The 144,179-nt window shown below is 42.7% G+C and overlaps 1 protein-coding gene and 1 non-coding gene across 2 annotated transcripts; one reads left to right on the top strand and one right to left on the bottom strand.

Annotated features, from left to right (window-relative positions):
• Nucleotides 1–37,042: 37,042 nt before the first annotated feature.
• On the bottom strand, nucleotides 37,043–37,149 carry LOC127686624 (U6 spliceosomal RNA). The gene has a single exon (XR_007978208.1). It is a non-coding gene; the product is annotated as a U6 spliceosomal RNA (small nuclear RNA).
• A 1,613-nt stretch (nucleotides 37,150–38,762) lies between these two features.
• Nucleotides 38,763–106,469, top strand: Acvr1 (activin A receptor type 1). Its single transcript, XM_052182506.1, is given in 11 exon segments — nucleotides 38,763–39,004; nucleotides 54,384–54,457; nucleotides 74,044–74,307; nucleotides 75,628–75,839; nucleotides 79,194–79,293; nucleotides 84,725–84,871; nucleotides 90,362–90,637; nucleotides 94,539–94,592; nucleotides 94,595–94,735; nucleotides 104,397–104,527; nucleotides 105,227–106,469. Coding segments are annotated over 10 exon segments (1,527 nt in total). The 5' UTR covers nucleotides 38,763–39,004; nucleotides 54,384–54,390; the 3' UTR covers nucleotides 105,362–106,469.
• Nucleotides 106,470–144,179: the final 37,710 nt, after the last annotated feature.

The following is a 144,179-nucleotide window of genomic DNA, read 5'->3' as shown; positions in this document are numbered from 1 at the left end:
GTTTCTTGTACACGTTTCTGTGCTGCACCTTTTTTTAAACTTAACAAGTCTTGGAAAATTTCCCTTGTTAGTGTGGACAAAGTAGCCTCTTATTTATTTACGTAGTTCTTGGCTTTCAGCCCTGAGGGTTGAACCCAGCCCTTCACTCACTGAGTGTCTAGGTGAGCACATCTCTCTACTCCATCCCCCACCGGCCTCCTGCTGCAGAAGGCCTTCCTTTCATTCTGCACTGTAGTGTATGTGATCATTATTTCAGATTTTGCTTTAGACGACACCGTGCGTTGTAGTATCGCAGCGACCGAGTGCGTGTCTGCAGAGCTGCAGTGACTGTTTTTATGGGCACTGTGGCACTGGCTGTGTTTATATATGCCATAGTCCTCCATTTTCCATGGTTCTGTTTCATGCCAGTGCTCAACTGTGGTCTGAAAATATTTCATGGGAAGTTCCAGAAATAGTTTGGAAATGTAAAACAACTTTATTATACTACATTATCGTCAGTATTCTGTTTTATTATTGCCGTTGATTTTTTCTTTTGTCTAGTTTGTTTATTACACTTTACCATAGGCATGCATATGCATATACATAGTAGGGACAACAGAGTTTATGTAGGTTTCGATACTCCCCATTGAAAGCATCCATGGGACGTCTTGGAAGGCACTCCCTTGAGGGTGGTGCTCCACTGTACACTGAACATCTGTGTCTGGCTAGCTTGACTTACTAATTCCCATCCTGTCCATCTGGGGAATAAATACCAAAGATTGCTATTTGCTTTGTAAATTTCATATAGGCTGCGACCGGGATCGGCCTTTTCATTTGTGTCTGGGAAGCACAATGCATGGCGAGAATGAAGGGTCCAGAGACCCAGCCCTGTCTGCTTTTGCTGAAAGCCAGTTATGTGGTCACAGAAAGTAATTTTCTTTTCAGTGTTTTCCTGTCTGTCAAGAAGGGCAGAGGCTTGGTTCTTCCTAATGTTAAATAATTCTCTAGTCTCTCTCTCTCTCTCTCTCTCTCTCTCTCTCTCTCTCTCTCTCTCTCTCTCTCTGGTCTTTCCAGTAAGTGGAGTCTGGTGATTTTCCCCCCTTGTATGTTTGAGTCTGTGAATAACTGTGGGCTTTGGAAGCCTAGCAAGCCACAGCCTACTTTGATTGTTTTAAAGTGCCGTGTCTGCCTGTGCTTTATGTTAAAAGCAGAGCTTATATGGCTGGTGGCTGATTTTATTTTATTTTATTTATTTATTTATTTATTTTTTTTACATATTTTGAGTGGTAAGCAAGCATTTAGTGACCAAGAAACTCAGACAGGCAGCTCTTTGCTATTGATCACAAATCGAGACAATGGATTTTTTTTTATACGTAGGGAAAAAGTTTCATTTTTAATAGCTTTACAAAAAAGCAATAGGCTGGTGATGGACAGTCTATAAGAAACAGTGAAATCTTATTTCCGATGATGGAACAGACGAGAGGGGACTGCTTTTGCTCACTCTGTAAGACGAAGAAGATAAAATTAGGTTATTCTTGAAGTATTTAGTCAGATTTCCTTTCCTTGGTGGTGCTGGCTGGGGAGAGAGCCCAGGGCCTGTGTGAGCCAGGAGGAGCCCTGTGGCTGAGGGGCTTCGTCACCGGTTTTAGTAACACCACTGTCCTTCTTTGTACTCCCCATGCTAGACATAGCTAAAAATTCAAACGCAGCAGAGTATAAGATTCGTGTTTGTTCTCTGGGCTGCGTTTCTCCTTTAGAATTCATTCTTCCCTAGTCAAAGACTTCGTTTGGTGTCTTCACTTGATCCACTTGGAATTTCTGAATGGCTAATATAATTTTTTTCTTCTAGAGCATTTTTCTAGCCCTTGATTGATTTTTATTTTGTATTTACTAAACCTCTTCCCATAGACAGATCAACCCACGTAACTATAGAGTAGGAAAAACAAAGCAAAACCAAAACAAAAATAAAGAACAACTCAGTCTCTTGGAGAGACTGAGCTTTATTCATATTCACAAAATGGAATTATATGTAGTCACTAATGCCATGACTTCATGGATATAACATACATTCTTTTGGGAGGCAGGCTCTCCATGTATATAGCCTTAGGCTCTTCTGGAACTTGCAATGATCCTCCTGCCTCTGTATCCTGTGCTGGGGTTATAGGTGTTCGCCATCATGGCCAGCTCTAAATCATAGTTTAAATTTTCCTTAGTTGATTTTTTTTTTTCCCAACACAATGGTTCTCTGTGTAGCCCTGGCTGTCCTGGGACTCACTCTGTAGACCAGGCTGGCCTCGAACTCAGAAATCCGCCTGCCTCTGTCTCGCAGAATGCTAGGATTAAAGGTGTGTGCCACCACTGCCCGGCTCCTTAGTACTTTTTAGTCTTTAAACAAAAGCGAGTAGAGTAAATGCCAAAAACACTGGGTTAACCCCATAATGTAGCATTAAAGGTAGCCACCTTCCTGATAATGGTAAGCCACCACAATACTGTGGCTTTTGCTCGTGCCGTCTCTGTAGCGTGACAGCTTTTATACCTCTTTGGGGTTAAATTTTGGATCCGGGAGTCACACTTTTGAAAGACTGGTTTTAATTTCACAGGTTGCAAGTTTAGTAGATCTGGTGCAAGTGTCTAATTATAATTATTGACACTTTTCAAATGCTGTTTCAAGTGGGAGATGCCACCCGTGATTTTGACAGCCGTGACTGCGTCGGGCCTGCTCCGGAACTCTTCACAGAGGTTTTGTTTAAACTTCACATTGTGGGAGGGAGATTCTCAGTGAAGAGGATGCAGGAGATGCAGAGGGAATGTGCTTCGTGTCCCACTGCGACTGTTGATTTTCAGTCTGTTAAATGTTAATCTGATGATTATCGAGGTTGACTTTTCAAGAGCCTCAGAGTTTCATCTTATGTTTTGTGCAGTGGGAGAAAAATAAGCAGAGGAGTGAGGCTGTTCTGTTTGGATTCAACTCTTTGAAGGTGACAGAGACTCTCCTGCTGAGGGATATCATCATGTTTCTCTACATCAGCAAACTTGACGTGCATGGTCCCCTCCCCCCTTTTGGGTTTTGTTGTTGTTGTTTGATTGTTGCTGCTGTTTGAGACAGTATCTCCCATAGCCTCTTTGAAGTCTAGGACCTTGACCTCCCAATCCTCCTTGGGATTTTTTTCCGCTGGGCCCAGGTTGGCTTTGAACTCATCATCCTCTCGCGTTAGTCTCCAATGCTGAGAGTATACACATGAGCCACTGTAGCAGCCTGCCCTATATTGTTCTGTCTTCCTCTTTCTTTTCTTTACCCCCTACTGTCTTTCCTCCTCTGTCTTTCTGTCCTCTGCTTCTCTCCTTTGTGCCAGAGGTAGAACCCAGGGTCTTATTCATTGTAAGAAGATGTCGCCACTGAGCAACCCCCCTCCCTTCCCCCAGTTCCAGGCCTGTTTTCTTGGGTTCCTGGGGGGGATGCTTTTTCAGGTAGTGTCTCCTTCCGGGAGTAGCTACCCAGCTAGCTACCGAGCAAGGCTACACAAAGGGTATTGGAAAGCTCAGCCGGGTAGAGTCAGACAACAGAGAAGTGTCTACCTGCAGCTGGCTGTAAATGAGAAGTCGGGCTGGGGCGTGCACCCCTGCTTAAGACAGAGTCAAGGGTCATCTTCCTGGGTAGGGATGTTGTTTTGAGGGCTGCTCGTGAAGGTTCACCAGCAAGTTCTCAGGTAGCCAAGGGCCATCCAGGCAGAGGCTTTGGGGGGTGGGTGGGTAGCCCCCCATCAGCCGTAAAAGTAAACCTAAACAGAACCCCCCTTCCCAGTGAGTCCTGGTGGGATCAGAGAGCCATTAGAAACACAGAGGCCCCGGTCTGTCTGCTGGGAATCCTGCTGAACTGGACTCAGCTCCTCAGTGCTATCAGCAGGTGACCTGAATGCTTTTAGGAGTCAGATCAGATGAGCAGCCAGCCAGTGGCAAACCATGAGAGAGCTGGGAGGGGACAATAGGGGACAATCTACCTGCTAAGGGGTATTGATTTTGATTTTGATTTTTTAAGTTCAGGCTTGATGATGTGGAAATAATACCATACTCACATTTTTAAAATAATGGTGTGTGTGTGTGTGTGTGTGTTTGCGCGCGCGCGCACGTGATTTGCATATGTGTGTGCAAGCCAAAGGTCAGTGTAGAGAAGCTTTTTTCCATTGCTCTCCACATTTTTTTTTTTTTTTTTTTGAGATAGAGTCTCTCAGAGAACCTCAAGTGCCTTAATTTGGCTGACCTGGCTCACTGGGGAGCTTCAGGGATCTTTTCTGTTCCTGGAGCCCCAAGGCTGGGTTTAAAGGTGTATGTAACCACACCTGACTTTTATGTGGGTGGGTTCTTGGGGTCTGGACACAGGCCCCGTGCTCGCAGAGCAGATAGTTTACTGAATGTGCCCTCCCCCCAGCTCCCTCAAATGTTTCTTGAAACCTAAAACAGGCAGCAGGCTGGTTCAGTGGGTAAAAGAAGTCTCAGGGACCTGAATTCTGTCCCTGGACCATGTGTAGGAAGAGGGAACTGACAACACAGTTGTCCCCTGATCTCCACATATGTGCTCTGATATTCTCTCTGTCTCTCTGTCTGTCTGTCTCTCTCTCTCTCACACACACACTTGTACACACATACTAATCATACATTAAAAAAATTAAAATCAGGAACTTCAATAATACCCAGGGAGTTCCACTAAAAGGTCCTCAAATAAGTGCAAGAAACGCATTGTCTCAGCCCGCGTAGAAGGTACGCTGGAGTTCCCAAGTATCTGTGATGAGGAAAATCATTAACTTAATCACTTCTACTGGGACATCCCTGGGGTCTTCCACATTTATTCCGCAGAGGAACCCAGTGCAGCTGTTAACACTGCAGGCTTAGCGGACTGCCTTCTGCTGAGTACTTTCTGGGAAAGCCAGCCTCGCCTTGCAGGCGCTCAACACTGCCTTATCTGTGTTGGGAGGCCAGCTGTCTGGGCTTGCCTGGGAATATAGGATGTCCTGGGATATAGGACTTCCAGAATTAAGTTCCTGAGCCAAGGCTGGTGCTCTGTTTGTTTACCATACATAGGAATTTTCCTTTTCCCTTAAATACCAGCCGGAGCCACATTCTGATGGAGTGGTTCCCAGCCTTGTCTGCATCCCTGTGTCCCCATCCCAGTTGCTGAGCTCGTGACTAAATTGGTCTGGGATACTCTGGAATGTTTCCAGGGTCCCCAAGTCATCCTCCTATCATGTATGAAAGTTGTTCAAAGCAATTAAATGTGTGGAAATGGCAGTCTTGATGTGCCACTTATGGATTTATTTTAATATGCAATAGAAAAAGAACATTATCCGTTAAAAAGAAAAAAAAAAGAGCCAAAATGCCACTCAGCAGTGTGCCGGGGGATCATCAGTCCTCTGCGCTCTGCTCTGTGGGAACACTCAAGGAGGCATGGCAGGCTGGAAAGGCAGGCGAAGAGGAGCACGGGGAGTCGGCTTAGCAGTGGGAGTGGCATAGGGGTGTTTTAAAGGCTCTTTGGAATGCTGAAATGTTGAGATACCGTCTCGGACAGGTTAGGTAAGGATCTGGGAGTGGGCGGGATCTGGAGTAATTAGCTGTTAGTGAAGACTGGAAGGTGACTTGGATTGATGGCCCTCGGGGCGCTTGGTAGCACTGTCCAGAATGAACTCAGAGGACCAACACCTGGACAGGCACAGATAAGCACATACCCTAGTGCAAGCAGCAGGGACATTGGAGTGGGGATTGCATTCTGCAGGGAGAAAGGTCAGGGAGTAGATCTGCCCTGGAGTCTGGCATGAGTGTTGTGGGGACACAGCTGGGAGGTGGCTGCTATGCTAGGGAGACCACCAAGGAGGACCTGATAAACTCAGGCCCAGGAGCTCTTAGGATGTGTTGGTCATTTAGGAGGTCTTCGTGATATTTCTATAGACTTGGCATGAAGCAAAGTTGTACTAGACTAAGGAGGAGGAGGTGGAAGAGAAGGAGGAGAAGGAGGAGGAGAAGGAGAAGGAGGTAGTGACTAGCTAGAAGAACTTTTCTAGAAGATTTTTACTAAAGGGCCCAAGGTGATCCTTGACTTCAGGAGATAAGCACTGGGGAAGACACCAGGTTATTCATTGAGAGTCTATTCCTTAAGTAAACACACCAGGGGTGCTCAGATACTCACCAGAGATGTCTGAGCCCCTCAGGTTGGTTTTTTTTTTTGCCCTATCTAGCCAGCTCACAATTCTAACCCCCTTTTCCCCTGAAGCTTCTTTTGTCATTCCCGGGACACAACAATAGCAAGATCAGAATTTACATGTTTAGAAATGTCTTTAAGGATTCTTTTTATGGTGGTGATAAGATAGGGTGTGATGAGAGTCCAACCTTTGTTCATGGCCCTGACTTCTGAGAGTGCTTTGGAGCTTACACAGAATGCGACACTGGTAACCCTCTCAGGCACCTCAGACAGGACACAGTAGGATTATACCACTTTTCAGGGAAGGGATGGCTTGGAGTTTAAATATAGTAAGGACTTGATGATGAGTAATGACATATATATAAAATGGATATATACATACATATATATTTATTTATATGCATACATATCTATCTATATATATATATGTATATATCCATTATATTAATGGGGAGTATGTTTGAAGTCTTTTGTCTTTTGTCTTCTGTTTCCAGTTAGTTTATAAATCCCCAAGGTGGAGACCAGTGTTTGTAGTTGAGTTTTTTATTAGCTTACCCATTCACTGCTGCTCTAAGATGTTGGGCGGTGGTGGAGTGGTGCGTGGAGGGACTGCCTACTCAAAAGATGTTTCCCCTTACTTTTGAGAGATACAGTTCAGGAATACGACAACAGGATGGACAGAGGCATCATGGATTATGCGGCTTGAACCCTGTCGTTAACTAGACCATGCAATTATTCTGGAGGTCAGTCCAGTGCTATTGTCCGTCTTGAGTGTTTTGTAAACATTTAAAATATACCTGGCCTTTATGGCTCTGTTTGGGGACACCCTATTCAGATGCCTTTGAAGGAAGCTGTGTCCAATGAACCCAGTAGAAGTCGAAAATATGCAAAATCAAAATGCATTTTAAGTTGGTAACATCTCAGTTTAGCCACATGATATGCTATAGAGCATCAGCCTTAAGCTTGAGGCTGAGAAGGGCAGAAGTAACTTTCCATACATTATTATTCTGGGGAAGGATCAAAATTTACATTAATACAAGACAAAAGCAATAAAAACAAAAGAAAACTAAAAGCAAAAAAAAAATGTTTTGGTGTGTGTGTGTGTGTGTGTGTGCACTTGCCGGCAAAGGCACATCTGTAGAGATCAGAGGACAACTTTCAGGAGTTAGGTTTCTCTTTCAAGCACAGGTTTCAGGGATTGAACTGATTGTGCCTTTACCCACTGAGCCACCTCATTAATCTTCCATTTTTGCATCTTTTCTTTTCTCTTTTCTCTTTTCTCTTTTCTCTTTTCTCTTTTCTCTTTTCTCTTTTCTCTTTTCTCTTTTCTCTTTTCTCTTTTCTCTTTTCTCTTTTCTTTTCTCTTTTCTCTTTTCTCTTTTCTTCTCTTCTCTTCTCTTCTCTTCTCTTCCCTTCCCTTCCCTTCCCTTCCCTTCCCTTCCCTTCCCTTCCCTTCCCTTCCCTTCCCTTCCCTTTCCTTTCCTTTCCTTTCCTTTCCTTTCCTTTCCTTTCCTTTCCTTTCCTTTTTTCATTCCTCCTCCTCTTCTCCCCTCATTCCTTCCTTTTTTCCTTTCTAGGCAGGGTCTCTTTCTCTCTGTGTAGTCTTGGCTGTCTTGGAGCTTGTAGCCCAGGATAGCCTTCAATTGGCAGGATCGCCTGCCTCTGTCCCCTGCCTGCCTGTGCCATCCTGTCTGGCTTTTTTCTTTGTATGTTACTTTTGTTGAGATGGGGCCTCATTATGTAGCTCTTTGTCCACCAGGCTGGCTTGGAACCCACAGAACTCAGCCTGCCTCTGCCTTTCAAGTGCTGGGTTAAAGTTGTACACCACCAGACCTGGCCTCTTGTTAAGAAACATACTATTTTGTGTGTGTTAGACGTGAGTGGGTGTGTGCATGCCACGGCAGGCATGTTGAGGTCAGAAGGTAAGACTGCGGAGTCAGTTGTCTCTGTCCCCCTGTAATGTGGATTTCAGGGATGAAACCCAGATTACCAGCCTTATGTGGCAAGTACTTTTACCCACTGACTCCCACTCTTCCGTTTCTATGTGTGGGTTATGTAGGATTTATTGAATGCATACATGTTTCAACCTACTGTAAGGTAAAACAACAATCTTTAAGTCAAGCCATCATAAACCAGAGTTTGTGTGTTCCTGTGGGTAGAGGCTGCCTCTATATGAAAGCCTCTCACAACTGTGGAGCAGGGACAGGCACAGAGGTGACTGAACGCCATCCCCCCAACCCTCCACCCTGGGACCCAACTGACCAGCAAAGCCTACCATGAGTTGTGTTCAGTCAGCACTTCCTGATCAGGTGAAGCACACCCAGGGAATGGGTGTTGAGGATGGAGGGGTTTTGAGCTGTAAACAGTTGAAAGTAGGAAAACATCCCTCCGGGGAAGCTGGAAATATGCAGAAGAACGTTCAGGAGAGCACAGCAGTGGGCCTGAGGATGAGCTAACAGGGATTCAATCCATCCTCTTAGAGGGGCATCCTGAAGGCTGTTTTCCAATCTTAATTACAGCCGCAGGATGACAAGAGCTATAATATCTTTTCTGCTTCAACTAAGGGCTGGTAGAATGTAGTCTCTCTTGTGTAATTCAGTTTGCGTTGCAGTTTTTTTTTTTTTTTAATTTTTATTTCTTAGGATATCCTGGGTTGAGGAGAAGTCGTAAAAATTAGACTCATTTTCTTGTGTTTATATTAAAGTCTTAGACAGTTTCATGATGAAGGAAGGAACGTTTTAGTCACCAAGGGGATTGAGGGGGATGAGTTAATGTTTGGTCATCAAAAGATGTAACCATTAAGAGCTTATTTCTTTTGGGAGGAGCAAAGGGCAAAATATGAGTCAGACAGACTATAAAGTTATTTCCCTCCGCGTAGTGCGGCCACCCTCCTGCGGACAGATCACAGGCCCAGCAAGGGGAACTCAGAAGGAGACGCTTGCTGCCATTTGGCAGATTCCCCCCAAAACTACCCACAGTCCTCCACCACGGCTCTGATGCTGCAGGAATTGGCATTATATCTTACTGTTTTCACACGGAGCTCAAACTGGCCTAGAACTCACGAAGTCCCCGCATCAGGCCGGCCTCAGCCTTCCCAGTGTTGGTGTTCCAGGTACGAGCCACCAGGTCTGGCTCTTGGGTTGGCACATCTGATGATTTGGGGGTACATGTGAGTTTGCTTACGGAACAGGCTATATAGTTGGTTTAAAACCTCAAAGTCCTGTTTTTGGTTCTGACTGGGATAGCGTTCTCCCTTGTGTTGAGCGATTAAAAGGGGCTGGTTTCATCTGTAACGCTGGGAAAACATGAAGTTTGTTTTGTGGATGAAGACACGGTCACTGCACTTGATGTGCACTAGTCCTGTGAGAGAGTCACTGCTCTCCTTGGGCCTGCTGTTGGTCCCTTGAAGAATCCTGCTATTTTTAGTTTTAACTTTATTTGTATTTTTGTTTGTTTGTTTGTTTGTTTGTTTATTTGGTAGCTCATCCTGACTTGGAATGTGCTATGTACATCAGGCTAACTTTGGGATGACAGAGATCCTCCTGCCTCTGTCTTCCTGGTATTGGGATTCAAGTTCTGTGTTACCACACCTGGCAATAATGTTTCCTTTTGATGTAGATTCAAACAATTACCAAATATTTGTATAAAATCAGGAGGAGATAACTAGAAATATATATATATATATATATATATATATATATATATATATATATATATATATATATGTGTGTGTGTGTGTGTATGTCTGTGTGTATGTGTGTGTGTGTGTGTGTGTGTGTGTATGTGAAAATAGAATAATTTTTCTTTTTTTTTTTTTGGAGACAGGTTTCTGTGTATAACAGCCTATCCTGGAACTGGCTTTGTAGACCAGGCTGGCCTTGAACTCACAGACAGCCATCAGCCTCTGCCTCCTGCCTGCTGGGATTAAAGGTGTGAGCCACTGCCTGACTAGAATGAAATGTTAATAAAAAATGCTTCACTCTTTCTTTATTTTTGGGTCTGTTTGATTCAGTTTTTTTTTTTTTTAACCTTTTAAACTTTTCCTTTGTCTTTGAATACTAAGTTTTAGGTTCTGTGCTAATGACACAAGGCCCAGGAGTGCTATTCCTGGCTTTAGAATTCTTGGCTTGGTAAGGGAGCCACCTGAAACTGGGTACAGTTTGACCAGGGTAGAAGGTGTGCTGCATACAGAAGAGAGGCAAGGGGGAGATACCTCCCCACTTTTGGGGGGCGTATGTAGGCAGGGTCCTGACAGGGCGGGTGTTAAGGTATTAAGACTTTTGGTGGCAAGTTTGCTTGGTGTTGTAAGGAAGGATACTTCAGCATGAAGAACATTCCACACAGCAGTGGAGGGCATAGGGAGAAAGCATGGTACACTCTGGGAACTTCAAATAGTTTAGTTAAACAATAGGTTACTGTGTGTGCCCTGATGGCTCTGAGCTGGAGAGATGAGAGGATTCCCTTACCAAGACGACTTACTGTTTGCCAAACAATCCAAACACCATTCTCAAGCTTTGTACCTACCTGCTGGGGAACTGTAGGCAGGGAAGAGATTCGATTAGATTTGAGTCTTGGAATGATCACTAGCATCAGTTTTGAGGATGGCCTCTTATTTAATTTTGTCTATAGCAGGCACAGTGGGACACAGCTGTAGTGTGTTGAGGTTGGGGCAGGAGGATTGATACCTGTAGATGGGTCTGGTCTCCATAGAGAGACTTCAAGGAAGCAAGTACTTCATGGCTTCTCTCAGGCACCCAAATCGGCAGTCCCTATTCCAGAGGTTTGGGGCCACTGTTAAATAACACGGACGGGCTACCTGAACAGAAACCCCTGTGGTAACTGCTCCATTGATGTTCAGATAACAGAGCTGGCAGGATGGCCTAGGATGGCATCAAGCTGCTCTGAGCTGCATGCAGTTGAAAGCCGAGCAACTATTTCTGTACTGTCTTTTTTTTTTTTTTTTTTTTTTTTTTAACTTCTGCATTTGTTTTGTGTAGCCCAGACTGCTGTATTCGGGAGGGCCACATTGTCCTACTCTCTGAGTCTGGCTACTAACACAAATTGGACTATATCTTTTGTGGGTACTGTTGCTAGGTTCATGATTCCTTGCTTTGCTTGCCACTTGTCATTTAGTACCTTAGTTTTGCTTATTTTTTGGTTTGGCTGGTCCCATCCATATCAATAGACTGTGTATATGTGTGTGTGTGTGCGCGCGCGTGCGCGTGTGATATATATATATAATTTCGGGAAGATTTGAGTTCTAAACATTACCTTTGATGTAGAAACTTAACAGGCATGCTTCTTCAACTTTTGAAGTCCATGTTAAATCACAAATATTTTATAGGAGAGTTTGATTCCTGCTTGCTAAGCAGATGCGTGCAGTTCCTTACCTGCTAGTGTGGGGATCTTAGTGGAGAAGGAAGCTCCCCATGTCAGTCTCGTATGGCTTTATTGTTACTTTAAAGCTCTTAGGGAGCCCCTTTCTAAGGGTTTTAAGGTCTGCTCCTAAATCTTGCTTGGAACTTTGGTTTGACACATCTAGAGACACTGGGGGGATTCTCAGTTTAGTTTTTCTGAAGCATCTAGTGTTTGATCATTTTTGGATCTTTCTTTGTTGACATATATTTCAGATTTTGCAATTTTCCAAAATTGCCTTTCTCTTTTTGAATTTCCATTTTCAAAGATTCTCCGAATGTTCACTGTTCGATAAGGTAGCTGCTAACCCCAGTCTACAGAGAGATGCTGCTGTCTCTAATGAACCTGCTGACTCCAAGTTGAAAGCCACTGTAGGAATCGCTGACCCTGGGAGCAGAAGGTTAAGGCTGACTATTCTGGGAATTGAGAGCAGACCATGAAGGAGCGAAATGGCCATAATTCCAGCAGCTAGGCGTGCTCGTTATTCTTGCTGGCTTATTTATATGTGGATATTTGTGACCCGTGTCTTCTGCTAACAATGAGTTGAGTTTCGAAAATCAAGTAAATGTGAATAAATTTATATGTAGAATACTTTGTGTAATTGGGCGTGGTACGCCAAGAGTTAATGAGTTTTGGAAGAAGAAGAGACAGACACTTGAAGTTGGCAGCGCTGACACAAGACTCTACTTCTGCTAACCTTGGTAGGTTATCTGCGTACTGTGCAATGTTTATAGGTTCATCCTGGTGCTCCAGTGTTCCGTATGAACTCTACTTGTATGGATGCTACTAAGTTCAAAAAGATAGCCCAAGCACTGAGTGAAGGTTATTATAAACATTTTAAAGTACTTTATGATTTCCATGAGTGTGTGTGTATATATATATATATATATATATATATATATATATATATATATATATATATATCCAGCAGTTGAGTGTATGGAATTTGGAAACAGTGTTCTCTGCACGTCTTCCTTGAAAGAACTATTTGTTTCTCACCTATAAAACAATAGGGACAGAAAGTGAGATCTAAGTGCTTCAGAGAATGTTACACTAATTTGACATCTGAATGTAACGGGATGTGTGGTTAGTGGATTATGTCAAAGGACCAGACATTTTGAGAAAGCGTCAGCCAGTCATGGGTGGGAAGCTTAGCTGTGCAAGCTCTGGTCAGGAAAGCGTCAGCCAGTCATGGGTGGGAAGCTTAGCTGTGCAAGCTCTGGTCAGGGCGAGAGTGAACGACTTTCAAGCTTGGCTTGAGCTATGAGAAGAGTTGCTGTGTGGAATCTGCACATCCTTGGTGGGTAGAGCAGTGGGAACTGTTGCAGGAATGGTTTCAGATTATTCGAGATGATCTTTTCCCCTCCTGGAATTCATTGGTAAATTGGTTATGGTTTAGGAAAATCATAGCCAGCATTGTTTATCTTTGTCTGATCTTTCAGTTTCTGAAATGCTTCTTTTATACAGCTCTTGATATTTCCAGTCCACTCATACAAATCCTCGACCAGCCTGTGAGGTAGCCACTTTTGTATAAGGAAGAAACTTTTAAAGTGCTTACATTGACTTTTAAGATAGGGGAGGTTTCCTTTCAAGCTTTTGTAGCACATCTTCTTATATTGTAGGAAGTCTCAACTAGACTGCTACAACCCCAGTCAGCTCCTCTTTGTATAACGCAACCGCGAGCCTAACTGACATTCATTTGATGATGCTTACTGTTAGTGAGTCAGGGCTTGTGTGTGTACACAGAAAGGGCATCTTTTCTCTGTCTCATGCCCCAGGGCTGGGAGTATTTGGTGACCTGGTTCCTCTGACAGTTCATTCTTTCCATTCCCTTGCGTCTGGCTGATGCTGTTGTCCATTGAGAGCTCTTGAGCCTGGCGACTGAAATACCTACCTACAGGGCTTCCACCCAGGCTGTTTGAGCTTTCCCAGAATGTGGCAGTCAAGGTCCAAGAGCAGCTCTCTCAAGAGAAGATGGGAGATGCAAATTTCTTAAGATCTGATCCTCGAAACTGTTATTTCTACTCCCAGAACATTGTATGTGTTGAGCTGAAATGGAAAATGGATTCCAGGGGAGTGGGTATTATCTCACCATGACGGGAGGCAAGCAGGGAATTTTGGCACATGCTCTAACTGGTTACAGCGGAGCTTCCTGTACCTCTCTGTACCTACCTCAGCTCTCTCACCGCACTCCCGGTCTCCTCCCTCCCTAGTCCCAACGCCATCTCTTTCTCCGTGAAGCACCTATATAAAATCTGTTTATGTATCCTATATCATTACTGTCTAGTTCTTTTGTAGTTATTTTTAGTAGATGTCAGAGGCTTTGAATGTTAGAACCGGGTCTCCTTTACCTTTGCATACCTCATAGTGGCTAAGTTCCTTGAATGGAGCATTCAATGTCAAAAGCAGGTCTCAAATTTGAGAGCCAGATGGGATGGGAGTTAGTGGTGGTTGAGTGGGGAATTGTAATGAGCAAATCAAAGCTTCCCTTGGAACAGAGATTATTTCTGATGTTGAATTTTAAAGCTTTTTTTTTTTTTAAATCTCTTTGTTATAAGGCAAAAGTTATCAGTCTCCCCTTCCCCCCACTGCCATAAAATGAAAAGATAGTAAGTTTTGGCTTTTTTTCCTTTTTTTTCCTTTTTCCTTTTTCTTTCTTTCTTTTTTCTTTTTTCTTTTTGCTATTTACCATCTTTTTAACCAGGTCGATCTTTGACCTTGACATCTAGGTCGTAGGTTATGGTATTTATTTTTAAAAAACTATTGGTTTTAGCCCATTTACTGGGTCAATTTAGTGAGTACCATCCAAGCTTATAAATAAAAGGAAACAGAAGCTTTGGATGAAAATTCATGTCTTGCAAGGATAAGAATTATTTCATGAAATTTTCAGTTTTAGTTTTATGTATGCATTGCCCGTAATGAGTTGAAATGTAAAATACATTTTTCTATTTTAATTAGAGATAAAAAATTTATCAGAGGCCTTCTGTGTAAATTCCTTATATACTCTAAGCTTACGGTTTACTTCTTTTTCTTTAATTCTTTTAAAGTCCTTCCCTGGACGCTTACCTATTGACCCCTTATGACGAGCCCATATGCATTTTTTTCTCAGTGTTTTGATTTTCTTTCTGTGTTAGCAATTCTGTTCTCCTCCCCACATCCTCCACCCTATTTCTTGATAGGCGTGGCTTTATTTCCAGCCATGACTATAATTCCAATAATTGTAGAGACAGAAGGATCAGGAGTTCGAGCCTAGTTTGGATTACAGGAGAGCAAAAATGCCCTAATTTTTTCGTTTGGCACATGCTGCTGATTTTCGTCTATTTGGAAGGCTGATTTTGAGTCGGCCTCACACTCTGAATCAAAAAAGCAGTCCGCTTGTTCTCTTTTCGTGTTCATTCTTTCGAGAGTGTGTGTGTGTGTGTGTGTGTGTGTGTGTGAGGTATATACTTGCTTTGTCAGAGTTTAGCAGACAACCCCAGGGGTAGTTTCTCAGGTTAGGGCACCCCCCCCCCACACACACACACACTTTTTGAGACAGCTTCTCACTTGCCTTGCTAGGCTGGTTAGCCAGTGAACCCCATGAAATTGTCTCTACTTCCTCAGAGCTTGGATTACAAACCCCTGGTCTTGAAAAAAGCAAGCAAGCATTGTGGGTTCTGGGATCCCACTCCCCACCTCAGACTTGCAGGGCAAGGACTTCCCTGACTACAGCCTCTCTCCAGCCCCATAGCCCTCCCAGAGTATAGCGCACAAGCACACAACAACATCACATCAACACAGTGAGCTTTCCTACCTGCATTTGTCTGAGTGAGCATCGTGCCGGAAACAGATTATTCTGAAATCCTTTCCAGAGCGAGATGGCTATGTGACTAAATAGGAAGATTTTCTCTGATTGTTTTCTTTGAAATGTCCCCCAGCTCTCACTTCTGTAGTTTTTTCTTTCTGTAATTTCAGTTATTGTGTGTTATCTTAAGGCCCCAAACAATACAATGAAAAGTCCTGGAAATAAACAATTTCCGAGTTTAAAATTACTTGTTGTTCCAAACAGTGTGAGAGCATACCAAGTTATACTGGCCCGTCCCTTTGGGAACAAGCATTGCTCCTTCGTGCGGAGTTTTAGTGCTACTTGCTGGCGGGAGTCATTTAGAAACCACCACAGTTAATCAGATTGGCTATCTCAGAAACCTTTACTATTTAATAATATCTCTTGTAAGAGTGATCATACGTACATGTTCACTACAGTATCATCATATTGTTAGTTGTCACTGTTAATCCATTACTGAGTCTAATTTATCAGTTAATCTTTCCATAGGTATGTCAAGGGGGAGAGGAAAACAGGTAGGTATGGGTGCTGTTCACAGTTTCAGCTGAGGATCTGGAATGTGTCGAGGGAGGACCATTGCAATAATGTTTAGGTGTGTGTGTGTGTGTGTGTGTCTGTCTGTCTGTCTGTCTGTCTGTCTTTATGTTCCACGGAGCTCGTGGCAGTCCGAGGACAACACTAGGTGCTGAGTCTTACCTTCCACCTTGGTGGAAACAGTGTCTGTGGTTGGTTGCTGTGTACGCCAGGCTAGCTGGCTTGAGAGAGTCCTTCTTCCTCTGCCTCCCCTCAGGCAGCAGGAGTGCTGGGGTTATGGGCCACGATGTCTACTTTACTTGGCTCCTGGGATCCAAACTCAGGTTCTGAAACTTGACTTACACACTGAGCCATTCTCACGAGCTAAGCTACACACTGCTTAGTTTTATGAGGTCGCTGACTGAGCTGGGAAGTGTTAATCGGGGATACAAGGTGGTGACCCTGAACTGGTGAAGAATTAAGTGGGACCAGCTTAGCAGAGCTAAGGGGCGGGAGAAAGGGGGGTGTCATTTCAGGAAGATTTCAGAGAAGAACAAACTTAACTTGAATCTCAGAACAGAATAGAAACATAAAAATTAATTTGCTATTGCTGCTCTGCCAAGTTATGACATTTTAAATCTCAAAACACAAGGGTTTGTTCCCTTACAGTTTTGTGGATTCTCAGGGAGAATATGCTTCCTTGGGCTGGTGACCCCTTCTGTCTGTAAAGGACGTTTTTTTCCTTTTAATTTCTGTTCCTGTAGTCTCTCCACTTTCTCCCTGTCCCCCTCTTAAAGGAAAGCTTGTGGTTATATTTAGGGCCCACCAGGATAATCTAGGATAATCAGCTCACCTCTAAATCCTTATTTAATTGCATCTGCAGAGTCCCTTGTCAAGTAAGCAGCACTCACAGGTTCTGGAGTTAAGGATGTGGACACCCAGGTTTTGTTTTTCAAGGATTTTACTTGACAAAGGGAAGGACTATCAGATATTCAGAGTTAGCTCACTCTCCTTTTTAGTATTATATTGATATTCCTACCACAGCACATTGTGGATTTATTTTCTTGAAGGAGCATGTCCTAGTGCCCTTTCTTCCTTTAGCTTCTAAGCTAGAGGCCCCATCCTCTTCTTCCAAAGGCCTTTTCCTTGCTATCTTGTGCAAACTTGATGACTTCTGGTGATAGGAATCAACTCTATCGCCTTTATAGGAGTCAGACACTGCCAGCAGGGCTGTGTTCCTGGTGCAGGACTGGAGACTCCTTTCTTGTTCTTTCCAGCTTGATCCAGTTTTGTGTGGCTGGTGACTGGATAACTCCAGTCTGCGCCTCCCTCTTCGCAGCAGCGTCTTTCCTTTTCTCCCTGCATCTTCTGTAAGGACCCTGTCATCGGACTGAAGGCCCACACAGATAATCCAGGATCATCTCAGCCCGGATCCTTAACCTAATTAGCGTAATTAATCTGTAAAGACTCTATTCCGTATAAGCTCTGTGTAAGTCAGGCCTGTGGTGGCTGTGACGGATATCTGAGAGAAAGAAGTTAAAGGGGGCAAGGTTGACTGTGGCTCGTGTGTTCAGAAGCTGACGGCCAGTGACTTTTGGCCTTTCTACCTTGTAGTCTCATGGCATCAAATTGTGAATCCTTCGGTGGATTAATCCATTGAGGAAATCAGCACTTGTGGTCATATCTCAAGACTTTGAACCCTCATTTGGGGTCCAAGCCTTGAGCACCCAAACCTTTAGGGAGCTTCTTCCACGAATGAAGACGTCCCACAAGCTCTAGGAGATAGGATATGGACGTGACTTCTAGGTGACACTAATGACCCTGCCCACACCACTTTAGCCTGAAGTCATAGACTGTTTCTTTGACTGGGGTATCTGCTTCCACTGTTTGTTTATTTTGTTAATATCTTGTCTTCTTTCTCTTTGGTAGGAGCGAAGGAGCTGCCCCTTGTGTGTCTCCCAGCCCTTCAGTGAAAGTCTGGAAAGGAAGCAAGTGGATATTGCCGTGGATGAGCAGAGAAAAGCCGGGTAAGCTGGCTGGGACAGCGGCTCTGGAGGTCTGCTGGGTGAAGTTGGAGGCCTATTGGCAGACTTGTCACTGTTACTTGAGAATTTGTCACAGCATCTGCCTCTTGGAAGTCTTTAGTTTCACTGGAACCAAATAATCCTTTCCTGTGGAGTTTAGCTTCATCCTCCTCATTGTGGGGATTATGGGAATATACCGTCCTGTCCACCATCCCCAGAAGATGCTTGCAGACCCCTGAAGGTGATCTCCCCGCTGTGCAGTGGAGGCTGGAGTCAGGGAGGGCAGCCAGGCAGCCATAGGAGATGGTTGTTTTACTTTGCCCCTCTGCATGCACAGGTGCTATGGATGCGTTTCTGGGAGCACGGCTCTTTGGCTGTTTTACTAATGATGCTCTGCTTTCTTTGGTTTAATTCTAAGTTCATCAGTGTTTTGTTTTTCCTTTTGTCCCAGTGGTACACTACAGGCTATATCAGTCACGGCCGCAGTGGCCGTGGGTATATATCCTGTTACTTTGCAGAAAGGGGAATGGCATAACCAGTTGCCTCTCTGATCTGACCCACTTGATACCCTTTGCTCTCTTTTGAGACTCTACTTGCCTTTTCTTTGAGGCTTCTACCTCCAAACTCAATTGTCCTTTGAACCCTGGAGTTCTCACAGAGAGACTCTGGTAACAGGTGAATTTCACAGCAGACCCCTACCCAGAGTGAACATTATCACTAAAAGGTTTCTGTGAATCATATCATCTCTGCTTAACCCCCCACCCCCACCCCAGTACAATATCATTTCTTCTTCTTTACCGGAAGTGAGAGGATACCAAAGATACCCGCAGCATCTCGATGGGAAAAACTGCAGGAACACGTGGGTAGGACAGGCAGTGAACTCAGAGGGCCCGAAATACCCTCTGCACTCTGTGAAGTTTATTGCTAGCTATGATCTTTGCTGGAGACAGGAAGTTGGTTGAAGAGATCTGTCAATACTTTGGAGCACTAGTGTATGCAGCGTTTTGGTAGGTCGATGTAAGGAGTGTTGCCCTGGATTGTGGTGGTTCTGATCTATCTATCTATCTATCTATCTATCTATCTATCTATCTATCTATCTATCTATCAAAACAATGTTCATAGCCAGGGAGATATCTACAGTGTGTGTGTGTTGGGGGGAATCAGAAGCCAAGGATGGACAAGATGGAGGTTAGACATAAGGCCTACCACGGTGCTGAGTAAGCTGTGTGTACATCTCCTATTTTTGCCACGCCTGGTTGCTTGCGCCAGCTTTCTTGGGAGAAAGTCCTGGCTGTATTTCCATACCCAACAGGGGAGAGAGGATTGTGGCGCTGCCAGCTCTGCAGCCACGGGGATATTTATAGTTTGTTGGGAGTGGCTGGGAGTCCACCCCGGTCTGCCTAGGCCTCGTGTCTGAAAGTTCTGGATGCTCTTGACCTGGACCCTGCCCTTGTGTGCCAGACAGTGGTTAATGATAAAGTGGACCGCTGCTGGCTACAGTGAGTGCCGGCCTTTGCAGCAGGTGCTTGTTGTGCCAGAGTGCCTAGCAAAGTGGAGCTGTCCTCTCTACTGCCTCGCTCATGACTTCCATGGGTTCCCAGCCTCCCTGTAGCTGGACTTACTGACATGGTCTGTGTGATCTGAGATTTACTGATGATTGATTGATTGATTGGGACAGGGTTTTATTTAGTAGCCTAGGCCGGCTTAGATCTTATGAAGGCTCTTCTGCCTTAGCCACGTAAGTACTGGGATCGCAGACCTAAGCCTGCACACTAGGTTCCCGTTGATTTTCTTTATGCCACTGGTTCCTTGTTGAGATGTGTAACACCATAGGAAACTGCAGATCCCGAGCCTGCCTGGCTCATCTCTCCATGAATTCAGGTCAGACTTGCCTTACAGAAAGGCCTGAATTGGGCTGGGCTTCCCATTTCCAGCATATAGCAGACCAAAGAGCTTCAAGGAAACTTGATTTTGTCCTGGTTTTCGTGAGGAGGGAGAAGCGTGTATTTGGATGCTGTCAGAGGGAGCGAGGGTGTGCCCGCTTAGTTTGCATTTGTAAGGCCCGGAAAGCTCTTGGAAGGTGACATTGAATGGCTGCTTCAGATCTGGACTGACCAATGCTCAACAAGTAGTATCCCTGGGGACCTGTTCCCATCCTCCCCCTACTGCCCCGCCCCCACCTCCAGGCCTGGTGCTCAAATTCTTCCTCCATCAGACCCATTATCAGACAAGGTTTCCCTTTAAGATGGCTGGGGTGCTGTGGCATAGTTTCCCCACATTCAAGCAGCCTAAGGAAACCAAACTTTCTTTTCTAGTTGCTCCAGTAAAGCTACTTACCATGGCTGGGTCAGTCTACATCACATCCCATGCCAAATCCAATTCAGTGTGCGTGTTGCTTGATGTGGTCTCTCAGCACGGACTCAGAAAAGGAGCTCTTGGTATCCCAGGTTGGATTCGGGGGTTGTTAACTGGAAAAGCTGGGGTGCTGGTTGGACAGCCTCAGCAGAGTGATTCAATAAAGCATCATAAAGAGACCCTTCTTTATCACAAACGAGCACTATTTTTGGGTCTTTTCCATTTTGTTGCCGTCCAAGAAGTAGTAACGTCTTCTGGGTAAGTCTAGCTTTCCCTGGAGGCAGAGAGCTGGGGGAATGTGCTGCTGGGCTGGACTGACTTTCTCAAGGTATCCAAGGGTGCTGTGCTCGGTTGGCTCTATGCTATGAGATAGCTTGGTGAGCGCTCACACTTTACCAGTACATCCTAGACTGGTGTGAGAGGGGTGTTCCCCACAGGTTGTGTTTGCCTCTGAAAACATATGTTCCAATTCCATGTGGCCATTCGGATTCCTTTTTGGTGACTGTCTTGTCAGCTTGGGGCTGGGGATCGTGGAGGACAGGCTGTGTTTTGGCAGCACTTCAAGCCTGGAGCAGCCTCCTGCAGCCAGCCGCCATAAGCTGTATAATTTGTCTGCAGAGGCCTATGCATTATAGAGATGAAAATTCCTTCCCTGACAGCATTCATTGCTTAGCATGCAGCAATTTGGCTGTCAGAAACAGCTGGCCCTGCAGGGTGGGACAATAGAAAGTCGAGAGCAGAGAGAGGCCAGCGCTTACTCAAGTCTCCCACTGTGAGAGGATCACGTTACCTTATGGAGACTGTCATTAGGAACAGCTTCCAGAGAGCCCCAGCCTGTAGCTCAGAGACACTCAGTGACTTTCCTCCTTTCTCCTGAGTGGAAACAATAACAAAAAAATATTTAAAGTGAATGGTTAACTTTTGCTGAGACTCAGATGTTCGATTTGGGGCAATGAGCATTCCTGAGGAAGTAGACACTTCTAAACTTTCGTGCCGTGCATCGGGAGCATTAGAGACCCTGTAGAGTGGGGGAGGGGCGGGAGGGGCTGCTGGACACCTGTGTGTGTGTGTGTGTGTGTTGGCCTTCTTGCATTTTTATGTTCTGTTTACTTAAGATCAGTGCTGAGGGGACCCACACTGAGGGGTCCCGGTAAGCCCAGTTTGCACACACAGCAGAGAGCAGGACACGTATGCTTTCCTGACAGCAAGACTGAGGAAACGGACCATCGGTGGCTGCAAGCTCCTCTACCAGTGTGAACTGGAGTGTGGTTGGCTTTGTGGGCTCTCCCGTTAGGACCTGATGTCTCTGACAAAAAAGGCACTTCAGCTGCGAAGGAGACAGTGGTCCGTGGCAAGAGGGTGTATGATCTGGGTTTAATGACACCAGGTTTTCCTGTTAGCTCCTACATTAGTGATAGACGCACTGTGATGTTTTGTAGATAGTCCTTGTATTTACCCTTTCTGAGGAAAAAAAAAACTTTAAAAAAGAATCTTCTAAATATTTTTTTTTTTTTATTTAGAATTGGACTTCTTAGCCAGGAAATTTCCCAATATATTATTTTCTCACCATTTATTTCTTCTGTTTATTTTTTATTTTTTGCTTGTTTTTTAAATGCTATGTGCGTCCAAATGGCAATAGCCTTGCTAGTTCAAAGTGATGCTGGCTGGTCCCTTCTCTTTTTCAGACCAGGAGCAGCGTTTCAGAGGGTCAGGGTGGCTCAAGAGAAGTTTGCCTGTTGGGAATTGATGGGTTGTTCGGTGGTGTCTTGAGCTGTCCTTTTTCACCTTTCCCTCTATATCTGTTTCCTTTCTACATGATAGAGCAGGAGTTTCCCAGATGTTGTTTGGATTAAAGAGCGTGCGTCTGGGGGAGGGAGAAAAAGCTTTCTTAATGATAATAACAGAGGCAGACTGGCTGGTTCTGTACTGACAGGAAAAAGGGGAGATAAAAACTCCATTAATGGTGTGTGCACTGCCTAAGTAGCCAATAAAACAATGCTGTCCTCACTGGAAGCCAGCCCCAGATTGGCAGTGCTTCGTGCCAACTGCGGGAGACGACAGCTGCAAAGAGGGAGGAAGTATTCCCAGCCAGCAGCCGCTATTACTGATTGGCTGGGGGGCGGTCCTTTTGTTCCTTTCCCATCCCCTCCCCCTCCTGCTCCCTCCTTCCTCCTCCTTCCCTTCCTCTTTATCCTCCCCAGTCTACCCTCCCCACTCCCATTCTGCCCCCTCCTTCTTTTGCACAATTTCCACGATGAGCCCCTCTTAATGTTCACTGTTCCAGAGACTGAACCACATCTGCTTAAAACTTAATGGTTACCCGTAGAATGAAGTTGGTTGGCAGTTTTTAAACTATTCGTCTGGGTTCAAATTTGTAACCATAGAAATGGATATAAATGCTGTTAAAAAAAAAATCACACTCTTTAAAGTTTGATAGAAGAGTCACACAACACATTATATTCTGTCCCCTTGCCAGTATCGTTGAATCTCCCTCTTCAAAGCACATAGTGCCAAAAATACCATCTCACGGATGCGATAGATGGTTTATAGGTAAAGCCGCTGAGCCCCAAGCCTGATTACTTGAGTTGGATTCTGGGCATTTACCAGAGAACCAGTCTACAAAGGTTGACCTCTGACTTCTGTAAGTGTGTTGTGGTATCACACAGGTCTGTGTACATGTGATGTGTGCATGCATACACACACACACACACACACACACACCTGTAATAATTAAAAAAAAAAAAACCCAGCCACCCCAATGTCTTGTTTTAGAAGATAATAAAATGATGTCAGACGTTGGTCTCACTGGCGCTCATCTGTGTTCCTTAGCCTTGACACACGCGGGCCCTTCCTTAGGTGCCTTCCTCACTGGGCTCTGTCGAGAGGGGAGCACACTTTTCTCAAGGATTTCTGAAGGAGGGAAGAAAAATTGTACAGTCCTGAAGAGATAGGACTGCAGGTTTCCAGTCTAGGCTAATATGCCCCTCTTTCTGCTTTGACAATGCTGGGAAGTTGGTGCCTTTAGCTTCATGTTGCATGTGAAAGAAGCATGAAGTCTGAGGGACAAACCCCCCAGTCCAGAGTCTCCTCTTCATGGTCACCTTCGCAAAATCTGGAAGGAAAATATTGTGACCACAGTTGGGTATTTTTGACACACAGTTGCAGTGGACATCAGTGGAGGCGGAAGACCCCCTGTATTCTGCCTGAGGACGGGGACCTAGGACTCAAGAGTTTGAGCCTTTCTAGTTGCCAGAGGCTAGAAGTCGAGACGAACAGGCTGCATACCTAAGCACTCTGGAGGACATGGTTCTGGTTTGCTAAATACTTTTATGACATGTGTGTGCATGTCTCTGTGTGTGTGTGCATGTGTGCATGTGTGCACATCATGACACGCTTGCGGAGGGCAGAAGACAGTTTGTAAGAGTTGGTTCTCGCCTTCCACCATGTGGCTTTCAGGGACTGAAGTCTGATTCTCAGGCTTGGCCCCCTTTACCAGATGAACCCTTTGGCTAGCACTAGGGGAGGTGGATGTTGAGGAAAATACCTGGTGATTTGCTCACTTAGTAAAGAGGCTTATTTGTTTATACCCAGGAGATATCAGGCAGGAGGGGACTGAGATGAGACACGCAGGGAGAGCTGATGGAGGAATACTTTGAGATGTAGCCCGTCTTTCTTTCATGGGAACTGCTTTGTGACTTTGAGTTATCCCAAGGTTTCTTGCTGTAAACCTCGCCTCCAAAGGCCACTCGCAGGCTACACCATGAGGCCTAGCGTTACCAAGCATGGTTTTGTTTATCTTCTGACTACAGGTGGCAAAATAAGATCTGTGAACAAACTGCTCTTTTAGACAGAACCTTTATGTTAGGTGTCTTTGGAAAAGCGTAGAACTTTTTCCTCCTGTAGTTTTTATTTAGATGGCAAAACCAAAGGGGGCTGCTCTGAGGAAATGTGACCCATTGGTGATTAATATTAGATAGTGAATGGCCTCTGACACATCCCCGTAGCTCTTCAGTGCTGGTTGTCTAAATGTCAGGACGTCAACTGTCGGTTTTTGTATCTTTCAAGAGTTTGGGTGAATTCCAGATGTGATAATCTGTCTTTCTATACTTCAGACATTTAAATGGGTTCAGAGTGTTGCTGGGAGATGGGTGTGTGTCCATATTGATGAAGAATAGTAATGTGTGTTGAAGACCTGGCTGGCTGGCTGGTGGGGCTCTGGTTTCAGTTTTCTGTTTGCTAGCTGATGCCAGGGGCGTGAATAGGAGCCCACAGGCAGTGGTTATTAACCTGGAGGGCTGCCTTTATGCTGCTGGTAAACACTCCTGGTTGAGGGATCATTGCTTTTGCCATTGTTTTTAGCCCGGCTGTGGGCAGAGCTGGGTTGCAGTCCATTGGGAGACTTGCCCGGTGATTTATTATTCATAGTGGAAGTGAAGCCGACCTAGTAGGGCTGAGTCAGCACCTGCCTCTCCATGCCTTCTGCTGTGGCTCTCAGACTGGACGAAGTCGGCAGAGACAGGTTGGAGGAACTGCTAGGGTTTTTTTTTTTTTTTTCCCAAGTTGGTAAAAGTGAAATCTATTAAGGAGAGGAAGGAAATGAGTGTTAGAAAGGTCAGGGTTATGGTCACGGGAGAGTCGGTAATGGTGATAACTCACCTTGAAATGGTGCTTCTTCAGGCTAGATTCTGTTCTGAGGGCTTTATGTGTATTAGCTCCTGTAATTCCTATAATAACTGTGGCAGGCAGGCATGAGTTTTAATCTAATTTTACAGACGAAGGAAATGAAGACCATGTAGTCAGTGCCTATGGCCTTGAAGGTAGCGAATGGTGAGGCTGGAATTCTAACTCAGGCTGTCCGGCTCACAATGATGCGTTTTAACTGGTATCAGGGAGGAGACGGGGTTGTGACTGAGGAGTGGGCAGCGTGCTGGTCATTTCCTTGGGAAACAAAATGAAACATGAAGATCTTACTGTGTGCTCACATGGTGGGAATCGAAAGGCAGCTCCAGGAAGCCCCATTTATCCCGCATAGGGGTTGATCCTGTGAGGTCCCTCACTCTTGCTGCTTCCGCTCCTACCTCCCAATAGCACCACACTGGTGACTAGATTTTAGCGTGTAAATTTTCTGGAGTCCACAAACATTCAGACCACACCACTGACTGAAAAAACACTCATAATTCAATGTGTGTATGTGTGTGTATGTATGTATGTATGTATATCCATGTGTGCATATGTGTAGTATGTGTGTATATGTTTGTATATATGTATGTGTATCATGCATGCATATGTGCATTATATGTTTGTGTATATGTATGAGTATTCATGTGTAAATGTGTATTACATGTGTGCATGTGTATATGTATGTATATATGTATGCATGTATATTCATGTGTGCATATGTGTATTATATGTGCATATTTGCATATGTGTATATATATGTATGTGTGTATATGTGATGTATGTGTGTATGTGTGTGTATATATATATATATATATATATATATATATATATATGTGTGTGTGTGTGTGTGTGTGTGTGTGTGTGTGTGTATGTATGGACAATTTTGTCTGTATCCATGAATTCATGTTGTGTATGAGAAACGGTAGTGTAGTGACTGGGTCTATGAGGTGCTAGGTTCCTTTACCAATGAACCCCATATCTGGGAAGCAGTCACATTCTTCTAGAGAACTTACTTGTGTATTTTCAGTGTAGACTAGACCCTACTTTTGTGGAGTACTTGCATTTATTTACCTAGTTCGTTAGATAGACAGACAGACATAGACAGATATGTGTTAAAGATTGGATTTGTCTTTGCGAAGGGTGTTAGGAGCTGACTTTAATTCAGAATTTGGTATATGTTGACTTTAATTTAGAAGTAGAATATGGGTATATTTTATTTGTGTGTGAGTGTGTGTGAGTGTGTGTGAGTGTGTGTGAGTGTGTGTGAGTGTGTGTGAGTGTGTGTGTAGTATGTATGTGTTTGGGTATATGTTTGTGAGTGAGGTGCCCACAGAGGCCACAGATGAGATGAATTACTGGCAGTTGTAAGATGCACAACATGGGTGTTGGGGACCAACTCAGGTCCTCTGCCTGAGCTGTACACGTTCCGACCCACTGAGCATGTCTCCAGCCCTTCACTATCTCAGTGGAAACAGTTCTGGAAGTATGAGCTGTATTTTGCCCTGTCTATCCCAGTGAGACTCTTCCGCCTAATATACTCAGAGAGTCTCTGGGCACCTGGGACTGGAGGCTATGAGAAGCCAACTTCTGCAGATGGTGCTGGTTAGTAGTTGTATTCTTTCTGTTGGAACCACATTGAGAGCGTTAGCACCTGGGGAAACACTGGGATAACAGATTATTTCTAGTTTTTCTTGAATTAAAATATTGCATTTTGTCTGATGGCTTTGTGGATTTTTTTTTTTTAAAGATTTACTTATGATATGTAAGTACACTGTAGCTGTCTTCAGATGCACCAGAAGAGGGCATCAGATCTCATTACGAATGGCTGCGAGCCAGCATGTGGCTCCTGGGATTTGAACTCAGGTCCTCTGGAAGAGCAGTCAGTGCTCTTAACCACTGAGCCATCTCTCCAGCCCAGGTTTTGTGGATTAAAGGTAGGCCCTTGCATGTACTGGGCAAGTGCTCTGTCACTGAACTACTATACCCCACCCCTTGTGTTTCTTCTTAGACTCAGGTATAGCATAAAGTTTACACACACACACACACACACACACACACAGACACGTTTGTGTCTTAGGGTTACTATTTCTATGATGAAACACCATGATCAAAAACAACTTAAGGAGTTTTTTGGCTTTCATATTTGAATCACAGTCCAATGAGGGAAGCTGAGGCAGGAAATGGAACTGGACAGAAACCTAGAGGCACATGCTGATGCAGAGACCATGGAAGAGTGCTGTTGACTGGTTTGTTCCCCATGGCTTACTCAGCCTGATTTCTTATAGAACCCAGTGCAACCAGCCCAGGGATGGACCTTTCAATATCAATCAGTAATTAAGAAAATGCCCTGCAGGCCTTCAGCCTGATCTTATGGTGGCATTTTCTCCATTGAGGTTCTTTCCTCTCAGATAATACTAGCTTGTGCCAAGAGGCCGTAAAAACTAACCAGTATATACAAATGCATGCAAGTGGTTATTTTTTTTAATAATTAGACAAAGAGGGCCGGGCAGTGGTGGCACACACTTTTAAATCCCAGCACTTGGGAGGCAGAGGCAGGTGGATTTCTGAGTTTGAGGCCAGCCTGGTCTACAGAGTGAGTTCCAGGACTGCCAGGGCTACACAGAGAAACCCTGTCTCAAAAAACAAAAAACAACAACAACAAAAAGACAAAGAGATCATTTATATTAAGAATGATATGAAAACCTTTGGGAAGTTGATTGTAGTGCTGCATATCTGTAATCTCAGTACTTGAGAGGCTGTAACAGGAGGATTGCTTGTTGGAGGCCAGCCATGGTCGTGCAGCAAGTTCAAGGACAACCCAAGACACATAAGAGAAACACTCTCCAACAACTGAGCAGTCAATCAAACCAAACCCCTCTGTGAATGAGGTTCTGGACTGGGCGGGTATAGCCTTGCCTGGCGTGCATAAAGCCCTGGGTGAATTCCTAATTTGTATTAGTCATTCTGTCGCCTTTGGGAATTGGGTTATTGATGGTAAATATAGATCGTTCCTATCAATTGTCGGGTAAGATGTGGCTTCAGAGACTCAACATTGCAAATGGCCAGAAAGCCAGCGCTTCAGCTCGTGTTGATGTAAATTAAGCACAGGTGTGGAAGCCAGAGGCTTGTGATGAAGACTGTGAATGTCACCAACAGCAGGCATGTTTCTTTCTTTCTTTCTTTCTTTCTTTTTTTTTTTTTAAGACGGATCTATCAAAATGAGGCTGGGTGCAAAAACTATCCTAATTACTAATAACCCCCAAATCAAGAGCCTGTCATTCTGTTAGTGGACCGAATGCTTAATGGCATGAAATTAAAGTGTGGAAAAAAAAAAAAACATCTGTGCTTTGTGGCTACTGATATAAAATTGCTTGAGATATGGAAGCCAGGTATTCAAGTAGCAAAGATAATGTAGTCTTGGTAATAGCGTGTATTCTGGAAATAGGCCCATCTCTAGCCTTTCGCCCATATTGCCTCCTCTTTGAAGTATCATCGAAACTTAACAGAGCTTCCTGAGGGGTTTCTCCCAACTCTGGTAGATGAGCTACAGGACCCCCCATCCCTTCTTTTAGTTGTCTCCCAATGCCTCATGAGTCCTTTCTTAGATGCTGTCCCATGTTAATTATATCAGCCCGTAGCCCTCCCCTGACGTAGAGATACACATAGCATGGCACACACTGTCGAGGAAAACTGTAACGAGCATACCATTGTTATGCTACGTGTTAATCAGCTTTCCTTTGCTGTGACAAAATACTGGAGACTCTTAAAGAGGAAAGGTTCATTTTGGCTCACAGTTTTCTTCTGTGCTAGTTTAGCCTTGAAAGTAGCATGTTAGGCTTTGATGGGAACACAGTGAGTGGAAGAGGTGTGTTCACTGCTGCTGTTGGAGTGAGGTTCGGGGATAAATCAAGGTGCCCATCAGTGTCCCCTGCAAGGACATACACCCAATAACCTGATATCCTTCCACTTGGCCTCCCCACTAAAGGTTTCACCAACCCCTAACAGGGCTATAGACTGGCAGCCATGTCTTTAATACAAGGTGAGCGGTTATTTACAATCCACAGTATAAAAGAAGGAAGGACACTACTTTTCTCACCACAGACCCTTTATTTACTTCCTCCAATTTGGTAAGCACATTGGAAGGAGGCCAATGAGAGACGGCCTGGGTGCAGGAATTGTATGGGGCATGGCTCCAAATGACCATCTCGAGAATAATTTTCTGGGAAAAAAAAAAAAGAGCAGTCTTCTTGTAAGATGAAGCATCTCCTTTCTTAATTTTACTGACAGCATCTTAGTTTCCAGGAACATTGCATCGTTAGCGTGATGTCTGAGGGTTGCTCCCAATCCTGCCCTCTTCTGTGATTTAGAAAGATTGGGTCTTACTAGGATGGACGGTAGTTCTTTGCTCTCCAGTGTGAGTGGGAGCCATGGGGGAGTGTCGATGTTTAGTGATCAGACCTTTTTGTATAAAGTAAGAACAATTTGTAGCTCACTTTTAGTACGTTAGCACTGGAATGTATGTATGTATGCCCGTTTGTATGTATTGCTTTGACTTAAAAGTGAAGGCAGCATTAAAAGAGGATTCCAGAAGACCTCCTCTCTTCCTGCCATTAGCATAATAACACTTTCTCCATCATTTATATTTTTGGAGGTTTCCTCATGCTTTGAATCCATTATCAGGATATACCAGTTGATTCATCGACATCTGTCAAGGAGCCGTCTTCATTTAGAAGACGGTGCCTGATGTTTCACAGGTGAAAATACTGCTTGCCTTTGATAGTTCACAAATGTGCAAGGGAGATGGAGAGGAAATAGAAAAGGTGAAGAGATGAAATAGAAAAGGTGAAGAGCGTTCTGAGCGCCATGGTAGAGGAGTGTGAGAGTGCCTGGTGAGAGGGCATGGGTCTTGGGGAGTGTGTGGACTTGGGGCTTCAGCAGATGAAGCCGAAGCCGGTTTGAACCAGTGGACTTCGCCATATTTCCAGGAAAAGGTCATTCCAGGCAGCCAATCACACTGGTGGGTGAGATATCAACAGCGCCCAGCTTTGGGGTGCCGCATGTGTTCTTATGCCTGTGCGTGGCTGTATCTGGCAGGCATCCAGTTTTTAGGTCTTGTTGTTCACGTATCCCTCAATTGGTAAGCAAATTAAATTCCAAGCAAATCTTTGAGTTAAGAACAGCCACGTTACATGAAAAATGTTTTTACTTTTTTTTTTTAATTTTATTTTTTTATGTGAGTGGGTTGTTGCCATCCTCAGTACAGAAGAAGACTGGAAAACCATCTTTAATTAAAGAGTATCTCTTTTTAGTGTAATTCTTAAAGAGTCCTGCTAGCAATAGTAGAAGAAATCTCTAAGTAGAGAAGCTTAGAGCTAGTGAGAAGTTTATATAGTAAGAGGCAGTAGGTATCAGAGAGGGTAAGTAACTTCCCAGAACCACGTGGCACAGGCTAGAGGAACATTAGCTTACTGGTTCAGTGCTTGCTTCACTAGACCTTGCTAAGACATGCGTAATCCCACAAAGATGGAAACCTCCTATGGAGGACTTGGGTACATACCTATGCAGTCAGTGGGAGGAGATGCAGAGTTCATTCTTGATATCCCCCCTCCCCGAGAATCATGTGATCACAATCATCATCGATCGCTTCTTGAGTCTTATTTTGTGTGAACTCACTGTACAGATGGCTGATAAGTGCTTGTTGATATGTTTTGTAAAGGATATGGCCCGATTATAAAAACCTAAGATCAGTAAGCGAGCTAGCACATCTATAATCCTAACATTTGGGAGGCTAGAGGAGCCAGACATAGGAGGACCCTGTCTCAGAACAACAGCAAACCAAACCAAAATGATATAAAGAGCTTATGTTTCTCCTTATTTTATTTATTTTTGAGAGGGTGTTTTCATTTTATAGCCCAACCTGGCCCAGAACTGGGAGTAAGCTTTCTTTCTCGACACCCTAAGTTTTGGGATCACGGGTGCATGGCAGTACCCAGAGCTTTGCGGCTGTGTCTCTCATCAGGAGGCTTGCTGGGTAGTTGTTTAGATTGTTCATTACAGGACTGGCAACTACTTACAAGGTCTACAGCTTGTCTGACACAATTACAAGGAGGTAAACACATACATGCAAAAGCAAGGTTGCATAAATCGTTGTTCATGTTTTATTTTTAACTTTATTGGACTTCCACCCTTCCCCCTCTTAACTCTCGTGTTCTTGGCATAGAGTCAGTTGCCTTAGTAGCCCTGGGATGTCTATATGTCTATACACCCGTGGGCAGATAATAATTCCAACCAAAACAGGATAGAACGTTGAACTGTTCTCCAGTCACTGTTGGCGGAGCTTAGTGAGGGAGGTGACCTAATGAACATTTAGATTAGTAACTAACATACATATAGCGAGGTTTACAGACCCTTGGTTCTTTATGTTCCTGCTTTGGGTCTGTAACTCAGGGTAGTACATGCCACAGTGGCTCTTAAGTATGAGTTTGTCATTGTGAGTTCATTTGTTTTGTTTTGTTTTTTCTGTAATTTAGACTCCATCTAAACTCTATAGATTGCAATCTAATGTTATGCTAGACCAGGCGTTTGGCGATAGGAGAAAGATGTGGGTTGTGTAGCTTTCCGTAGTATCTTCCTTAGTGCCCCAGAATAAAGCTGAGTAGATCCAAAATGCCAGACACCCTATTAGAAAACCAGAAAATCTGGTCCAGGCCCAGTGGGTGGCATCACTGTGAACCCTTTGTGAAGATGCTTTGAGATCAGGAGCTGATGAAAGCCTCGATGTTGTTATGTGTGAAGGTAATCATCAAGGATTACTGTGTTCCGGTGAGTCAACAGTTAAAACATGGGCACTTTATGGTGGGGGAGGGTAGTGCTGGGGTGGGATGCAACTGTGAATGCCAAACCCAACAGTCTGAAAAGGAATCTGCTTACTGTTCAAGTCTGCTTCCTTTCGGAGGTAGTGGGTTGGGAGAATGAACATGTACATTCAAACACACAGAAAGGTAGACACCTTTGGGCACAGCTAAGAGGAGAGACCATGGATGGGGGAGAACGGAAGAGTGAGCTGCGTGGGCTGCCTGTGAGGGATGTCTTTCTGTCTCACTAGATTCTCTTCCTCTCTGAGTTCACACCTCTTCCAGTAGCTAGGAGGTAAGTTTGGGGTGGGCTTCCATGTTAGACTCTAACCTTTGTTAGTAGGATAACTCAGTTAACTTATCCTGTTGTATGTGCATGAGTGTTTTGCTTGTAGGCATGCCTGTGTACCGTGTATATGTCTGGTGCCGATGGAGGCCAGAAGTGGATGTTGGATTCCTTGGAACTGGAGTTATGGCTGGCTATCCTGGAGGTGCTGGGAACTGAACCAGGGTCCTTTGCAAGAGCAGAAAGAGCTCTTCGCCACTGAACCATCCTTCCATCCCTGGTTTGTGTCCTTCTTCTTTAGGGTCTTGAAAGAATTCTTTTAAGCTTCTTCTGGTGCTCATTGGACTGTCAGTCTTTCCTGCCCCTCCCTTTTCAGGTTTTTGTGTGGAACCTTTTACAATACCTACTTAAATAACAGCAACCGTGGATCAACGAGGTCAGGTCTCGGCCTTTCATTATCCAACTGCAGTGACTCTCATTATTACTAACTGTTTTCACTCCTTAAGTATTGAGTTTATAGTAAGCGGATAGTAATGAGCCACTGAGCTCCATAGCCTTCAAATGAGGCTACTCTGCAGGGAAGTCACGATGCTGGCTTTGCCTGCATGAGCTGTTGGGTCAGACCACGTGACAGATGGTTGACAGGGTTGGGCTTCAACCCAGGGCTCTGGTGCAAGCCTGGAGCTCTACTATGGCCTGGTGCCTTTGTTCTCTCAAGTTTCATCTTTGAACCTCTTTGTGTTTCTGGCACAAGTAAAGGGGCCTTTAGTTGGACAAATGAAAAGGATTTTGATGGACCGCCAAACCACTTCAGTGGAGAGTTTGGAGGTTACAAAATATAAGCAGGTTATCTTCAGAAGTGTAGTCTGGTACTTAATTACACCGAGTAATTAAGTAATACACCATGAGTCCCCCTCCTCAGCCAAATTATACATTAAATTCTAGAGGAGAGTTTCTCTGATAGCTGGGCCTTAAGTCAAGTCACTGGGAGCCTACAGCCTTCCTTGTATCTTTGGCTGATCTGTAGGCTGGAGGCAGATTGATGTGTTTTACCATAAAATACTCTGGAGATTGTAGTGGTTATTCTTTTTCACATTGTACCATCTTTCCCTAACCCTTTCTTTTTCCCCTCTTAGAAATCTAATGTTTGTTTCCTACTCATCCATAGATGTATGCCTAGAGGGAGGGTGGTACTTCTGTGATTGAATTCTTCCCTAAGACTTCTTAGATAGTGTACGATATCTGTTTTTCCAGAACCTAAGAAAAATCAGTTATCAAGGGAATGGAAAATGCATCATAATTCTTCTGTGAGAGTTAAAAGAGTCGTTAACACAGAGGCGTTAGTAGATAAGAGGAATCTGCTGATGTCAATGTGAAGCAAGACTGAAAGGGTCTTATGGCTTGAAGGATAGGATAGATTAACATTTTTTGGAGTCAGAGCAGGAGAGGCACGTAGGAGAGACTCGGTCACGATTGCTTATAGCTGTTGCTATGTTTTAAGTGTGTTTGTAGCCCAGTCTGCTAGTCTTGGTGAGTCATCCTTGCAAATAAAATCAGTTTATATGCATAGCATACTGTATACAAATCCTAAGCGTGGTATTCCAAGAAATAAGTTGCAGAAGCAAAACACATCTCTAACTTGGCAGCTTCAACATTCAGCCATGCATACTACTGTTAATGTAGCTCGTGGATTTGAATGTAGGTTATTGTATAGGTCAACAAACTTTATCTCTGAAGGGCTAGATAGTAAATATTTTACGTCTTGCAAGCCATAAGGACTCTGTCACAACTATCAGCTCTGCCATTTCAGTGTGAAAGCAGCCAACATACTATATGTAAAAGGAACACATGTGTCTGTTCCAGTAAAACTCTTTATTTATAAAAGCAGATTGTAGGCTCCATTTTGCTTGGTATTAGAATACTATTCAGTAATGTTTGCGAGTGTCTACCAGACTTTAATATTTCTTACAGGACATAATCTTTTGCAAATATCACCAAGTACATTGTCTTATTTAACAGTGTCTTCATGGGTCCATGAGAGAGAAAAGTTTGGTTTTATCATCATCGTCATCATTGTCATCATTATCATTTTATTATTACTGAGATTGGTCTATATTGTTGTTCTTAAGCTGGTCTTAAATAGCTAAGGTGACCTAGGTGTATACAACCATATTTGGTTTGTTTGGAAAAATTTAAGAATATATTTTTTTTAATTCTAGAGAAATTTTTAGAAATACCCTTATTTCCTTCCCAAATCCAGAGATTAAAATTTGTTTAGATTTTGACAAAGAGGGAGCATCTACCCTGCTCTGTACCCCTTCTTTTGTCTAGCAGTGGTGGACAACTTTTGGTCACACTTCATCTTCTCAGTTCTTTAGGGCTGCTGATGGTCAAAGCATGTGACTTATGTTTTCTTATTCTCATTGAGCTGTTGGGAATTTTAGGAACTGTTTAATGTTCTTCTGCCTTCTTTATTGATATCCAGAATTAATTCTACTAGTAATGGTAGAATGGTAGAATGGTAGAATGGTAGAAATGTCTTTCTTGCTTACCCCCATAGCTAGAGTAGATTATTTTTGAAGGAGTTTTTAAGGCTTCACCACTAAGCTATTTATTTACCCAGCCCCAAAGTACCTTTGTGTTGGTGTAAAAGGACACAGTAGTGTCATACAAATGATTAGTGCTATTATTTGGAGTTGACAGGTTTTATAGTTTCCTTACTGTGATAATTTACCCAGTTAGGAAAGGGAACCTAAGAAAATCATCTCTGAGCATTCAGTTCTATACCAAAAAAAAAAAAAAAAAAAACCCAAAAAAACCCAAAAACAACAACAACAACAACAACAACAAAACTAAAAACAAACAACAACAACAACAAATACAAGAGATAGTTTAAGTTGGTGGCAATTAAGAGCCTAAACTTTTGGAGTCAGAAAAATATGGTTTCTGGCCTTACCACTTATTAGAAACATGACCATGGTCACTTACTTAGAGTGTCTGAATGTAACTTTCTTATGTATAAGACAGGAATTGTACTCCCATTCCTGTTTGCCATAGCTGATAAGATTAAGTCGGACAACATAAATAATGTGATTAACTAGTGTCAGAGCCCAGTGTCTAGCCAAGCTGGATTCCTAGCAGCTCGCCAAGGTGAGAGCTATTTATATTTACTGTTTCATGGGGGGCGGGGAAGCTGACAAAGGTTAAATGATGTAGGAAGGTCACAGCTTGCCTACTTCCAAGTCTATGTTCTTACATGACAGCCTACTTCGTTAGGTACTTTGTTTAAGATGTGCTGTAGTTTATTTAGGTAATATGGCTAGATGGGGAGAACGCACATATAGGAGATTGTTTCCAGAAAGGCAGAAACTCTCAATGTTTGGAAGCCATGATTGCTAGAAGCCAGGGGTACAGTTTTAAGGAAAGAGTTGAGACTTGTCCTGATTTTGTCTTTCTTGTTGCTTATTTTCCTAATTGTAAGCATTCTCTGCGTTAGCTCCTTCAGGTGCTGGTGTGCCACATGGACTTCTAAATCCAATGGTGGTCTTTTAAACTTCAGTATGACAAACATATGGCCATGTTAAGTAGTCAGCACCGCAGTTAGAAAGTTGGATGTGATTTCTCCCTTTCCCCCTTGAGGCTACCCTCCCCTCCTTCACCGGAACAGGTCAGGATTTATGGGTTAGGTTTTCCCATGGCTTGGTTAGCTGCCAGTGGCTAAAACTCATAGCCAAGCAAATATGTTGGCCAAACTTTTTAAGAAAAAAACAAAAACAAACAAACCTTAGGCTTCAATAAAGGTCTAGTTCATGTTGTTGTAGTTTGTTATATTATTATCTTATAGCATCAATTTTAATTAGTGTGTAAGTCTTTCATTTGTAGTATATTTGAAATGGCTCACGGTTTTTAATACAGCCATTTTCATTTGCCTTTCATTTCTGCCCAGCTTGCTCACTGACATGATGGTCATGTGTAGGCAGATAGGCTATGCGTGGGACATTTGAAGACTTAGATCTTCAAGATTTGTTCAATGCTTGAACTCCTTATTTTACCATCCTTGCAGACTTTTTATTTTTACTTATTGAGTTTTTTTAGATGTTTATGTCATGTGCATGAATGTTGGCCTGAATGTATATGCGTGTGCACCATTTGTGTGCCTGGTGCCTGTGGATGTCAGAAGAAGGGACTGGATCCTCTGGAACCGAAGTCACTGAGGTTATAAGGCAACAGGTGGGTGCCGATAATTGAACCCTGGTCTTCCACAAGAGAAACAAGTGCTCTTACCTACTGAGCTCTCTCTCCAAACTGCTTACCAAATATTTTTCTTATAGCACATCACAGTTTTGACTTCAATTACAGGATTTTAGAGAGCCTGGAGCATTTGGCAATAAACATTCAATTATACTTACATTTTATTTTGACTTTTATCCTGTAAACTTTTGAGCACCAACAGTATACTAAGTATTATGAAGGGAGAATGTAATATGTAATCTGCACCTGATTTTAAACTGGTTTGGGGACAAGTCCACTTTATAGTATAGATGACAGGTTGTAGGGGTAGTCGACCAGGGCAGGGAGCAGCACTCTGTAGCACTGTTTTTTTTTTTTTTTTTTTTTTCAAGCCTTTTCTTTCTTTTTTTTTTTTTATTATTCGATATAATTTATTTACATTTCAAATGATTTCCCCTCTTCTAGCCCCCCACTCCCCGAAAGTCCCGCAAGCCCCCTTCTCTTCCCCTGTCCTCCCACCCACCCCTTCCCACTTCCCCGTTCTGGTTTTGCTGAATACTGTTTCACTGAGTCTTTCCAGAACCAGGGGCCACTCCTCCTTTCTTCTTGTACCTCATTTGATGTGTGGATTATGTTTTGGGTATTCCAGTTTTCTAGGTTAATATCCACTTATTAGTGAGTGCATACCATGATTCAAAAAATATGGAACGCTTCACGAATTTGCGTGTCATCCTTGCGCAGGGGCCATGCTAATCTTCTCTGTATCGTTCCAATTTTAGTATATGTGCTGCCGAAGCGAGCACTGTAGCACTGGTTTTTAAGCAGAGAATTACAAGGCTAAACAAAGAAACAAACAAATAAATGTCAGCATTAATTTATTATTTATTAGGTTTTCTTAATTACTACTACTACAGTACTAACTACTACCACCACTACTACTACTACTGCTGCTGCTACTACTACTACTACTACACTACTACTGTTATACTACTACTACTACCTACGAACTACTACTGGCTCCTCCTCCTACTACCTTCTTGCTAATCTGAACCAACCACTGCTGCAGCAGCACCATGATCTTAGTAGCTGGCCAGTAGATGACATTGTAGCAACTTGACAGGCCAGTGAACAGTTTTGACTAACCCACTCCTAAAACACAGAGCAAGCACACAAAGCAGCCTTCTTCAGAAGCCCAGAGAAGTACGAACATTTCAACAGTTCATGAAAACTCAAGGGTTTGTGGGAGAATATTTTTAAGACACCCACTTGAGGAATGATCACCTCTCTGACTTTGTCACATGATTGCCAGGAATGGCTAGTTTCTGGTTGTTGCTACTACAAAGAGATTTTTTTTTTTTAAAACTGCATCTTGTTTTTGGGTGTGCCATTAATGTGTCTAAACTTTTCTTTCAAGTGGATTGGGAACCTTTGCTTCAGCTGAAGCGAGGCATGGTGGGATAGCATCTGCGAAAAGTTTTCTCTTGAATTCCAGTGTAGATGGAAGGTTTTCTTTTCCACACGGTTATTTAGGAATGCTGCATTGTAGAGTTGTTTTCTACAGAGATTTATTTACACAAGAACTTTCTTGGCAAAGCTTTCCTTGAGGTTAAAAAAAAAAACCTGGGAGTTGTTTTCTGAGGGGGAGTGTGGGGTCTGGTGCCATGACTAGGGATCTGAATGAGAAAGTTTGATTCTAACAGAATTTTCCACTTCCTCTGGCAAACGTTGGTGTTTTTTTAATTTTTCGGGTTTTCCTAAAGGAAAAGGGAGTTTGGGTGGTTTTTGTTTTTTGGTAGTTATCTGGAGCCCGTTCCCTTCCGTTTGTGCCTGGTCCCCACCATTGTTCTCAGAGTCTTTGAACTGCATTATCTGCTATGGAGAATGTTGCTTGAAGGTAGACCAAATCCAGCAATTTTTCAGTACTTATTCAAGAATTTAGTTGGCTGGTTGTCTTTAGTAGAGACCACCATTCTAGGGAGGGGGACTTCATCTTATCCTGTATACTGATCAGCCTTCTTCTTCTTTTCTTTTCTTTTTTTTTTTTAAGTGTTTGATATAATATTCATAGCCATTTTCTGTTTGACTGTCTCAGGATGGTTTACAGTAGGTGGCATATGGGCTTTAAAGCAATTTGACTTTGCATTACTAACCTCTTACTGGGTTTATGTCATTTATAAAAATATTTAAAGAGCATTGCAGCTCTCTGACCTCAACACATGCACATTAGCATTTCAGATTTTCCGTCCTTGCTTCTCTTGCTAATGGGCTGTCACTTTATGGTTCCAGTGGAGAAGCTTGTCAAGTACGCTTCCATTCGCCAACACAGAAATGCACTGGAGATGTCTTCTGCTTAGCAGATTTCTTTCTTTCTTTCCCTCTGCAGCCTCCGGTGCTCCTGAGCTTGTCCGGCCATAGGGAGCCTGCTGGGGGAACTTACAGCTTCAGAAGACTCCTGGAGCGCCTTTCCTATTACCCTCTTCCTTTGAGCCGCCCGTGCCTCTCTGCTGGAGGATCTGGACTGGGTGTGCCCTGGAACTGGCTTTAACTGTAGCCCTGTCAGGCTTCCGCTGGACCTCAGGGGACAGTGTTGCCAGCCGCGCACCGCTCTCCAACACATCGCCTTTTTACATGCTGTTTGGCACAGATCGAATCTTCAGGGTAAGTTCTCTGCCCCATGTCGATTTAGTCGTCCTACGTAATTCTAATAGAAGAAAGTTTGGGGCAGCCGGCTAGTTCTTCGTTCCTGCATGGCCTGAATGGCAAGGTCTTTTACTGGGTCACAGTTTCACATTCTGTAACTTTGGGCAAGCTGTTGAAATGCTACCAGCATGTCCCTATATACAACATGCCCCTTCTCCGTGTTTCCCGTGAGGGCCACAAAACTCTTTTTTTTCTTTCTCACCTTTCCCACATATGAACCTATTTATGTAGAGAACTGTTTTATGTAGAAAACACACATTATCAACTGTTCCCAAACTGGTGAAACATGATTTAGACGTCGTGGCTTCTCCCCTGCGCTTGATGTTTTGTAGGATTTAATTTGAGTGTAAGTAATGCTTCCTCGGTGTCCTTTACGTGACAGTAACACAGTAAGAACCAGCGCTCCAGTAAGCCATAATTTAAAGTGGGTGGGGGAGAGCAGACCTCTTCCCTCAGGGAACTAAATGAGCCACGGTTGTGGACACTGGGCTCTTTAGGTCGCCACTACAATTTTAAGGCGGGGGAAGCGTGCTTTGGGCTGTTTTGAAGGCATTGCTTGTATCTCTTCTTTATTTCCTAGGGGCTAGCCGCTTACAAACTCTGACTTCCAGCCTTCACGGGTCTGGAGATATCCTTACGCAAAGGGGGAAAGGGGTGTGAGTCTGAGTTAGTTTTAAGAGGAAGTAATGAATAACAGGGGTGCCACTGAGACCTCTTTTTTTCTTTTGGTTGTTTATTTATTTATTTGCAGGGTGGAGGGGGTGGCGGCTGGAGTTAATCACTGACTCTGTCTGTCTCAGTTTTGAAACCGAGAGAAAATAACTGGGCTCATTTGTTTCTCAGCGTGTCCAAGAGTGAGGCTCATTAGAGGGGGTTTCAGATACCTTTCTTTGGGAATGAATTTCGTATTTTTTTTTTAATCATTGTATAAATTTTTTTAAGTAGTATAATTGATGGACACAGGTTTTAAAAGGCACAGAAGGAGTGTGGCCTGAAAAACAAGTCTTTTCTGGTTCGCACAGAGCCCCGCCGATCATCTAGCCATCCACTTTTAGTATCCTTTAATGTTTTCCTTCTGAGCCTATGTAACCCACACACATGCGAACTGTACCTTTGTGTCACAACTGTAATGATGTGACTTTGCCTTGTACAGTTCTTCCCTATGTATCAGTGCTCTGCGCCTTTACCGTGGGTGTGTGGTATTCCATTGGAGGACGGGTTGTCATGGACCTAGGTAGTCGTCTACTGATGCATGCACAGATCATGTCCAGCTTTTACCCTCAGGAGCAAGGCAGCAGGGAACTGCCACGCGCATGCCATGTGTGGTCCCATACAAGCGTTAAGTACAGCTGTGGTTCCTGCTGGGTCAAGGAGCATGCGCATTTTGATTTCGGAGGCAGTCTGTTGCCAGTTGTTCTGCCCATATTTGGAAAGTTTTAGTTCTTCGTAGAGGTGAGAACATTGCTTCCTCACACCTTTGCCAGCCATAGTGTAACTGACAAACCGATAGGTGCAAATGTCTGTTTAGCATCTTTGTCATTTTCATCCTTTTTTTAAAATTAACATCACATATCATTCCCTGGGCTAAAGAACCAGTTATGTTTCTGGCGCTGTTTCCTCTGAGTTCGTGTCTTTTGTCCTTTATTCCATCAGGCTCTTGAGTTTACTATTGGAATGCTGATTTCTTACAAGAATACAGATTTTCCCTTCCCCTGCTTCTTGTGGTTTGTATTGTTTGTAGATCTCTTTCTTTGGTCATGTGTATAAAATTTTTCCTTTGTTGATTATTAAACATTCCACGTGGTTAGATGTCTTCATTTAACAAATATTTACCAAATGTCTTTTACATGTTAAAAGTACCCAGCTATACAGTAGAAGAAAAAAAAAACTGACTCCAGTTTTGCTCAATGAGACTTGGATTCTAGTGGAGGAGATAGTCGATAAAACCCAAATAGCTTTGTAGAGATAAATATACAGTCTGTCATTTTATGGTGTCAGACATTTGTGTCAGTGAAGAGATTTCTGTCAGCGGCAGACCTTTGTCCGGCTTCTGGCTGGTGTGATGTGGCTCTTTTATTTAAGAGTTAACTCTTTGTTCTAGGTGGAATGCTATCTACAATCCAATTTAATTTTTGTCTAGATGCTCCATTAGTTAGTGTGTGGCTGGCCCGCTGTAACCAAGGGACTGAAACACACTGTGATTCTAAGAACACAGACATCTACTTTTTTTTTTCTCACTGAACAGTCCCAGCATGAAGAAAAAAACCTGGGCGAGACAGACAGGTCCACCTATGTTGTGAAACTGGGGTTCCTTCTTTCCCATTGGCCAAGAGCGTCACTGTGGTCATTATCTGTAAGGTCTTATCAGGTCCCGTCAGTGGCAGGAACAAAGGCGAAAGTTCAGGACGAGTGTTAGGGTTTGCAGAGTTCACTACAGCCTATGGGTCAGTGACAATTCAGTCCCGTGGACACGTTTGCTTTGTTATTTCCGTGCCTTCTGCTCCTGGCAATTGCCACTTGGTCTTCTGGAAGAGTGGCACTGTAGTCAGTGTACTAGATAGTTCTGATCTGTTTTTTTTTTTTTTTTTTTTTGGAGGGGGGGTGCTGGTTTTCGAGACAGGGTTTCTCTGTGTAGCCCTGGCTGTTCTGGAACTCACTCTGTAGACCAGGCTGGCCTTGAACTCAGAAATCCGCCTGCCTCTGCCTCCCAAGTGCTGGGATCACAGGCGTGCGCCACCACTGCCCGGCTAGTTCTGATCTTTTTATTTGTTCATAGTTTATTTACTCTGAAACCCTCTCTCACCACCTTTCTTTGACATACATGGTCGAACAGTAGTTCCAGGCTGATCTTGAACCTGAGACCCTTGAGCCTCAGCTCCCTTACCTCTAGGGATATAAGCCTATATCACAGAGCCTTGGCTTTCATTTGCAAATGAATTTCCCTACATATTTTGGCCTATTTCTGAGCTTACATGTAGTTTCATTAATTTGTCTGTCTATGCAGATATGAGACCCTAAAACCCTAATGCACACATTCTTAGATACGCAATCTCCCCGTCTTGTTTAGTTCAATAGGATTTTTATATTTGTTGGTTTATTTGCCTTATGCTTTTTAAAAATACAAACATTTAAGAGAGTCATAGTCTAATCACCATTTCTCTCGCATGTGACACAGAAAGCTACCAATAGCATGGGGTTTGGCGTAAACTTTGTTAGAGAGGGTTCCCATGCTCAAGGTGTTAATTTTGGTGATTGCCTTGCATAGTCACCTTGGGAAACACTGATCTGGATGCCGGTCCTTCTGTGTCCTTGGACAGTAGAAACTGACATCAAAGTTCAACTTGGTGAACTGATGACTTTTATTGGTGTTCCGTACAGGAGTACGAGTGAGAGGTTACTAAATGACTCAATGTTACCAAGGCTCACCCCAGCATGGTGACAGCTCACAGAGCTGGGAATCTGGAGCACACTGTACAGCATGCAGGAACCTCAACAGGTGGGAGAGTGTCCTTTCCAAGTGACTCTAGTCTAAACCTCTTCCAGGAAGCTCAGCTCTGCTTTGTTTTCCAAGCAGCTGGTCTGGTCTCGCGAGTCCTTCCACCTGAGGGGCACTCAGCTTTTATGGCTTATTCTGTTAGAGGGCGCCTAGGGAGTCTGGTCAGTTTCAGGGACTTCCTGGAGCTATGTTGAGTTCTTTCCTGCTTAAGGGGCTTACCTGTGTACTGGAAGGTTTCAGTCCCAGAGGAAACTGTTACACAACAAACAGCTAGATTAGTCAGTTCTGATAAAGTGAGATTTTTGTGACCTTCACACAGGTCAAGCTCATTTGTAGGATACCGGGAATGGTAGTTGTTTCCTTATAATTCTCTATGACTTTATCATGGAGGGGTCCCACTTAGCATACGGTTTAATATGGCCCCTCCCTTTCCTGTCTGGTAAGGCTCTCTCTCTTCAGATTCTACCCTCTCACCCCCAAGTTCACTCTTTCTTTCATTCTTTCTCTATTTATCTGTTCATGGATTCAGCCATTGAACTTCTCAATTTTTTTTTTTCTAGATAGACTTGGGTGATTCTCTCCTTACTTTGTCTTTTAGTAGGAAATGGCAGCTTAATACTGCAACCTGGGCAGCAGTGATGCTCTCTGTTACTGGATGACCGTTGTTTTGAAGCTAATTTTGTGGGCAGGACCTGGAATCATGAATAAAATATGTCTCGCAAATATTTCCAGTTGAAATTTACTTTCAGAGGTTTTGGCTTAAGTGCTGCTGTTACACCTATCTCTTTTTTCAATCTCACACAAAGGACTGTGGTCCATAGGAACGCCAAGGAGTGACAACATTGGCTGTAGTTACTTAATTGTTCAGTACTAGGTGCACAGTATTGTCAGGATGTTGCAGTGCTAACACCTCGCCAGCACTAACCATTCTAGAAGATCCAATAACTTCCTTTTATGTACACTGTTCTAGTCTTCTTCATTTCTTCAGGCACAGATTGTTTAGAGTCAACAATTTACCTACTTAAAGACTGATTTTAGATGATATTGGAATAATAACAACTTTGTTAGGTGAGATGTTATGCTTGTGGAGATATCTATCTATCTATACCTATCTATCTAATATATATATTAAGATATGTATCTATCTATCTATCTATCTATCTATCTATCTATCTATCTACCTATCTATATTAATGCTTGGGGCTTCTCATTAGAATACCCTAGGAAGAAATGGAAGAACAGAGGAAGCCAGTTTATGTATCTTTGGAGATGGAGAGTATGCTGCTGATTGTTGTCTTTTTAAATTGCATTGGTTGTTTGTGTGTGTGTTGGGGGTTGGGGGTAGAGAGGTATCCACTGTTTTTTTATAAGATAGGATGAATTGTTTCTACCCTACAGCCTTTCTATCTTTATGTATTTGGGATATCATCTATTTAAAAAAAATTCTCCTCATTGAATACAGTGCACTTAATTTTATTTTGAACATTGCTCCTTTTAGGTCGGTGAGTGGCTTGGGTTGGGTGGATAGTCATTGGGTTATAACTGTTTTCTGGTCTCTTTCCATGGAATATGCATCTAGAAGCCTGCCCCACCCCCACCCCCATTCCCCAGTGCTTCCTTGGTTTCTGTTGTGGTTACTTGAATGCTAACCGGTTCAACTTGTGCTCTGACCCTGGTACATGGCTCCTTTGCTTTCTCATGAACGTATTTATACTTTTGACGGATATATTTAAATGAACAGCTGTGCGTTTGTTGAGTCATACCATGATTATCTGATTCCGTTGTAGCTGCTCGACTGGCAAAAGCATATTTGAAGCTAAATTGTGAGAAAATTCCATTAATCACACTCTCCTGGGGGAGGGGAGTGGGGAAAGAAGGACCACTGTGAGAAGTCCTTTTAAAGATTAATTAGTGATTCCATTATTTAGAGTAGGTTGATCCAGTTGCAACTCAGTGTGCCACTTACAGAAACTGTACAGAGGTGTAAATAACTACAAAAGGCTTAGTGATAATCAGTTTTGTGGGCAAACTTCTCTGAAATAACTGTTGGGCAGGCAACTCCTCAGCAGTGTGGTCTCTATAAAGAGACGAGTCCTAGAGGATTTCCTTTTCTGTAGATTTCTGTATTCTCCACTTGGTGCTTGAGTTCACTGGCTAAGTATTTTGTTTTAAGCTTCCTGAACTGATTGCATCGAACATAGATGATGTTATGTCTTTCTTTTCTCTCCTCTCAAATGTTCCAATTGCAACTGTAACCTCTGGCTGAGTCTTTGGCTCCTCCAAGCCAGCTCTGTTTTTATCTTGACACCTCCTCGAGGTTCTTTCTGAGGTTATTGATATGCACAGAAGCATGATCTTCTGAATAGCGTCAATAACTGTTAGAAGACATGGGGGAGATAACATGTCAATTTCTGACTTGTAGGAGCCATGTTTTCAAGCTACCAAAGTTGTTCCAGAGTTACTAGGGATGGCTCTAGACATATCAGCTGGTGTCTGCAACGAGAGATGCAGGCTTTCCTTTCCAAATGGGCTATTGTCGGCCAGGAGCTGCCTGGCACACGCAGAGTCCGCCGGCTTCTTTCTGTCTGGTTGCTTCTCTTGGATGGTACTCTGGAAAGCCAGAACCCAAGTTAGAAGTGATCTCTTTTTAATTTATCTCAAATAATTGAGGTCACAGAAGCCCCTCCCACCCCAAGTCACTTCCTTGGCAAGCAGTATCGAACTTATACCCTGACTTCCTTTCCCTACCTAAACCAAACACAGTGTAGACTAATGATTAAAATGAAGGTTTTTGTTCTTCTTGAGTGCCTGGTCACTGCAAAGGGCTGTCACCAAGCAGGCTCACAGTCAAACAGCATGCTGATGTTTGTTTGGGGGAATCCAGAGAAAAATAATAAGTGCATGACCCAAATTACCCTGACCCTTCTTACCCTTAGAAAAAAGAAGAGATTAATAAGTTTGCCCCAAATTAAAATGCTTTGAGGCAGGGCTATGTAACACAGAAGGTTGGGCAACAAGGTTCAACACAGGAATGGGTTTGGAGTGTGAGGGACCCAGGTGTGAGAGGGAAGGCGGAACAGAAAGAATCCAGAAGGTGTTTTTTCTCACCTCCACAGATACATAGTGTAGTGAGAGCAGAGGGATAGAGGGGGGGCAGCAAAGGATAGACTCAAAAGGGATGGAAGGGGGAGGGGGCAGGAGGAGGAAGGGGGAGGGAGAGAGGGAGAAAGGGAGAGGGGGAGAGAGAGAGGAGGGAGGGAAAGAGAATGATCTTGAATTGTGCCCCCTCCCAAACCTAATACGCATTCCACTACCAATTATCGCCTGTTGATCCTCCTAACCTTAAAGTTTCTCCAGACTCATGGCTTATGCCTGACCTATAAGCACTGAGAAAGCTGAGTCAGGAGGACCACAAGTTCAAGGACAGCCTCAGATACATTAGAAGTACCAGGGTAGCTTGGGTTATTAGATCATGTCTCACAAGAAAGGAATCAAGTCATAGAACGAGGGCAGCCATGTGGGGCAGTCGCTGTATAGATACCATTTGTTTGTGGAGACAAAGGCTGCATCTAACTAGGGGTGGAAAGGAAATTTTAAATGGACCCAGCGGATAAGGAAGCCCTTCTTACCCTTAGAAAAAAGAAGAGATACACATTTCAGACTAAAGGTAGGAAGAGGTGGGGACCTTGAAAGCATCCAGGTTGTCATGGGACAGGTGGGAGGCGATGGTCTCCGGCTGGCTGAAACGAAGCTGGAGAACTGCGGCTGCGTAACCCTGAAGGAAGGAAGAGGATGGGAAGCCATCTCCACTGCAAAAGAAACCTGATTTTGAAGAACCGGAGGGGGATGGCTCGCTGCTTAGGCTTAAAATTCAGGTATCACAGAGAAAGCCGGAAGCGGTACCTACCCATGACTCCGAGCTTCCGGTTCAAAGAACGTGTCTCAGCAAATAAAGTGGGGCTTTCCCAAGGAAGATAACCGATCTGGCATCTAGCTTCCTCATGCGCGCGCGTGTACACGTTCATGTGCTCCCACGCGCGTGCCTTGACACGGCCACATGAACATGTACACCTACAAATAAAATTGGAAAAGGGAAAAAAATAATACTAAGGCTTGAGGTATTAGAAAGGGCACGCAGCATGAAATCAAAACCCTTGAGTCCCCGGGATCTCTGAATCTTCATTTGTGTCAGGAAGAGCAGAGTCAGTTTTGCTCTGTGTACAATGAAAACAAATTTAAAAGTAAAGTTAATTCTCTGTTCCCTGGCAGTCTAAGCTAAACACTCTACTTATTTCCTTTTAATTGCCATCCCTTCCCCCCTTTTACAGATTATACTTTATCTCTTTTTTCCTTTCTGGAGTGCATCTGCCCCAGCTGGAATGTTCACAGGGTAACTCCTTCAAAATCCTTTCCTGAAATGGCCTGTAATTATTCCCCCTTACCACAGGATGAATGGATCCAGGGTCTGGTTTGTAGTTCTATGGGACTTGTCCAAGGAGCCATTTGCATTCATCCACCGCAAAAGATCCAGTTTCATGCTAAGATTCCGAACGTAGCATCCCACCAGGAACCCTCCAGCAGCAGGGGAGTCTATGTAAACCCAAGCCCTGGCAACACGCACACTGCCAGTGCGGAGTGTGGTGTTACAAATGTTTAACAGGTCATTTGTGAACTGAAGGAAAGACGCCGACTTGACTTATATGGTATGATATCTTCGGTTTTGCTCGTCTTTGCAGCTACTCCTGACAGCTCATGTCTCTTTCACTCTCCAAAGGACCAAGGGTTGTGGAGTTAAGCCGCCCTTGGCCAGCTCCTTCCCTATTGGGCCGTAGTACCTATTTTTACACCATCCAAATCGGTCAGAATGGCTGGGTTTTGTCCTCGATGGAGGATGTTGTCATAAGCATGCTTTCCTTCACAGTTTCATTTTCAAATATGTATTACTGGATTTACTTTGTCCTCAAATGAACCTTATACTAATTTCCATATTTATTTTGAGGTGTGAATTATGAGCGAATTGATGAATGAATTTAGGGTGGACAGGAGCATGAACACACTTGCAAGGAAGTCTTTCCACTCCCCCACCCCCCTATAATAGCTTTTTTGATATTGAGATTTTTCTCTTCTGGGAGGCAGGGTGCTGAGGGAGATGATTGGAGGTTACAGTGCATGTGAAACTAATTTTGAGTGACCTAAATCACCATGAGTAAAATATGTTCTCTAAGAGAAGGGTCAAACTGGATGGAGTGCTGAATGATTAAAGTTTGGATTAAGTGTTGATGGTAAAACTAGATTGATGGTTGCTCTCTGGTAGACTGGCCATTGCAGGGTAGTGATTGATTAAGAGCACTAAACATTGGTCACACGGTCTTGGGTTTGAGCACATGTGCTTGGGCCAGTCGCTTGTCTGTCTCTATTTTCTCATTCCTAAAATAAGACTTCTAGGAGTATTTATTGTGAATGTTTTAGGGAAGAATGCATGCACATTCATCCCTAAACACAATGTCGGGCACATTCCCTGGGCACACTCCTACTGTAGAGATGGCAACATGGTGTTGAGTGATCAGTCACTTTCTTTGCTCTGCCCCGCCTTCCCTGTTGAGGAGATTTTATTTTAATTAATTAATTTTTGTATTGTGAAAGGCACAACAAAAAATTATGAAAACGTATGTAATAGTGGAAAAAGTCATCATGCATTAGTAGTTAAAGAACCCTTAAGACTGGGAAAGGTGTAGGGGAAAGATGACCTCACTTGGATGGTAAAAAAAAAAAAGGCATTTATTTTAAGCAGGGATGAGTGATTATTGACTGAGTTTCAAAACCTTTTTAACTTGAAGATTGTTAAAAATCAAACAGTGTCAAGAAATCCCCTTTTCAGTGAGACTCAGTGAGTCAAGGATGGGTCAACCAAGAGAATTTGGGCAGCCAGGCCAGACAAAAGAGTCCTTTGTTGAATTTTATGATTATTTTCCTCTCATGGGAAGCAAATTACTTACTCTGCAAGAGTCCAGATTGTAGGGACATCCTTTATTGCCTACCATAGTTTTAAATTACACTGCCTAATATGAGTTCTGAATGTTGAAAAAAGAGGTCCATTATACATTGATTAGTCTGTGGCCAGTATCAAAATGATATTTTTAGTAGTAGACTTCAGAGACTCTGTGGTTCTTTTCTTTTTCTCTACTGCCCCTTCCCCTCCTCTCCCAGATATAACATTTTGGTGAACAGAAGAACTACCATGCTTGATCTGAACCCAAACATCTTAGGGATGGAGGGCAACACTAACTCCTCAGCTGGTATCACTCAGACAGATCTAAAGTGTGAAAAGTACCATGGTGTTTGGAAAGTGGTTCTGTTCTGCCCTGTGATTGTCTGCTTTTAAAGTGGAAAATATGGGAAGTTCTCCCTCCCAGGGGGATTATAATTATATAAATTATATAAATTATAATGATATAATTTATCATAATATTCAGTACTCTCTCATAGACCTTTACTTGTTTATAAGAAACATTATTGATATATTAAAAGATATCCAGTGCATTACTCCTAGACTGTCAGAGCTCTTTGATATTGGAATGGCCCCGAGGATTTCTGATACCCCATAGCATCTTTGTCAGGGATTGGGCTAGTGCTCAGTCCAGAATACCTGGAGGAGCCATTGCAAATGTAGTGACAAAGGACGGAGCTTCTATGGAGAAAGACAGTGATTTTTGAAGTGCTGTTGCAGAATACCTGGGGATCTAAGATATTTTTCAGAGTTCTGCAAGCTTCTCAAGGTCCAGTGGTGGGTCCAAGGCGGGGTGGTTTTCTGTGTTTCTGTCAGCCAGCTACATGTTATAGCAGATGGGCTGTTGAATCATGTAGAACCCAGGTGTCGTCCAGGATACACAGAGAGACTTGATTGGCGTAAAACAATGCCACTTTCCTCCTCTCTACATGTTCTGCAAAAATAACATCTTACTTTTAAGAAGTTTGTTTTTTAAAAATCTGGTAGGATGTTTATTTTAATGGGAATTCAATGTTCTATCAATTGTGTTTTGCTTTCTATCATAGTACATATCACTAGGTTAAGCCCACATAGACAAGTTACTCAGTAATTCTCAAGGAGCATAAAGAGACCCAAGATCAGTAAACTTGCAAAGCGACTGAGGAATCTCTGAGTTCAGGGTTATTGATTATTTCCATTTTTGGTGACCAAGAGGAGAGAGATCGAGAGTTTACTTTTGAAAAACTGTATTTTCTTTTCTGCAGGTTTTCAAAGTAGAGATAGAAACTTTGTGATTAACTCAATATTTCAGTGAATTGAGTTTTTCTTTCGGGATAGGCTTCTCCTGTTATAGGCTTAGAAATTTGCTGAGGAGTCCAGGCTGTTCTTGAACTTAGGATCCTTCTGTCTTAACCTATCACATACCGGGAGTGCCAGGGTTATATATGTGCGCCACCATTTCAGGCTTGATGTTTCCTATAACTAACTCATGATCAGGAGATTCCTACTCATTCTCTTTCTTCAGGCTTCCCCCCTCCTCAGAGTGTAATTTGTAGAGGGCAATTAGTGGGCAGGTGGAAACTGAAAAGCAGGCAGCCAGGAAGTGCCGCTGACACTTTCCTCCCCAGGAGGTTTTTGTAGTTTTTGTGTTTGGATGTGATTTGAGTTGCTCTTAACTTATGGATTAGCTCCAGGGATTAGACTTATAAGTCATTGTTCTGTCTTTTGTAAACTTAAATCAGTGTATGATAATGGCAATTATCTGTAAATAGGTATATTGGGGGCATATATTTTCGGTTTGTATCATGGAAAATGTGGCAGAGATGATTGGTCTGGTTTTGCATGCTTAAAGTTATGAAAGCATTGTTTACGTTGAAATTTGGACATTTATTATTAATAAACTGAGCCAAACTCTTACTGAGATGATACATTGTAAAAAAATCTCCTCTTCCCTCGTAGGTGTGCTTGAGGCTGTGCTGATGCTTGATAATGCAAAGTTAAATTGAGTGTGTTAAGTCAGGGGGATTCTAAGTATTAAATGAGTACCTAGTTGGCTCAGCTGTAATGAACAAGATGGGGCTGTAGATTTTGCTCCTGGGGATTGGTAACAGAGACATGGTTGAAAGGTAAAATGGGTAGGAATATATCATTAATTGTCTTTCACAGGGGTGCAAATTAACAGCCTAAGAAAAAAGCAGTAGGAAGTTGAGACTTGAAGGATAAGCAGGAATTTAGTCAGGCTGGGCCTTGAAAGAAGAGTCCAACCCTGGGGAGACAATGTGCTAGGCTCTAGAGAGAGGCAGGGAAGCTTGGAAGCCTAGGTGGGGGTTGCAAAGTGGGGGACCTAAGGAAAGATGATGGCGGAGGACCGAAGGTCTGGCGACTGTGTGGGCAAAGTTACTCAGAACATAGAGCGCCTTGGCTTCATTCCCATTCTTGCTGTGCTCTCCAGCTTTCCCAGGGGTCCTCAAGCTACATGACCCTTGTACCCCTAATGCGGGTTGACATAGAATATATGGCATAAAATATGTCCATCGTTCAATTTTCTGTCTTGGGAACAAACTTCCTGAGATAAGAGATACAGGTTTCACTTGTCAAATGAAGAGGTTCATTTGGGAGGGAGATATATATTACTTTTATACATCTTATGTTGGTGCTGGGGGGTGGGCAGTAGCAGAGAGGTGGTAAAGGCAACCGTTCTCCTCATGACCAGAAAGAGAAGGCTTGGAGCCATGTAGTGAGGGCACCTCCTAGGCCTTACCTCTTGAAGGGTCCACTGCCTACCAGCAGTGCCAGCCTGAGGACCAAGCCTACACTCTAGCAATACATAAAACAGGAATGGAAAGACATTAGAGATTTGCTAACAGTGGAATCGTATTAACGAAAGTCTCTTTTTTTGTTCCAAAGATTTATTTTTTGTATATGAGTACACTGTAGCTGTCTTCAGACACACACCAGAAGAGGGCATCAGACCCCATTACAGATGGTTGTGAGCCACCATATGGTTGTTAGGAATTGAACTCAGGACCTCTGGAAGAACAGTCAGTGCTCTTGACCACTGAGCCATCTCTCCAGCCCAATGAAAGTCTTAAAATACTAAATCTGATTATTCCATGAGACAATGGACGCTAGGTCCATTTTTCAAAAGACTTAAAAAAAAATCTGAATTTGAGGAGACTACTCATGTCAGGTTGACCTGAGTTTTGTTGCTGTTTTCCAGTAGGCCGTGAAGGAGAATCAATAGGAATATCTTATGCCAGGGCCAGTATTGTCACACTCTTCCCTGGGTCTTGTATCCCTTATGTAATTAGCCTCTAGTTTTATTTTACTGATGTTAGAGCACTTGCCATTTGGGGAGGGTTCATCTCATGAGAGTGAGCCATTGAAGCCTGGAAGTTCACTTGAAGAGCTCTCATGAGCTGTGTAAGCCAGTCATGACTAGACTTTTTTTTTTTTTTTTCAGAGTCTCTCTGAAAGGTACCTCTCTTTGACTCCTGGGCCTATCATAGGAAACTGAGATTAATGCCAAGTAAAGCTGTCAGTTATTTACCGTTTTATTATATGAACATAACGTTATGAAAGCGATCTCTGAGTGGTTTCATTCTACAACTCAAGGAGTTCCTTTGTGTGCCTCTTAGATACTACATGCAACCACATTGGAGTTGAGTGTGCTATTGCTGGAGACGGCCAGAAACACAATTTTAGGTATTAGATGAGGGACAGAGAGTCGAAGTCACTTAAGGTGGAGAGGATGCTTCTAAGCAGCAGTTTCTTTCCTGTTATTATGGTACAATATCTTGGGTCATGTATTTTGCAAAAAAAAAAAAAAATCTATCATCTATCTATCCATCCATCCATCTACCCATCAACCCACCTATCCATCCATCCATCCACCCACTTATCCATCCATCCACCCATCTATCCATCCATCCACCCATCAACCCACCTATCCATCCATCCATCCATCCATCCATCCATCCATCCATCCATCCACCCGCCTATCCATCCATCCACCACCCATCTATCCATCCATCCACCCACCTATCCATCCATCCACCCACCTATCCATCCATCCATCCATCCATCCATCCATCCATCCATCCATCCAATCTTCTTCTATAACCCAGGCCAACTTTGAACTTGCAGTTCTCCTGCCTCTGCCTCCCAAAGTCTGGGGAGTCCAATGGCATGGTTCTAGCTTGCATCTAAAGGTCTTCATACTGCACAATAATGCAGCAGAGGACATATTAGCGAGGTGGAATAGGAGTGTTTGCTTAGATTTTTCTTCTTTCTGAGGAAGCTAATGATGCTATATTTGAGATTCATTTAATCTTTTTGTTGTTGTTTGTTTATTTGCTCTTTGAGGCAGGGTTTCTTTGTGTAGCCTTAACTGCTCTGGAATTTCTTTTGTAGACCAGGCTAGCCTTGAACTCAGAGATTCACCTGCATCAGCTTCCCAAGTGCTGGGACTAAAGGTGTGTGCCACCATGCCTAATCCTTCATTTAAACTTAACTGCCTACTCCAAATCTTTTCTCTGAACACAGTTCACAGGGAGTGTGATGAAACGGATCACTGAGAAAAATGATGATTTAGGATGAGCTGGTGGACTCAGTCAGCTGGGCCCGCTGTACCAGCATGCGGACCTGGGTTTGATTCCTGACACCATAAAAATGGTAGCTTGTTCTTATAAGTCACAGTGCTGGAGGGGCAGAGATGGTTGTATGCCTGCACTCATAGGTCAGATAGTCTACATTTATTAGTGAGCCTCAGGTCTCAGTCAGAGACTCTGTGTCACAAGACAAGGTGTATAGCTCCTGAAGAATGACACCCAGGGTTGCCCTCTAGTCACTGAAACTACCTCCACACACCTGAATACACATCTGAACATATACACGCCATGCGCACATGTGCATAGTCTCCATAGACACATGGAAGGTAATTTACCAACTTTTGTCTCTTATGGTGACGGTGTAAGCTTGACAACCCATTGACCTGCCCACAGAAGAGCTGCAGAGTGTTCTTAGCTTTGCTCCTCAGGAACCTGCCCCCAGTCAGACTCTCCTTAGATTCCTGATACCTGCAGGCATTACTTCAAGTAGCAAAGCTACTTAACTCAGAGAACAGAGCTTCTGCCAACATCGTTCTAGGTCAACCCCAGCTTGAAATTTCTCTCCATTGTCTTAGCTTGTCTCCATGACCTTTTGCTATCCTGTACATTGATATCATTTCTTCTTCTGAAAATATTCCCATCTTAATTGTGTCTAGCCTCTTAAACTTCTAGCCATTTTAAATGCAAAGTTAATGTAGAAATGCCAGGTTTTGCAGTAGAAGCGGGAGTAAGAGATTGTTTGTTTTCCTCTTGGATTGTAGGCTGGTCTAGGCTCAACCTCCAAACCTTTAAAAGAGAAGTGAGGGCTCAGACACAGTGACTGGCGTTTATGGATTCAATTTCTTATCTTTGCCATCAGATTAGAATAGTGAGCTTGGGCTTCTCAGTCTTTTTTAATATAATACCACCAATGTTGTGTTCAGTAGGGTAGAATAGAATTCAAATCTATAGTTGTTCAGAGTTCTTTATCTTCAACTTTATTCTCTTTATTTTCCTATTGAGTTCTTCATTAGGAGGGTAGTTTCAGAGACATAGCCAGTAGAGGTCATTGGCCAGACAGAAATCTTAAGACCTATGGAGATTTGTTTAGATCCACAGAAATGGAGTATTCAAAGGTGCTAAAAACCAAGGCATTACATGTTGGGTTTCTTCACAGGGCCCTTGAAGGTGGGATGTCTGACTTGCTGTCACCCTGTGTTAGTTTTTGTGTCTGACTTAACATTTCTCTTTTTTTTCCTTCCACAGTTATACAATGGTAGATGGACTAATAATCCTTCCTGTGCTAATGATGATGGCTTTTCCTTCCCCGAGTATGGAAGGTACGTGACACACAGCTGTTTGGTTAGGATAATGCACTGTGTATTGTTTGGCTTACTGTAAAACATTTGGTCCTTAATCCTGTCAGACTTAACACACCCTTTGTATAATAAATATCTGGCAGTGTCCCTTGACTGCTTTAATGTGCAGTTCTGATACATATTGCGTCTTGATTTATGTGTGTGTGCATGCCTGCAGTTTAAAGATGCCATTTAATACCCTACCAGAAATAAAAGATGAAGGTGAAATAGACAGTTGTGTAATTAATAATAAAGTAGTATGTGCAAACAAACGTACTCTGGGCTGCCAGTCTTGCCCGAGCACATTAGATATTATGAAGTATGGTTCTCTCTGTTATCTGTGTATTTTCTTCCCACTCTTTTGGATGCGCATGGTAAATGTGATTAAAATGTTAATTGGAAATTGCAGAATGAAGAGTTCCTGAGATTTTAGTAGCTATCAGAATATATTTATGCAGCATGGTATTATATTTAATCTGTTGTATCATTTACTATGCCTAATTTTAGGATTTATTTTTTTATATTGTGTGTGTGCACACGTGTGTGAGCCTGAAGTGGCATGTGTGGAGGCCTTAGGACAGCTTTCAGGAGCCAGTTTTCTTTGTCCACCCAGAGGTTCTGTGGATTGCGTTCAGGTTTGGCAGTCAGCACGTTTAGCCAGTTTTCTAGTCCTTACTGTGACTATTATAAGTGAAACATCATAGAATGTAGGGGGAACATGAGTAGTATGTTTAGAATTTGATGCTGTCCACACTTCTGGGTGTGATGTTAGGAAAAGGAAGGTATTCTAGTGTTACACATACTTGTGTGTATTCAGCTGTCTACCTCAAAAACAGGTTGCTGTTGTTATATTGACATTAGAATTACGTGTTCTACCTTCAGTGACTAAATTTTCTGAATAATGAGAAATTTTGTCAGAAAGTCAACAAAACAGAGACGTGTGGCCTCTTTGGTAGTTTAATCTACCTGCAGTAAACCACAATGTGTAAAAGACCCAGTTCTGTGGCAGGGGCCAGTCTAGCAGGAGGTCTTCTGATTACTGGGGACTTGCCCTCCAAGAAGTGTGTTAGATCCCTGTCCCTTCTTTCACACCTGATCTGGAGGTAAATTGTCTTCCTCTGCTTCCTGGTTTCAATACACCAACCTGTATGTTGTGTTCATTGTTTAGCAAAACTTCGGTTCCAATCATTCATGGGCTGTAACCTCCACAACTGTCAACCCAAAGAGCCCTTTCTGTTATTAATTTGATTGCTTCAGGTATTTGTTATAGTTATAGAAAAGTTGACCAGCCTACCTCCTGTTTATACAGTAATTTTATTTGGGGGAAGTTTAATATATATCAGGACAGTGAACAACATCATTTGTGTTTTTATGTCTAACAGTTAGTTTTAATTTTGCAGATTGTTTAGGTAAATGAATGAGTTGGGCCACAATCAGAACTTGCCAGAGTAAAACAATTATGGAGGCACAGGCATATAATTCCAGCAATTAGTAAGTGGAGACAGGAGGATTAGAAGTTGGAGGTTAACATTGAGCACATAATAAATTTGAGACGAATTTAGGCTATAGAAAACTGAAAACAACAACAAGCTTGCTATGACTTATGTCTATTTGGGCTTCTGCCACAAAATACCACAGACTGGATGCCTTGTTAGCAGCAGACATTTCTTCTAGTTCTCAGCCTGGGCAGGGCAAATTCAAGGTGCTGGGTGGGAGATTCTGTGTTTGTTGAGGACTCGTCACATATAGGTGGTGCTTTTTCACTGTGTCCAATGGTGGAAAGGCTTGCTATCTCTTTTATGAGGCCCCTGTCCTACTTTCATTTCTGTTGATGTGATAAAATACCTTGACAAAAGTAACATTAAAGTAGGAAAGGGTTTATATCTATGTACAATTAATTCTAGGTTAGAGTTTACCACAATAGGGAGGTGACGGCAGCAGGGACTTAAAACAGCTGGTTACATCACCTCTACCATCAAGAGCAGAGAGAAATGAGTGTGCACACACTCTGTTGCTTGCTTGCTTTACTCTGATCTCTTTTTCTTTAACATAGTTCCGTTTTCCCTGTCTAGGGAATGGTGCTGCCCACAGTGGCCTGGGTCTTCCGACATCAACCAACCCAATTAAAACAGTTCCTCACAGATGTGCTCAGAAGTTAACCCAATGTAGACAATTCTTCACTGAGACTCTCTTCCTGGGTGACTAGATAATCATCACAGACGTACAATCATACAGCAAGGGTCTTCCTTGCTCACATTCTGTTCCTTGTCCTACCTTCTTCTATCACCACAGATTTTAAGGGGATGCAAACATTCATATATAGCAGGAAACATTTTAGCTCATGATATAACCAGGCATTTGGAAGTCTTGAGCTTCTTACTTTGATTGATTCCTTCTTTGCCTACCTTGTTTCAGAAAAGCTGGTGACTCTCTAGACCTTTTTGAAAGCCACAAAACTGCTGTAGAAAGAAAGAAAAAAAAAGAAAGAGTTAATGCTAATTCTGTGTAATTATATGTCTTGCCGTTGCTTGTTGCTATGTAAATATATTCCAACTACAAATCATAAACTCTACCTCAGTGGGCATTGGAAGATGTCTGTTTTGTACAAGTGCTTAGAGCTATTCTCAGCCTTGTTTCGATCAGATGAGACATAAGGCTCATACCCTTGTTATAAGTTCTTTGGGATATAGGGGTCTACTTTGTATAATTGATTAGCTTCCAAGAAGGCAAATAATTAAACCGGTTAGTGTAGCCAACTCTGCAGAAAAGTCAGTATTCAATGTCCTAGGGGTTATTTTGTTGCACTTTAGACTTATGACTTTGTTGGATCTGTTCCTCCTCTATCCATCCTTCTGCCTGCATGCCTGTCTATCTATCCATCTATCTCTCTCTATTATCTCTCCACCCCATCCCCACCTGTGTGTGAGTGCATCTGTGTATATGTGTCTCCATTTCTCTCTTCTATGTCCTCTTGGGAATCACAAATCCACCACTTGCAGCATTGGAACAGTGCTAATAGTCCGGGAGGTCTCTGCCTGTAAGATGCAACCTGGGTTTGATGACAATAGAACCATGCATCTTACTTGGTTCTTTTTACTGTGGGAACATTTAGATTAGAATGAGTAAGGTGCTCTCATTTTGCTTTTGTTGGACAGTCCTGCTGCAGCCCAGACTGGCTATCTAGAGTCTGTCTAGACAGCCCTCAGCAATGAGTGTTATTAAAGACACTGCAATGCTCTGGTGTGGCGTGCCAGGAGGTGCCCTAGAGGATCCTGTCCTGCTAGTGCTGAAGGTGTTCATAGGAGGAAGTGGCCTCTTGTTAAATAAAGCTGGAGGAATTGATTGAGTTAGCATTGTTTTCAGCTGGTGATTTCTGGGGACCCATTTCTTGGCCCCTCCTTTAAAATTCCTTACTTAATGCTTTAATGGTCATTACTAAAAAGTCTTAAGAGCATTGTAGACTAAGCTGACTCCTGATTCTTCCTCTCCATATGCTAGTAAGCAGTGCGTTTTGGTTTCAGTTGAAATCAGGGGTTGACCTGTAGTAGAAGCAGGATAGCTGAGAAAAGGAAAGCAGAGGAGAGGTGGCTTGGGAGTGAGCCAGGAGGGAGAAGAATGGGGAAAGAGGGAGGGAGGGAGGGAGGGAGGGAGGGAGAGAGGGAGGGACCTAGGGAACCCATCCTTTCTTGTTCCTGTTTTGATTTCCCCTCCTTCTAGCACTTAGACTGTGCAGAGTTCAGCATTTGACCTCTTTATTTTTAATATTAGTGAATCACACTACTTAGGATTTTCTGTAAGTTCTATCTTAACTCTCATAGTTTCTGAACTCTGTACACATTTATTTACATTTCCCCAAATTCCTCATTTCACCACAGTTCTTTCCATTTTGCTGGCATTTTGTACATGGTGATAAGATTCATGAAGGCACCTCCAGGGAAGGATGTCGGTGCTCTTTGACCATATCTTCCTCCCCATCTCCTCTGTGTTCCCCATCCCACTCTTCTGGATAGGCAAATGCTTGACTACTGGAGACAGGTAATAAAAGCTGTTGTTCTGAGCTGATAGGGAAATGGATTGTCACTAAGATTTTCCTATTTAAAAACTACCACTACTACAGTGCTTATAGGTGCTGACCCGAGTGTGGGATGCTGTCCTTCCCCCAAAACGTTCTAAGGTGGACTGTTCTTGTCACAGTCATGGCTGGCTTGGGTGTTGGTCACTTCTTTTTGTGATTTAACTTTGTTACCCATCAGGGGTGTATTCTATAACAGGCACTTTTGTTTTGTATATCTATACTAGGAGTTTAAAGATAAAGCAAAAGACAACTGCTTGTAATACACTCAATGTTTGCAAAGTCGAATTTAGGTATAAAATGGCTTAAGTAAAAGAGATAAATAATAGGAAAAGTAATAAAAAAAATCTGGCTCCAAGCTTTGTAGATTAGAAATTGAAGAGAAAGTAGACTCCCATTTAATATACACTGAGCAGTAGAAGTCATCCGGTAACTATATGGCACTGAGTCCGTACAACATTCCATGGCACAAATAAAAGTCACAGGCATTTGTTGTAATAGATTTTGGTGTACAGACTTAGGCCATGAAACAGACGAAGGTCACATGGTGGCATGCAGGAGACTGAGGTGAGAAAGTATCTTGAGCACAAGAGTTCATGATCAGCCAGGACAACAAGGAGACATTGTTACAATCAAGCCAGCAAACAAAGATGGAAGAAGACTGGCCAGTCAGTCATCTTGGGAGGAGTTTGAGTCAGAACAGTGGAGCTCACCAGCCAGCCAGAACTTGGAAGGGGTGAGCTTGTTCAGCAGGAAGTCCCAGAGGCTGAAAACATTCTAGTCCTAGATAAGATTGGACAGAGGTTAGAGGCTTCCAGACCTAGGCCTAGGCTAGCAGACAGGCGATAAGCTTCGGAGACAGCAAGTAATACAGGAAACTAAAAGTTACCGTTGCAGTTCAAATATACCAAAACAGCATGCAGGACTAGTAAATAGGTACAGTTTTCATGTGCCAACTTTCCTCTTAATTTGTTTTTTTTTTTTTGAATGTGTTTATATTTCCTATCTCCCTCATTACACCCCTCCTTTCATGATGCTGGAGACCAAATGCTTGTGTTTCTTAAATGTTGATTAGGAACTGTGTTAGCATGTGGTAATAGGTCGAAGGCAGTGACTTGAGATAGCATTTGAATGCACTTTAGAGTATTCCCCAAGTTCTGAAGAACTAGTCAGGATGATACAAAACAAAAAGATTCCCTTTCCCATCCAAATGTGGAGAATTAGAAAATGCTGTGTCTTATAGCTACCTTTCGATAGTTATAGGTAACATTTATTGGATAATTAGTATATCCCAGTTACTGAGTTTACTGCTTTATATTATTTCCCATATTATTATTCATTTTTCATAATTCTACCCTGACAGGATTCTTTTTTTTTTTCTTTTTTAGGCTGTACCTTTAGATAAAGCTCCTGATGTTACATGGCCAACACAGGTGTAATATAAGAAATGGTGCCTTCAGGACAAGGCCTAGGCTAGCAGACAGGCAATAAGCTTTGGAGACAGAAGACAGACCACTAATACCCTTTAAATTATTTATTTATTTATTTATTTATTTATTTATTTATTTATTTATTATTTTGCTGTAAGTTAGTAGCATCCATCCATATTCATTTTCTGTATGGTGCATGCTAGGATCCAGTTCAGGGCAGTTTGTTGGAGAAGGTAAGAAGAGGGCCCGAGATTGGCCATTGATGAGGCCCTTTCCCCTGGGCTTGTGATTTCCAGGTCTCTTGTCTGTCCTATGGGGGAATCATCTTGCATTTTCATTATCCGTACAACTCTAGCTGCAGGGAGAGTTTTGTTTGCTCTCACAGAGAAGAGCACTCGAGTTCTAATTACCTGTATATTCTTGCCTTTCCTTTCCACTAATAAGACTAATCACGCTCAAACACTGCTATTATGCCACCAGGGAGAAGGTGGAGTTTCTGACAAAAGTCTCTCCTTTTGTCCCTGTGTGTGTTTGCAGGTGGAAACCATGACACAAAGATGAAAATGGTGCACTGCTTTTTTTGGAAGCATTTCAAAGCAGAGACAAACCCCAGTTTATTGACTTGACAAACCACAGTTAGATTTGAAGACAGCAAGGACGTCCCGACTTAGGCACAGTTTTGTTGCAGATTTTGGCCCTAAATTATTTTCTGTGTTGACTGGATTGCCGACTTTCCAGGCCATCACCACTCAGACTTTCCAGGCCAATTACCCAATGGACGAGGGAAGGGACAAGTTCAATGGACTTTTTGTTAGGGTCCACAAAGGTGCCCCTCTTTGAATAGAATGAAACTTTCTTTGAGTTTCTCAGGAAGTTCTTGAAGGGGCGAGTGAGTGTAAAAGAAAGGTCTCAGTATCGAGTCTGTTGCTCCCATTTCCTGTTATTGTACTGTCAATTTATCCCTTTTGTTCAGAAGAAAGTCTTTTGCTTGACCATATCATCAAACTAGTTTCTTAAAGGAGCGATGTGAGATGCACTAGACCGTTGGCCATCAATAGGTCCTAAGCTGAACCATCACGCTTTGAAGCCGACACGCTCTCAAAGTTGCTCCAAAAAGTTCATTTTTGTTTGTTTGTTTATTTGATTTGTTTTTTTTTTCAAGTTTTCTTTTCTAACAAAGGGATTGTCTTTGAACTGCTGCAATGTGAACACCTTAACAAAGGTTTCTTTCAGCCACTCCTTCTTGGGAAATGTTTGCTTCAACCATAAACTAGAGTCATGCCCACTAGGTTCAGTGGAGACTTTAAGAGCAGAGTGGGTAGTACTCACCCAAACTAAAGATTAAATAAAATCACGAGTGGAACAAATGTTCAGGCAGAGGAGGTAGTTTTTTTCTTGTCAACCATGGTATATAGGGCAAAAGCGTCCAGGCTTTTACTTTTGTGAAGGTGGCCTCTAATTTGTGAGAGGCCATTTTCTCTATAGAAAAAGTAGTGACACAGGACACAGGAGGCCTGTCAGGTGTCATGTCTGCATGTTTCACTTCTGAGGGAGGAAAAAATACTGTGAAAAAAAATAGGAATTAATTTGCAAATCTCAAAGCACTACAAACTGCTCCCCCTGTAGCCTGGGCTGACCCAAGCAAGCTTCCATAGATGATGCTTATTCCTAATTATCGTAATTATCCAGAATGTGAGACAGTCCAAGATCATGTAAGACACAAGGCCATGTGCTTTTCCTCATTCCCGCTATGACTCATGGCACGAAGCACTTGGGGTAGGTCCCAGGGCGAGCATGAAGACCTGCATATCTGAAAAGAGAGCATCACAAAGCAGAAATTGCTTTTATTCCCCTCCTTCCTTAATTCAACCCATCATTTTTCACAGAAAAATACATAAAAAAAAATGAAAAAAACAAAACTCTAGCTTGCCTTTGCTACTGTGTAATGAGTTAAAGCTGTAGCTTCATAGGGAAAAGCCCTTATCTGTCTGTCTGTCTGTCTTCTATTCATTTTTACAATTTCCTCCTCTCTCTCCAAGCCAGTTGACTCGACAGGAAGAGGGAAGTTTATATTTACACCTTTTCAGCCTGGGTCAGAACCCTAGGACAGCTGTGGTCTGATTCTAATCAGCAGAATCTAAGTCCAGGAGGAGAGAGTCTCCCAGAGCTAGTGCTGTAGATAGGGCTTTTGTGGGTCAGTGTGGAAGATGAACTTGCCAGGATTTTGTATTTGCAGGGTGTGGGAGGGAGAGAAGGAATAGGACTAAGACAGGGAGGTGGTTCTCTTGTGAATATGGCCATGATATTCACCTTAAACAACAGCCGCTCTCCAGTTGCTTTTGGTAGTTTTGGTGGGAGGGGCAGTGGAAATGGCCTCTTCCCTCTTCTCTTACTTGTTTTGTCTTCTGAGTTCTGGTTCCTACCCTAGGACAAATTGAAAACCATGGAAACTCACAGATTTATTCAGAGAAGTTATAACAAATAGAAAATGACAGCACTCCACAGTTGGGTTTTGAATTTGGCTTATGCAATATAAGACCCTGCAGAATGCCCTGTAGCCTTCTAGTTATGATTCCCTTGACTTCAGAAATGCAGTTTCAGTTCTGCAAGTAAGGATAGTGCTTGATAGTCTGATGGTGTCAGTTAAAATGAAACTGAAGGGAAGGTTCTTGGCTGGGTATAGGAATCAGGAAAGAGATACAGCAATCATAATCATTGAGCCATCTTTCTTTGTGTTGTGCAACTGTGTGCGTGTTCTACCCCTCTGTGTTCCTTATACTGTACGATGGAGGCAGACCCTACTCGCACCTTGTTGGTGCAAGGAAATACATGAAGCAAGTTGTTCACAGAGTAAGCTTTAGACCAAGGGGCTATGGGTTGGCCGTGTTCGCTGTGTTATCTGTAGTTCCTAAGCCATTGGCTCATCTACTGTGGTGGTTTGAATAGGAGTGGCCCCCATAGGCTCATATGTTTGACTGCTTAGTCACCAGGGAGTGGCAGTATTTGAGAAGGATTAGGAGGTGTGGCCTTATTGGAGGAAGTATGTCACTGGGAGATTCCCAAAGCCCAGGGCTGGCCTACTCTCGATCTCCGTTTTCTACATCTCTGGATCAGGATGCTCTCAGCTACTGTTCCTGTACAGTGAGTGCCACCATGTTCCTGTCATGCCCTCCACACAGTGATAATGGGACTTTGTAAACAAGCTGCCAGTTAAACTTTTTTATAAGAGATGCCTTGGTCATGGTAGACCACCAATAGAACAGTGACCAAGACATCATTAGTGCTCAAAAAATGCTGGTCTCTCTCTCTCTCTCTCTCTCTCTCTCTCTCTCTCTCTCTCTCTCTCTCTCTTGTCATTTATTTTGAGTTTAGAACAAGAGTTGGTTAAGAGCCTCCAGTCAGTGAGTTACCAGTGAACATCAGCTATGAACACAGCCACATCTGCAATGCACATGGAAGAAGTGGATTCTGGTGTCTCAAAGCCACAACCCTGCTGTGTAAACCTGAGGTTACAGCACAATCCTGGTACTCCTCTTACAGGAAGTTCTCACCTCAGAAGTTGGCGTTGGCAGTCTAGGGAGGAAGTGCTGTGAGGACAAACAGGCACTGAACCAGCAAGGAAGGGATTCAAGAGCACCTTAAGGCAGGAGATGGGTGAAGCCCTGAGAAGGTGGAGCACGGGGTAGGGGGTGTAAGGATTATGGGGAATGAGAGTCAGGAGAGGGATTCCTTAGGATTGAGAGTTCTAGCCCAGCAAGAGTATCTTAGGTGATTGCCACTGAAGACAATGGTGAGTTACAGAATAGGTGTTTGGGGATAGATCATGGACTGTGACAAGGAGAAGGAATAAGAAAACTAAGTCCTTCCATGGTTAATAAAAGTATTCATGTATTTGTTATTTTGCATGTATGCATGCATGTGTGTGTGTGTGTGCATGTGCCCTCACATGCCATGGTGTGTGCATGGCGATCAGAGGACAGCTTTGTGCAGTAAGTTCTCTACCTCCATGTTCACATAGCTTCCAGGGATTGTACTCAGGGCGTCAGGCTTGGACTCTTACCCAGCGGTCTGTGTCTCATGCCGACTGCTGCAGCTTTGAAGCCAGTTGATCCACATGCTGTACTTTCAAAGGCATTCCAAGTAACACAACCAAGTAGTGGCAACTGAAAACACAAACAAGCAAGTCTGCAAAGTAAAACTTCATTACAGGCAGCTCGTCCGGAGTAAAACAACAGCGACACAGCAATGATAGTAGCCAAATCCATTCCACAGCCAGTTTTCTTATGAGAACAAGTCTGGGCTGCTGACTTTTCTAGCAACTTTTGCAGGACATTTAAAGCCTCCTTAGCTGGCCCTTTGTCCCCCTGGGTTGCCATGGAGTGTCAATAAGAGCAGCTCAGAATAACCCAGACAGGGAACTGAGAGGTCCAGCCTGCTCACTGGCATGCCGGCTGGCCAGGTTACACGGTTTTCCTTGCTCTCATGTTGGGAGGAGCACTGGGCAGCTGGTTGGCTTGGCAGCTGGGCAAGGTGCATGTCTGTTGGCTGCCCAGAGTTTGAAATACAACCAAGACTTGCCTCCCTTCTGAGCACGGCAGCTGATAGCATCTGAAAATTGTTCACTGAGCCACCTGTCCCTTTGTATGCTAGCACCTGGGCCAGCTGCCACTGAGGACAATGTGGACTCACTGCGTAGACAGGTGAGGTGCCAAGCAGATTTTAATAGTTTGTCGGAAGATCTGGGGACTTTGGTCCTACTTAAAGAATGAAAAGAACAAAACAAATAAAGGAAAGGAAAGAAAAAGCAAGCGAGTTAGCAATATATTTTGAGTAGGTTCATGTTATACTTGTGGTTGGTGGGGGTCTCAGTGGACCTCTATGTCAAGCATGATTCTGAAACCTCTATCTCTCTGGGCTCAGGTAAATAGTGGTCTAATAGCGTACAGTGTGAGTTTCGCTTAGAAGGAAAACTAGGCATAATTTCTGTTTTAGAAAGTGAAGCATGGAGTTAACCTGTTTTATCTCATCTCATAGCTCCTTTTCAATTCCCAGTGACTGTCAGTGGATGGCTCCTATGAGGGGTTTCCCTGTTAAGCCATCATTTCTCAGTATTGTGGCCTTGTGCGTTTATAGAATGGACTCACAGCACCGCCTCTCCCTTTGAAACTCCTTCCGGTTCTTTCTGGGTTTTCACTTTTTCCCCCCAGTGGGCTTGGCATGCTGTGGGGATGGAAGTGGACTCTGCAAGGAAATACTTTTGAAATGACTGCTGCTGTTAGAGCTACTATTTTAAAGCAGCCCTTCACAGATACTTGGGTTATCTTTAGGCCGTCAGTGACCCTGTGGGCTACAAGAGCCAAAGGGAGTCTGCGGAAACTCTTGCCTGTTGTGTTTAGATATTCTTGCTCCCCAGCCAGAGGCCTCGTGACACAGCTCAGATTTAGTGGTGTTCCTCTGCCAAGGTCCAAGATGATTGTAGAAGCCAGGAATGGCTCGGCGTGCTGCAGAGACTGAGGTAGGAGGGTCGAAGGAGCAGTGTATGCATAGTGTGTGAGAAAGGCTTTCTCTTCCCACATTGAGTGTAGGCACCAGGAACCTATCTTTGGGCAAGGACTAAAAGAGAGGCTCCAAATGGCTCAAACTCACCCTTCTCATGGTGACTATACTGTCTTTAGTCTATGACTAATAAGCCAGTTTTCTCCAACGTGTTGACTTTTTTTTTCTTGACCATTTAGTGATAGGAAAGGAGTTTTTGAGGTTGCAAACCTTGGCACAGATATGCACAAGGCATATATGGATGCAACCAGGAGCGTGGAATTTTGTCTCCGTTAGCCAGAAATGGGACTCTGAAGTTTATCAGGGCTTAGGGATGAATTGGGAAATTGGGTATGATACAGAAGTAACAGTAGTAGAGGTTTGGACTGTACTCAAGTTCTTTCTCAATTTCTGAACTGTTAATTACTTTATCTCCATCTAGGATAGGTGGAAAGAAGTCTTGACTTCTTTGTTTCCTTTGTTTTCAGGAGTGACGTGGGGTAGGAAGCAAGAGAAGAGAACTGACTAGTTCCAGACATTTTCCTTTCACCTTTGAGCAGGCCTCTTCTGGGACTTGTTAAGCACAATGGAGCCCTGCATAATGCTGGGAGGGGGTGTTGTCTCTGGCTAAAATATCCCTGAAAGGTAGAAGGATGGGGTAGAAGTTTTCTGTGGTTTCTAGGTCCCACATTGATGATCCTGGGAGTGATCTTTTCCTGAGTCCCATCAAAGGTTAGAACAGGACACAGGGAAAAGAGCTGCAGAGGCAGGCACGGGGCTTTCAGCCACTCTGTAATTGGCCAGCCTGTATGGCGAGGTCCTTGTTTAAGTTTTGTTTTGTTTCTGTTTTTTGTTTTGTTTTGTTTTGTTTTTTTGTCAGACTGAAAATTTCAGTTCCGGGTGGGAAACCTCAGAGGCAAGCCCACAGAAATGGGAGAAGCAGCCGAAGTAGCTGACTGAGCTAGTACCAGTCCCTGAACCACCACAGTGCCCAGGCTGAGATGGAGGAATCCCCCCCACCCCCCTGCTCCTCCCATCTCTTTCCAAATCCAAAGAGAACAACTTCTCGGAACTGTTCCTAATTCCCTGGGATGGTGGCCTTCTTTCTCCAGGCCCCGCTACGCTCCCTGAAGTGGAGGTTTGTTCAGACACTGGCGCTGGTTTGTGCGGAAGAACAGTAATACGTTTGGCTCGTGAAGATACTTCTAGATGTTAATTCCCGTCAGGCCTGTAACGCTTTGTTCTGTGAAGCATTGCTTCAAGAGGCTTGAAGACAAAGTGAAGAGGTGTGATTTTCTTCCAGGTTGACGAGTTGCCTAGGTTAAATGTGCTGTACTGCTCTCTGAGGGTCATAGGAAACATGGGAAGGCCTGGCCAATGTCTACTATGGCCACTACCTATAGTGTTTCTTAATCCCTTGACACTTGAACACAGGCTGAACTTTTGGAAGTGTAGCTGCCGTAATAGGCTTCATATGTGTGGATTACTTCAGAGACAAGGAGTCAGCCCAGGCACACATTAAACGGATGGCACCTTCCTCCCTATCCCACTCTGTCGGCTTCAGCAGTTCAGATGCAGGCTAACTTAGGGAACCCTCTTCATCTGCAGCAAAGCATGAAGGGAAAAGTGCAGACTCACTCCTTCCCATTCCTTCCTAACTTACCACTGGGAAAATGGCAGCAAAGACCAGGGGCAGATTTTCCCCTCCGTGGAACAGCCAGGTGCTATGGGGATCTCTCTAAACTGATTGGCCTTGAAGGCACATGGCACATACTGTACTGTGTGTTAATGACCTTGATCACGGGAGCATCCTAGCAGCCCGAAGTCCACAGAGCAGCCAAATGAAGACCACCTGCAAAGCCCAGCTGTTTTATGAGGACATTAAAGAGTTTCTTATTTACTTCTGACCTCTGATAAACAAACAAGCACACACACACACACACACACACACCACACACCACACACCACACACAATCTTATGTTCTTATAGAATGTACTGATTTTTCCACACATCTGAGAAGTGAACAGACTCGGTGGTGTGATGGGCCCCTCTAGGAAGAAATGATTTGCATGGACATGCCAGCAGGTGACTAAGCTTTGCCTGAAGCTCTGTGTTGACATTTGAGGATTTTATGGGCCCGATCTGCTCTGAAAACAGCTTCAGGTCTCTTCCTAGCCCTGAACGTTTTTCTGTGAATGGAAAACTCCATGCTGAAGCGAATGTCCACCAGTTTGGTACTGCCAACCGCGGAGGCTGCTGCTGGTAGCCGTGGGGTCCGTCCTCCAGCTGTTGAGCCTCAGGGCAAAGGGCCATCAGTCCTGGGGGATTCAAGTGCTGGGCTCAAGCAGGCAAAGCGAGATCCTCTCATAGATTCAGAGCTGTTAGCAAGGGAGTAAGCATCCCTGTGGAAGGAAGGGTTCTGTAGAGAAAGACCCTGAGATCCTGTTCCAGAAAGTGTTCCTGAGGCCTCCCAGGTTCTGAAGACGGCAGGGTGGAGAGCTGGATGAGTCAGACTATATAGTCTGTCTTGCAAATAATGGAAGCCAGAGACCGTCAGGCCTGTGGGGTTGCATGAATGGGCATGCCACTCTCGGAGTTAGAGAATACTCGGGAGGAGAACCTTCGGGGCAGCTACATCCTGCGTTCACAGGTCTTGGACTTTCCTGTTGTCTTTCTATTTCATAGCCTTTTTTTTTTTAACTAGCTCTCTTTTCTCATAACTCTTGAATTTTTTTTTTTTAATAAAGGAATAAGATGCTGATTTCCCAAAGGAGTATGGCATTTGGGCCCCGGGTGTATTTTGTCCCTGAATGTATGTAGCCTGCCTTCTTGCCAAAGGACTGAGTGCCCTTCAGTAGGCATTCCGGATAGACCTTTGTGTTTCTGTCTGAGGAGCAGGCTTGCTGGCAATGAAACCTGGCATTGCAAAATCCTTCCTTAAGCCTTTGTTTAATGCCAGAGATCTCAAATGCTTGCAGATTCTGGAGAGGTGCCAAACAGTGCTCCCAGATTAGGAGACGGGTGGAAGGACTCCCATAATCTATAAACCTAATATAAACTGCCATTTCAAGTGAATGAATCGTTTGGCCTGCTGGAAGGAGGCCAAGGATGTTTGGAGTTCCCTTTTTTTAAGCTTATACAACTTCTGCAGTATTGGGCTTTTACAACCACCTTCTAATTACTGCATCTGAGGTAAGCTTGTTAAGAACTCAGCCTGTTCCCTTTTGCTGACCCTTAGCCCAGGGTCCTGGCTTATCTGCCTTGTATCGAAGGTCTTAATGGGGAGTGTTGCTTTCATGCATCCTATAGAAAGATAAATCTGTTTGAATGCTGTAAGCATTACGCAGCACACCACTAGGCACATAGAGACAGAGGAGTCTGCAGTATCACACCTCAACTCCTGAAGCCCCAAGTCGACACAACTGTGAATAATTTTGCTACAAAACACAAGGTTCCAGCTAGGAACAGTCTGGTGAAGTCCACGCTGCTCTATGCTTTGCCAGTCTGGAACCATCTCCTAGAAGGTGTGTCCAGATGGTGAGCTGAGCCTTGCCCAGAACAAGAAACATCTTTTTTCTTTTCTTTCTTTCTTTCTTTCTTTCTTTCTTTCTTTCTTTCTTTCTTTCTTTCTTTCTTTCTTTCTTTCTTTCTTTCTTTTTTTTTTTTTTTAAAGATTTGATAGCTGTAAACTCCAAAATAGGACTACCAGCTTGTGCCTCTGGCTTTGCAGAACAACCCTCATCATTCTACCACCCTAGCCATTTCTCCCTGGAAGAGGGGAAGCAGCCATCTTTTGTGGTCAGAATTCTCCAGTCTGTTCCCAGCCAGCTCCAGCTGTGAGCGTTTTCACACGGCCCTGGTTCTGGTGGTACAAAGAGCAAAGAGCGAACTGAGCCAGCCATAACACTGAGTAATGCCGGGAGGTGCCTTCTAGAACAAACAGTGTGGGTGAGCTGTGCAGAGAGGGAATACCTCTGGCATGACATTTAAATTACTGAATTATTTAAATGAATGTCAATTAGGCAGAGTAGGCTTGCTGCCTTCTGCCTGGGCACTTCCTGGTTATTCACACAGGCAGGTGTAAAACTTTATTCACTTCAGATATCACACTTCCTGTTGCACAATGGAGGAGCAGCACATGACACAATTATCTACTTCCTGATGTCTTGGTATCAATACATCAATATATCTTGATATTCTGAGAGGTTCAGAACCCACACAGTCTTATGGGTAGCCCTTGAAGGTATCCTATAGCCCAACGCCCAGCCCAGATAAACTATTACAGGTTCACACATGCTATAGTGAATGTTAAGTTTGACCAGACTGAAAAAGTGAGTCATGGGTACTTTGAGGCTTGCTGTACCTCTATGAGTTGTGTATCTTAAAACCTAAGCATGTTGCATCTTCTGCCTCCCTTTTAGCCTTTGCTGAGTTAGTAATCCTAATTCAGAAAATCACTTTGGCATCTCTTCAAACTAACCCAGGATGCCAGATGAAATTGCCATAGTGTGTGTGTGTGTGTGTGTGTGTGTCTGGGAAGGGATATTATTCTTAAATTATAAATTTAAGGTCTTCATTTATGTTTGTGTGTTTGTATAAAATAATTACATAAAGGATTTGCTAACTTGTTTTATGGAAATGTACCAGTTAAGGAAATGAAATGTTGGGAGGACAGTATAAAAGAACCAGATTCGGTGAAGGTTCTGCACTCGGTGCTGGACTTGGCTCCTGGTTCCATATCAAAGATGGAGTTAATTATTATATCCCACTAATAGCCATTTTCCTTTGGCCACTTTTCTTTGTCTTAAATGTGGAGAGCAAGGGTATACAAACCATGGGTTTTGACATTTTATTGAGAAGAGTCACCAGCAGAAAAGCCGTCCAGTCTGTAACGTCTTTCTGTCTGTACAACTGTAAGAAGTATGTAGGAGGTGGAAGGAGACTTAATGAGACTCTGCAGGAGTAAATGCTGATTAGGGTTAATGCTGCTTCATGCCTGTGTACACTGCACAAGTGGGTTTAGTGAGCTGAATTTCACAACATGTTAAAGTTACTTGAGGCTTCTTGCTTCGGGTGAAATTCTTTAGGTTATAGTCTAAACATTTGTCAGACTTTTTCTATATAATCCTGTCAAAAACAAGAGTCCTGGGAAAGTGTTGTTTTTTTCCTTTGTCTATGGATATAGAGTTTAATTTAGGCTGCAACTTTGAAACTAGCTCACACTAAGAACATATAATTAGAACCACAAAGTGTGACTCTTTGGTGCCTTGGACCATACAGTTATTTATGTGTATTGGTTTACTTCTCTGTTTATTGTGATGCTATAGATCAGTGGTTCTCACTCTGTGGATCATTGTCATTCACAAGGGTTGCCCAAGACCATTGGAAAACACAGATATTTACATTATGATTCATAACACTAGCAAAATTATAGTTATAAAGTAGCAATGTCCTAGTTAGGGTTTCTATTGCTGTGAAGAGATACCATGACCACAACAACTCTTATAAAGGAAAGCATTTAATTGGGCCTGTCTTACAGGTCCCGAGGTTTAGACAGCAGAAAGTAAAGGAGATACTAGGCCTTGCTTAAGCTTCAAAGCCAAACCCCTAGTGACACTTCCTCCAACAAAGCCACATCTACTTGAATAAGGCCACACCTCTTAATAGTGCCACTCTCCATGGCCTATGGGGGGGCCATTTTTATTCAAATCACCACAAGCAACAAAAATAATGTTATGGTTGGAGGTCACCACAACATGAGGAACTATATTAAAGGGTTGCAGCCTTAGGAAGGTTGACAAGTACTGCTGTAGGTAAATCTAGGGTACCTCTCCCATGCATCATGTGCTCCTCTGTGAGCTGTATCCCCATTCCCTGATCATCCATTCTATAGGCCTAGCGATGAATGAAATCTTTACAGTTTGTTGCTATTTATGGAAGTCCTTATATACAATATGGTGATGAAATGTATTTGATTATCCATTACCACTCTGTGAAATAGCCGCTCTTTATCTTATTTTCATTTACGTCTTCCTCACAACACTAACTTTTCATTCCCCAACCCAGTATCAGCCAGACGACACACTTTACAGTATATTAGGTATGTTATTGGATACCTATGATTAAAAATCATTTACAGTGAAAGTGTTTGTGTTTTAAATTTGCACCAGTCGCCTTAGTTCAGCCTTTAAAATATAGCCATTAAATTCTCCTTCAGGTCACACACAAATCGATGTGATGCCATTTAACTTCCTCCACAACTCTCCTCCCCCATTCAGTTCCTTCCAAAGAATGGTCACCTGCTGGGCAGCATGGTTGGCAGGTCTTAGCCAGCTTCATTCCATCAAGAATGGGCAGCATCTCTAGACATCCTAGAAATATTACCTTTCAACTCTCTTTTGATAAGTGTAAACTTCTTTCTAGATTATGCTAGATAAAGACCGACCTCTTTGCTCATTAAAGTTTTTTCACTCATTAAACATGTTGGAAGGCTCCTGATTCTCAGGGTCAGACTGGTGACGTACTTAGCACCAGCAGTGGCTATTTTAGATTTTCTGCTTTCAGGCATGTCTTTGCTTTGGGATGGGCCCCTTGTGGTTTTCGAAAGAACTCACAAGTCAATTATAAACAGAAGGACATGTCTGTGAGCCTGCGTGTACTTACGCTGTGGGATGTAGCACCCACACGACATCGGGCAGTGAACTAAATTTTCACTTCTTTCAAGAGGGAAGAAGAAAGATTAGCAACACTTTTTTTCTTTTGTAAATAACCCACATCTCTATACACACCCACACAAATCTGTGTAAGTGAACTTGACATTTTTACTTTAAGGTCTTCTCTTAAAACATCACCACCTGACCTCCCTCTCTCTCCTCTCCCCCCCCCCCTTGTCTCTCTGTCTTTGTCTCTGTGTCTCTGTCTCTGTGTCTTAGTTAGGGTTTTACTGCTGTGAACAGACACCATGACCAATGCAAGTATTATAAAAGTCAACATTTAATTGGGGCTGGCTTACAGGTTCAGAGGTTCAGTTCATCATCATCATCATCATCATCATCAAGGTAAGAGCATGGCAGCATTAAGGCAGGCATGGTGCAGGCAGAGCTGAGAATTCAAAATCTTCATCTCAGGGCTGCTAATGGAGAAAGCCTTAAGCCTACGCCCATAGAGACGCAACAACTCCAACTTAGCCACACCTCCTAAGAGGTCCATTCCCTGGGTCAAGCAAATACAAACCATCACACTCTGTGTCTCTGTCTCTGTCTATCTGTCTGTCTCTGTCTCTGTCTCTATCTCTGTCTCTCTCTCAAAAGGCAGTTATCTCACAGACACGCTGCTCAGAGAGGTGAGCCTCTCTGGGCCATAGACCTTGGAGGAACTCTGGAGGCCAGGCTTCCTTGAGTAGGGCTTCGGTGACGGTGGCCTTGGCTAAGGAACAGCCTTTAGGACTGGACTGTGCACACTTTGTCTTCTTCACTCTCCTTCCTGGCTGACTGAAAGTGCTGGAAGCAGCAAGTCTGAACTAATCATGAGGGAGGAGGGAAGAGATGTGAGAATAGAACTGCAAATAAGTGTTTTCAGAAGACAGTCGGGAGGGGAGGGCTGATGTCATGGCCTCCCCCGTGACCGCTCAGCATCTTGGCACCACCAGGGGCTACCTGGTCTCTGGTGCTACCTGCTACCTAAGTGTTAAATATAGCTTCCTTCCCTTTGTTTGGGCCCTTGGCCTGAGAATTTAAAGCCTGCCCACCCCCACCCCCACCCCCACCTTGCCCCCCTGTGTTCCTTACCAGTTGACGATTCCATTTTTTTTTTTCTTCAGTTTTTCAAGACAGGGTTTCTCTGTGTAGCTCTTGGCTGGCCTAGAACTTACTCTGTAGACCAGGCTGGCCTTGAACTCCCAGAGATCCACTCTCTCTGCCTCCCGAGTTCTGGGATTGAAGACACACATCACCTCTCCTGGTTATCAGCAGACGATTCTTAAGAGCAATTCATTAGAATTTTAATCACAAGTGGCCTGGCGTTTAGCTGAAAGTGTCAATAACTCTGGCTTGTAACTATAGACTCTTGTACAAGTGTGTTCTGAAGTAGTTAAGTTCTGAAGCATTACACGCTTACAAGCAGAGCTAACAGGAACTGGTGCTATCTATCACCAAGCATTTATTTAGGAGCCTTTTTTTTTTTTTTTTGTATAAAATAAAGGTGCCGGACATTATGGTCCCATCAAATATTTAGTTTAGAAGCTAGAACCAGGGACACGGGAGAGGGACCTCCATGTCAGGAATCTGGGCATCTCAATGTCTGTCTGCATGCTAGCATAATCCTAAAGAGGATGGACGTGATGTACAGCATAAGACAGATACATTCCTAGACTGAGATGGAATTATTATTTGCTCGAGTGACAATCTGGAGTGTAGACGCTGGTCAGTGTTGATGGTTCTGTGATTGGGTTTGGGATGATCTTAAGGAAACCCTCTGAACGGGGCGAAGCTCATAGAACTGAATTACTTCTCCTTCTCACCTCTCCTTGCAGATGAGAAGCCCAAGGCCAATGCGAAACTTTACATGTGTGTGTGTGAGGGCCTCTCTTGCGGGAACGAAGACCACTGTGAAGGCCAGCAGTGCTTTTCCTCTCTGAGCATCAACGATGGCTTCCACGTCTACCAGAAGGGCTGCTTTCAGGTTTACGAGCAGGGGAAGATGACGTGTAAGACGCCGCCATCCCCTGGCCAGGCTGTGGAGTGCTGCCAGGGGGACTGGTGTAACAGGAACATCACGGCCCAGCTGCCCACTAAAGGTTCCCATGGCTCCTTCTATTTCTAGATCAAGGGGTTTTGTGAGTGTTGCCCCAAGTCTGTGTGGGTTAAGGATCTGCGTAGCCAGAAGCATTCTTCCCGCTCGCTGAACCAGAGTTGGTGGGCCGTGCAAGATCACTCTGGGCGAGGAAGACAAGGGCATGGTCTTTGGAATCTAAAAGGAGAGTGATATTTTGGGGAAAGTGAGAGATGTGTCATGCATCCAGAGGATGGATGTAGGGGATGGATTTGCTGATGGCAGGTCACCATAAACAGGTATATGGGCCTTTTACGAGAAGTAGGAATACTAGCTTGGTGCCTGTGTTTAGCGCCTTGCCCTTATTAGGAAGACTAAGGAAAGCTTGCTTGCTCTTTCCAATCAGATCCCTAGCCTTCTGAAACAGAATGAGCCCTGAGGTCTTGATTTCCCCACATGCAGTTCTTATGGATTCTGAGTCCTTTGGAAGTCTGTTTTCTCATACGGTGAACTCTCATCTGAACTCTCATTGGTTATCTCACATTGCTGTTGATATTAATATAGGCCTGCCCCAAGCCAAACTTATTCTCGCTATCATAGTATATAGTACTCTCAAAAGGTTTAATTCTATGATTTTGTCCTTATGGAAGAAGGAAAGCACAAATGGGGTAAGAGAGGACACTCAGAGCCTTTCTGACCCTCTGAGCCCTTTCACCCTCCCAATGCCCCATGTTTTCACAGAAGGCATTTCCTGGAAGGAATGTCCTATTTGAGAGGCCACCATATCTGTCATTTATTATATGGCTTTTGCATATAGTCATACAGATGACATGCACTATAGAGTACCAACCTGATTCTCAGGACTTGGGGAGTTAGAGAAACAATATAAAGGAACCTTTAGGTAGAGAGTGGTTCACTGCTGGGAACCCTGAAATAGGTAAAGATTAGGGAAGATATCGGCACTTTCTTACTTGGGATATTACAGAATAATGGCTGTCTATTGGGGCTTCTAAAGCATCTTTGTATCTGAAATCTACATTAATAAGAGTTCAAGACATCAAGGATTATAGTCCCTTGTATTTAAGAAGCTCTTAAGCACTCATGCATTAATACAGATGATTTTTGGTTGAATCCTTTCTAAACCCCAGTTCTGTTAAATGGGTTGATCCCTTAAATGAGTGCCTGGGCCATTGGCTAAATATTAGGAAGTATTTTAGTTGTAACTTGTTTTGACATGTGAGATTGGTTGGTTGGGTCAGGAGCCATTTCTTAAGATATTGGTAAATAACAAAGAAAACTGTGCCCCCCCCCCATGCCCACTTACCCTTTTCTTCCCATTCTCCAGGGAAGTCTTTTCCTGGATCACAGAATTTCCACCTGGAAGTCGGCCTTGTCATCCTCTCGGTGGTGTTCGCAGTATGTCTTTTAGCTAGCATCCTTGGAGTTGCTCTCCGGAAGTTTAAAAGGCGAAATCAAGAACGCCTGAACCCCAGAGACGTGGAGTATGGCACCATTGAAGGGCTCATCACCACCAATGTTGGCGACAGCACTCTAGCGGTGAGTTTGTGACCCCAGAGGGAGGCCTATGTACATCGAGATGGAGGTGGGCACTTTCTTATTTTGAGCGTGCAAAGCCAACAGTGACTACACAGACATTCATTGTGACTAGACACTGGGCTAAGAGGCAGGCACATGTGAGCACCTGGTGTGAGAAAATAAATCCTGTGAATAAGGACATCCATTTCAGACAGACACTTAAGGAATAGGGCTCGGAGACTTTACCTTAGTAGATCCTCACATCTTCTTTGGAGGATGTGAGGGAAAGGGACAAAGAATGGTTGGCAGACTGGAGATTCAAAGAACTTGAAATGATGTTCTTTAGTTATTCTATTTAAAACAACAAACATTTTGGAAGGAAGCATCCTTCCATCATTATTATTATTATTATTAAGAAATCCTTTTCCCTTTAGATTATGTGTATACGCCATGATTTAGAGACTTGACATCTCCAGAAGTAGCCATTAAGTTTTTGATGCTCCAGTACTGCCCCCTTGTGGAGAGCTGGTTGAACCAGGGCCCTCTAGTCCAACTGTGCATAGCGCAGACAGAGTTTAAAATGCTTTAGTAGCCAGTTCAACAAGCAAGTAGGGGGAAAAGCCAACTATTTATATCTTCTACCATTTCAACACACAATAAAATTGTTGGTATTTTCCTTAAGTTTTCAAAGTCATTTACCTGATGCATAAATCTAGACACCCCCCTCCTTCCCTGGAGTTTGCTTGCTCAGCATAGGAGATGCAATTATTTATACATTTGAAAATTTCTTTCTGGCTAGTGAGGGAACTCTGAGGGTGAAGATGTTCACTGCTGAGCCTAATGACCTAAACTTAATCCCCAGGATTCATACGGTAGGAGGAGAAACCCGACTCCCGCAAGCTGTCCTCTGACCTCCACATATGTACTGTGACAAAGCTATCCCTCACCCCAAATAAATAAGCAAGCAAACGAGTGCAATTAAAATGTAAAATCACTCATATATTTTAAAGCTTTAGCTCAGCATTGTAAGTGTTCCTTTAGTTACTCTTCTAAACTTTGAGTTAAGTTGGGGAAGTGGGTCACTCACCATAAGCAGCCTACTAGAGAGTGCAAAAGAATAAAGTAACAGCATTCTCCATGGATACTACATGGTTTCTCTGAAAAAGACAAAGCTCCGTGGGCGTGATGTGTGAACGACACAACCAAATCCGCTCCCTTCCTTGTCACAATCCAGCGTGGCAAGTCAATCAAGTTATCTTTGTAATGTGATTCGGAGCTGTTTAATGCTCTGCTCCTGTCTCCTACCAGATCGTCCAGCCTGAAGGCTGGCTCCACTACCTGACAAGTCCGTAAGTGCCTGGGAGTTCTGGAACTAGGCTTGCTCTGCTACCATCTTTCGCTTTTCTGGGAAGGATGTACCCTAAGCAATGGTCATCTTTAGCTCACATGCTATACCTGGGCAACCCTAGAAACCACCTGTAGTCAGTGTCAGAACAGATCCAGTCTGGGAACTGTCTTGCCCTGATTACTGTCCCTTCAGGACTCTGTTTGAATGTAAGAGGAACAAGTTAGCGGGTGTACATCCTTTTGCATACCTATTTGAGTTGTGATGTGGTGGAACTGCGAGAAAGGGTGTGGCTTGTTTTCATGAAACCTTTGCTCTGAAGTCTGTTTTAAGCTTTAGGGAAAAGGAGGTGCATTTATGGGGTTTTGCAGCAGGGAGACGTGAGGATGATTTCCCGACAAAGCTTCAGCAAAGCAAGATTCTAACGTAGATTAGTCAGAACTGTGTTCCTCGGAGCTGCTAACATGTCTAATTACCAAGGGCAGTAATTGGAATATCTAGTGTAAATTACTGTTTAAATAGCTTTTAGGATTTTGAAATTGGAATGAAAGCCTGCGCCAAAACAGTCTTCTCAACACAGCCCAGCCACGCAGCTGACAGAATGTCACGATGTAATGACATAGCAAGGAATAGCTAGATGTCCTTATTTGCTTATTAAACAATATGTTCATTTACGTGAGCCGACAAAGAGTAACCTTGCTGAAGCTTGCCCACAGCTTGGGGCTTCAGGAGTTGAGGTAGGTAGGTTCTTATTAGTCTTTGATTTCCTGACTCCCCACCCCCTCAAATCTATGCACTTAATTAGGACCAAAACTGTGCATCATGGAAAAGCAACAGTTTAATATGCAGAGGTTTTTTTTTTTTTCCTCAAAAATAATTGAACAAAGAGAGTCACCAAGCAGGACGAGAAGGAGCTGCTAGGGAGGCATGAAGCCTATTTCGTCTACATTCATTTTCTTCTTCATTATCTTTTGTGGCTTTTAAGGGTTCCGAATTTCTTCTGTTGGGTGTTTAGCTTTTGGTAATTTTACCGATCCACAGTATGTCACAGTAGTGCCCCACAGAAAGGAGAGAAGATGAAATTCACAGAAATCTATGTGTTGCTTTAAAGCGCCAGCTTCTGTGTCAGGAAAGGAAGAACTTTGGGCAGGGTTAGCCTTCCCACCGCCACTATGGTTGTAAGGCTGTGTACATTAGGGATGGTCCAGTCCAGACCAGACCCTGCTGCTGGGCTTTTGCTGAGAGTGTGAAGGAAAACCTCATGAATGAACTAACTGGCAATCTTTTGCCGGCATGCTCATTTGGAGAAATCGACGTGTGACTCTGGTGTTATGTTTTAAGTGAAATTGTTTTTTTTACCTTTTTCCTTTTCTAATTTGCAGTTCGAATTAAAAAATGATAAGTAGGTGTTAATTTAGTGACCTGCTTGTTCATCTGTTACCTGAAAAAAAAAGAGAACCTCCATCCACAGAAACACCCACGCACACACCTATAAGTATCAATTTAATGATCCACATATTATTAGAATCTTTCCATTACAGATATTACACTTGGCTGTTCATAGTCCTGATTTGCTTGCTTCCAATGAGACACCTTTAGTCTGTAAGGCACCTGAAGTAGATCACTTGATAGACATTCAGCGAGCTTAGCACACTAGATAAGAGTGGATAATGCCCAGCTCTTGGCGGTCAAGCACCCCCACCCCTATCCTTCCTACTGACTCATCGTGCACAGCCCCTCAACCTTTCTAATGTTAGCTTAGCTTTGTGTCCTTCCTTGCATATTTGGTGAGAAAACTCTAGACTTAAGAAAGGATGCCTTAAACATCAGGAAAACCTGCCTTAGGTTTAGCTGCTAAGTTTCCCAAGACATACAACCAGTCCTTTCAAAGGAGATTTTCCAGGCATTTTAATGGGGTCCTATGTCCAGAGTTGCTGGGACCCATGTGGGTTACCACAGCACGTACGGCAGGACTCTAAAGCAGGCACTGTTGCTCAGTAATTTCTTTTTCTCCTTGTTTTACATGACAGGAACTACTAGATCACTCGTGTACTTCCGGAAGTGGCTCTGGTCTTCCTTTTCTGGTACAGAGAACCGTGGCTCGCCAGATAACCTTGTTGGAGTGTGTCGGTAATTCTTTGTTTCCCTTTCTTTTGAGCAATAGGCAATGTTGGTTGTGATTCTCAAAGTAGACTGGAGCTTGGAAAAGCCATTTTCTTGTTGCTTATCATTGTTTCCTCGTTAAATGCAGGAGGGTCCAAGCAACCAGGTGGGTATTCCTTTTCAGGGGGTGTGAGACAACCATGGGGGTCTCTGTTCTCTGGGACTCATGTTTGAGAGATTGCTGAAGTTCCGGTAAGGTAGTCACCGCTGACGAGAACCGACAATGTCTAGCGTGAATCCATAAGGCTGTGTTGCGCAGAGACTGACAGATCTGCGGTAAATGGCCTTCTGAATAATAAGGTCGGCCGCTGTGGTTTTCCGTGGTTCCTACTGTCTCCTACCTCTAAAAGGAGGAACCAGTGTGTCTAGTTACTCTGTATCAATTAGTTACAAAAGCTTATGAAAATATACATTTAAAAACTAGAGTGACTTTTACTAAGTGTTCTTTTATTAAGTGCTTAGGACAAAGAGCTAAATGCATTTTTTATAGCCTTTCATTTTTCTCCCTATGACATATTGTAGGTCTGCATATTAATTGTGAAAATGTTTGTGTTCCTTTATCCATTAAAATTTCTTAAAAGTCTCTTGTTATTGCATGTGTGCATATGACGTGTATGTGTGGGTGTATGCATGCCAGAACACGTGGAAGCCAGGGTACAGTGCTGTAGAGTTGGTTCTCACACCATACGTTTGTGTGGGTTCTGGGGATTGAACTTAGATCATCAGGCTTTGCGGCAAGTGCTTCAGCCATCGAACCACCTCGGTGGCCCACCTTCCTTCGTCTTAAGAGTGCACTTACCTTTTCTGGTATTGGGAATCATCAGAAGTACTTTAAAAAGCTGTGCAGCAGTCAGTTTGGCCAGTAGGTTAGCAAAAATGCTTGAAAAGATTTTGGCACATTTTCTTTTGTCTTCTGAACTGGTAGAATGGATTCCCAGGAATTGTGAATTTCTGTGTCAGGCATGATTTAATAATTAATAATAATTAAAATGGTGATGGTGGTGGTGGCGATGGCGGTGGTGGCGGCTTCATGAATTTCATGAGGCTGGTACAGAATGCTTTTCTTGTTTTTGAGACAGGGTCTCTTCTGGCCCAGGCAGACCCAAAACTCAGTATATAGCCAAGGATCCTCTCTTGATCCCTTCTCCTCTAGCTCTTGAGTACTGGGATTATTATAAGTATATATATCGCTATGGCCAAATACAGTTTTAAAGTCCTGATTTTCAGGGCAGACGGGATGGCTCAGACAATATGTGCTTGTTACACAGCACGAAGACTTGACTTTGATCCCCAGGGTCTATATAGAAAAGCTTGTCCAGTGGTGTGTGCAGTACAGCCTCAGTGCTGGGGATGCAGATGCAGAAACATCTGTGGAGTTTGCTGGCTAGGCAGGCTAGGTTTATCTGTGAGCCTTAGGTTTAGTCAGAAACCCTGTCTCAATCAAGTAAGAGACTGAGACAAACACCCAGTGAGAGTATCAAGTATACATATGTAGCTGCCCTCCCTGTCCTGCCACACACATGCAGGACACACTTTAAGTACAGTCCTTAGTTTCACTGTTTTTATATGGAGGGTAGATATTTTCAGGTAGCATGACGGGTTTTTATTGTCTCCACCCTTCTGGAGAGCAGGCTTTTTGGGTGGATATAGCAGCTCCTGCCTTCTGACTGACTGTTTCAGGGAAGCTGTTGTGGGATATTTGATCACATTGTGAACCAGGAAAACCTTGTGGTGGCGTGGTTCAGCCCTACCACATACCTTTAATCCAAAGAGCTTTCTATAAATGGGATTATAAAATCAACAACAGGTCGAAAGGCAGGGCAAGCAACCAGCTGACAGGGAGTGAACACAGGAAAACACCGGAAAGAGAAAGAAGGGTCTTTGAGTTGAGGGGTATTTCACTACATCACTGAGGAGAAAGAGCCCTTTCCTTCTGGGACATGGTGACCTAGGAAGGTTAGCTGGGTGCTTTCTCTGCCTCTCTGAGCTAGAAGGCTTTCACCACGGCATCTGGCTTCAGAGTCTTCATTTGGGAAATCAAACATTTGTGATTTTGTTTTAACAACAACAGGAAGCGACTGACCATTATGAGCTGGCCCCACCACTCGCTGCTGTATGAAGGAGGACCAGTGTCAACTCCAGTAGTAAGATCTGCAGTGGGTAGCCCTGCTTGCCTGTGACACGTGGGGGCCAACTCATAATGCTAGTAATTTCCCCAGGACAGCACCTATTCTACCTATTTTCCACTCTATGCAGTTCCACCACAGATGACTGAGACTAGAAAGAGATGGAAAAACAAAACAAAAAAAACCAAAAACAGCAGCAGCAGCAACAACAACAACAAAACAGACACACTCTACACCAACAACCAGAATGGTCTTCTTTTATCCTATTTGTGTTTGATCAAGGATGCTTGGGTTGTGGGGGGGAGGCTGCAAAGGGGCCATGCCCCTGCCTCTGCCATCTTCTTCTTGCCCCAACAACCCATCACTCACAGATATTCCCGAATACCAAGTTTTGTTTTCAGAAACTGGCTCCAGAGTCTTGCTCCTCTACAGTGTCTGACTCTATAGATGTTCTTCAACATTTTGAACCAATGTAAATTCAATTATTGCATTGAGGGGGGCAAGGGAGGTGACATTAGAGCCCGGTGGGTGCAGTGCCTGTTCAGGAGTTTTTGTGTTTGTGTGGTATAGCTTTGAGGGAAAAGGTGGATAGATGATCGCTTTAGCTCAAGAACATGGGGACTTGATCGCGTCCCCTTTCCAGTCCTATGAATCCTCTTCGTGGGGCTTTCTGGCCATGGACTTTTTGGGGAGCTGTACCCCTCTTTTAGTGGCTTTGACCTAAGATTACATTAGCAAAAAGCATTTGACAACCATTAAAATATATATATGTTTTGTTTTGGTTTAATCCACCTACCATGCCATATATTTTATTTTCTTAATTAAAAAAAAAAAACTTATAGCAACAAACAACTTTGTATCCACAATGCTTTGGGATAGTTGTCTAGCCTCTGCAGTGAAATAGTGACTCCACAGAGAAAATCAAAAAGTTGCAAAATGGGACAAAGGCAGGAAGAGTTTCGCATTCATTTCTGGCTTTTGTAGCCTCTGACTTTGTAGCATCTTAACCCTCTTCCTCATCTTGAACAGAACGCTGAGCCATTCCTATGACTTGATTAAAAAGAGTGGTCAACTGAGTAGACTTTGTGTGACAGAAGCCTGCAACCAACTCCGGCTCCTCTTAGCATCCCTTTGTATCAGTCATTGTGATTGAAGAGGGTTATTGGTTCTTCTCATGGAAGCTCAGTTTGGTGGCTATCCGGGCTGCCATACTGTAACCTCTGGAGCTGGAGGATACCCAGTTCAGCACACCTGTGAGGCAGGCATTCTATCGCCAAGCTACATTCCCAGCCCTTGGAGGTTTTGTGACTGTTTCAGGTGTGTCACTTGGGCACACCTGCTTTCTTTCTATGTTTAGGGTCTTATTGGCTTAGTTTCCCAGCAGAAGACTGTACTTGTGCGCAGGCAGGTGGCACCGCAGCTGCCTATTACAGTCCCATAATGGTGCAGTCACTACATGCTTGGGCAGAAAGCCTCATTGCAATGTAGTTTCAGTTCCCACTGCACGCCTGCCATCTGGGCTAACTACACCCCATGTTGACCCCCGCCCTCCTTGGTTTTGAGATAATGAAGTCTTCTTCCCTATCTCTTTGATCATCTCTACCTATAATTAAAGAGATGAAGGTGGAACATGCCCTTTATAAGCATGTGGCTATTGCATAGAGGTAAGGCGGGGGGGGGGGGGTGCATGAATCAGATGGGTCAGGTCCCAGCTGAAGTCACCCCATTTTGTAAAGTATGCTCTTCAAGTGACTAAAAAAAAAAATCCTGTATTAAGTGTATGGGCGTTTTGCCTGCATGTATGTCTGGGTATCCCAAGTATGCCTCCTGTTTGAGAAGAAAAGAGAGCATTGGATTCCCTGGTACCAAAGTAATAGAACGTTGTATGACACTGTGGGTTCTGGGAATCAAATTTGGGTCCTCCAGGAGGGCATCTAGACCTCTTAACCCCTGATCCATTTCTCCAGCCCTCAGGTGACTTAAGAAATGTTTTCTTTCTAAGTTTTGTGTGTCTGTGTTTATGGCACACAGTTGTGACTGTGCTTTGTGGGGTCAGTTCTCTTATTTCTACTTTTGTATAGATTCTAGGGCTCAAACTTATGATCACACTTGGCAGACACATTTACTTGCTGTACTATCTCTTAGGCTCCCAAATACTCCTTTTAGTGTAGTCCACTCGTGACATCACTGGGGTGCATATAAGCTAACGCCATTGTCAGAAGTCAGAGCTGTTCTGGAATTACGTGTGTCTGTGACTTTGAAAAATCTGCTTTTGAAATATATCTTTCTCCAAGAGACCCTTTGGAGGTGGTGGTACACTACTGGTACCGTGGATTGTCATTGATCTTCAGGATGTCAAAGTGCCGCCCCTCTATGGGGCAAGTGGAATTTAAGCATATTCAGGTCTTTGTGCTGGGAAATGCTTCTGAGCATCCAGTGGGAAGGAGGGGAACCAGAGAAACCATTAGGTTATTTAGATATATACCCCTATCCCTTGGGGTTTTGATGCTACATCACAATTCAATAATCAGCATTATTTTCTAAATTGTACTGCCTTTCATGTGTTTTGAAAAACTAGATGTCCAAGGTTTCTAGCCTTTTGACATTGTAACTTTCCATTGTCGTCTGCAAATAAGTTGGGCTGCCTCCCCAGCTAACCTGGGACACAAGTCGCTCACCCTCAGGAGAGTAACTTAAATATAAATGTTCGGTTAGTTATCAGGTAATCGTGCTGTACTGATTGGAAGGCAGTTTTCTGTCACAATAGGGTGACTAGGGAAAGGTAGGTTTTACCTCCTTTTTGTACATCTTTATAAGCGAAGTATTTGCATTCCTAAACTGAGTTTGTCTAGCAAATAATAAGGAGTTAAGAGTTTGGGGGCATCAGGCTTTGTTTACTGTTAGGAGTTGCTTAGGCTGGGTGTCCTGTTTTTACCCTTCTATACAACGAAGAATAAATTCAGTGTCACACAAAGAAACAGGACCAATGCAAAGTTATCAGCATGGCAATCTTTTTGCGAAAAGGACCTACCAGAACCCAAACCCAGCTAGTGCTGGATAAATGTGCCAGAATGGCTTCCATGTTTTATTTTTGATGCTGTTGGTGACTTTGCTCTATCTGATGGGTGGGAGCTTGGCTTCGCAGTCTGACATAATTGGTTAATCATCGAAGAGAGGAGCAGGAGGCTCAACTCTAAGGACCCAGTAGGGTTTGCTAGGGAAGCGAAACCCAAACCGTTTCTCACATGTGTCATCTGTTTGGCCGTCCACAGGGAAGGGCCGGTATGGAGAAGTGTGGAGGGGCAGCTGGCAAGGCGAAAATGTCGCTGTGAAGATCTTCTCCTCCCGCGACGAGAAGTCTTGGTTCCGGGAGACAGAATTGTACAACACAGTGATGCTGAGGCATGAAAATATCTTAGGTGAGTATGGGCTGAGCTTTCACTAACTGGTCTCCATAGAGATAAGAGCTCGCCTTTTCTCTCTCCCGTTTGCTAAATCCGAGGTGGACAGTCTCTTCCAGAAAACAACAGAGTGATCCTCAGCATTTATAGACTACTTAATTTTTTGACAGGTATTTTTTTTTGTCTAAATCTGCATATAGGTTATGAATTGCCTGCACGATGAAAAGGAAATCTGTCGAGGACATTTTCCCTCCTGTATCTGTGGATGTATTGAAATGACAAAGGCTTCTTCTGCATTGTTCACTTCTAGGCTCCTTGGGTGGTTCTGCTTGCCCCACCCTTCCTGAATATTTATTACTGGAATCAAACTAAGAAAGGTCTTTGGATTCTTTCCTAGAGATTCACAGCTCCCAGGGACGTGTAATTATAGATGCACATTCCCTCAAACTAGGCATCATTTTTAAAGACCAGATTTACAGAGGGATTCAGCATACATTTTAATTTGAAAGCTCCTCGCGTACTTCTGGGACTCACAGAGCGTAGATGAATTTTCATCATCTTATCACTAAAGCTTAGCAGTGCTTAAGAAATACGTGCAATGCCCACTATAACCCTGCTGTGGCAATGGAGAGGGCCCATTCATTGGCTTCCATAGTTTCAAAAGGCTTTGAGTGTGTTTCCTTTGCTACACACATATGGTGAAAGCTGCCGAGAGTGGATCTTGAGAAATAGAAGTGAAATCCGTGTAGAATTTCACTGTACACTATAGTGTTGGCCACTGTGTGGCAATTGGTTATATGTCTGGGCATGGTACAGTTCACGTCTATCCCAGGCTATCAGTTTATTTAAATGTGACCCAGGTTGTTGGTGATGGATGATTGGATGCTTGTCCAAAGCTTTGGTGTAACAGTATGGTGGTGAAGAGCACTGGTTGTGCTTGCAGAGGTCTTGAGTTCTATTCCCAGCACTTGACATGGCATTAGTTTGTAACTCTAGTTCCTGGGGACCTGATGACCTCTTCTGGCTTCTGTTGGAACTGCATCCACATGGCAAGCACACATAGTAAATACATAAATAAGCAAATAAATCAGTACCTAATGCCATGTACATGTAAGTAAAACAGACAGACACATACACACACACACTAAATCAGTCAATCAATCAATCAATCAATCAATTAATAATACATGTCTTTGACTGCTCCCAGACTAGCCTGCAATGTTGTTGACTTCTAGGCCAGACATTCATGACTCTCTAGTTGTCAATTTCAAGGACTCTTTTGAACTTCGATTATTAAATGTCTCCATCCTTTGGCTGCAACCAATATTTTCCTTTTTTGGGGACTGTGACAAACAGGTGGCTTTGATCATTTGCATTATTCTTGGTTGTCCACTATCTCTTTTCCATTCTCCCACTTCCCTTTGCTCCATCAAACCCATCTCCGTCTCTGTCAGATTCTCCGAATAGACTGCCCTGTTAGTCTATACCACTCCCCGCCTGTGCTGCCTTAGGGCGTCTGTGTGTGATAGCTGTGATGTAACAACACAGGGATATGCTGATAGTTCCTGTGTCATGAGTTGCGCTGTAGGTGCTTTATATGCGGACTCTCACTCTCGGGTAATCCCCATTGCAGCCTGCGAGGAGGCATTCTTATTCCCCGACTTCTCACTAACCAAATCACCAGTGAGAGACAAAACACTAGGGCCCCAGCTCGTGCTGCAAGGACTAACCCTTCACCTTAGTTCCCCGCCACGCACTGCAGTCTACAGGACGGCCACATCACTGCACTGGAGTTGTGTCTTAGACTATAGTCAGGGCAGGAGCTGGACATTCACCTAGAGTCAAACTTGCCTTGAGCCTTGCAATCTTACATCTTCCTCGGGAACAAACTGGAATTGGGCAAGAGCTGGCTGTGTTGCGCCTAGGATGTACACCAAAGGCTTGCCTTTAAACAGAGTCACTAATAAAGGGTAGATTTATATACACCTAAGAGGCATGTGAGGTCTTGAAACCATTTGAAGGAAGAGCCTTCTTCACCTGACGATCAAAGTTGCATCTTTCTGAGCATTCACTGCCTTATCACGATAACCAAGGAGGCTGACTCACATGCAGATCTACTCCCAAGTCTTTTATCACACTCCTTTAAAAAGATTTATGATATCATCTTATGCACTGTTTTTGGGTCTACTGTATCTCAAGCTAGCCTCAAATTCACCAGGTAACTAAGGAGGATCTTGAATTTCCATTCCCCCTGCTTTGACCTCTCAAGTGCTAGAAGTACAGCTAGAAGTCCTTCCATGTCTGCTGCATGTGGAGCTGAGGTCAATCCCAGGATTTCTTGTGTGCTAGGCAAGCCCTACTCCAACTACACCCCCAGTCCCAGTTTATGTATTTCAAGTATAATGCTGAATAGCGTTAAAGTTGGCATAGCTGTGTACTAATCATCGTCATTCAACTCCATAATTGTCTGTGCTCTTGAGTCTTATGTGATGGACTGGAGAAATACTCAGTGCTTGCTCTCCTTCAATTTCTGGCTTCCACGTGTTATTCTTTGACTTGCACCATGCACCATTGGTACATGTGCACATGCACACAAAATAAAAAACAATAAATGTAATAATAAATGTAAATAAAATTTAAACTCGAAAGCACTACTAAGGGTCTGGGTGATGTCTCAGTAGGTAAGGTGGTTATTTTGTAGGCCTGACAGCCTCAGTTTGAATCCCCAGAACCCATATAAAAGCTGTGCTGTAGTGTAGCGTGCCCCTACTTGGAGACTGGAGATGGAGACAGGAGAATTGGTAGAAATCCCTGGGCCAGCTTATGCTGCATACACAGCATTGAACAGCAAGAGAGACCATGCCTCAAACAACGTGAAAAGCAAGGACGGACACCTGAGATTGTTCTGTGACTTTACTGTACTGGCTGGTTTTGTGTGCCAACTTGACACAGGCTGGAGTTATCACAGAGAAAGGAGCTTTAGTTGGGGAAGTGCCGCCATGAGATCAAGCTGTGGGGCATTTTCTCAATTAGTGATCAAGCGGGGAGGGCCCCTTGTGGGTGGTACCATCCCTGGGCTGGTGCCCTTGGGTTCTATAAGAGAGCAGGCTGAGCAAGCCAGGGGAAGCAAGCCAGTAAGAAACATCCCTCCATGGCCTCTGTATCAACTCCTTACTCCTGACCTGCTTGAGTTCCAGTCCTGACTTCCTTTAGTGATGAACAGCAGCATGAAAGTGTAAACTCAATAAACCCTTTCCTCCACAACTTGCTTCTTGGTCATGATGTTTGTGCAGGAATAGAAACCCTAAGACACCTACACACATGAACCTGCTCACATGTATACCCTCACATCCTGGACACATGCATACACATGCATGCATAAGAATTCACGCAAGAGTACTGTAGACTATTTAACGTTACTGTTTCTTGAGACTACTAGGGAGAGAAGCAAACTATCTCTGAATTTGTAGAACTACAATGTTCTTCCTATACACTGTGTGTTCACCACCATATTAAGTGTTCTGAATGCACTGCCTTTCCCGTCCACATCCCTTTAGGTTGAGTGGTGCCCTCATCTCATAGACAAGGAAAGCAAGATGGAGATTTCAGGTGCCTTGATCTTGATCGCCAGACTCATGGCTGTCAGAGCCAGTTGCGTAAACAGTAGTATGGCTTTGGGGTCCAACCACCTCAACACCTCACATTCCGGTGCCTCTGCTGGTTTCTGAGAGCGTTGCCGCAGAAATCTTCAGGTTTCAGATTGCTTTTTGTCCTTGAAGAGTTTGGGATAATGGCTCTGCCAGAAATATTTGGTCTAACCATCCTCCCCTCTTCTCCGGATACATCCAGCTGGTGTGTCTGAGTCCCCACCTCTAGGCACCTGCTCAGCTTTTACTAACTAACCATGGACTGTTTAGGACTCCAAACACAAACACCCCAGAACAGGACTGAGTACTGGGAAGCAAATGTACTTATCTAAATTTGAGGGGTAAACAGTTGGAAAAAAAAATCCAGTTCATTTAAAAGTCCTGGTTCCTGGTATATGCACAACCTCTCGTGCCCATATGTGTGCGTGTGCATGCACACGTGTGTGTGTGTGCAGACACACACACAAACACACACACACACACACACACACACACGGGTTCTTTTTCCTGGTTTAGTACATAAATGGATGGGATGAGCAAAAGTCTTAAGATTTAAGGGTCTAGGAGGAAGGAACAAGGGGAGGGTCTGGGAGGAGAGGAGGGAGGGGAAGTTCCAATCGTGATGTAAAGTAAGTAAATAAATACATTTGTTAAAGAAAAAAATAAACAAAAATAATTAAGAGTATTTTTAAATGTCAAATATAACATTATGATAAACGTGAAGTTCATCGAAGATCTATTTGTTTCCTCATTCATATAAAATAACAAGACCAAATAGAGTGAGACCAGAAAACAATAAAGATCTAAGAGTCGTAGGGAAGGTGAGAGCAAAAGAGCTTGCTTATCATAGACGATTATTGTTTTCTCAGGGGAAGAAATCGGTGCTGGCTATTCCCAGTTATATGTGAGCAGTTTGGTTCCTTTGCAATGCACTCTCTACTTTCACGCTTTATTTCGAGGGAACCGAATGCAGACTAAAAGTTCCATGCCTGGACTGTGTACGGAAGCACCTTCCTGTTTTTCTGCATCTGTTAGTGTCCTACCCCTCTTCGGGACAAATTCACTTGCCACCTCTGGTCGCAAGCCTATTCCAGTATCTAATCTGAATTATTAAAATTATTTACTTTAGAAAAAAAATATTTAGACAGAATAGATGGTGCAGCGGGGATGGTAGGACCAGAGTGAACTGCTGTTCTGAGCCACTGGGATTCTGGGTGTTAGGCCCATGGTGCCTCTGTCATATGCACGCTGCAGTACTCACTTCCTGTCGAGGTTTTCCCTCTTAGGGTTGAACTTTTCCAGCCTACAAGCACGATCCTTATCATGCTTACTATATGACTGGTAAAGAACATCACAGATACGAATAACACATAACTGGTTTTGTTTGCTTGTTTTTTTTTTTTTTATACTTAACAAACCAATCATTTCAAGTTTACCTCTGTCTGTTTTATGCTGGAATAAATATAAACTAAGTAAATCGTAGGAATTACCCATGATTACGTAAAATCCACAGCCGGGTTAGAAGACAAGCATGTAGGTTTCAGGGTGTGATGGGTAGTATTTGCATAGTGAAGAGTTTGGAGTTTTTATGATGGGCGATCACAAGAGTATAAATGCTGCGTGGTTCTTCACACTGTGTTGTTAGGTGTTGAAAAGGTTACCGACAGTGGACGCTGGCAGGTCACGTGCTGTTTGTTGGCCCCGCCCCTTTCAGGAGTATCCGCTAGCTATTCTTTGCTGCCTTTGGAACTGTTAAATATTTCTTGTTCTACATTGGATCTGCTCTGAGATGATTTCGGGGTCCTCGGAATTTACACGGGTGGTGCGTTGTTACTGAAAATTCTGTCCTCCTCTTCTCCAGGTTTCATCGCTTCCGACATGACGTCCAGACACTCCAGCACCCAGTTGTGGCTCATCACACATTACCACGAGATGGGATCGCTGTATGACTACCTTCAGCTCACTACTCTGGATACGGTTAGCTGCCTTCGGATCGTGCTGTCTATAGCCAGCGGCCTTGCACACTTGCACATAGAGATATTCGGGACCCAAGGGAAGTCCGCCATTGCCCATCGAGATCTAAAGAGCAAAAACATCCTGGTGAAGAAGAACGGACAGTGCTGCATAGCAGATTTGGGTAAACTTAAAAAAAAAAAAAAAAAAAAAAAAAACCTAATTATTGCGCTTACGAATGTTTTCCTCCAGCGTTTAGTCGATTGCACCTATTTCTCCTGCTAACATGTCGCGCTGAAAATTTCAAACATTCAGGAAGGCTGACTGTCATTCTAATCAGTAGCTGTGTGTGTACTGCTTGTGTCTCGCCTCTAACGTTTTATGGTTTGTTCAATCTTCAATCTTTACCGCATGTTCGTCTACCCACCTATCAGTTTCTGTTCATCTGTGAGCATTTCAAAGCAAGTTGCAGACAAAAGAATTCTTTTCTCTGATAGCCGCAACATTCAAGATAATATATATAGCATTAAGTAACGTGCCGTATGTGTTCATTCATTTCCCCCCTTTCACGTACAATTTAAACATCATGAAATGCCCAAACCTTATATTTTCAGTTTCTACAAAAGCTGTGAACCCCAGTCTCTGTAGAGTTTCCCAATATTTTTTAGAGTAAACTCATTCGCTCAGGCCCTGCCCCACCCTTACCAGCAACGATACCGTTGCTTCCAGATTTCACGAACTTTTACATGAAAGTAAGTATACAGCTAAATATTTCATGGAATGGTTTGTCTTAAAAATAAATTGTTTATGAAGCCATCCTTTTCCTGTAGCCAGAGCAGAGTTATCAACTGGAGACGGTAGACCGTGAGATAACTCGCCCTTTGAGGAGTCGGAGCCCCAACGTCCTCCGGGGTTTCCGGTCTGCTGGTGGGGCTTCAGTTGTTCCACAGATGAGAATATCTTCCTGGATAGTAGCAATTCTGCAAAATCAAACCTACCCCAAAGCCCTAGAATTTTGTCTGCATAATTGTGCTAATAATGTGTGAATGATGTTGTTTATTCCTTTTAGTTGACTGGTGAGACACCCCCCCCACCCCCCGTGGAGGTTTAGAGAGAACTAGCTTTAACTGTATAAAGAGATTAATTTGTTTTTGTTTTTAAAGATTGAGAATTTGACATGTTAGGAAGATGCATTTCCTTTGAGACACTTTGGAATTCTTGCTTTTATGTCAAGGAATTACTTTATAGTGTTTTTCAAGGGTGAGAGCATGGTTCCGAAGCTTTGTGAGGCCCTTTGAGTCGTGCTGAAGCAAACTTGTACAACCTCTGTCATGCCTTTTAGAGTCAGGGTGATCCATGTGCGAATTCTGCCATTTACGCTGCGTTTTTACATTTTCCTTTCCTTTCTTTTCTTTTCTTTTCTTTCCTCTTCTCTTCTTTTCTTACTTATGTGTTTACCTGACTCAAAGGCTGACACTACTTACACTCTGTCCAGGGGTCGAAAGGTCTTAGCCAAGGAGGGCTCCAGTGTTTAATGCTGTGCTCTGAATGTCTACATTACTGGTGCCTGCATCATAATAGAGTACACGATAGTTACTCATGTAAGTCAGCAACAACCATGCCCCGGCCCACAGGGTTATGGTAGGATTTGGGCAGTGCTAGAATGATCTCAGATGAAAGGACTCAGGTGTAAAAGAGCTGCTGTTACAGTGTAACAGGGCAGTTCTTGGCTGTGGTTTATGGGGCTGGGTGAGAAGGGAGATGGGGGATTTTGCTGGTAAGTCCAGCTAGTTAATGATTCAGCTACATTTCTTAGGCATGAAGCCTTCCAATTAGATACATTAGTTGCTATACAAACTGGTGCTACCTAGTTACTGCAGGAGACTGGTAATGTTGCATAGGAAACAGCCCTTTTACAGCTTTAAGTGACATATAATTTTTCATGGTTTACCCAGAAATTAAGTATATGTTATCTGGGGCTGATAAAAGGACTACATGTGGTTGATCTTTCTAACATTTTGTTATAAAACATTTAGGCACACACATCTTTAACTAAATGTTTTTTTTCTTTTTAAAAATAAAAATATAAAAAATTTAAAAATAAAACTTCGCTTGCATAGAAGAGGAAACATCACATAAAAGGTTTGAGGAAATATTACAATGGCTCCTAGATTGAAATTTGAAAAGTTTGTCACATTGTCCTTCTGTGGTTGTATATTTTTATTCATTTTGGAATGTGTGAGGCATAATATTTTATTACTAAATATCTCAACACATATCCCCCCATATCAAAGTATATTTTTTTCCAAAGCCACATCTAGACATCACTGAAGTCTTACTATGTAGCCAGACTGGCTTGGAGCCTACTTTGTGCCCAGTCTGGAATTCACCGGCCTCAGCCCTTGAGTGTGTGCCACCATAATGAACAATTATGCTTTTGCTTTCCCAAATAACAATTCAGTCAAGGTTTATACACTGCATTTTTTCTTTATTGTGATAATTACTCTATACTAGGTCAGGGATTCTCTGTAAAACTTAGCACCTAGCATCTTAAGGTGGTTTTGTTTGTTTGTTTGTTTTGAGATATTGTCTCATTATTCAGGCCTAACGGACCTGGAACTTGGTCATCTTAAAATTTGTAGAAATTCTCCTGCCTCTGCCTCCTAAGTGCTGGGATTTCAGGTGCACACTGATGAGCTGCTGGTCGGGTCCTAACCATCTGAAACCTTGGCTGTAGCCAGCACAGCCAGTTCTGATGTGGTTCTTGGCTGCAAGCCTCAGTGGCCTGCTCGTAGGCTCCTCCACGGGGGGGGGGGGGGGGGGGGGGGGGGGGGGGGGGGGATATTCTGGCATCTTAGCATAAGGACTGAGCCAAAGGAGAAAACAATCAGGAAACTTTCAGGCTTCCTTTTGTGTCCTGGTTTTAAAGATGCACGTGGTCACTCTGTCATACTTTATTAGTCTAGCCCCAACCTGTATCCAGCCGCCATGACTGTGTCTGTCATGCAACTGGACCTGTCCAGCAGTGTTCTGATGTTTTGAGTGACGTTCTAGGGATGGCGGAGAGCATATATATGATTAGGAAAGTGTTCACAACGGCCAAATCAGAAAAAGAGGAACCAGCCTGCTTTAGATGAAGGCAGTTGATAAAATCTTTTCTCAATGTGGAGGTTAGGATGGCATATGTTCTCTGGCCTTGTACAGAGTCACGTGTTCAAAACTCCCACCTGAAGAATTCATTCACTACAGATAAATTGGAGGGATTTCTGAGGCGTCTTTAGATCTCACAGTTTGCAGGGCTGTTTGGCACTTCTCATGATATTGAGTGTTATCGCAATCATTTTAAGATGGTCTATTTATGCATCAATAAATAATTCCATCCTCAAATAAGCCATGCACAAATCTGTCTTTCCCTGGTGGCTAGCGGGGGGACGGGCAGGTCTCCCTAATTGACTGAGGAATTCAGAAATGAGCCATGGTTTAAGTGCTTTGGAACCATTTAACGAGAGAGCTGCACGCTGAGTCAGGGTTCAGCCTATTGCTGTCTGTTCCCATGATGGCTTCAATCAGCCTGATTGCCTTCTCTGTCCCTTTGGGGATACGGCGGAACCTAGCCCAGCTCACTCTTTTTTGGAACAATAAGTTGCCTCAGGTTTTTGGTCTCACGCTCCCAAAAATTTGTGTTAGGAGACAAGTTGGAGAAGTGGTGGACTTTGAGAGTTTAATTTGCTGATTTTTTTTAAGCCACATTGAAGTTCACATGTAATGTGTGCGAGCCTGTTTTTCCATGCCCTTCAAACATAACCGTGCTTTAGTATTTTGGTCTGCCATTTATGAAAACCTTTAACTTGTAGAGCTTCATATATTGACTTGATGGCTTCATAATCTGCCTGAAATTAGTCCTTGATCCTGCTCTGGCTCCCAAAGTCCCCGAGTAATCCTGGGGATATTCAGGACGGTCGAGGTGTACCGGCAGTGACGCACTTACCACCAGAGGGCGCTTTGGATCGGGGTTGTTTTAAATTCCATCAGCTGCCCTGTGGGAGAAAGACTGTAAACACACTCTGTTGTCTTTTTCCCTTTAGGCCTGGCAGTCATGCATTCCCAGAGCACAAATCAGCTTGATGTGGGAAACAACCCCGTGTGGGGACCAAGCGTTACATGGCTCCGGAAGTGCTGGATGAAACCATCCAAGTGGATTGCTTTGATTCTTACAAGAGGGTCGATATTTGGGCCTTTGGCCTTGTTCTGTGGGAAGTGGCCAGGCGGATGGTGAGCAATGGTAAGTGCCCGATGTTATCTTTGTCCACGGTCTCTTGACGCTGCATGGTCAAAAGGCACACGGGAATCTGGAAGTTGCGTTGTGTTCCCTGAATCATATCATACTTGCCGGACTTACAGCGGGTTAAGTGTGTGATGGCATTCTATCCGAAATGCATGAGAGGAAGTGACAACTGAAGAACTATTTTTTTCTCTCAGATTTTGTTTGGGTTTCTTGCTCCTTATTTCCTCCCCTGCTCTAGCTTTCTTCTTCTGTCCTTCGCTTTCTGTTTCTCCATAAGCTAGACTGAACTTCAGAGGAATGCCCGGTTCTCACTGAAGCATCCTGCTGTTGCAGAAGAATTCTTTTCTTCTTCTTACTGGATTACTGAGAAAAGTCCGCTTCCACATTTGGTTTCCACACTCAGTACTTCTTGAATGGGTCAAATTTAAGTTCAAGAACCATGGCTGGGTAGCTGTTATTGATCCGATTGAGTGATTTTATGAAATGGTATTGTCTTAGCCAGTAGGAAAGCAGTTTTCACCCAGCCCCGCCCCCATCTCCTCCCTTACTTCTTTTTTGGAGGCGGGGACTCATTTGCAGGTCACATTAGCCTGGAACTCACAGAGATCTGACTCTCTATACTCACAAGTACTCCTATTAAAGGCATGGACTGTTTGCCACTGTTTTTAGCCTGTGCCACCCAAAGCTAGCCCTCCCTCATGTCTGTCCACGAGGTACTTGAGTGAACCTCACATAATGAACCTTTGCATTGATTTAGAGACCACCAGTTCTTATTTAGGCAGATCTAAGAACCCAGAGTGACTTCTGTAGCAGAATCCCTTGAATTAACTTGGATAACTTTGTATATCTAGAAAATATAGCTCTAAAGCTATCCCTTGAAAAGAGAAGAAAATGTTTAAATTTTTGTTCATTTTTTTAAGACTCTTTGAAAAGCTTAGGAACTACTGGAATCCCAGATCTGAAGTCTTCTAGAAAAAAAGACATGAAATCTAACATCTGTGCCACGTCTACCAGCCACGGATTGTTTTTTTCCAAGGACTGAGACTTGTAGAGTAATTAAAATCTTTGTGATTAACATGGCTAGAGATTAAGAGACTCTGGGGAGGCTGGAGAGATGGTTCAGAGGTTGAAAGCTGGCTGCTCCCCCCAGAGGTCCTGAGTTCTATTCCCAGCAACCACATGGTGGTTCATAACCATCTACAATGAGATCTGGTGCCCTCTTCTGGCCTGCGGGCATATATGCAAGCAGAATGGTATATACAAAATAAATAAATCTTAAAAAAAAAAAAAAATAAAAGAGGTCCTGGGGAGGAAATGGAGTTAGTAATTTGCTACGGTTTCAATAGCTGAAGTGGGTACCTCTTCATAAAAGGGTTTTCTGTGACTTTGGTGTGTCTGCTTTGAACACACCCTCTACAGTAGTCATCAAGGCAAGTGTTTCAGAGTAGACATCCATGAGCCATAACTTGACAGTTCTATTTTAATGGAGCCATGGACATTTTCTGGTAATTGTTTCTCAATCCACTGCCTTTCAATTGGTGCCACTGAAGCGCTTGAGACTGGTTTGCGACAGAGGGATTGCCTAGCTGGTTTATAAAGTTCTGAACTTTGTCTGAGATTGCATACGGACTTCCTTCTCTCCCCATTCCTGAGCCATTTGTGCCTGCCCGAGAACCGAGGGAAATATCTGACTCTGCTTGGATTATCCCAACAAGAACATTTACAGGATCAGTGCCAACAGAAGCCATCCAACATGTGATGGAGTCTCCCCTATGAAGAGGAAACTGGTGTCCGTGGACCAGCACAGGAGCTAGTTTCTAGGTTTGGGGGGAGCAGCCCAGAGCCAAGCAGGCTGCTAGACTGGAACATGTGCTGTGGACTTTGTAAGAATGTGTCACAGATGTGCCCTGTGTCCATGTCACGGGCATCAACCCAAACGGCTTGAAAGATCAACTGTGATTAATAGTAGTCAGTTTGAAGTTAGAGTCATCTGCTTAAAATTCAGCCAAACAAATGTTAGTTTGCTTGCTTAGATCCTGTGATTAAGGTTATTTTTGGGAGAGGAGAAAAAAACAGCCGTGGATGGTAGAATGTTTTGGTTGTTTTTGTGATTTATTGGTCTCTTCTGTGCATCATGGTTTAGGCGTCTAGCTATTTCCTAAGATGCCGTGGGTTGAGCTTCTGTTCTATGATGTGATTTAGATTTTTTTTTAAAGGGGAGATAAGGGTATCTTGTCTCTCATTTTAAAGTAAGTCTTGCTTTCTCACAGTGGCTAAGGTGATCTTGTTCTCTTTTTCTACTTCCTCTTATCCCATGAATGTTCACACACACACACACACACACACACACAATCACAGATGAGTTTGTCTAAACTCAGACTTGAAACTAATCAGTGCTTCTGGAAAGCCGGTTTCAACTACTACTAGTCCCAGACAGGAAAAGCAAGAAGAAAGAACAGTAGGAGAAGTGGTGTCTTCCTAGCACACTCCTGGAGTTTCCTGTTCCCTGACCACGCTGCTGAAACTTAGTGACTGTCTTTCTTGTGACTCTTAATGTTAATCTCTGCTCTTGTTTTAAATGATCACATGATCTTTTATTAATGTCACCATTCCCAGATCGTCAGACATCCCGCATCTCCCGTTTGACGCCCGTAGTAGACATTTTTTGTGCACAGAACTTTTCACTTGGGGAATTTAATTACTCATCTTAAAAGAAGTAGACTTAATAGGTCAGAATATGGATGTTTTTATGGCTTGGCACACAGTGCCAAATTGCTTTCCATAAGGGTTGTCCTAATTTACAGTATTTCCTTCACCCCAGGGTGCGATGTACCTATTTCACTTTCTTACCACCTTTAAGAGCTGTCATTAAAATAATATATATTTTTTGAAATTATTGTGTATAAAATGTACCTCATTTAAATATATGAACATCTCACATTAAGAAGGTTATTATAATTATATATCCTTTGAGTTTCTGGGTCTATTATAGAAATTGATGACCAGATAGTTCTCTTGGTGCAGTGTGATCCTCAAGTGAACCATGAGCATAAAAAATATGTCATATTTCGTACTTTTATTAGAATTTTACATTTATTTTCTACTAGTAATAAAGCTCTTGCTGTGTCTGTACAGGAAATGAGACTTCAGTTCATTTTCCTGGTCAAGAATTTCTCAGTAGTATCATTGGGATTTACTGGTACTGTTACTTTGACATCGAGGGTCTGGAATTTTTAGGAAAGGATGGGGTGTTCCCACCTTTCCTGCCTGAGCCTCTGTATGAACTAAAGGCAGGGGGTGGCTTAGATTAGCAGTTAGTTAATTCAGCCCGAGAATTCTGGATTAGGGGCTGCTACGTTGGAGAATTTGATGTCCAGGTTTTTGAGGATGCACAGTTGAGTAGAGGCATCCTGAGACGGTAGCTAAAGCGGCGCCAGCAAGCATCTGCGGTCTGTATATCCGAGCATCTGTAGGGGGCAAAGCGCTGTGTCTCTGTGGCATCTGCTGGCTTCATAGCTTCCTGCTATTGAGTATCTGTTTTTCCATGTCAGGAGCCAGGGTTCTCAGGCGTGGAACACAGAAGTCAGTGCAGGTGGATTCCCCAGAGTTCTGTACCTCTGGTTCTAGGCCTGCTGGGACAGGAGAATAAACAAACAAACAAATGAACAAAAACCCCAATCCCCTAAAACGAGCGAAAAAAACAAAACAAAACAAAAACCCAGGCTCTCTGTGGCACTATTATTTAGATTTGTTTCACTATTGAAAGAATATCAATAGTAGTACCAACTTGAAAAGGTCACGATGGTTAAATGAGATCATGTGAATAAAGCAGCTATAATTTGCCTACTGTGTAAGGAGCACACTGTCTATTATTTTTTGGTTCTTTTCCATTGGAAATAGGTTTCCAAGAGCTTCTAGATCTTTGACTCTTCCCACCTCTCACTGTCCACCTCTTCCCCCATGCCCCGTGTTACGTGTAGTTCCCCATTTCCCTCTGGAGGAGCACTCTCATTTCTCCCACTTTAACTAGTTTGTGATAAAAATCCATGTTCCAGTGTGCCAAAACCCTATTGTATCACAGGAAAAAAAAAAAAAATCATCCTTGCTGGCCAAGCTGTGCCTCTCATGGGGTGGGGAGTAGGAAACACTTGTTAGAGTAAACGTATGTTTGGCACACATACTTTGGGAAGCCTCTTCTAATGAATCCTTGAGTATGCCAGGGAGCCGCATGTGTTTCTGTTCCTAAGCACAATGGCTCGTGTACGGGAGCCATGACAACGCGGGTTGTCCGGCATGCTTCACGATGTGAATTCACTGCCTCAGTGAGTTCTAAGGTCTGAACAGATGAATCGGCATAGCGAAAAGGTTCAGAGTCATTCAAGAAATCTGAAAGTTTTTATTCAGTTGTTTATTTTAACCTTTAGGGAAGTGATTGGGGAGAGGAACGTGGAGGCGAGGTTGGGGGGAGGATTATTTTTGTTCCTGTGATCTCCTGGAATTTCATGTCCCCAATTTGGAGATACTAAGCAGAGGAGGACTGTCAGTTGGCCTCATGCTGAAATAACAGGAAGTCATCAGAACTTTATGAGAAGCTTTTGGTTTGGCGTCCTTCTGACTTTCCTCTAAGACAAATATCTGTGTCTTTAACTTTGTAACAGTCCCTGCCTTTAGTACACAGCCCCTCTTCTCAAGAGGCCACCACAGTTCTGGGATGCTCCAACACCCTTGTGCTTGGGTGCCTGGGTTTGTGAGTGGGGTGTGTAACTGGGGAGCAGCCCTGAAGCTAGCCTAGACTGCCTTCTTGCCCTCTGACGATCTAAGATATTATTTTAGCTATGCCTAGCTACACAGTACCTTATTACAGGCTCTGGGCTTTTGCTTCTTCCCTCCGTGAAACTGGGTGTGGACTTTGATGCATATGGTTCCATATGTCACACGGGACAGTAAAGATCAGTGGTGGGGGCATGACATAGCACAGCCTTCCCTTCCCTAGCATTGCACAGAGCTGTGTTCCCTCCAACTGCCTTCAGGACAGTTGACTGTGGGTTCCTGATCCTCTGTCTCCATGGCTCAGGACCACAGTCCCTTAACCACAATGAGAGATGCCCAGAGCTTTGGAACCCAACATGGCTTCCTTGCTTATGTTGTAGGGAGGATGGGTGACATCCTTCTCGTATGACCAACCATATCCATTTATGTCCTGGCCATCTTTTATGTGTGCCATAATATTAAAGTATTTTGATATTGTGCTATGAGACATGCTAGATTAAGTAGCTGAAATACTGACTGTCTTGCTGTGGACCCCACCGCACCAAGATTCATCCATATAGACACTCCTTCATGATGCGTCTGCTTATCCAAATGCAGCTTCTACCCGTGTCATGTAATTTTTTTTTTCATATTCTTGGATTGTCTCCCTCTCCCTCTCCCTCTCTGTCTCCGTCTCCCTCTCCACTCTCCCTTCTCATCCTCCCTCTTGTGAGTAGGGTATGTAACTCTTAACTGGGAAACTATCCCTCCCTCCCTTCTTCCCTCCCTCCCTTCCTCCCTCCCTCCCTTCCTCCCTCCCTCCCTTCCCTCCTTCCTTCCTTCTTTCCTCCCTCTCTGCCCTCTCTCCTCTTTCTCTTTCCCCTCTCCCTCCCCCTTCCCCCTCCGCCTCCCCTCTCTCTCTTCTCAGACTGGTATCCCTGACTGACCTAGAACTGGCTATGAGACCCATATGAACTATGTACTAATCTCTCTCTCTCTCTCTCTCTCTCTCTCTCTCTCTCTCTCTCTCTCTCTCTCTCTCTCTGTGTGTGTGTGTGTGTGTGTGTGGTCTGAGGCCTCTGTGACAGAATCTCTGGGGAGCTCTTGTTTCTAGACAGTGTACTTAGTACTTTCTAGAGTGTGTATGATAGGCATTGTTGGTGATTTGCACATGAGCTTCGTGATAAACATTTTAAAGATTTGGAAAACGATGACAAGATAGCTGAGGGCCTTGCTCAGAGAGAGCCATGCAGCGGATCAGAGTTAAAGATGCTGGGAGAGGTAGATTCACCCCAAAGAACAGAAACTTTCCATTAGACATGTGCACCCACGGGGGTGGGGTAACAACATGCAAACACCAATTATATGAATTAATTACACATGCCCAAAGCTGTGGGGGAAGAAGTTATGAATAATCGCTCAAGTCTCTTTCCTGTGTCCCTTTGAGTCATCAGTGGCCCCTGGGTGGGAAGACTAATGCTGGATGCTCTTTCCCTGAGCGCTTTCTAGGGTCACCTCTTCTCTGGGTTCCTCTTCTCGTTGGCTCGGATCGTTATCATTGATCTTACCATTCTTTGTACTACTCCTAGGGCGCTTGAAGTATTGTGTATATCTGTTCTCATCATTCGTTTGTTTTGAGACAGCTTCTCCCTATGTCGCCCTGACAGCTATGCAGACCCAACTGGTCTCAAAGTCTCAGATTGGCCTGCCTCTGCCTCCAGAGTGCTGGGACTAAAGACTCATTCATATTCTTAGTTGCTTTCCTCAATGTTTGGTATTCTCTCTGCTGGCTCATACTTTGCCAAGGATATCCAGTGCTATCTGTAGGACTTACAGTTCACTTTTTGCGGGGGTGGGGGTGGTGGGGGTGGGGTGGGGTGGGGGCTTGACCAACCAGAGTGTCACATACAGGCAGAAGTTGAGGAGCAGTTGTAAGTAATCTCTTGCAGGGTATACAACGTTTTCATTGCATACCCTGAATACATGGCTTACACACAACCCTAATCTTTCCCCTCTCCTTTCTTTCACATGCACCAGTTTCCCTCCAGTATGAGAGGCACTTTGTCATTCTTCTCCTTGCTTGGTCAACCCCTTCAACCTGGAAAACACCCTCTCCCAGGTTTTTCTTTTCCTAGTTGCTGCTCTGCCTCACACATTACTAATCTTTGCCTGCTGCCATGCTCTGAGTTCTGAAACTTTTTTGCCTCTACCACACCCAGTCTCTAGAAACTACTTAGGAAACCACATGCTATCTCTTCTCTTGAGCTCGGTCCCATCACTCCTGTCCCTAATATTACTTGATAATTCTCCTTTCATCTGTCTTTCCCTTTATTTTGTGGTTCATCACCAATACCATATCTCTTTTCTTTTCTGTGTCCCTCCTGCTGGACTCAATCTCTAATACACAGGTTATGGCATCAAGTGACAGTCGAATCAATGTAGGAGCGAACACAAAAACCTAAGAGAATCCCCCACTTGCAAGTGAAAGTAAATAGAGGAATGAGAAAGGGTTGAGGGAGTTGGGGAGAGAGTTCGGTGCTTGCGCGAGCATGTGGCTTCGATCCCAGGAAGCTATGTAGAGAAGCTGAGAACAATGGTACTAGCTTGTAATCCCAATGCTGGGAGGCAGAGACAGGAAGGTCTTTGGAGCTTGCTATTAAGTCAGCCTCCTCTACTGGTCAAGTTTCAGGTCAATGAGAGACCCCCGTCTCAAAACAAAGCAAAGCAAAGCAAAACAAAGTAGATAGCTCCCAAGTAATGATACCTGAGTTGGCTTGTAGCTCACTACAAATGCACCCCGCATGCACATACGTGTGCACACAGATACACTAACAGACAAACAGCAGTTGTGAATTTGTCCAAGATTTATATTATCTAGGGCAAAAAGATACTTGTGCTACCTTCTGCCAGATGGTGATTTTCCTCAGCATTTAACAAGGTGTTCCACTCCTAATAGATACAAAGTACTTTGGGCCAATAATAAATAAGGCTTTTCTTTACCAACGTGAGTTTTCAACAAAAGGACACTGCAATTTAATCCCAGAGTATTTTTTAATTAAATTTTTTGAGGGGCTTAGGCAGAGTCAGATGGAAGCAGTGAGCTGGGGCCAGTGGGGGGAGAAAGAGAGGCATGGCTTGGTTTTCCATGCACAGTGAATTTGATGCTGTTTTGTTTGAAAACGTAGATTCCTTTTGTTCACACATGACATTATTTAATAAGGTCAAAATGAAAGAAATAGAAACACAAGGGTACTAGGTTTTATATGGCAGTGTGAATTGTTGGGTTTGCTATATCTTGTGCTTTTAAATATTCACCTATGTTTGATTGTGTGTGTGTGTGTGTATGTGTGTGTGTGTGTGTAGGGGTTAGAGAAAAAGTCTAACTTCGTGTTACTGCTCTTACGCATATGACCTTTTTGGCGCTATGAACAAGTAAGTTATCTCCAAATAGCTGGTGATTATGCTATATATTAAAAGAATTAAGCCAACCTCTGATGTACGTCCCCATGGACTAATGGAGAGATGGGGGTGAATGTCCCCTTGCTTCCTTGCTTTCTGTTCCCTGTGAATGTAAGCAGCCCAGCTCTGTTTTACCTTGAGCAGTTGTGTTTGGGATGGTTTTTCCAAGTCCTGTGGAGCGAAGATATTTTTGTTTGAATACGTTCAGGCATCCTTACAAGAGAGGTAGGTGTGATTCTGAGACAGTGTAGCAGCTGCCTTTTGTGAGCTTAAAAGCTATTGGTATTTGTCCCCCCTCCCCCAAAAGGGTTTTAATCAGGATCCACAACTCAGTTGCAGTTATACAATGGGTGGCTATGTTGTTTAGAATTAACAAAGTATCAACTAGAATTTTTAAGATACAATTTAGACTAACTTTCAGTTTTAAAAATAAACTGAATTTGTGAGGTTTCGAAACTCTGTAGTAGAACAGATGCTGCCCATCCCTGAGCTTCTGAATAAGTGGTTTGCAGTTATGTGAAATGGGTGTGAAGGGATTCTCACTAATCTCTGTGACAAAAGAAAAGGGGATTGAGGCTTTTAGGGGGCTTGCAAGAATGGAAAAAGCTTAATTATACCTTTTACTCACAGCCTCCTTCTGGCCTCTACAACAGCCTGCTGTGTGTCTAGGAATAGAAGTTAAGTTGCATGCAAGAGAGAAAAGGGCTGGCAGTCGAGTTAGTCACTGACCGCATTGTTGATGATTTCCCTGGTTTTGAGGATGGGTCACTTTGCTAATTCCACGTGGCTAAGTTTTAAATTGATTTGTGAAGTTCGCTGTTAATAGACAGGTACGGATAATAAGTGCAGGAGCCACCAGATGGACGGTTGTGCCTGGTAGTTGAAGGCAGGGCCGCATGTAGAGGGAGTGGCTAGGGAAATGAGGACCTCAGATTATATTATCTGTGGGTCCTTCATGGGAGGGATTGTTTTAAAGCAATGAGGATTTTTTTATTTTTTGACCATATAATTTCATAACAAAAAGGTAATTTTGGTGATTGACTTGATTTCTTTAGTTTAGATATTTGCAGGTAATTTTTTTTAAAGAAATATTTATTTTATTTTATGTGTATGAGTATTTTACCTACATGTGTGTCCCTGATGCCTATGGAAGTCAGAAGAAGGTGTGGGATTCTCTGATACTGAAGGTAGAGACAGTTGTGAGCTCTTTATAGAGCTGTTGGAGTAGTTTGTTAGTACTTATGATTGCACAAGAGAATTGTATGTCTTCTGATGTAGGGCATATTTCCTGCAGAGTAATTTTTTGTGTAGTTCTCAACTTATTTTAGGACCTGCCTGTAGTTTCCAAAGCTGCCTTGACATAGGAGCAAGATGACCGTACTTTCTTCTGTCTAACCCCTGACAAACAGCAGGGAAACCCTAGCTCATGTCATTCTCATCTTGTACACAGGTATAGTGGAAGATTACAAGCCACCATTCTATGACGTTGTCCCCAATGACCCAAGTTTTGAAGATATGAGGAAAGTTGTTTGTGTGGATCAACAGAGGCCAAACATACCTAACAGATGGTTCTCAGACCCGGTAAGAACACCAGGTTGTTAGTTTTAGGGTTCATCTCAGCGTTTGTTAGCTTACTCTTAAGTTCCTCCCGGAACTTATGTTAGGGGATCTGTATGATATGGGCTGTACATCTATTTTTCTCCTTCACAGTTTTAAGTAAGCTCCTAGAGCCTAATCGAGTAGGTTTGGAAAGTGGCGTAATTCTTGAAGAAGCACAGTCCGGTAGGTGTTGCTAATGAGTGACAGAATTCACATGAGTGTCCATGTGTGACCAGTGTCAGGCATGAGATGACTCATTGCCCTAAAGCTGCAACTGCATGTGTAAGCCAAGAGACGTGGGGTGGCGGTGATTAACACTTGACTATCACTGCTTCCTGGAGATTCTAAAAGCTCAGCACTGGGCATCCTCAACTACTGCTGGTAGCATACCTAAGATCCCTAGGAGTGATAGTTTGCAAATTGACTCATATCTCTGAATAACGCTCTCGACCCTGGTCTCACATGGGCACTTCATGTGAATACTGCTGTTCATTAGTAACAGCTGCTAGACTGTGCTTCTTCAAGAATCACGCCACTTCCAAAGCCTACGCGAATGGGCTCTAGGACTTTACATAAAATGGTGAAGAAGAAAGATAGTTAATAAAATGACTTTTAGCAGCCAGAAGACCCAAAGTGGGTCCAGCTTGGCCAGTTTGTGTGATCTTTCTTTTCTCTCCGCAGACATTAACTTCTCTGGCGAAGCTGATGAAAGAGTGCTGGTATCAGAACCCCTCCGCAAGACTCACAGCTCTACGTATCAAAAAGACTTTGACCAAAATCGATAATTCCCTAGACAAATTAAAAACTGACTGTTGACCTTGTCACCGGTGTCAAGAAGGAGAGTCAATGCTGTCATTGTCCAGCTGGGACCTAATGCTGGCCTGACTGGTTGTCAGAACAGAATCCACCTGTCCCCTTCCCGAAATGGCTGCTTTGACAGAAGCAGATGTCTCTTCCCAGCCGTGTTCAGGGAGAGACACTGAAACCACCCTAACCTCGCTCAAAAACTGTGACTTGAGCCCTCGATGAACTGTTCACACCACAAAGACTGATGGTGGGCAGGTCTGGTTGCAAGGGGGTGGGAAGTGGAGGAACCCAGAGAGAGCCTGCAGGCGATCTGGGCTTTAAGACAGTGGCTCTCTGCACATCTTTCCCGGGTCTCCTAGACACTCCCCACGGGAAACTCAAGGAGGTGGTGAATTCGTAATCAGCAATATTGGCTGCACCTGCTCTTCTTTGTTGCACTAGGAATTCTGTGCATTCCTTACTTGCACTGTTGCCCTTAATCTTAAAGACCCAACTTGCCAAAACATTGGCTGCGTACTCCACTGGCCTGTCTCTGGACAATAGGAATTCAATCTGGCAAAACAAAATGTAACGTTGGACTTTGCTGCATTTTACACACGTGCTGATGTTTACAACGATGCGAACATTAGGAATTGTTTAGACACAACTTTGCAAATTATTTATTACTGGTGCACTTAGCGGTTTTTTTTTAAAAACAAAACTGCCTTGTGCATATGTTAAAGCTTATTTTTATGTGGTCTTATGATTTTATTACCAAAATGTTTTTAACACCCGACTCTGAAATGGACATTTTCTTTTATTATCAGTTAAATTCACATTTTAAGTGCTTCACATTTTTTTTTATGTGTGTAGACTGTAACTTTCTTTTCAGTTCGTATGCAGAACGTATTTAGTCATTACCCATGCAACACCACCCAATATATTACTGATTTAGAAGCAAAGATTTCAGTAGAATTTTAGTCCCAAACGCTGTGGGGGGGAAAATGCATCTTCTTCGGAATTATCCATTACGTGCATTTAAACTCTGCCAGAAAAAAAAAATAACTATTTTGTTTTAATCTACTTTTTGTATTTAGTAGTTATTTGTATAAATTAAATAAACTGTTTTCAAGTCAAATGGTGATTCTTCTTCTTCTTCTTCTTCTTCTTCTTCTTCTTCTTCTTCTTCTTCTTTCTTTGTCTTCTTTTTTGGATGTATAAGAAAAGACCTTTCCAATCTAATTATTTGGGAGTAGTAGAGACACAAGACACTTGAAAATTGAGTTTGCTTTTCGGGGACTCGGGGCGGGGCAGGTAAGGAGCCTAGGAGTCTGGGAATCTATGGGGCCCGCCCGCTTATAGCTTGAATCTGACATTAGTCTCCAACCCCCGTTCTTTTAGCTGGCATTCTATTCCTCGGGCCCCCTCACTTTTAAGTGTATATACAGACATCTCTGCTTGTTTTTCCCACCAGTGGCTGGGAAAAGAGGAAGGCTACAGTGTAGTGTAGGTCCCAGGCAGCACAGAGCCTTACACACCACCACACTTGGGAGTCTGCTCCCCCCTTCTTTCTTTCTGTCTACAGCAACCTTAAGAAGGTAAGATTTAGAGAGCAAGGAATAGAAAGGGAGGGAGGCAGCTAAAAGATTCCTCCAGGAGGCGGTTAGTAACTTCGTTAACAGACATTTACTTGACATAGAGTAGAATCACATTCAACTTGAGTTGAAAAGGGGACATTTTAATTTAAGTTACACACTGCATAAAATCCACTATCTTAATAAACAATAGTCTATGCTTCTCAGAGGCACTAAGCACATCTACAGTTATACAATCATTTCCACAGTCCATCCATTAAACCTTTCCCATCTCACAAAACTGAACTCTGTATGGATTCAATGCCAACTTTCTCCTTTCCCCCTACACATTATCCCTGACGTCAGACTTTGGCTTTCTCTGAGTCTGACCACTTTAAGTTCTTCATGGAAGTGGGATGGTATGCTATTTGTTCTTTAGTGAAAACTGACTCACTTAGCCCAGTGAATTCAAGTCTTCTCCATGTTGCAGCATGCATCAGAACTTTTGTTCTTCAGTCTGAATGCTATTCCATGGGTGCATCTACACCTCGTTCATCTGCATCTATTGATGGGCCCTCCCTTTTTTGTCTGCTGAATGGCTGAAAGAGCGCTACTGTGAATTATCAGTAGGCATGGGTCTCTTTGAGTTTTTGCTTTCACTTCTTTTGCCTGAATACTCTGAAGTTTAGCAGAATCACTTTTGATTTTTAATCAAGATTTTGACTACTTTAAGAAGTAGGCAGTTCGATGAATTTTAATAAACGTTTACGGATTGTTGGCATCCATCAAAACAGAATCCCACTGAGCAACAGAACCTAGTTAGTGCCAGGAAGGCTCCCTCCTGCTCACATCTTGCTCCTCAGCCACAGTGCCGCTCTCCTGACCATTAACGACATATCTAGATTCTGATGTTAAAAATACATTGCGAGTAGCACCGTATGCACATGTGTGGGAAGAAATGGTGGCACTAGGTGAGAGCTCTGGCAAATAGATGCTACCAACTTATTAACAGGGCTGTCTGCTGTATTCTCCATGGTTTCCCACTTTGTAGGATTTTCTTCTTCATTTCAGTCATTCTGGTGGGTGTCGTGCACATATTTCAGGAAAATAAAGAGACAAAAGAGTGGATGAGTGCATGGTGGTTTGAATGACTCTTGTCGATCTCCCGGAGCAGAAAAGGTCTCAGTTTGCACCTGCTAAGTGAGAGCTGTGGATGTGTATCACTTACATCGCAGCCTTGGCTTGGATGATCCACAGTGATATCATCCAGTACCCACCCACAAAGCCTGGCTATGTTTAGTTGGGTAGACCAGTAGGCTATATGTGAGTCTTAGAATGCCTTTATTTGGAAGCAATTTTGATTGTATCTGATTAATAGCTTAGTGATTTTGAATTTTCTTTTAAAAATATGTTTTTAAAATTACATCTACCAATCATTCATCTATCTATCTATCTATCTATCTATCTATCTATCTATCTATCTATCATCTGTTTTCCGGTGTGCATGTGCCACAGAGGACAATTTGTAGGAATCACTTCTCTCTTCTGCCACGTGGATCCCAGAGATGAAATGATAGCCATCAGTCTTAGGCAAGTATCTTTACTTTTGAAGGTGTTTCTGGTCCCTGATTTTGAATTTTAACCTTAAGACTTAAATTTTTTTTTCAGATTTGTGTTATGTCTACATGTATTTCTATACCGCATGTGTACAGTAACCATGGAGACAAGAAGAGGGTGTCAGAGTCCCTGAGAGTGGAGTTTCAAAGAGTTGTAAGTCACCATGTGGGTACAGGGATCTAAATCCAGTCATCTGGAGGAGCCGCCAGTTTCCTTAGCCACCTCTCTAGCCTGGGATTTTTATTTAGGTACTGGATCAGTGCATGAGGTATAAAGAAACCCAGCAGCCTTCTGGGAAAGCAGGTCAGTGTGGATTCACCTCAACAGAAAGCTGAGGTCTTAAGAGGCCTGTTTCTCAACCAGGACTGAATGCTTAATTCTAAACTCAGAGATGATCTTCTGGTCACAAATCATTGATATTGGGCCACATTCCCTAGCTGCAGAGCTCTGCGGCAAGGGTGCATTTGTTTTCTTCAGTGCTTGAAAACAAGCCCATTGGTTGCTATGTCAAGAAGATGAATTAAAAAAAAATGTACATTCTATTGTATGGGTGGTCATGTGTTACCATGTGAGTCAGGACAGTCTGCATGTCTTTCCATGTGAGTCCTGGGTATCCAGTCAAACTCAGATTGTTAGACTTGGTAGGCAAACCCCACTACCTACTGAGAGCCATCTCACCAGCCCTGGGGAGATGTTTCATTTCACGAGGTCTGTAAGAACACTTAGGTGGCTTGCTGGCGTGTTATCTCCCATGGCCATTGTACTCGATTAGAAGACACTGATGTTTGTCCCTTTTCTATGCCACTATGTGTCCCCCTGTTTACCTGTGGCATGAGAGGCAATTAGAGGAAGTTTACAAGCCTGGAGAAAGCCAGGACGTCTACTAGTCTGTGTCTCGTTCAGTCAGCAGCCACCAACACCACATCATGGTGGCAGTTCTTTTCAAAAACCCATGGTTTCTTGGTCCAGTCTGTGGTTGTTTTTGTATTTGAAGAAGCAGCCTCTTTGTATCTCTTACTCTATAGGTATACTACCAGGAGGCCAGTGGCTTCTCCTCAGAAGGCCTAACCCTTGCAGGGGTCTCAGATCAGTTCCTTCTCTGATGCTTTAAGCTTTGACACTTGAGAGCACCCAACCCTCTTATCTTTGTTCTCCACCTCCTCAGGGTGCTTCCTACATCTGACTTTAAAGCAATTTTTGGCCTTTTGTTCATGACTAGCTCCTGACCCTGCTTCACCATTCTCCAAATACACTGAAATAGAATGAAGAATCTGTCATCCTGGCTTTCTATTGGACTGAGAACACCTTTGCCTATACACTTTATGACACAACAGCAGAGGTTTTATGGCCCCGATGTGCAGGTTAGACAACTGAGGAACCAGAATTAAGATTAGATTCTTAAGCTTTTAAATCAGAGTAGTCTCAGTTACCTGTGACTCCATCTCTGCCCCTACCCTTGGCTCCCAGTTTAGGGTAAGGAAGGACTAAGAACCATTCACTTAATCCCTCCCACCCCCACCCCCCACTGAAAGCTTCCCACCTCATACTCTGCCCCTGCCAAGAATCTTAGGCACAGTCACAATGGAGCACCTGAATTCATATTCTCTTTTTGAGGTTTTTGAAGCAGGGTCTCTCATAGCCTGAAGTTCATTAAATTAGGAGGCCTGGCTGGCTGTACGCTCTAGGGACCTGCCTGTCTATGCTTCTGCTTCAGCTCTGGGGTTATAGACACATACCAGCTTTTATGCCAGTCCTGGGGCTCAAACCCAGGTCCTTCTGCTTCCATGACAAGCACTCTACCCACAGAGCCATCTCCCTAGATACCTTTAATGTAATGAGAAATTACTTTCGAATGTTAGAGACAAGGCCAGTTTTGTTTTGTTCTGGCTTGGGAGGCCAGGCCAGTCTGTTAATTAACAACTGACTTGGTGGGTGGCTGATAATTACTTTTCTCAATTTACAGTTTTAATACTTTCTAAGCTATTGTCAAAAAAAAAAAAAAACCAAAAAACCAAAAAACCAAAAAACCAAAAAAACCAGCAACAACCTCTAGTTAACAATAAAAAGTTGCAGTCCCCTGGCATCTCTGGTTCTGTTTCCTCCTCTCTAATGGCAACCCGTATGACTTTTTAAAGGTCAGTGCCTTTGTTTTGAAATAGCATAATGGTCTTTCTACTTCTGGTTTTGGTGTGTGGTTTCAGCCATTATTGTTCACCTCTACTGAAGGCGGTTATAGTTTTTCCCAGCTTCTTCTCACCCTCCCCTTGCCTGTGCTTATATCTCTTCCCTCCCTGGATCCATTCATTGACTTGAGTGCCTAGCATGGGTTTGCCATGCAAGGGTGCATATGTGAGAAACCCATGAACTAGCAGACAGAACAGCTTTTCACTCCTAGAGTATTTGATATTATAATGTTGGCTTAAGCCATTGCCTGTTGCTTGATTTTGTTACAGTAATGTTACCCACCTATGATTCCATTTTTCTCACTGTACAATGTTTGCTTTCCCTAAAGTAAATGGGATATGTGTGTGTGCATACATGGATGTGTGTGAACACTTGCATGCATGCACATTATGTGTGCACCTGAACCTCCAGGGGTTAGTTAAGGACATGTTAGTCAAGCCCTCTGCTGCTAAGCCCTACCCCTAGGTCTGGATGGATTTCTTCTCTCTCCTCTTTTATGAAGTTTGGTGTACTGTCAATGTCACTCATTCTTTTAAATTCATCCACTCAAGTCAAGCTTTTGCTGCTCCTGAAGGCATTGTCCTGCAGCCTGCTGGTGAGCTCCAGGCTGCCCTGGTTACTGGGTACACCTGTTACTCCTCTGTTCCAGGTGTCGCCTTTCTTAATTCCCCTGGCCGTTTCTTGTATAGGAACCATGGTTGTCAGTATCTTTTTTGTCTGTCTGTCTGTCTGTCCGTCCATCCATCCGTCCATCCGTCCGACCGTCCACCCATCCATCCATCCATCCATCCATCCATCCGTCCATCTATCCATCTATCTATCTATCTATCTATCTATCTATCTATCTATCTATCTATCTATCTTTCTATATTTAGCTAAAATGTATCTTTGAGTGATTTTCTGAGAAAGAATATGTGGAGACTGAAGTCTTAAACATTTTATATCTAGAAATCTCTTTGTTTTATATCTGATTAAGAGTTTAGGACTGTAGCATTCCATGTTGGACCTTTAGAATTTGGGGGTGGTGATAGGTTGTATCATCCAACCTTTTTTGTGGATGCTGAGAAGTTTCCTGTCGTCAGAGTATAAGTATATACATCATATAGCTTTTCTCAGTAGACTTTTACAAGATTTTTTCTCCTTGTCTCATATTTCTTTCCATTTTGGGTTCTTATTATTTAGATGTTGAATTGTCTTAGCTGATCTTCCGACTTACAAAAATGTTTTTCCTCCTCTTTTCCAGATCTGTGACTGCAATATGACATTAAGAACAGTGAGTCCATGAACAGATGCCCTGGTGATGAGCCCAGGCCGGCAACTTTGCAGCTGTTTAATTTAGGACAAGTCACTTCCTCCTGATCTAGTTTCTTCTTCTAGTAAGTGGGCATGATTTGTTATGATGATTAAATGGGCCAGCACTTACTGTTTCCTCTGCTGGCCTTTCCAATGTTCATATTGCACTTTTCTATTTCTTGGCAATATATTGTACGTTCAGAAAGTGGCAGCTCCTTAAAAGCTGATTCAAGCTTAAAAACTATGTACTATACTTTATCAAGTAGCCCTGGTTGGGCTAGTCAGGACAATTCTAAAGTTGCGAACTTCGCGCTACCCACAAGTCTTCCCAGACCAGTGAATGGTTTCTTTTCTTTCTGTCTGTCCTGGTGTGATTCTTGGAGGAAAGAGGCTCACCTGGGAAATTCCCAGCTATCCCAAGGAGCTTGGGAGGTAGGCTGTAAACTTCTGGAAATGGTTTTATAAGTGAGCGGGGATGCTCTTTCCACTGTAGTCCTCCATATTTTTACCTGGCACCCTTCCCGTTTTGCCTTCCACATTTGTTGTAGTGTAGATCTTTTAGAAAATGAATTTCTTAGCTTTTGCAGATCTGGAAAAGTCTTTGCTTCTCTGAGCTTAGACTTCTGAGTTAGCAATTTCAAGTACAGTTAAGATCTCCTTGTGTTATTTGTTTGTTTGTTTGTATTTTCTCCCTTGAGGGATTGCTGCCTTCTTACCTTTCTTGTGCTGTATATAATGAGTCTTTCAGGGGCTGGTTCTTTGTGCTGGACCCTCCAGTTGAGCATGTGTTACTTCAGCTGCTGAATTCCCACAGATTATCAGTGGATACTATGTTCCTTTTCTTCCATGTTTTATTTTGGGTGGTTTCTATTCTGGGGTCTTCAAATTCATCAGTCTTTCCTACAATGCTCTATGCATCATTCACTCCCCTAAACCATTTTTCATCTCTTATGTTGAATTTTTTTAATTTCTATAAGCTCATGTAAGCATTTCAAAAAAATATCATTATGTCTTTAATTCAGTGTTTGCCAATATTGACTATAGTTAGGATACAGTAAGGATAATTGCTTTAATGTCCTTGCTTGTTAATCTTTACATCTATGTCAGTTATAGATTCTTTTAGGTTAATTTTTCTTCTTATTGTAGGCTATAGTTTTGGATTCCCTATAATCCTGGTAGGTTTTGTTTGTTTGTTTGTTTTTAGATTCTAGACATTGTGAAATTTACTGGTTGTCAGATATTTTGGTGTTCCTGTAAATATCCTTAAATGTTGTTACAGGATATAGTCACTTGGAAATAGTTTATTTCCTGTAGTTTTTGATCTTCATAGTGTTTAGGTGGGGCTGGAGCAGGCCCAGTCTAGACCTAGTTTTTCCTCACCACTGGGTAAGGACTCAGAGTACTTTACCCAAGAACCATGATTTATGTATTTTGCCAACTTCTTTGGGGACAACAGACATTATTCTTGGCCCTGTGTAAAGGCCAAAGCAATGACCTTTCTTTCTTTCTTTCTTTCTTTCTTTCTTTCTTTCTTTCTTTCTTTCTTTCTTTCTTTCTTTCTTTCTTTCTTTCTTTCTTTCTTTCAAAACAGCGGTTCTCAAATTGTGGTCTTTACATCAGTGACACAAATATGAACTGAGCACTAGCTACATATGGAGTTTACTAGTATAGATCTCAGATCTATAGAATTAGACACTGGGTGGGGAAATACAATAAAGAGTCAATAAGCTATGTATATTTTTAAACAAACTCCCCAAGTAAATCTGATAAGTGCTAGTTTCTGAAAACCTAATACTTTAAAACCCACAGACAGAGAATATGGGAGAACAAGCCTAAGGGAACATTTCAAGAGTCTTTGAACCCTCCAAAGCTCCTGCTAAGCTCACTGATGTAGTTTAACCTAATTCAACCAAGATGAGCTACTCAAGATGAAGGCCATACACTGAGAGAGGTCTGCTCTTTCTCTGGAACACTTTGTGGTCAGGGAATCTCACTACAAATCTGCTCTTCTCTTATAGCGGTGAGAGTTTGGGGGTTAAGACCAAGCTGAAAGCTGACAGAAACTCATCTTAATGTGTACAAGACCGTGTCTCCAGCTTTTGGGATTTCTTGGTCCCTTGATGCCATGTCTGGTAAACAAGCTGTTGGCTCCAGAGAGGGAACTTGGCAATATCAAAAAAAGGGGAAAGGAGTTTCGTGCCGTAGGGCATCGTGCTTCAGAGGAGAGTTGCGACAGCATTGAGAAAATGCATTTATTTTGGGAAAAATTCCCTTTCAAGTGCAGTGGGTCAGGCTCTCAAAGGACAGATTTGTCCAAAAGGAGTCAATCTGACTGTTCTGTTTCTCTTGACAACACAACAGGCTCACCGCTTCTCTCTGCCCCTCAGCTACGGAACAGAGAAAAGGAAACAAAACTCGTTACTTGCTGTATTTCTCTTAAGTACTTTTTTCTTACCACAGTTCAAAATTAAATTTAAGTAATTGGTCTTTTCCTGAATACACTCCAATTTGAAAAGCATATAGATCTATCTATAGCCTGAGAAATACATTGAATACATTGAGTAGTACAAATGTAATCTAGTCTTTCTCTCTCCATATGTATATATATATATGTGTGTGTGTGTGTGTGTGTGTATTTCAGCTCTGTAGCTGGGTCCAGTCCTTATTTGTTTATGTTTATCTTTTTGTTTTTGAATAATTTGTTGATGATCTGAGTCAAGCAGATGCTATCAAAACGATGTATTTGGGTTTTTAATAAAAGATGTTTTTGTGCTGGCAAGACAGTAGTCAGAATTGGTACTTGAGTGAATATTATTGATACAGTTGAATGCTGGCATGTTCATACAATTTCTCCGAGGTTGTGAATATCAGGAATGGTTTACATAGACACCATGTTGTCTTTGCCTGTATATCTCTTCAGTGCTGCAGCTGAAACTGGTCCATCTCAGTTTAGTCAGTGGGCTCAGGGGTGGTCCTTGTAACCAGCCCTGCCTCAGGCTTCTGTCTTGATATTTCCTCATTTTGCTACCATCATAACCAAGTTCCTTAGAGTGAATCCTGTCTAACAAGTCATTTGCTCTATGCTAAACACTTGAGAGTTTCGCAGTAACTCAGTCCTTTAATATAGCTGTTTCTTAGAGTGGCCTCCTGAGAGACATTTACAATCCCAGCTCCTGATGTGGAAATTGAGATGCTGAGACCTCAATCCTCTGAATCCTTACCTCCATGGCAGTGTCCTCTAGCTTCAGGGGTTTACATTCACACACATTCCCATGCCGTGGCTTTGTCCCTGTACTTGTATTCCCATGCCACATCTGTATTTATGGCTCCCAGGATGGAAGTGATTTCACTGCCTGTCCAGCAGAGAAACTACCCTTATCCGAGCTTAGCTTTCGCCCCTGCGCTGTTTCTTTCCCCCACTGCTTTTTCTTCTAGAAAGCTTCTTCACAGCAGGTATCATTTCATACATACTTGGTAGTTAATAAATAGTGGTTGTTTGTGTTCCTTTCATATTGCAGGCAGAATAGTAACCCCATCAATGCTGCTGGTGCTTGACTTAGAATTTTTTCCTAGGGACTCTTCCATTCAGACATTTGTTTTCATTGTTGGCATTATGTTCAGTGCTGGGTATTAAACCCCAAGTCTTGCACAAAAGCTAACAAGAGTCTTATCATTTTGGTCCCAAAACACAATTTTGGGCTTTTCCATTTAATCAATGAGAGAGGCTGAGACGAAGGTGAGGCCTTGGTCTGGGAAAGCACTGGTTAGTACATGTGCAAATACGTTCTAGTTTATTGAAGAATGATGGCCCTGTCTTGGAAAATTTCCCTGTTTTTATAAACCAGATGAGGACTCTGGGTTGCTGTGTAAAACTGATCAGAACTTAAAGGATCACGTGGACTCCAGAAAATCTGAAGTTCAGAATTTCTACATGAAGTTTGCTTTGTAGGGAATGAAGGAAGTTTTTAGTTATGTGTGGTTTGTTTAACATCCATAGGCACACAAATTACACATGGATATTCAAATGACAGTGGCCAGCATGGTATAAAGGAGGAGGCCCAGTCGATGGAAGTTTAAGCAAAGATTTTGAGTGGAGGTGACAAAGCTGAGAAAAGACAGAAACCACAAAAGCAAATAATTCCAGGATAGAAGGGAAGGTGTTAATCAAAATTATTGGCACAATATTGGCACAATATACAATGGGCATCTTGTTAAAGCTGTTATCCTGTGAAAATGGTACCTCCCAAGGTAGATCTAAGGGCTTAGGTGGCTTTGTCATGGTGACATCAAAATGACAGGATAGTAACATCATCCGTGTGGAGTGTGGTAAATGACTGGAGAGCTTTTGGGAGAGTCTGCTGACACACAAAGACCCAGAGACTCTCACTGCTGCAGCTACACCCGTGATCTCTGTTCATGTTTGCCAGGAGCCATCATATCACAGACAGTCTGAAAGGACGTTTTTCATAAGAGGAAGGCTTCAGAAATATGTGTATTTGCTGGAGGACTTACCATTTCAGGAACAGGAGTAGCATTTTTTGACTTGGTGACTATTTCTTCACTTCATAAGTATTTATAAACATTCTTTTTTCTCTCTCTCTCTCTGAGGAATAGTGGATACAAGGGAGTAAAATCTTTGAGGTCTACCTTTTCCCGAAGTGTTTGACTGGCTTGGGAAGAAAACACCCAGCTCCGAGGGAACACGCTGAAGATGTTGCAAGATAAGAAGAGGCGATAAACCAGAGAGAAATGATCAAGCATTCTGACATTTGACTGAGAGTCTTTGCCAATGTCTCCCCACACAAGATGACTTACGACTCACTTGAAGTTTTTCATAGTACAACATATAAAGGAAGACTTCTCCCCCTCATATTTTAATATTCAACAGGAAAGTTGCTTTGCTCACTTCTACTACCTATAATGCCTTGAGATGACCATAAAACATTCATCTCAGACTGCGCCTCATAGCTGTGATGATGACACTTAAGGGCAGGGGACACACACATGTGTGGACACACATTTTTGTGTGTGGACACACACAAAAAATGAATAGTATAACCAAATAGAAATCAAAATTACTCCCATGCCTTGGAGAAAGGGGTGTGCATTCCTCTGGGTGATAGCTTCAGAATGAAGCCTTCAGTTACCATGTGTGAGATGAACTGTAGTAATCCTTTCTGTAGCTGCAGCTATTTATATAGTTCTAACTTGTGACTACATAAAAACATATGTGAATTTTTAATTTTTCTTCCCGTCTATATTCTAGCTCACAGAAATGTAAGTGGAAGCTAATTTTTATGTTTTGACAGCCTCTTGCCAATGTTATCCTTAAGGCTTTCAACGGTGTGGATTTAAAGTTGCCTAAGGAGTTATTTCAGATTTAGATTTGAAGTCAAGTCCAGTATGAAAATTCAAGGATGTGGTGGTGAATTGTTTATTTGTCCCATGTGACTGGCGCATAGCTCTTCACTTTTCCATTTCCAAGAACTGTGGAAGGTTTGGTTGCATAGCCAACAGACCTTACAGGTATCGCTGGAATTATAGCAGCTAATCAGCTGGAGTTAAACCAGAGCTGATCATGCCTGGTATAATCACTGAGTCCTTCACAAAATGGAAGAGAGACAGAAACGAGCAGCAGAGGCAGATGTGCTGATGGAAAAAGAGACAGAAGGGATTCAGTGTGGCTGACTGACTGGCTTTGAAGATGAGAGGCAGGAGCTACTGGAAGTCGTTACAGGCAAAGAAACAGCTTCTCTCATAGTAGAGCCTCCAGGCAGAGGGCCCGCTGCTCTGTTGGTGGGATTTGGGCTTCTGAACTATAGAACTCCTATTTAGGGCTCTCTCTCTCTCTCTCTCTCTCTCTCTCTCTCTCTCTCTCTCTCTCTCTCTGTGTGTGTGTGTGTGCAGGTGCCATTGGAGACCAGAAGGGCATGTAAGACCCTTTGTAGCTGTAGTTAGAGACAGTTGCCAGCTGCTCTCGAAGGATTCTAGAGAACTTGGATTCTCACATAAAGCAACACCCATTTTTAACCCCTGCAGCCATCTCTCCAGCCTCCCCTACCACATTTTTTTTTTACTTACAATTTTGTTACAATAGTTTAGAGAGAGCTGAGCCACAGTTCATATAGGGAGAGGAGTCCATTCTCTCCTACCATATGGGTACTAGGGACTAAATCCAAGTTGTTGGGCTTGGTGGCAGGTGCCTTTCTACACCAAGCCATCTCCCTGGCCCCAGCTTTGGAACCATTAGCATATTTATGTCATGGAAGTCCTTAAGGTTGTTCTAGCTTGTTATGACAATGAATATGGAATCAGTTCACCTTGAAATTAATCCGTTTTGTCAAATTAATCTTCTTTCCATTTGATAATAAAATTCATTTAGAATTTTTAAGGCTTCTACATTTGACTATGAGAGTTCCTGCATAATTAATCACCCTCCTGCAGTAGACATTAGAAAACAAGTTGGGATATTGAAAGGCAGTTTTCTACCTTCACACATGAAGCAATACCTAGGAGGACTACCTAGGAGAAAGAAAACTCTAGACACACCATGCTCTAGACGCACCAGATTTCTGGGAGAGAGCAAGTCAAGTGAGTAAGCCTGCAGATGAAGCAAGCGGCATACGCTAGACCTATGTGCTGGGCAGATGGAGCCTCCACCTGCCCCCAGCTCTCCATCTGTGCAACACATAGATTCTCCATATATTGCTTAGTTAAGGAGACTGGAGAAAGCCACAGTGAGGATTCACAGAGCTGTGTTGGGATAATCTTCTTGTGCACCGTGGAAAGGTTGTCTTTGTAGTATTCAAATGATGATTTCTGAATCAGCCTCCAGAGTGAAGTACTGGCTGGACCTTGGTATTGTTATTCTACTTGCTTGCTCGCTACCTGCAACAGATTTTGTAAACAGTCTTCTCCATTCCCTTCGGATTGGTTTGATAAAGAGCTGATGGCAGGAGAGAAAAGGCTGCATGTCCGGGCAGAGACACAAACTCTGGGAAAGAATCAAGGATTTTTTTTTTCTGGCTGAATGAGGAGGTGGAAGGAACAGGTGTGGGGACTGAATAAGAGATAATGGGCCACGTGGCAAAGGCGGATTAGGATAAATGAGTTATTAAGTTATACAGGCTAGTTGGGAACAAGTCTAAATTATAAGGCCTAAGCTTTTGCAAATCATGTAAGTCTCTTGACATTATTGGAAAGCTGATGGGTCAGAGACAGTTTGATGGTAGAGCTGGAGAGAAGGAACAAAGAGAAGGAAACTATACAGAAAGGCCAGGGACAATGTATATGTATAGATTTATGTTTGAGTCTTTGGCAAATGCATAGAATAAAATTATGTGAGGCTGGACAATAAGAATGTCTCAGGAATAAGTAATCCTAAAGGATGTATTGGTCGAGGTCACCCTCAATGCTTCCTGTGTGGGAGACTTGTTCCTTGGGTGATGAGACCTTGATACAAGGCTTAATGGAAAGTGTTTGGCTCTCTAGAAGTGTGACTTCAGGACTTTGTTTTCTTGACTTGGGACATGATTGTGGTGCTGTATTCTCAATGAAGCCCTTCCTAGAGTGGAACTGATGCTAGTTTCATGCCTTGAGCCTTGAAAAGTGTGAACAAATATATACTTGCCCTTTGCCACGTTATCTAGCCTATATGTTTTGTTACAATACAATAAGATGGGTCAAGTCAAATAAGTTCTTAAGTTTAAAAAGGGATGGAAGCTGTAACAAGAGCCAGAGTGATGGCGCCTCATTGAGTATGTGTAACACTTCAGAGTAAGTCAAGAGCGGCCATACCATAGTAATGCAACTGTAACGACCTTAGAACAATGGCTCTTATAGCTCTACTCAGAACAATTGAAGCAAATTCCCTAAATAACAAAGTGATTCACACACAAAACAATTAAATATAGATGGAGGTCCAAAATTATTTCAGCTAAATAATGAAATCCCATGTTCAGCAATGTAATATCTACAATATTCAATATGTAATAAAAATAGTAATTCTTTAATACACTCGAAGAAAAGGAAAATATACAGAGGTACAGCCTCAAAGGGGCATAAGGAGGCAGCAGTGATTCAAGAGTAAGAACTCATACATATGCTTTAAATATGCTTAGTGTGTCCATGGATTTAAGAGAAAACATAAGTTTAATATAAACATGAAGACACAATAGGATAAGAACCAAATGCAACTTTTAGAATTGGAAGTTGGCAATACCCAATGGAAAGTCTCACTGCCTAAAATGTCAGCAATGGACATTTGAAATGGAGTTCCAAAGGCCAGTGATTCTGAAGATCTGGCAATAAAAATTACTCAAGATAAATTCCAGAATGGAAGAAAGTAGAATGATCGAGAAGATCACAGTAACTTGGGGACGACATTGCCAGAGAAGACCCCGGAAAACTGGAGTCTCGGTGAAAAGGGGTGATAGGAATGTTTTGAAGGACTAATGTGCAAAAGTATTCCAAACTAAGGAATGTTGTCTGCACATTCATTTCAGGAACCCAACAAGATCCAAGAATCTAGCCATATGCGGTAAAACTCTATAAACCCTAACGATGTGACATCAAGGCTATCATCAAGTTACCAAAAGTCTGGTAAGAAGAAGAAAATATTCAAAGAGAGAAAAAGACATACCATGTACTGAGGAACAAAGATGTGAAAGTATTCTTCTCATTAGAAATGATGAAGGTCAGAGGTCATTGGGATGGCATTTTTTTTCTTTTCTTTTATTGGATATTTTCTTTTCTTTTTTTATATCCTAAATGTATTTATTTTTTATTTGATATATTTTTTTATTTACATTTCAAATGATTTCCCCTTTTCTGGACCCCCACTCCCCGAAAGTCCTATAAGCCCCCTTTCCTCCCCCTGTTCTCCCATCCACCCCTTCCCACTTCCCTGTTCTGTTTTTGCCCTATACTGCTACACTGAGTCTTTCCAGAACCAGGCCACTCCTCCGTTCTTCTTGTACATCATTTGATGTGTGGATTATGTTTTGGGTATTCCAGTTTTCTAGGCTAATATCCACTTATTAGTGAGTGCATACCATGACTGATCTTTTTGAGACTGGGTTACCTCACTTAGTACGATGTTCTTCAGCTCCATCCGTTTGCCTAAGAATTGCATGAATTCATTGTTTCTAATGGCTGAATAGTACTCCATTGTGTAGATATACCACATTTTTTTGCATCCACTCCTCTGTTGAGGGATACCTGGGTTCTTTCCACGTTCTGGCTATTATAAATAGGGCTACTATGAACATAGTGGAGCATGTATCCTTATTACCTGCTGGGGAATTCTCTGGGTATATGCCCAGGAGTCGTATAGCAGGATCCTCCGGAAGTGACGTGCCCAGTTTTCTGAGGAACCACCAGACTGATTTCCATAGTGGTTGTGCCAGTTTGCAACCCCACCAGCAGTGGAGGAGTGTTCCTCTTTCTCTACATCCTCGGGGATGGCATTTTTTTAAGTACTGAAAGTTAAACTGTCAGCCTAAAAATTTATGCACTGTGAAAATATCCTTTAAAAATGAGATTAAAGTAAAGCTTTTTCAAATAAACCAAAACTGAAAGAATTTACCTTAAACAATTTCCACTGCAATAGTAATAGTAATAATAATAAATTTTAAAGGAATCTCAGGTCAATGGAAATCACACTAGATGTAGGGGTGAGAGCTAGGAAAGCAAGGATATTCATAAATATAAATGACTTCTTTCCCATTATAGTCTTGTGACTGTTAGAAAAGGTGAATTTCAGGATGAGAATTTTATCTAGAGCTAAAGAGAAACTCTTTTATAAAGTCAATCCATCACAAAGACAAATCCTACAAATGCTTATGCATGGACCTCATAACAGAGGCTAAAATAATTAAAAGGAGATATAAAATCACCTACATTTATAGTCTGAAATTTCTGAATATCTTCTGTGGTGGGTTAGAAGCTGGGACTTTGTACATGTAAGGCACTTTATCAGTTGAGCTCTCTCCTCTCTGTAATTTCAAGGACAAATAGAGGTAAACATGATTCAATCAAATTTATAGATATTATACAAATATGTAAATATATTTGTATAAAATAAATTTATATAAGTTTATAAAAAATCCAGACAATTTATTTTTAAAAATCAACTAAAAAAAAAGCATTTGATATAGGGCTTTTGGTGGTAGCTTAGTGGTACAGTGCTTGCCTAGTATGTACAAGGCCCTGGGCTCAACTCTGGCACAATAATTGAGCAACAACCACAAAAAAAACTTCACTTATGAAAATAGATAATATGTTCACCATTGCCTGTAATTCTGCCTCCAAGGAATACTTTCTCTGGGTACTTATATACATATGGCATACATTCAAACTCACATACATACACATGCATGCACATGAACACACACACAAATAAATATTTAAATATTTCTTTAGAATTGAAGAATTCATAAGCAAGTGTATTCATTTTTCTCTTTGCTGTAGAAGAAGCTAAAATAATTACAAAAGGTAATCCAAATGAAGATGGGAAAAGCAAAAATCAAATAGGACAATAGTATAATACATTAAATGTAAACGATCTAAACGTTCCAATTTAAAAGTAAATTGAACTATACTGACTATAAGGAACTCATTTCAAAAACCTAGACAAAAGTACAGAAGATAAATCGTCCAAATCCTAGTTAGAAAAATCATGTCAGTGAGATGAGGAAGGGAATAAAACACCTGCTGCCAAGCCTAAGAACCTGAGCTGGATCTCTGGGAACGTTGTAGATGAACAGAAGGATTCATGCAGGTTGTCCTCTGAAGTTCATGCATTCACTGTGATAACACATGTACATGCACACACATAATACACACATACATACACACAAACACACATAACAGACACAAACTCACACACATACACACACACACACGCACACACACACACACTAAATGTTTAAAAAACAAAATAAAACACCTAATTAGAGAATCCTGGTATGCTCAATGTACATATATCTACAGCATTCATTAAAAGTCATGGAGCTAGAGAGATTGTCCAGCAATTAAGAATACTTGTTATTCTTCCAGGAGACCTGAGTTATTTTTTTAACACCCAGGTCAGGAAGTTTACATTGCCCATAACTCTAACTCCAGGGAATCCAACACCTTATGTGATCACTTGCACACATGTGACATACATTCCAACACATATACACATACATGCAAACTCACACTTGCACACAAATCTTTAAATATTACTTTAAAATTGGATAATTTATAAGCAAGTAAATTAATTTTTCTCTTTGCTGTTGACCTTGGAGAAAGATTTCCTCTTTAGTTAAGGGATGTGAGGACTACATATCAACTCCTTTATAGCTTCAAGCTCAAGATCAGATCTTAGAATACTATTATTTGCAACAGTTCAAGTATTTAGAAACATCTAAAGACTTATTAAATGATGAAATTAATCCAAGTGGAACCTCTAGTAGCTTCCATCTTTTAAATTTTTTTTAAATCTAAAATGGAGAAGACTCCAAATAATTGACGTTTTTATTGATATCCAAAGAACTAAATATATATTCCCTTGTAACAAATGTGATAGTCAAATATGTATAATTACAAGGAGCCCATTTCCTTTAAACAAAACAAGCATTTAAACAACAAAAAGCAGGAATTATAAATCCAAGAGTTGTATGTGTGTGTGTGTGTGTGTGTGTGTGTGTGTGTGTGTGAGAGAGAGAGAGAGAGAGAGAGAGAGAGAGAGAGAAACATCAGTACCTGTACCTGACCTAAGAGAATTTAGCAAAGCCACATTTATTTGTATGAAAAGTTCAAAAATAGACACTATACAAAGGATGTAGCTCATGCCACCGCATGGTAAACAAAGCCATAATAAAAGTCAAGTGCTCTTAACTAATTCTATATTTCCATCATGAAAAGGAAATTATATAGTCCCAAACTCAGATTTATTTTATATGTTTTAATATCAGGCCAATTTGTTTATGATTCTACCAGTCTTCTTCCTGTTCTGTAATATTTTTATTATTAAAATAGATTTTATATATACATATGTATATATGTATATCTATATATAAAATATCTAAAATAATTGAGGTAATTTTTTATTCGATATATTCTTTATTTACATTTCAAATGATTTCCCCTTTCCTGGATCTCCCCCCTCCCCGAAAGTCTCATAAGCTCTCTTCCCTCCCCCTGTTCCCCCATCCACCCCTTCCCACTTCCACATTCTGGTATTCCCCTACACTGCTGCACTGAACCTTTCCAGAACCAGGGGCCACTTCTTCCTTCTTCTTGGACATCATTTGATATGTGGATTGTGTCTTGGGTATTGCAAGCTTCTAGGCTAATATCCGCTTATCAGTGATATTACCTGATATTACACATACCATGAGTGTTCTTTTGAGACTGGGTTACCTCACTTAGGATGATATTCTCCAGCTCCATCCATTTGTCTAAGAATTTCATGAATTCATTTTTTCTAATGACTGAATAGTACTTCATTATGTATATATACCACATTTTTTTGTATCCATTTCTCTATTGAGGGACATCTGGGTTCTTTCCCGCTTCTTGCTATTATAAATAGGGCTGCTATGAACATATTGGAACATGTATCCTTATTACATGGTGGGGAATCCTCTGGGTATATGCCTAGGAGTAGTATAGCAGGGTCCTCCAAAAGTGTTGTACCCAGTTTTCTGAGGAACCGCCAGACTGATTTCCAGAGTGGTTATACCAATTTGCAACCCCACCAGCAGTGAAGGAGTGTTCCTCTTTCTCTACATCCTTGCCAACACCTGCTGTCTCCTGAGTTTTTAATCTTAGCCATTCTGACTGGTGTGAGGTGAAATCTCAGGGATGTTTTGATTTGCATTTCCCTAATGATTAATGATGTTGAACATTTCTTAAGGTGCTTAACTTCAGAACACCCATCCGAAGTTCTTCAGGTGAAAATTCTTTGTTTAGCTCTGTACTCCATTTTTTAATAGGGTTATTTGGTTTTCTGGGGTCTAACTTCTTCAGCTCTTTGTATATATTGGATATTAGCCCTCTGTCAGATGTAGGGTTAGAGAAGATCTTTTCCCAATTTGTTGGTTGCTGATTTGTCCTTTTGACAGTGTCCTTTACCTTACAGAAACTTTGTAATTTTATGAGGTCCCATTTGTCAATGTCTTAGAGCATAAGCTATTGTTGTTCTGTTCAGGAACTTTCTCCTAATTTTATCCTTATGTTTTCTTTTGCAAAGTTATTTTTTTATGTACTGATTTTCAGTCTAGTGTATTTTCCCTTTATACATTAAATTATTTAAAAATCAGGTTTATTTTTCTATATGAAATCATGCTAATATTTGTAACACTGAATCAAAATAGAATGTCTAGAAGAATAAGATTTTTAGCTGAATGGTAAGGGTAATTGTTGATGTTCTGTCTAAGCTCCACCCCACACCTACCTGGCAATAGCCAGGTATGCCCCGCCCCAGAAATCTGGCCCACTATAAGAGGGGCTACTTGCCCCTCCTCTCCCTCTTTGCTCTTCGCTCTCCCACACATGCTCACCTCTCTGGCCCTGGGGGCTCTTCCCCCCCCTCCACGTGGTCATGGCTGGCCTCCACTCCATTCTCTCTATTCTCTCTCTCTCTCTCTCTCTCTCTCTCTCTCTCTCTCTCTCTCTCTCTCTCTCTCTTTCTCTCTCTCTCTTTCTCTCTCCCACTAACTCCCATCCCCTACTTTGAATAAACTCTATTCTATACTATGCCTGTGTATGTGTGGTCCCTCAGGGGCAGAGGTGCCAAGGCAAGGGCCCGCCTGGACACCTTCCCCCATGCCTAGCTAGACTCCCCTAACCCCTTATACTCTCCCCTTTTAAGCCCTTTCATTTTGGTGCCGAAACCCGGGACGAGAAACACCATGGGATATACTTGATTAAGCCTCTTTCACCGGGAAAAGATTGGATGGGCAAGTCTTAAATCCCCCACTGGTCAGAGCAATAGTCTCTCACGGATTGAATGGTGGTGCACTGCAGCAGTGTTTTCTTCTCCCTATTGCAGAGGTCCCACATTTCCCTGCAGGACCGCATTGGTTCTGTCCCTCCATCCTGCAGTGGCATCGCCCCGCGTGAGTGCCACCGGGCGTGGCTATCTAATTCACCCCTGCGTCTTATTGCTAGGATACAAAACGCTAAACCACAGCCTCACAGAGGTCTCACGCATGCACGCGTGCATCCCTGCTGGATAGCAGCGTTTTCTTCTACTAGTTCCCCTTGTTTTCCGAGGCAGCTCAGAGGCCCGCAGGGCTTGTGGTCGCCTCACTCGAAAGATACCTTCTTGTTTCCTGCCGCCAAGCCCTGGCCTTGGCTGCAGTTGCCAGAGTGGCCGCTACCCTCGCAGCCCATGCCAGACCCCCTCCTGTGCCAGAACTGCTACCGAAGCTGCCGCTGCTGTGGCGGCTCCCCCTTCCCGCACCATTGCTAAGATACAAAACAAGCTACTTCCCAGCCACTGCAGGCTACCTAACTTCCAACTTCCACTGCTGGTAGGAAGTCCCACCCTGCGCCTGCGCGATCACTTACCTTCCCCACTTCAGCTTTCTAGCTGACAGCCTCTACCATCAGAGCCGCTGCGGGTTCTGGCTGCGAAACTGTTACCCATGGCGCGGTCTCTCCAGGCTCTCAGAATCTGCTGCATTCCATCCCTGCGGAGGGATGCCTCTGTTCTCAGAGCCCACCACAGCAAGCCTGCACTCCTTTCCTGTTGCTGTGCCCCACCCCCCACCACCTTAAGGTCCTGCTCCGCTGGCTACAGTGCAGATTTCTCGGACCATTGCCAGCCACAGCTTGGCCACAGCCCACGCCCATGCCCAGCTCCACATTGGCTGCTGAGATGCTCCACCAATTCTAGTACCCGATTCTCTCACAGCTCTACTGCTTCTCCCTGCCACCCTGACTTCCTTCTTCTTCAGTGTGTGGTTTCCCTCCCACTGCTCTCAATGTCCTCTACTGTTAATACAGCAGGCCATGACTGGTCTTGCAGCCACGCACAGGCAGGAGAAACAAGGTTGGGGGACCGGGTTCAAAATGTTCAACATGACAACCAATTACACTGGCTTCCACAAGTATGTGTGCTACCTGTCAGGTTCTTCCCTCTACCAGATTAGAAATTTAAATAAACATTAACCAAAATAGTAAATAACCCTTAGCTTTCAAATGAAGTCTGGCCAACCTCTTTTGGAACGAAGGGTTTCCTCTCATGCCTAGCCCACACTCCTGCTTAGGACATCTAGGCCCACCCTAGGGTGTATCCTAATCCGGAAGTGACCCTGAATCTCCCAGTTGGCTTTTACAGTCGTACACAAAATCCTGGTCCAGGCGGGATATTTCCTCTGGCTTTTAAAGCCTCAGCTCCTAAAGGCCCTCATGACGGTCCGGGCTCTTTGGCTTAGCTGCATTTTAGTTGTTACTATTCTTTCAGGATGCTGGATTTATAGTCAACAACACTCCCTCCCCTACCCAGTGGTTAATTACTTGTCTTCGACTGTATATTTTTAAAATTAACCGTCTGGTAAATGATAAAGAATCTGATCCTCACCTATTCTGTGTTCCCATACCCTTAACTCATTTGTTCCTATAGCCTGCGTGCTCAAGTTGATGTTAACGAGCCTAAATCTGCCTAGACAAACTCATTTTCTGTCACCACAATTTAATCCATTGCTGCCAGCTTTCTTACTCTGATCCTAGCATCTTTACTAACCAAGGCAATACACTTTCCTCTACCTATGCAACCTGTCAAAGCTACTTAAGATTTCCATTCCTATTCTTTCTTAACTATTGCTCTCCTATCTTGTGCTCAATCTTGTCAGAAGTTTGTTATTAGATTTAAGATAGACAGAATTCTCAAAGGCCTGACAGCTTCTCCCAGGAGGTCTCAGAAGAAAGATGGACACCGCCACAGGATGCTGCCTGAAAGACTGCAGTGGACAAAACCGGATACCTTGAGTCAAATGACTTAGCTAAACAAAGGTAAGCCATTTCTCATGTCATGGGTATCCATTCCACAGAGAAAAATCCATGCATCTTTTGTGCTTGAAAGCCAGACTGACAGCCAAAGCCGCCATGGAGACCAGAGACCACAAAGAACTGCTGGCTACTGGAATCTGTCATTCTTTAATAATATAACTGCTAAATTATTGTTTATTCCTCAGACTTCTGACTACATTGACAGCTAGATAGTTATCCCCTTACCTAAACTCTGTTTCCATTAAATGCTTCATATTTTCTCTTCTTGCTTTGTCACTGTCCCAACCTTCACTTCTATTCCTTCTGATCCACAAAGGCTCATCTTAAAGACTGTTCATGTGGTTAACTCATGTTGTTATCTCTTTAATAAACTTGTTAGCTACAGGAAACCTACCCAGATCTACTGCTCATGGACCAAGTAGGCTCCATCCAGATAAGTACATCTGCCCAAGTTCCCACTTTAGTACGTTTCCAAAGGGTGGGATTCCTCTGGGTTTCAATTGTACATCTTAAGAAAAAAATTACCTTTTTCCCAAATGTACTTAGTCTTATTCCCTACCTATACTAATGTGTTCCAACATCTTGTTAAGTCCAGGTCCTTGCCATATCCAGGACAGCTCCAGAGAAGCAGCCTTCAGATGCTCCAATCTCCTCTCAGCTTCTCCAGATGCAGACAGCTTCTACTAGACCTGTTCTCCTGACCTATCCTCAAATGGCTCTACAAATCCTGGACAGCAAGGAAGCAGCCAGTCCTCCTGAGACTGGACAATCACCCCCCATACCCCTTTCTCTAAGTTCCCCAGAGACACGCCACCCCAATGTCAGCATGAAGCAGCCAGATCTCAACAACGACCCTATTCCTGCTTCACCGTATTCACCATCACTTCTTTTCTTTTTTCTTTTTCTTTTTCTTTTATTAATTAATCAAATATTAAGGAATGTTGATGTTCTGTCTAAGCTCTACCCCACACCTACCTGGCAATAGCCAGGTATGCCCCGCCCCAGAGATCTGGCCCACTATAAGAGGGGCTACTTGTCCCTCCTCTCCCTCTTTGCTCTCTGCTCTCCCACATTCTTTCACCTCTCTGCCCCTTGGGCTCTTCCCCCCTCCATGTGGTCATGGCCAGCCTCCACTCCAGTCTCTCTGTTCTCTCTCTCTATTCTCTCTCTCTCTCTCTCTCTCTCTCTCTCTCTCTCTCTCTCCCTCCCTCCCTCCCTCTCTGCCTCTCTCTACCACTAACTCCCATCCTCTACTCTGAATAAACTCTATTCTATACTATGCCTGTGTGTGTGTGGTCCCTCAGGGGCAGAGGTGCCCAGGCAAGGGCCCGCCTGTACACCTTCCCCCACACCACCTAGCCACACTCCCCTAACTCCCTATACTCTCCCCTTTTAAGCCCTTTCAGTAATGACAAAGTAGAAATGACTCTGATATTAAGGAGCTATGACTCAGCTTGTGGTCATTGTCTATCTCCTTTCTAAGTGAGCAATATGTCTGTGGAATAAGTAAAAAAAAATATTTCCTTTCTGCCTGATCAAGATGAGAAAGTCTCTTAAAATGTAGAGGGAGATATTTAAATATTATTTTTATTATAGGACTTAAACCTTTAGGGCATGCACTCATACTTGCTAGATTATAATACTTAATGATACAAATACAAGTGATGTAATTAAAAAAGCAATAGGTCTTCATTGCTTCTGTTCTCCTGTTTCCCTGGCAGCCTAGGAGACGTCATGCCTGGAATCAGGTCAAACTCCTTAACAGCAAGAGGAGCCAGAAGCTATTCAGACTTAGTGGGGTTTGACCAAAGAAGCTAGAGTTCTCTGGAAGGAGAGTCATGGCTTTTTATGGCCTGACATCATTTCATTAAGTTTGAATTGATGCACCCATGTTAGTCCTTCCAGGAAGTGTCAGAAGGCATCGTGGGTCAGGCTCTGTACCATAAATCAGCCTTCAGGTAGTGGGGGAGTGGTGTGTAAGCCGATGTTCTCTTCAAAGAGCTTCGATGGTACCATTTTCCCATTGTAATGGTATGGATGCTCCTACTAAAGTGGGTTTCAAAATACAACTGAAAGTGGACAGCAAACTTGAGAGAAAGTATAGACAGATGTTTCTAGTGCAGCACTTGGCTCTGTGGATACAACTGTTGGCCCAAATCCCCCAATGGGAGGGGTTATTCACCAGCATTTACTAGTGCCATGTATAAACAATAGCACAATGCAGAGGACTCAAACTGAGGCTAGAGAAAACTATACTCCACAAAGCCCAGGTATTCTGAAGTTTGCATTTCTCATTCTTAAAGAATTATGAATTGGAAGTTCTACATTCACCAGACCATTTCCTTTTGTACCTGTAATAAATACTTTTGATTTAACAGCTATTTTTTTTGTTCTACAATTAGTCTAGCTCAGACCCAGAAATAATAGCTGAAATATACAGTAGACAAGAGCTCTCTGTTTTTGCACAGTTTAGAATATAGTAGGCAAAAACCCTTTTATGTTTATGATTGAAAATAATACTGCAAAAGAGAGAAACACAATTCATTATGTGAATGACTTGGCTTCTCTAATGAAGGAGTGACCTGAGGGTGTGACCTACCTCTTTCTTCCAACCAACTTTGGTTTTCTTCACTGTCTGTGGTTCTCGCTTTGTAAATATGATCCTATATATATTGCTCATTTGGAAGTCACTTCTCATGGCACGCCCTTGGCTCAGATTTCTCCAGGATTTGCCTAGTTGCTATTTGGGACTCTAAGTGAGTTTCTTGGAAGTGATCTAATATACTCTAAAAAGAATGGCACACTGGAACATTTGGGCTTCTCTAGTGAGACCAGCCCAAGGACTTATTGAGATAAGCCATTTGTCAGCAGATGATTCCTTTTAGATACAAAATTGCATCAGCAATGATATTTATTCTACCATTAGTGGGATAATCTAGAGAAGGCCAGTGGAGAGGTAGCTTGCAAGAATCAAGGCTACTGGGAGAATGGAACAAAAAAGAGGCCATAGGGCCCAGCAAAGTCCAGGGAGAATCAAGCTCCAGGGATGTGGAATTTATGTGCAGTTGTGCTGTGCTGTGCTGCATGTTCACATACAGGTGTGTGCACATATGTCAAGGAAGGTTCCAGAGTAGGAACTGAGTAGGAAGATATTTGAATACAGGAATAGAAGGAAGACAAACAATGATGATGGCTTGGCAGGAGGCCAGTGTTTCTTGCTGCAAGCCCAACTTTTGGTGTTAATCATTAAACAGTTATATACCACCTGGCAATTTACAACAAACTGATCAGTAAGTTACATTATTTTATCCTTGGCATGGACTTAGCATACCTGTAAGTTAGTTAAGGTGGTGGTTGTACACTCTACTTTACTGAGGAAAGTGAGGCTCAGAGTCTTCAGATGTCATTTTCTCAGAATCAATCACAGATCTATTCGGATACCAAGGTTAGATCAGGAGTAGACAAAGTACAGATTGTGGTTACTATCTGATTTTGTAAACAAAGTTTTATTTTAAATTTAATTGTAAATGTAGGATAGCAAATTATAAACTATTGTCTCATTGTTTTTGTTATATAAAAGCTGAACTAATAGATCAAGAAAGGCATCTGAACAGAATACATGTTCTCTAAATGTAACCAAACCAAACCAAACCACTCCATCTGGACCGTCACAGAACCATAAGGTACAAAACAGCCACAGATACCTCTGTGGTGCCCTAGTTAGTCTGATGAGGCCCTGACCCCAAGCTCACCAGGGCATTAACAGTGTTGTATGCTCTTGGTGGGAAAACAGTATCAAAAAGGAACACTGCTCCTCTCATTTGTTCGTGATGCCAAAGGTTTATTGCTCCTAACAGAAAGGAGAGTGATGCCCCATCTGAACCCCCCACCGCCTTCTTAGTCCTAGCTCAAATCCACATGGACAGTGTGGATGTTGCTCCTGATCATCTAGCTAATTTTACCCCTAGAACATCATGACTGCTTCAAATCCAAGTTTTATATTTAAAATTTCACATTTAAAAAACGGTGATTATAAAAATTAAACAAAATAAATATAGGGTATTAACTTTTTTTGATCAATTCTCTGTGGGTAAGGTAAAGGGCATGTAAGATCTAGTTCTACCATTACATCTAGTACATTCACCGGCTGGAGGCTCCATCCAGGACTAAATGGGAAAAGCACAGCTGGAGGTAGGCAGATTGGTAGATAGGTAGAGGAAATGGCATGTACTTTTGAAACTTCAAATTGTACTTCCCACAACACGGCTCCTCCCAAATGGAATTATTGTTTTGATGTTTACTAATTCTTCTCTCAAGTGCTGGTGGCATACGCATTCGTTAGCTTCAGCCTCCTTCACAATAATATAAAGCATCCTGAACCTCCTGGGCCCAAACACAGTAACTTAGAACTTTCTTTGGTTGGAAAAATATGAATGCAGATATGGAAATCCATATCTTTGTAAGCATGAAGAAAAATAAGGCATCTATTTCTGATTCCTAGGCATAGAAATCACTACTAGGTATGGTCCTTTGGCACAAGGTAAGCCAACTTAAACAAAGTAAGTTAATTAAACATTCAATGGTAAATTATTGCCATCCACAAATTTCTTAAGTACTCAATGTATAATCGGCACTGGGCTTCAGAAAGTAGGCCAGCCTAGGTCCTGTCTGTCTGTCAGTCCTTTGTCTCTTGTGTCAGCATCTCTCTGTGCTTTTTCTTTTTCATCCCTGTGGCCTGTTTCTACCGTATTTGTCCACCAAGAGGTCAGTGATGCCCTTAGCACCTGAGCTGACAGATGATCATCTTCTTAACATGTCAGTGTTGTCTTGCTACTTTTGTCACACATCCCCATTCCAGATGACAGTGTCAGATGGGTCCCTGTCTGGTCCAATTTACCACAATCTCTATCTGAGTCCTACTGAACAAATGTGACTGCAGTTCAAGTCAAGGAAATTTCTCAGGACAGGGTGGGGATAATGCAGTTTGTGAGCTGGGAATGAAACCCAAATGGTATACTATTTAAATGGTCTTACATAAAAATAAAAGAGATTCATCAAATAGATATTTTTCTCACAGTTTGATATTTGCTTACCATCACCTTAACTTCTCCCCTCTCAAACTACAAACTATCCCACTGAATATATTTCTTGCATGAAATTTAAGTGACAATGCTGTTCTGTATCTTAAGCAATTTCCCCAAATCACAGGTTTAGTGGGTTTTATTTTTAAAATCATTTATCATCTCTCTATCTATCTACCACCTATTATCTATCCAACTATCTGTCTATCATCTATTTATCTACCCATCATTATCTATCTATCTATCTATCTATCTATCTATCTATCTATCTATCTACAAAGCTGTAAAAAAAGAGGAAGGTTATAAGTGGCCCATTAATGGACTATTTCTGGACAAGTTTTTAACTATTCCTGCATAGCCTTTAACTGAAACTTCTTATTCACCCTGTTGATCTATAGCTCCTTTCTTGTACTGCAACCCCGTTGTCTTTCTGACACACCAATGAGATGAGATTACCTTCCCCAAATTAAACTCCTAGGGAGCTTTCTTTGTTCTGTGAATGGTGGATACTTGGAAGCTGAGGTCAGGTGGGGCCTTGGACATATCCTTCACTCACTTTTTCTTCCTTTACCCAATTCACTTATTTCTACCTTCGAAATAAACCAAGCACATGACTACTTCTCACTACTACCATCACCCAACCCAAGCCACTGTCACTTCTACCTGTCTTATTATAATGAATTCCTGTTCCCTTTCTCTACTCCCCACAATCCGTATTCACAGAATAATGATGAGGACCATCATGAAGCTTATGTCAGATTGGTTTATTCATTGTGTTCTAACAGCTGGAAGACTTTCCTGTCTCTCCAGAGTGAATATCTTCAGGCTCCTATGACGCTCCATTGAAGGTCCTCTGTAGTTTTGTTTGTTTGTTTGTTTTTTTTGTTTTTTTTTTTTTTGAGAAATAAATGAGCTTAGACTCAGGTTCTTGTAATAGATCTGCAGCTGGGTGACTTTCTAACTCAAGGCAAGTCAGTCTCTTTCTCTGTAAGTCTTACAAACAGTGAGCTAGGAAAGTCAGTGCCATCTTTAGGTTTCCCTTAGTTTCTCTAATTTTTGCCATTAGAGGTAAATGTAGCCATTCTCAATAGTTGCTTTCTGGCTTAAGGGAATGGCATCTAGGAAGTCAGAATGCTTTGTACCGACCCAGAAAATCAAATCTGCTTTGGTTTTTGAGCTTTGATACTTTTATCAGCAATATTTACTCCCTGGGTTCTTTATCGCCTCTTTTTTTGATCTCTGCTACTCCAGGGATTACAGTTGCCAGGAATCAGGTTCACCAAGGACAACGATAAGAAGAGTTAGGGCAGGGCTACAGTTCTTGACCAGACCCTCCTCTTCCTGAGACTGAAGAGCCTCCTGACCATGGGTTGATCCCTCCATGGTTTGTTTGATTCCTCATCCATTTTAACCGAGGAATGTTGAGGACACTGCTTTAGAGGCTCCTGCGACTGAAGAATGACCCGTGCTCCCTGTTTGTGACACAGACTCCAGAAAACATTTTAGAGAACACTGCTCCAATGAACTCTGTTAGTCACTCCGTTGGAGTCTTCTTTGTTCCTCTTTCTTGGATTTCTAAGCATTGCAAAATTAGCTGGAAGGGGATTTACCCAATCCAAGTCTCAAAGCATGTGGAGAACAGGACTAAATCCCAGAGTAACGGACTGGTGTAAGATCACAGAACTACGCAGATGGAAAACTGGGAGCAAGATCCTGGCCTGACTCCTCGTCTACTGTGCTTACAGGCACACGTAGGTTCCTGGGAGACTCTAGGGACCTAACATCAGTTATCTAAGTTGATGATGTGGGCATGACTAAGTTAATGCAAATTAGCCCTCCCACCACTGAATTCAGTACTGAGTTTCACGGCCCCACATCACAGCGTGGGGGTGTTCAATTATCTCTATTTTTAAGCATCCGAGAGTCAGATTATGTTATAGACCAATCTAGGATAATGGAGGCAGGGGATCAGCACCCCAAACCTTACCATCTCACAGAGAAACTAAACTCACACTGTTGGAACTTGCTGGTCACTCTTTAGGAAGATTTTTTTTACCCCCTTAGAGTTTAAAACCACCGAACAGTACTCCCATGTGTAAGGTGACTGGTTCGAGTCCAAGTGGGTAAGGACAGATTTCCTGAGGAAAAATATGTGTTTAGTCAGAAGGTTCTTGTTTCAGATAGAAGAGTAACCTGAGGACTTTGGTGGGTGGCTTTAGTTTGAGAAGGAACTGTGCCACTCCAGGTGGCACTTGACAGAGCACATTTATAGTGTGTCTTTTTGATGTGGAGAAAGCCACAGTGTGTGGGGGATAAGAAACTGGGTCCTTCTGAAATGACTAGCTATGTGTTCTTAGGCTTTAGAACCTAGAAGGTAAAGTGCTCCCAGCCTTGCGGGCAGTGATGTCAAGTGGAGATTTAAAGATGGCAGCCACGCCAACGGTGGCTCATTGTGAGTTTCAAGTGAGTTATAGCATGTATTGAGCCTTTGATCTTGTATGATTAAGACATTGCCCACAGCTTTGTCATGTTCCTGAGGGGATTCCTTTTCATCAAAGGCTGAAAGGGCGATCTCATGGAAAGGACCTTTCTTGCTAAGACAGGCATGAGAGCAGTTGCCACAGTGGATGGAAAAGCAAATGGAGGAGAGGATTTCTGTGGTCTCCACAATACAATCCTTTTTATGTTGGGAAAGATGAGTATTTTTCCTATAGGTTTAGTATCATGATAGGCATAGAGGTGGGTCTTCTAGATCCTTCTTCAAGGAAGGATTTGTTATCTGACTATGTGAAAGTACCCACCAGATGTCAAGCTCAGCTTGGGGACATCCAACCAAGACCATGCTTTCTGGGGATCCTATATTTAGTGATCAGGGAGACCTGGCCACTGTGCCCAACATAGAACTCCAATGGTCCCCGTTCTTTTCAGCAAGCTCTTCAGCAATGGCAGTGACACAGTTGGCCTGCACTACCATTCATTTCCCCCTTGTCCAGCCTTACCTTTTCAACTTTCCTCCCTTCAAGGCTGAGCTCTTACAGACCTTTCCTTTCCAAATTGACCTGCAAAAGACAGTTCTAATATGCAGAAAGAGTTTGGAAGCCACTGGGGGAAAAACAAACTGAAAAAAAAAATCTTTGATCTCTCAAGGACCTAGTTTCGATATCAATATAGTGGGAGTGATTATCTCGAACTTGCAATAAGGCAGCAGAGGTTAAGGGGAATTGTGGTATGCCACGGTAGCTAGTGAATCTTGGGATGTCGTGAGACTCTCCATTTTGACTTCTTGTCTTTAAGTTTCTTGTACTGTTTCTCTGTTTTATCTTGTTCACAAAGTTCCCTCATGCCACTTTTTTGTTGTTGTTGTTGTTTTTAGTCAGGGTCCCACTTGTAGTCTTGGTTGGATTCCAGCTGGCTATGTGGACCAGGCTAGCCTTGAATCTACACAGTTACACCTGCCTCTGCCTCTTTGAGTGCTGGAACTAAAAGCATATGCCCCCCACACCTGGCCTTTCTCACTTCTGTTTTTAATCACTTAAAAACTGCATATGTTGTGCTTGACCGAGCAATGATCTTCGAAACATATCTGCACATGGGGATCTATCACTATTAAGAAACAGATCAGTAACTCCAGCCCCGAAACAAAAGGGCTACAGTAGCTTTGCCCAGACCCTCCTCGCCACACCCACCCTAGCATAGGTAGCTACCATTTACTTTCTATCATAATGGGTTGGATTTGCTTTAGTAGAACTTTATATGAACATAATCCCGAAGGGTGTGCTTGCTTTCTGCCTGGCTTCTTCCTCCCTCCAGAATGTTGCTGTGATTCTCCAGGTTGTTGCTTCCTCCCCTTGCTCTGCAGTATTCTATTGTATGAATGTATTATAATCTGTTTCTCCATTTACCAGGTGTTAGACATTTGCCTGCATCCAATTTGGGGCTACCACGAATAAATCCAGTATGAGCATTTATGTGGAAGTCCTTGTGTGGAGACATATCTTGTTTTTGGTGTGGGGAGGGGGCGTGGCTGAATGTGTAAGTGTGTAATTACTGAGTCAGATGCTAAGCATGTTTAACTTTGTAAAAAAATGCTAGTGTGTGTTACATTGCACTAGAAGGCCCCGTGGTTTCTGTCTGTCCTTCCCAGCATTCCACAGTGTTGGTCTTTCTTATCTTAACCACCCTACTAGGGTCAAAAGTGGAAGTGGAAGTATCTCATCGTGACTTTAATTTACATTTGCTTCAAGCATAGAAATGCAGCCCATCATTTTATTCTTTTCATTTTTTTTCAAGACAGGGTCTCCCAACGTAGCCCAGGTTGACCCCAAGCTTGCAAACCTGCTGCTTCAATCTGCCAAAGTACTGGGAGTAGGGGAATTTGTCACTGCATCTGGCCCATTGTTTCAGTCCCCAATGGACTTTAGTACATCTTTTGTGGAAGTTTTAAAATAACTCGCCCATTTTTAAATGGTGTGACTTTCCTCTGATTGTGTGCTATAAGCTTGATACATATTTCAGGGACTATTCTCAAGCGTACATATTGTGAATATTTTCTCCTGATTTGCATCTTGCCTTATTTTCTTTCTCCAAAAGACATCAAATTTTGGTAAGGAGAAGTTCGTTGTGCTTGCAATCCTCGCCACACTTTGTATCCTATTTCAGAAACCATTGTTTAAAACTGCAGAGAAGAATGTCTTGTAGTTGAAGTTCTGCATTTATGTATATAATCCACTTGAGTTAAACTTCCTCAAGCTGTGACATAAGTCGCATGTCTTCATAATCCTTCCGACTTCCTGGGCCATTGCTGTAAAGTCTTCCCCTCCCCCAAATTACTTTGTTGCCTTCCTCCAAGTCAAGTCTGACCTTAATGATACATTTTTTTATATAAAATGCCTATCCTTATGCCCTCAAAAATATTTTATTGCTGTATACAGCTTTGTAGTCAAATATTATTTTTTTCAGAATTGTGTCTTTCCTACACTGAATCCATTACATTTCCATGTGAATTTTCAATTCTGTTTGCTAGTTCCTGCAAAAAACGGCTATTGTGATTTTGATTCAGACTGTGCAGAATCTATTTGGAAAGAATTGACATCTTAAAAATAATTGGGTCTTATATAAATGGGACTATTATATAAATGATGGCTGATCTTGATGGTCAACTTGATTGGATTGATAAGGGCTGAGAAGATTGTTAAAACACACTCCTGGGCCCAGACAAAACTACAAGGAAGAAAAGATAAAACTAGTGATACAGGCATTCTCTCTCTGCTTTCTGGCTTCTGTGAGGCTGTGAGCATCTCTGATCCAGCATGAACTGCCCATCATGACGAGCAAAACCACAGGGTAAAGCAACTCTTTCTAGCCTTACATGGTTTCATTTTTAGAACTCAGTCACAGCAATGAAAAGACCAACGAATGTACTTTATCTGTTCTTTTATTTAATCATTAATTTTAAGGAATAATTTACTCTTTAGCATAAGTACCTTATGCATTCGTTGACAACATTATTTTTAAACATTTTATTTCCTGTTTAACATTCTTTTTCTAAATTTCATGGCCCAAGGGTTTATTATAAATATGTACAAATACAATTGATTTTTAAAAACATTTCCTAAGATCTTGCTAAATTCATTCACAAGATATTTTTAATTTAAAATTTTAGTATAGATATATGACAGTTATATCATGTGAAAACAGGATATCCTTGTATCTTTTCTAATATATATCTCAAATTTCTTTTATTTTCTTTTCCTATTGCAGTGTTTAGAACTTTTACTATAATTAAAGAGAACTGGTAAAAGTGGATATCATTCCTTATTTATCCTAATAAGAGAACATTCATTATATCACTTTTGAATAATCTGTTGTTATTATTTCTAATGCCTTTTATAAGACTGCAGGTATTCTTTTTTATTTCTAGTTTGCTGAAGTTATATCAATAAATCAGTTTTAAGAATTGTAAATATTTTTCCATATGTTGCTATGATAATATAAATTTCTCTTTATCCTATTAATGACTTATGTCAATTTAAGACTATTTTACAATCTGTTTTTATGTGTGTTTTCACTGTGTGTTCATTGGTGCATTATATGCATGCAATAGCCACAGAGGCCAGAAGAGGGCGTCTGGATACCCTGGGATGGGAGTTTCAGAAGGTTGTGAGCCTCTTTGAGGGCACAGGAAATGGAATCAGGGTCCTCTGAAAGAGCAGCCAGTGCTCATGAGCATCGAGGCATTTCCTCAATCCTCTTCAATTCATACCTTAAATACTGAAACAACTTCACAACTATGTAGTGATATGCCTCATATCTATTGTGTATTATTCCATTTATGTGATGTTGGTTTTGTGTTTTATAACATTTTGGTAAGAACTATTTATCTATTTAATTATTTTTTTTATTCGATATAATTTATTTACATTTCAAATGATTTCCCCTTTTCTAGCCCCCCCACTCCCCGAAAGTCCCGTAAGCCCCCTTCTCTTCCCCTTATCTATTTAATTATGCTGAGATTAAACCCATATGTTTGGCAACTTTTCTACCACTGAGTTATATGTCCAGCTTGTCTCTGTAAGTTCTGGATTTGCAATTCTAACTGCATTCTAATTACTTATTTCATACCTATAGATAATTGTAGTTTTCTTCTCCCACCAAAGAAACGTCTCTTTGCAACAGAAAGATCCCGTTACAGAAGACGCTAACCAGTCGCAATGCAAAGAGAGACAAACAATGGGGATCCCAGTACCAAAGCATATGTCTAAAGCACAGCGCCTGCATCTAAGGCTCAGGGGGTGTCACAGAAGAAGAGGCAGATTGAGTGTAAGAGACAGAGGACCAGTGAATCTTCTGAGAGATCGTGCCTCCTGGAAACGACAGGAAAGCTCTACCTATGAAACCTCAACAATATGGCTTCCTTTTTTTAATTTTAATTTTAATTTTTTTATTTTTTATTTTCGAGACAGGGTTTCTCTGTGTAGTCCTGGCTGTCCTGGAACTCACTCTGTAGACCAGGCTGGCCTCGAACTCAGAAATCCACCTGCCTTTGCCTCTCAAGTGCTGCGATTACAGTCATGCGTTACCACTGCCCGGCTCAATATGGCTTCCTAAATAAGACCTGCAAAAATACAACAGCATGCTAACATGGAAGAGGAAACTCACAGGCAAAGAACTACAGATAACTCTGAAATGCCAAAAGAGGAGAGATAGTCCTCCCGGGGGATGAGATTCATCGTTTTTAGTGCCAACTAGTTAGTCCTGAAATCATATACATAGAAGTAACATTAAACAGACTCAGTTGGTTACATTTATTTGTTTATGCGTGAATACGAACAATAACATTTAAAGAAAGAGAGGCCGTGATTTCAGGAGGGAGCAAGGGGCAGGATGCACAGGAGGAATCGAAGAGAGGACAGGGAAGAGGGGGAAAATAGGAAAACCTTGGCGTGCATAGGTGTAATTCAGACAAAACTGGCATACATTCTGTATTCTGTGTCTTTAAAACATTAAATGCTGATTAACTATAAAAATGAAGTTAAATATCTAATACATGGAAGAGCGGACCATGTTTATGGATTTATTGTATTGATAATTACATATTTCAACTTAAAAAAGATCTGTTATTATTTCAAATTCTGTCTCTGTTTATGAGTAAATGCCTGTGAGTGTCCACAGAATCCAGAGGTTTAAGATTCCCCCTCGCCTCACCCCCCTGCAGCTAGAATCTCAGGCAGTTGTGAGTTGCCAGGCATGGGAACTGAACCAAGATCTGTAAAATCTCTACGCTTTTTTTCCCCCAGAGACCATATGAAACCAGTTACTTAATTTTTTTCTTTTATTAGATATTTTCTTTATTTACATTTCAAATGTTATCCCCTTTCTAGGTCTCCCCTCCGGAAACCCCCTATCCCATCCCTCCTCTCCTGTCTCTATGAGGGTGTTCCTCCACCACCCACCCACTCATGCCTTCCTGCCCCGCGTTCCCCTACACTATGGCATTGAACCCCTACAGGACCAAGGGCTGCTTCTCTCACCGAGGCCCAATAAGGCCATCCTCTGCTACACACGCGGCTTTCTTAACCATTGAAATCACCTCTCCATCCCTATTCTAAAATCTCTGTCTAGCACAGGCTTCATTTTATGTCTGGAGAGATAGCAATACCGATGTCAGCCCTCATGTTATCTCTACTAAACGTCTTCACAGCTCCTCAAGGACTTTTTACCCGGGTAAGTGTGATCAACAGCGGCTCTCAGTCATGGGCACGCGGTGTAGGTCATTTTCCTTAAGGTTCTGGAACAGTTCTGGCTTCAGAAGCTGGTGGTTGTGCAGACCGTGTGGAATTTTATCCAGAAAATGTGCAGACTGATATTTGGCTAAAGGCCAAAGGGAAGCCCGGTATTGCAGAAGCTTTGTCTTTCAGACACTGTTCTTTGTATAGTTCACCTCTCTCAGCGCCTTGAACTCTGCACCTGAACTGTGTCATGTCGACTCCGGCAGAGTGTTGAGATCTCGGAGTTCCTTCCTTTGGCATGGAGCTTTGGAAAGAACCCCTGTGCAGGTTTCCCACACTCTTCCAGGGCTGAGTACATGGCACTCCACATCTCAGGCCCACAGCTCTTCATTACCTGTTTGGTCTGAAAACTGTAGCTTTGTGTGATTTATTCATTATTGGAGTTGATTGTGGTCTGCTACTGAGCTCAGATTTTCGTTTTTCCTCCCAGTGGTCAGAAGCTGAAGTCCTATTTTAGTTTTCAGAATTATACACGCATATAATTTAGGGGGTCAAATAGTACCATTAAATTGACACAAAACCTAAGCCAGATGGTAAAACCCAGTGCCTACTTCTCCTTATTAACCACAGTGCTCACATCTAAAGGCAACCAATTTTATCTTGAAAGTTTCATACATGAGTACTGTTTTTATACCATTTTTACTCTCTCCCCCTCTAACTCCTGCTGTGTTCCCTGACTCCTCTCAAATTCATAATCTCTAATCATTATTGTTACACACACACACACACACACACACATATATATATATACACAACTTGCTGAGCCCATGCCCATTGAGTATTGCTTGTATGTATATATTTTTAGTACTTGGAATTGAAAAATATATCATCAGGGGGTTCATTCCTAGAGGTGATGAAGATCTCCCCTTTCTTAGCAGCCATTGATTACCAGTAGCTCTTCATTATGAATGTTTCTTTGAGAGATTTTTCACATTTTCATTGGCTATCAATTGGCGATGTCTTTGAGCAAGTCTTCTTTAGGTGACCATGTTGTTGAGATTTCATGGTGGCAGCTTCCCGGTCATACATAGAAATCACTATCTTGTAGTAGATTAGGGTTAGGGTTAGGGTTAGGGTTAGGGTTAGGGTTAGGGTTAGGGTTAGGGTTAGGGTTAGGGTTTTCTGGCTCTTAGAGACTTTCTGCTTCCTTCTCTGTGATGTTCCCTGATCCTTGGGTGTAGAGGCTGAGTTGTAGATGTACCAGTTTGGTACATCTGACTGTGGTTTGGTATCCTACAGTCAGTTGTTTTCTGTATTTTGACCAGTGGTAGATTTCTGTAACAGTCTCTACCTGCTGCAAAGAGAAGATTTTTGATGAGGCATGAGCTACACTTATCTGTGGGTATAAAGATAAGCATTTAGAATACAATTAGGAATTACATGGTTTAGGAAAGTGCCAGTAGTAGGCTTTCTCGAGTCCATGGTCTTACCAGTCACATTTGCAATACAATGGGGGAATGACTTCCCTCCTATTAATAGAGTCTTAGGTCCAATTAGATGGCTGTTGGTTATCCCAAAGATATCAGTGATAAAACAAACCACCGTCTACACAGATATTGTGATTACATTATTGTAGCATGTGAATGTTCTTCCTGGTTATTACCATATACTGTTATTTTTATTTATGGAATATATTTCAAGCTTTTGTGGAGTTAATAAGTTTCTTGTGTTTAGTTTGTTTTTCTGTAGAAAAGGTTTCAGTATGCCATTCAGACTAGCCTGGAGTCTCCTACCTTAGCTTCCAGTGCTAGGATTATAGGGGGATAATTTATTAATTTTTCTAGCCCTAGAATAGGGTAATCTCAGAAACTTCCTCTGGATACTTATTTCTCCTTGCTTAATGTTCATATGGTGAAAGTGGTCTACCTTTATTATCTTACTTAAGATGTTTCTAGAGCTTGAAGGTCTCTAGTTGTTCTAACCTGGTCTTATTCTCTGTGCTCACCTCTGTTTTCCAGTGTGATTGTTACCGTTGCTCATTTTGGGGGATAAACTTCCTGTAGACTGCATGTTGTTCTTGCCTTACCATTTCCTTTTTTGCTGTTTAAAATGTTCTTGTAACTGCCTGAGAAAGAACATGAGAAGCCATTTTGTTCTGTTCTGTTATTTACTTTTTGTGAAGCTGCATGCTTTTATTTTTCTTCAGTTTGTGGTTTGTTACCCATGTGAGGGACGATGTTGGGGATGAGGTAGGGATGGTGTTAGACCTCTTTAAGGGTTAGATCTGAGCTTGAGAAGGGTTTATGTGTGGGAATTTGAGGCATCCCATTCCTCAATACCAGCCTCTGGGCGTACAGTGTTGACACGAGGTTGGATGTGTATGAAGTACAGGAAAGCCAAGGCTGTTTACCATTGCTGGGGCTAAAATAACAGATGGGCTGCGGGGGGAGGGGCGGGGGAGCTCAGAGGCAGATCTGAGGTGATGTAAGAGGCACCTGATACTTGCTTCCATCCAGCTAAGCTTCTGATAAATCTTTCTTATTCCAGGAAATGATGCTAGTTCATTTCATAAGACTTATCAACTTCTTTCTGTCTTCTTCTCTTTCAGGAGCACCTGTTAACCAGACTGTAGGATAATTTAGACTCTGAAGTATTCTTAAGTTTTTCTTCCATATTTTCATAGGATGTTATTTTTCTTAACATTGGGGAAGATATTTTTCTCAATTCTATTTTCTGATTATTTTGACTGTTTAATTTTGACTACCATATAATTTTCCAAAGGGTTTGTTTTTTTCTATGGGAGTGCATGTATTTGTACATACACATTACTATTCTTGTCCAGATGTTGCAATTTTGACTTTAAATT

This window comes from Apodemus sylvaticus, chromosome 5 (genome assembly GCF_947179515.1).
Source record: "Apodemus sylvaticus chromosome 5, mApoSyl1.1, whole genome shotgun sequence".
Lineage (NCBI taxonomy): Eukaryota > Metazoa > Chordata > Mammalia > Rodentia > Muridae > Apodemus > Apodemus sylvaticus.
This window is presented reverse-complemented; position numbering and strand designations above follow the sequence as displayed.